Source organism: Humulus lupulus, chromosome 3 (genome assembly GCF_963169125.1).
Source record: "Humulus lupulus chromosome 3, drHumLupu1.1, whole genome shotgun sequence".
NCBI lineage: Eukaryota > Viridiplantae > Streptophyta > Magnoliopsida > Rosales > Cannabaceae > Humulus > Humulus lupulus.
The window spans coordinates 282,653,844-282,798,022 of record NC_084795.1 but is presented as its reverse complement, the minus strand read 5'-3'; the positions used below and the strand labels follow the sequence as shown (position 1 = coordinate 282,798,022).

Sequence of the window (144,179 nt, the reverse complement as noted above, 5' to 3'; positions counted from 1 at the left end):
TTCATACCCGTAGGCCATGGAGAATAATGAGTGGCCGGTAGAGGTCTTGGCAGTGGTGCGGTAACTCCACATTGCCTTAGGCAACTCCTTCGGCCAAACGTCTTTTGCCTACTCCAGCCTTTTCTTCAAGGTGGATTTAAGCGTCTTGTTGATTCCTTCCACCTGCCCATTTGTCTGTGGGTGAGCTATGGAGGAAATGCTATTCACCACCCCATGCCTTCAACAGAAGTCCATGAACAACTCACTGTCGAATTTAGGCTGTTTTTCAGAGACTATCTTCCTCGGGAGCCCTTAGCGGCAAACAATATTCTTAATGACAAAGTCCAGCACTTTCTTGGAGGTGATGGTAGCAAGGGGTTCGACCTGGACCCACTTCATGAAGTAGTCGACTACCAAAATTGCATATTTTACTCCTCATTTCCATGTGGGCAAGGACCCAATAAGGTCAATGCCCTAGACGGCAAAGGGCCACAAACTTGTCATCTGAGTGAGTTCATTTTGAAGAGCTCGGGGTATGTTAGCGAAGCATTGGCACTTGTCACACTTCTTGACATAATCCATCGCATCACCGTTCATGGTGGGCCAGAAGTATCCTTGTCTCAAGATTTTCTTGGCGAGGCGCTGCCCCCTAGCTTGGTCCACGCAAAAGCCTTCATGTACTTCCCGAAGTATAAGACTGGGTTCTTGCTTGGACACACATCGGAGTAAGGGCAACGAATATCCTTATCTGTACTACTTGCTATCTATGAGGACGTACCGAGGCGCCTGGTAAAACAAATTTCGAGCTGCTTTCTTGTCCTGTGGCAACTCCTCGGATGAAAGATACTTCATAATGGGCTCCATCCAGCCATCCTAGGGCTGGACTGCTTCTACCTCCTCGGAGGCTGGGATGCTCGGAGCGACCAAATAGTCAATAGGAACAATGTTGATTAACCCGGAGTCCTTGGTGGTAGCAAGCTTAGACAGGGCATCGCCATTAGAATTCTGTTCCCGTGGCACTTGTCGTATAGTAAATTTCTAGAAGCTGTGTAGCATTTCTTGGCCTTTCGCCAGATAAGCGGCCATCTTTGTCCCCTGGGCATGGTATTCTCCGAGCACCTGGTTGACTACCAACTGCGAGTGCTGAATATCTCGAGGCCCTCGACCTTAAGCTCCAATGAAACGTCCCAAATTTCCTAATAAGGCTTAGGGGCCTTGATTAGGGGATCAGGATGGCAAATTATGGAATTATGTGTAGTATTATGTGATTATGTGAGTAATATTATAATATGACTTAATATGCATATTTATGTGTATTAAATATGCATGTGGGCCCATTTCTGTTTAATTAGGAATTTTTCATAATTTGACCTGTTATGAGTATATTTGGAATATATGTAGTATGTGTGTGGTACTTCATTATTATATGGTTAAGTTTGGGTTACTCAGCACGAGACGATCCTAGGGAGCAAGCTAGTGGGAAAGTCACAACGAGACCTATACTTGACTCGGAGTGAGTCAAGGGGTATATTGGGTACTTAGCACATTACCGTGATATTGAGTAATGAGAATAAATATTTGATGATATATTGGGAGTTAGTGAGATAATGAGGGAGTGATGAGAATTTTGACTATTTTACCCTGGGGCATTCTTGGGACCCCAAGTATTAGGATTTGCTTAAGGTTACTTAATGTAGAGTCCAAGAACTTTACTTAGCTAATTGTTTAGTAGTATTATAGTATGTTTAGTGTTATCTTTGTTACTATGGATTTTTGGTTCAGACCGGGAATTATTTGGACTCTCATAGTAGTACCTATAGATTTTCTAAGTTTAACCTATAGTTTAAAAATATTAAGTATAACCTAAGGTTTGATTAATGTGACTGATATTAAGGATTATATTTATTATATTATAAGGTTTAGACATCAACCAATAGGATTTTAAGCACATGTTATGAATGGTAATTAAGGATTAAGTATTTTGGAGGATTAAATTAAATAAGGGTAAAGTTTGAATGATATAGGGTCAGTCAGCAGCTTTGAATATGTTAAAGGCTTAGTCAAGGCTGTTTACTCCATTCAAACTTAGCTAAAAATGTGTAATTTCGTGTTTAATTATTCAGCATGTGCCGATATATCGCAGCTATAGGGGGCGATATATCGCAGCACGTAAATACGGAAAACACGAAACGATGCACGGTCGCCTCGGGCATACTGGCCCAAGCGATATATCGCCTACAGGGGGCGATATATCGCCTCCTCCAGTATGTTTTCAAATGTTTTTGAATTCATTTCCTTTCAGCCATTCAAACTCCTTCAACAGTCCAGCATCTTTTGAACGAGTCTTCAGCCTCTGCTGAACGATTATTCAAATGATTTTCACCTAAAAAGCCATTATTTTTATTCAAGTAAAATCAAGATATTTTCATTCCCAAACTCTATAAATAGGACCTAGTACCCAGCCATTATTCACCATTTGCTCTAAGTTCAGAAGCTGCTAGTGTTAAGTGAGTGTGAGAGTGTAAACACTTGGTTTGGGGAAAAACTATAAGCTTAAACATCATAAGCTTATCAAACACTTTGGGAAGGGAGTTCTATAGTATTTCGGTGGAGGTTAGATTGATCTTGCAAATCTTTGAGGTAAACCCGAAACTCTACTTCATTTATTTCATGTTATTTCCTTTCTCAAAACCTTCTACTCAGTCCCCTAACCTCATTCTTATTTTGGTTAGGGAATCCAAGTTCTTAAGCATATAAGTCGGTAAGTATGTTTTTATGGTTTAGTCTTCCTATTCTCTTTTCATTCTTCTTCTTCTTTCAACTCACTCTTGTTCATTATGGTTTTAGGAGTGTTCCAAAAAGTCCCAACTCAGTCCATTATATCCCGGTAGCTTTGGTAAGGAAAATAGGCTAGAATCAATATGTTATGTGCTTATGTTATCTATATGTTTTATGTTATTAAATGTGTTATGATATGTATGTATGTTTGTAGGCTTGGGCATATGACCCATATGGCTAACAAGACCCCAAATGGGTTATGGGCATATGACCTACTTAGCTAGTAGGACCCCACTAATTCCATGGGCATATGCTTGTTTAGTCTATGGGACCCCAAGTAATAATGGCCATTATAATAAGTGTATGTTATATGTATTATGTTAAGTCTTTATGTTTTCTTATGAAATTATGTATATGACTATGTGTTAGATTTTTCCTTGCTGGGCATTAGGCTCATTCCTTTCTGTTTTATGTGCAGGAAAATAAGCTTTAGAGGCGGTAAGATTCGTGACGCTTAGAGGATGTGTATCGATGGTGAATGGAGTCAAGGGGCCGAGCGTTATTCGATTCGAGGATGTAGTCTCATTTTATGTTTTTATGATTTTATGTGTATTTTCCGCACCAATTATGTAATGTCTTTTATTTTAAATCATCTTTTGTTTTTAAAAACAATGGGATCCCATAATCCTTCTTAGTATTCTGTTTATTTGTAAATAACTCTTATTTTGCAAGTTATTCAATAAATTATGGTATTTTCGTAAAAATGTACGTTTTATGTATAGTTTCGTTAATGGTCCAAATAGTCTAGAGTAGTGGGTCATTACACTTAAGCTCGAAGTAACCTATCAGAAATATAAAAGAACGTTCAGAACGTTCTCTTTCTCTCTCTCTCTCACATTCCCTTTTTGACACCGTTCGCATTTTTGAAGGAAACTCGATTTTTAGGACTAAGATTCAGGCAAGGATCAAGGCATAGCAATTCTAGGGAAGATTAGAAGCTTTTTAGCCGGAGGATTTAGTTGGGAAACAACTCAATCAGAGGTAATCCGAGTTTTAAGTTTTAAGTTTTAAGTTTTCAAGTTTTTAAGCTTTGATTTGATTTTATGTTTTGATGAGTTTTTGGATGGTTTGTGATTTGGGTTTTGATGGTTTTGGGAAATTAGGATGTTTGGGAACTTTATTTTTGGGATTTGGATATGTTTGGATAGGTTTTTGGAGGATTTTAAATGGGAGAAAATGTAGGAAATGGCTAAGTTCGTGGTCAAGACGCGACCTGTTCTAGCAAGTCGCGACCTAGGTGAATCCAGAACCAGGAGGAGTCTGCCTGGGGGGTGTGCCATGACTCTAGAGGGCCAAGTCGCGGCTCGAACCCTGAAGCCCAGGCAGAGGGATCTCTGTCAGGGAGGCAAGTCGCGACCCTCAAGGCCAAGTCGCGACTTGCCTGTGCATTTTTGGCCAGATTTAGTTTTTAGTCGTGGGAACTTAACTCTAAAGGCTTGAGATTGATTCGATACCTGGTTTGGTAGGATTCAACGTTCTAGAGGCTAGGATTCGGTCCAAAAGAATTTATTTACTCATTTTTTATGTGACTAGGTTGTCGCTAGGGGCTTGGAAATAGGATCGTGCTTGAGGGTCGTATATTGGTAACCTGTGCTTGGACCAAAGGTAAGAAAATTGCACCCAGTATGTGATGCACGTGATGCATGTGATACATGTGATTATGGCATGACATGAATGTTGAAAGTGGAATTGATCAGAGCTTGAGTCTCTGTAAATGTGAATGATCATAATTATGCTGGTGATTGTTGATTGAGCATGTTGAATGCCTTATATCTGAATACTTGATAAATGATATATGCCTTTTTGCATTACCTTATAGAGAAAGCACTGACTTATTAGTTAAGAAACGACAATGGTGTTTAGTACTGGTCGTGAAGCTCTTACTTATCAGTCATGATTGGCAATAGTACTAAGCGCTGGTCATATGTAATTGGCTTATGAGTCAAGAGCGGCATTAGCATATTCAACGCAGGCTGAAATGATTAGATTTAATCAACATGAGCATTAAATGCTTGACTGACCTATTGGTCGAAGAAAACTAAAGCGCTTGGCTAGTTTATGGCTAGTTACTCAGATCCAGGGCTACAATGCCCAATTGACTTGTTGGTCACATGGATTAGGGCGCAGGTCCCCAGAATGACTCCATGGTCATCTATTCAGAGCACATGACCCCAGGTTGACTCCATGGTCATCTATTAGGGCAAGGGACCCCAGGTTGACTCCATGGTCATCTATTCAGGGTGCGGGACCCCAAAATAATTACAGGTAATCTATTCAAGGCACATAACCCCAGATTGACTTAATAAGTCACCTATTTAGGGCGCTGGACCCCAGAGAGACTGAATAGTCATCTATTCAGGGTACGGGACCCTAGATTGACTTGACAGTCATTTACTGTAATGACCCAACTACTCTAGACTTTTGGACCATTAATGAAAACTATACATAAACACTAATCCTTAATAAAACTTACAAGTGAAAAGCCATAACTTTATTTAAGAAACTTGTAAAAATAAAAGTTAAACTTACATAAAATTCAAGTTAGAATATGGGATCCCATTGTTTTAAAATCAAACATGACATAATTAAAAAGATATTTACATAACAAAATGCGGAAAGATACATGTAAAAACCATAAGAACAAAACTACATCCTCGAATTGAAACGCTCGGCTCTTGAATCCATTCCGCCTCAATACACATTCTCTAAGCTTCCAAGAACCTTCCCCGCCACTAAGACCTATTTTCCTGCACATATAAACAAAAAGGAATGAGCCTAATGCCCAGCAAGGAAAATCTAACATATAGCCATATACATAAAAATTCATAGTGCAATATAAAAAAAACATACCAAAACTCATATATCACATACATACTATAATGACCATTATTACTTGGGGTCCCATAGACTAAACAAGTCATATGCCCATTAGATTAGTGGGGTCCTACTAGCTAAGCAGGTCATATGCCCATAATCTATTTGGGGCTTGTTAGTCATATGGGTCATATGCCCAAGCCTACAAACATACATATCATAACATATTTCATAACATAAAAACCATAAGATAACATATAAAACATATAGCACATAAATCCTATCCTATTTTCCGTACCAAAATAATCGGGATATGAGAACTGATTTGGGACCTTGGAACACTCCTAAAAACCATTTATAATAAGGTGAGTATATTGAAGAAAAGGGAAATGAAAGGAATGGGAGGACTATACCATTGAGAAAAATACTTACCAAAAACTTATGTGCAAGTTCTTAGATTTCCTAACCAAAATAAAGAATAGGTTAGAAGGCTGAGTAGAAGACTATGAGAACTTTAAAGAAAATAATACCGAAATGGACTAGAGTTTGGGATACCTTGAGTACTTCTATGATCAATCTAAACCTTGAACCGAAATGTGAATAGAACCTTACTTCCCAAGTGTTTGGTAAGCTTATAGTGATCAAGCTTATAATTCCCAACCCAAGTGTTTACACTCTCACAATAACCTAGCAACTTGCAGCCTCTGAACTTAGCTTGATGAATGAATGAAAAATGCTTGGTGCTAGGTTCTATTTATAGAGTTCTAGGAATAAAAATATTCTTTTTAGCTTTGAATAAAAATAATAAATTTAATTGAAAATATTTGAATATCCTTCAGCCAAAGGCTTAGGAATTGTTCAAATTTTTAGAGAGATTTAAGGATTCAAAGCTTGATTTTTAAAATAATAAAAACAAATAGAATCCTAACTTCTAACTCCCTAAATCTCGTAACTCTAAACCCCCCTTCAGTAAAATCAACATATCTGGAGCTGTAGAACTCAGATTTGGACTCTCTTTATACCGTTAGAAATCTAATTAAATTATCTACAACTTTTAAGAAATACTATTTTTCTAAATTCCTAATATAACTAGGTCAAAAATAAGTCGGAAGTTACAGTACCCTAAAGTTACGAAAAATCTATTTACAACCTAATTCACAAATAAATAAAATTGTGACAATTATCATGCTCCTATCAGATTTTGGTGAAGACTAAGTCTTATATTTCTCTTATTTTATCATTAAAATAATAATTTCTTAATAATCATACATATGATAAGTGTTACTATCTTATTGGGTCTATCTAAACCTTATAATATAATAAATATCATCATCAATATCAGTCATATTAATCAAACCTTAGGTTAAAATTAATATTCTTAAACTATAGGTTAAACTTAGAAAATCTACAAGTACTACTATGAGTATCCCGGTCTGAACCAAAAATCCACAGTCATAAAGATACTACTACTACTGCTGCTGCTGCTGCTATCTAACTAGCTACGTAAATTCTGGGACTCTACATTTACTCAGGGTGCAGGATCCCATAATCATTTATTTGTACTTGCTTGCATGCATGAACATGGTTATTACTGCTAGGCATGCTTATTATGATTTGATGACATATGGTTAACTGCTAATGAGCATGTGTTTGAGTTTTCTTGCTGAGCGTCAACTCACGGGTGCTATGTGGTGCACGTAAAAGTAAAACAAAATTGGACCATCCTTGAGTTGGAGAGCTTAGGTGATGATGTGTTCATATGTGGCTGCTCGACCACCACGGCCGAGTGTTTAAAGAAGAACTAGGGTTAAACCCTATTTTGCTGCTTAGGTTAGCTGGTTGTAAATATTTTATTGCAATTAACCTTTTAAATGTATTTTGGGATCCCAATGTATACAGTAAAAGTTTTAGTGAAACGTTGTATCTTTGGCCAAAATTTTTAACCCTAAACCGTTAATCACATTTAGTTACACGATTATGGCCAAATGACTCGGCGGTTAGCGAGTTTAGCACAATGTAATGGTCCCTGGGTAGTAGGGCGTTACATCCAAGGCTACCTGGAGCCTAGAAATAAGTGCTTCGTACTCAACCTCATTGTTGGAAGCATCAAACCCAAATCTCAGGGCACTGTGGACCTTGTGCCCTTTAGGGGATACCAAGACCAGACCCACCTCAGCTCCGTTCTCATTGGAAGACCCATCTACTTATAGCTTCCATGTAGGCCTGATCATTGGGGCGTTCCCAGGCCTCTCGTGATTTCCCGTGCACTCGGCGATGAAATTTGCCAGTGCCTGCCCCTTGATGGCGTTCCTTGGGTGATAGGTGATGTCGAACTAACTCACGTCAACCGCCCATTTAAGGAGTCTCCCGGATGACTCCGGTTTTTGAAAGACCTGCCGCAAGAGATGGTTAGTGAGGACCTTGATGGGATGTGCTTGGAAGTAGGGTTGTAACTTTTGAGAGGCTACTATTAGACAAAAGGTTAACTTCTCCATAAGCGGTTATCTGTACTCAGCCCTGAGGAGTCCCTTACTTGTATAGTATATGTGGTGTTGGACCTGGCCTTCCTCGTGCACGAAGGCGGCACTGATGACACTCTCCGACACAGCCATATAGAGGAGGATGGGCTCTCCATCTACGAGCTTCGAGAGGATCAGTGGGCTGGCCATGTGCGCCTTTAATGGCTAGCGCGTCTATTCACACTCCTCCGTCCATTCAAACCTCTGACCTCCTCATAGTATGTTGAAGAATGGTATGCACTTATTAGTTGCCCTGGAGACAAAGTGACTCAGGGCTGCGATTCTCTCGGTGAGGCTTTGAACATCTTTATGCTTGTGCGGGGATGAAATTTCAACCAGAGCTTTGGTCTTCTTGGGGTTTGCCTCTATACCTCGGGCGCTGACAATGAAACCCAAGAAATTTTTTGAGGTAACTCCAAAAGTGCATTTTTGGGGATCAATTTCATCACGAACCTACAAAGTACCGAGAACACTTCCGCCAGGTCTTTTACATGGTCGAGGGCCATTCTGGATTTGACTAGCATGTCATCCATGTAAAGATTTATGTTTTGACCCAATTGATTTTTGAACATACGGTTCATTAGCCTCTGATAGGTGGCACCAACATTCTTAAGCCCGAAGGGCATCACTTTGTAGGTTCAAAAGCTGGTGTGCTCTTGGTCTGCGACATACATGGAAATTTGGTTGCACCCCGAGTATGCGTCCATGTAGGACAAGAGTTCATATCCGGAGGTGGCGTCAACCATCTGATATATCTTTGGTAAAGTAAAACAATCCTTTGGACAAGCCTTGTTGAGGTCGGAGAAATCTATACAGGTCCTCCAAGTGCCATTTGGCTTGAGCCTCTCGGATGAGCTTGTTCGTGAGAAGCTTGTCCACCTTACCTTCAAAGCCAATGCCCGGGATGGGTCGATGGTCCTACGCTTTTGCTGAATTAGAGCGACGTTGGGATCGATGTTCATGACGTGCCATATGATATTTGGGTCAATGCCTGTCATGTCAGAGTGAGACCAAGCAAAGACATCTTGGTTCTCCCGGAGAAAGCTCACCAGCACTTCTCGGACCTCTACTTTGAGGTTCTTCCCGACTTTGGTCTTCCTATCGGGGAGGGAGGCATCAAGAGTTACCTCCTCAGCCTCCTCCATGGGCTCGATTGACCTCTCTTCATGAACTCGAGGGTACAACTCATTGGACTCCTCTGCTTGGACAGCTTGTACCTCCGCCTCCTCGGGAGGATACTGCTTGGGAGCCGTTGCCTCAATTACCATTACCGGTTGCTTAAGGGACACATTGCAGCACTGCTTGGCCTCTTTCTGATCTCCACAGACTGTACCGATCCCCACTTTAGTGGGGAACCTCATGCACAGGTGGCGAATGGAAGTGACCACTCCAAACTCTACCAAGGCTGGACGTCCCAAGATGGCGTTATTTGCCGAGCAGCAGTCAATGGCGACAAAGGTGCAATACTTAAAGACTTGACGGGGCACTTCTCTAAGTGTCACAGGTAGTTTGATCTGCCCAATTAGAATGAGCCCTTCCTCCGAGAACTAGTATAAAGTCAAGGTGAATGGGGATAGGTGGCTTGTGGTCAACCCAATCCTCTTGTAGGTTAACCTAAATAGGATGTTCACTGAACTCCAATTGTCCACCAGGATCCGAGCCATGATCATGTTAGAAATCTGGCTCTCACCCACAAAAGGATCGTGGTGGGGAAAATGGACCCTCCGAGCATCGTCCTTAGAGAATGTGATGACCTGATTAGTCATCCTCGACATCTGTGCCGACAGCTGAGCTAACGCTAACACTTCATCATCGTGATTCAAGGCTCACACATATCTATTCTGTGAACCTCAGGAGGTGCCCCCAAGTTAGGCCCTCCAGAGATAGTTCCCACTCTCCCAATCACTGGGGGAGGCTTGTGGGCTATTTGTTGTTGTGGGGCCGCAGGTGCTGTCCCTGGAGCTTGGGAGCTATCTGCTGCGGAGGCACTCCCGCAGCTGGGGTCTGAACCGAACGTATTCTCCCCGAGCATATTGATGCAAATGCCCTACATCAATCTAGAAGGAAAATGCACCAAACAGAGAACCCATAAGATTACATAAGGAGATTAATTAACATTTGTAATCTAATAAATGAGAATTTATCATATTCACTCAAAGTGCTAGGAGAAAAGTGCTACAAAGAACAAAAGAAGCAACTACAGGATAACACCACATTTTCAATCAAATATAACACTTGAGATTAATGGCACCACAAAGTGCCAAGAGCCATGTACCATACCATTAAGTTGAATTCATTGAAATCACAATGGATGAGACCATGTTCAGCCAGTCGAACAATAAGGCCGACAATTGTCTCAAAAACTGGCTCTGGATTTTGCAATTGTTTCACCTGCACACTTCATCAGACAGCAATGACTAATATTTAAATCATTTCTAGCTCATTGGAGGACATAATATAAGTTTTCATATAATCAAAGTACAATTAAAAAAAATGCAAACTGTGTGTGTGAGAGAGAGAGAGAGAGGACAAGTAGATAGAGGGGGCTATTATTGGGATGGCGCCACATTTCAGGTCACTTATGGATACAAAACAGAGGTGGGGGCTGTTATTGGGATGACGTCACATTTCCGGTCTCTTATGGATACAAAACAGAGGTGGGGTTACAAGTTCTGACTTAGATGGATTGAGGTACTTCAATGTGTTTCCTAGAAAGCCTTTCGTGGAGTGCTTGTAATTGTCCACTTTATTTTACTTAATGTATAAAATAAATAAAATTCTTTATTTAATTTATAACATTTATAGATTAATTTGCTTAATTAAAAGAGGAACACTTACAGTGGGTAACCTTGGACAAGAGACATATTCACGCAATGCCTATTACAGTCCACAGCATTTGGAACAGGAAAACCATGTTCTCCCAAGGCCTATTCAAGCAGAGAGTACAAGTGTCAGTCAGGTGATACCAACATTGCAAATTAACCAACACAAATTCTTAAAGATAGCATCTAAGAACCTTCATAAAAGCAAATTCTTTGAGTGCAGCAAGCCTAGACAAATAAAGCCAATTAAAATTGCTACGATGTTTCAAATAATCACGCTTAGATTTCACAGCCCTAAAAGAAACTCTGCCAAGTCGGTGCAACTTCATTGCCAGCACTGTACCATCTTCAGTGGCGACTTCAAATATATCTTAAAGAAGACAAAAACATAATCTATTATTATTAAAAAAAATGCAGTTGAATATATATAAGATGTTAAAATTCTTAGTCCAAAATATTTACCAGACTCTTTTCCGACACCAATTTGACGACCAACAGAAGCAAATATCCCACGATTGACCAAAGTCTTAATTGCAAGAAAATCATAACCAAGATAAGTGAGGCGGAATCCATCATCTAAATATGCACAAAAAAACAGAAAAAAGTAAACTTACGAAATATTTAATGGCAAAGTAAGAATTCAGCAACTGCATAATGAAAGGAAGTACCGACATTTTGAAGAGTCATGGTGCAACAACTTATGCTTGAGCAAGTTCTTCAGAACCTTATAAGTACCTCCATGCCTATAGTTTAAATTTTCCAAATAAAGACATAATAGATAAAAGTATAAAATGGCACAAAAGTAAACAAAGAAAAAAACAATAAGAGTAAAAGAAGAAAGGTATACTTGAGGGCAGCTATACGGCTGATAAGCTCAGAAGGAACTATTTCATGCTGAAAGAAAATGATGACAAGGAGCATCATTAACACAAATAAAGAGCAAAATCACAACTGCATGGTGAAAAGGTATAAGAAAAAGTACATACATTCCTCATCCCCATCTCAACAGCAGTAAGAACCCTGAAATCTTCTTTTGATAAATATCTGAGCATGTTCACGTCGAGCTTCATTGTTTACTTTTAGTTGAATCTTAGCTTCTAGTACTGTACAGAAATTAAAAAATATTTCACAGAATAGAAAAGTATTTCAAATATAATAAGTACCCATTTTTTTCAAACTTATGACAGCTATAAACATACTCAAGTTCACACTTTCTTTATCAAATTCACAGAACTACAAAAATCAGGGCCTATACCGAGAACAAATGTCCTCGGTATAAGCCGAAATGTCCTCGGTATATCTTATACCGAGACAATGTCGTCGGTATAAAGTTGTCGGTACAGCCGCGTCGGTAAAAACAAAACGTCTACCGACGACATTAAAAATGTTCTCGGTATACGTTTTACCGAGGATAATGTCCTCGGTAGAAAGTGACAAATGTCCTCGGTACAACAAACCTCAATTTCTCATCGTACTGGTACATACCGACATCTTGGTGGTATATACCGAGGACAATGTCCTCGGTATAGACTTGTCCCCAATTTTTTTTTATATTTGTTATTCCCTTATTTATTTATTTATTTTGAATTAAATATAAGAAAATAGAATAAAATTAAAACACTTATATTAAAGATATAAAAAAAAACATAAGAGTGTATTCGTTGAATTAAAATAAAGACTTGTCTTAAACATGATAATGTAATAGTCAATTGTAATAAAATTCATACATAAGTCCTACTGAGTCGGTGCTCCAACATCAGGATCATCGGGTGGTGGTGGTGGGGCAGATTGAGATCCCGGGGTGATACAATGAGTCCGGACATGCTCCTCTAACTGTCGAAGACGCTCTCTCATCTCAGACAACTCTTCATCTCTAGTTTGTGAAGGACGAAAATCAAATGGAGTTCGGTCCCTTATGTTAAGGATACGTCCATATCCTTTCTGGTGGCCCCGTCGTTTTCCGAAGACATTTTGTACCAAAGATATGTCTTCATCTTCAGGCGCACTCGAAACTGGTGTGGAACTCTCAGTATCAGTTGCCTGTGTCTGCTGTGTGTCGCGGTATGCACGCAATTCCTCCTGTGATACAATGTATAATGTAATTAAAATTTTGAAACAATTAAAAATTTGAAAAATGTTTAAAAAAACTTAACGTACCCAAGTATTTTTTGCTGTCTCTGTCACCCACCCTGTGCCTGATTTATGGTGAGTATCCATCCAGCTATCCGGGATGGACTCAAGTTGCCCAGTCTCTAAATTGCGCTGTCACGTACATATATTTTTATAAAATTAATAATTAAACGTAAATAAGAAAAATAAACTAAAAAATAATTAATTAACTAACCTTTTTATAGCGTAAGGCTGGGATTGACTGAGAACCTCCATAGCTAAGCTCTTTCAATTTCTTTCTATTTTCCTTGTTGACCACAGAACGTTTCTGCAAAAAGTTATCGTTAGTAATATATTTAATTAAGATAGTTAAGTTTAGCAAGAAATTAATACCGTAATTTCTGGGCGACGGAAAAAATCAATTGCTTTTTGCCACTGCGTATCCGTGCAACCACCATAACGATTTTGTGGCCCATTAATCGTTAAGTGCTCTTTAATATCGTACTTCCAGTCAGAATACTTTTTAGCACACGAAGTATCAATGCCTCTCAAGATCCCAGGCATATGCCCTTCTCCATATCTAGTACGCCCAATATCAAACAAATCATCCTAATTTACAAACATTTATTAGTAAATATCATATATAACATAAAATAAGAATTAAGATAAAAATACATAAACTACTTACTTCCAAATGTGCAAGTATTCTTTCTTTCGAGGCATTTGGTACTTTTGACCATTGAGGACAGTCCGGATCTGTGTACTGTCGAACAAGTAATCCGAGCTCTCTTGAGAAATTTGAGCTGTACTCTCCGATCTCTTTATATGTTCTCCCCCGCACATCCCACTCGAGAGGGAGAGGACGCCCCAACTGTTCCCTCTTTTCCCGCGTGTTCAATCCCTTATGGCGTCCACGTTTACTTGGAGGCGCTATTGTATGCAAATTCAATATTTTAAAATTAATATGGATTAATTGTTAAATTTTAAGGAGTATATCAATGTGTAAAATATTACCTCGTTCACAATCAGCTGGGATATCTGTCGGTCCACGTGGAGGATCGCATCCTCCACCATCACCCCCGTGAGATTGAGCAATAACATCAGCCATATCTGTCAAATTAATCGATATTAAAATTACATTTATCAGTTAAAAATGACAATATAAAATTATTTATTGTTAAAAATAATTACTTCAACATATTATAAAATTACCACTTAATTATCACTATAATAATCTTCACTATCATCATCGGTTTCTATGTGTTCATCTTCCTCTTCATCATCTTCATATTCAACCTCCTCCTCCTCCTCCTCCACTTCCTCTTCCTCCTCCTCCTCTTCTTCTTCCATTTCCTCCTCCCTCTCCTCCTCAATTGCAACATTATCTATCTCAACAAATTGTAATGGAGCCCCCGTACGTTCAAAGCTGATTTGTGGCAACGGTCCAAGATCAACGAATAATTGGAAATTAGAGGAACTAGTGTCGTGCATAACATCTACTTCTACATCCTCCGCTTGTCGAAGATGATAAATCTTATTATAAAACCAATTAGGAAATTCCTCTCTATGTAATTGGTCTAGGTTTTCAACACCTCTAGTCTGTAAAATTTCCCTATGCTCTCTGCAAAAAACAAAAACAACTAATTTAAGAGCTACTAATAAGAGTTATAATAAACATGCAATGAAATGATGAACTACTTTAATTACTTACCGAAGATATGGCAAGATCTCATTGCAGTTGTTTAGAATATACCAATCTGCTATTTTCTTCACTTCATCTTCCAAAATTGTCAATGATTTCTTACCAATTGGACGACCCTGAGATCGAAAGACCGACATCTTTTTAAGTGATGGACCAACATCTACATTTCGGTCTGGACGATTGAACTTTGTCTCAACACCTTTCAAGTACATGGAGCAAAATGTTAATGCCTCATCAACCACATATCCTTCTGCTATTGAGCCCTCTGGACGTGCTTTGTTACAGACATAATTCTTCAATTTTTTCATATACCTTTCAAAAGGATACATCCACCTCATGTGAACCGGTCCTCCAAGTATTGCTTCTTCCGGTAAATGTATTAGTAGATGGACCATGATATCGAAAAAAGCAGGTGGGAAAATATTCTCTAACTTGCAAACAATCTCAACAATTGAAGTTTGGACTTTTTCTAAATCTGAGACTTTTAGAGTTCTCGCACAAATGAGCTTGAAGAAAGTGCATAACTCAATAATAGTTGTACTCATTGATTTCTCTAGGAATGCATGCACACCAACTGGCAAAAGGCGTTGCATAATGATGTGACAATCATGCGATTTCAAACCAGTTATCTTATTGTCATTGTCAATCACAACCATGGTGGCAAGTTATATGTCGTCAACACTACTGGCCACATACTATAAGACAGACTCATATTACCAAAGGGATTGAATCCATCTGCAGCCAATCCAAGCCGCACATTCCTGGGTTCCATTGCAAATGTTGGATTATTTCGGTCAAAGTCCTTCCAAGCTTTCCCATCAGCAGGATGACGCAATACACCATCTTCTTTTATACGTTGCTCGTGATGCCATCTCATATGTTGAGCAATGTGCCTCGATGCATATTTTCGCATTAACCTAGGGGTTAAAGGAAAATAACGCATCACTTTATGAGGCACTTTCTTTCCCTTGGTGTTCTTGTCCACCCATCGATCCTCTCCACAAACAGGACATTTGCTTTTTCCAGCATGTTCTTTCCAAAACAGTGCGCAATCATGCTTGCAGACATGGATTGACTCGTAGCCCAATCCAAGTTTCCGCAACAACCTTTTCGCTGCATAGTGCGATTTTGGAAGCTTATTTGGGGCTGGAAATGCATCATGTAACAACTCCAGCATTCCATCAAATATTTTGTTGGGAATTTTTCCCAACACTTTGAAATGCATTAACTTCACTAGGAAATTCAATGAAGTGTAATTTTGACACCCGGGGAATAATGGAGCCTCGATCTCAGCAAACAAATCGTTATAATGTTGCCCACTCCTGTAGTCAGTTGTAGGTATCTCTTGACCGCGCTCATTCTCCGCTTGTTCGTCATTGTCATTTTGCATAAGATCAGTGAGAACATCCATCATCTCATCTTCATCATTTTGATCTATCCGAGCTCTCATTGGTATTATTTCATCCTCTCCATGCCAATGCCAATTGGTATATTTCCGTAGAAAACCATTTACAAAAAGATGATTTTCTAATACATCAATTGTCTGAAATTCAACGTTGACACACCTCCTACACGGACATTTCACCAATCCCCTTGAGTCAACGCACTGCCGGGCTCTCTGGAGAAAATCCATCACACCAGCCTCATACTCATCGGATAATCGATCTGTCAAATTAATCCAACTCTTGTCGATCGACATTGTATGAATGTAGCACTGCACGGAACACTAATCATCAAACTTACAATCAATTTGTGTGTGTCCTAATTCAGAGAGAGGCAAATGTAAGAGTCTTCAATGACTCACCCTCTCTAAACGGGTCTAAGGCTTCTTGTGATGAACACTAAAAAAATATAATATTATCACTATGTGATAATAATACTATTATATCTTTGGTAATAATTTCTTATTACCAAAGAAAAAAGCAAATATAATTAAATATGTTTTTTTAATGTCTTATGCTTTTTGAAGTTAATTATGTTGTTTTATGATATCTAACTATAATATATTTCAGTGTAAATATTATTAAACTTATTTAAATTTGACATATTAATTTAGTATTTATTAAATTACATATTTTACTTATGCTTTATTGAATAGTTTGATTAATTTAAACAAAATTTCTAAAATTTGTTTAAAATTTATTTAACTACTTTAGGATTAATTTTTATTTTTATTAAAATTTAGTTGCATAATGTTAATGTTAATTTTTTTTATTCTTAATTTTAAAATATATTATTTATATAAAAAACATAAATTATTCAAAAATTGAAAAAAAATATTAAAAAAAATACAGAAAAATTAAAAACAACTAACAAATAATATTAAAAACATATTTTTTTAATTTTAATTTTAATAATGATTAAAACTAACAAATATTAAATTTAATTTTTTTAATTTTAATTTTAATTTTAATAATGGTTTTCTAATAATATATTTGTTAATTTTATTTAATCAGAACTAACACATATTATTTTTTTACATATTAATTTAGTATTTATTAAATTACATATTTTACTTATGCTTTATTGAATAGTTTGATTAATTTAAAAAAAAATTCTAAGATTTGTTTAAAATTTATTTAACTACTTTAGGATTTAATTATTACTTAAATTATTTAATTAATGTTTATTTTTATTAAAATTTAGTTGCATAATGTTAATGTTAATTTTTTTAATCTTAATTTTAAAATAAATGATTTTACTTATCAATTCACTATTTATTAAATTAGAAATTTTATTGAGTACTTCTACTAATATTCACAATATCTCTAAATTTTACAATTCTATAAAAAATTCGGCAGCATAACGACTATATTTTCATCTATCCCAAAATTTAAAATCCTGCAAATAACACATAAAAAATATCCAGACCCAGATCATGCAGAGAGCATTACAAATTCATTTTAAATAACTATATAATTTATAATTATTAGTCTAAATTTTATTAATTATTCAATTTTCTAACCAAAATATTAAAATTCTACTAAAAATTAACAACAACAAATTAATCATCAATATTCATAAAATCTGAATTTTTACTACTAACATAAGCAAAAAAATTAAAATTGACAACAACAACATACTAACATTACCACCAAAATTTTCAAATTAACACTCAAATATTTAATATGTTTACTAATATGTTTAATACACATAAAATTCACCAAACACAACATAGAATTTATTTAAAAAAAATACTAATTAATCATTTAACAATTTTCTAATTCCTAATATCATTTTTACTAATACTTATTTTGAAAACCTAAAAATAAATACATTCTATCTAATATAATTATTTCAGATTTTTATTAAAATTAATATTATATTATTTATATAAAAAAACATAAATTATTCAAAAATTGAAAAAAAAATTAAAAAAATACAGAAAAATTAAAAAAAACTTACCAATGCCTTCAATATCTTGCTAGCAATCCCTATAATCCAACAAAAACCGAATACCCAACCTTCAAACAAAAATTAGAAAATATCATTATACAATTTCATAAATATATATATATATATATAAAATGAATAAATAAACCATACCTTCAACAAATACACAGAAATTCCTTCACCCTTGGCAATTTTGGGGCTTAAAACCGAGCTTTTATGGAGGAAAACGACTATAATCGGCGGAGGGAGGCGGAGGTTTCGGAGAAAACCCAGAGAAACCAGAGAGGAAGGAGAAGGGGCTTCGCGGCTGAGTGTGATATTTATAAACCCTATACCGAGAACATGTTCTCGGTATAGGTCCTCGGTATAGCAACTAAACCTATTCAGAACCGCGAAAATGTCCCGCGCATATGAAATGTCTATACCGAGGACATGTTGTCGGTATAATGTTCTCGGTATTGAACCTTTTTTTTGTAGTGTACCATGAAATTAGGCATATATTAAACTCTAGTTTCAGTTTCGTACTCAAAGACACAATTTTAAACTAGGCAATGAACAGATCTTCAAATATGAAGTAACCAACTTTACCTCCTCATGCTTGCTGTGGTAAAGAGGAAGAGGAGAATAGACAAGATAAATGATGAATGAGCAAAGAGGAACAGGTTTTGGTTAAGGGGGAAGGCAAAACTAGTAGTGTTTTCTGGCTAGAAGTATATCTATGAATTTCCTTAAAATTCTGGCTCCTCAGAGTATACTCCAATTTTGTTCTCAAACTAATCAATATTTTTCTCATCAAATATCTATTGTATTAAGAGAAAATGAGATGTATACAAAGTTGCAAAGAGGGTGATTGTGTAGGATTAAGCTATGACTAAATTAGGTGGATTTATATAATCTTGCCACAGTACTATTCTCTAATTTTAGAACAAAAGCAGATGAAAAAACTTGTCAATGTCAATTCGATCTAATAATCCTATTCTACTCTCCAAATGTTCTATTAAGTTTCAGTTTCCCATCCTTTATAGGAAAAATCTACGAGCTTTCCCACCCTTTAAATTTTGAAGAGTTCGAAGCTTTAACATAAACACAAGTACACAGCCACAAAGCTTTTCATTAAAACAAAAGGTCATTACGCAACAAACAAAAAGGTCACACTTTCATCCAAATACAGCAGAGATTTTCTCTTTCCCTTGTTAGCCTACTACAGAATCTCAATTCGTTTGTCTGTTTCTATCTTTTTCTCTCTTACACTGAGTTTATATAATATTAACCTAACTATTACAATCGAACTGGTAATAGACGGATTATTATGAGAAATTCAATGAAATCGCAAACACTAATCTACTAACAACAACTCACCGCGCACACACTCAAATCCCACGGCACACAGAAGCAAAAAACTAATTACAAGATGAGAAATCAAAAGAAAACAAACATACACAAATTTATCATTTACAATAAAAAAAATAACAGAACACAAAAGAATCAATAGAAAAAAATGCGATAAATGAAAGGGTTATTACCGGCGAAAATACCCAATGTTTACATGTTGTTCCACTTATACACCCAATCTTTATTTTTCGCGGTGAATATACTCAAACCCACTAAAAGCGTCTCTCTGTTACTATCCACTTGTTAACACCGTTAATGGTGCTTATGTGGCATTGACGTGGCCTGACCGAAATAACATGTCATTGCCACGTGTACAATATAAAATAAAAATTAATTTAAAATTACAAATAATTATAAAATAAATAAATAACTAAAATTAAAAAATAATTTCATAAAAAATGAAACCATTCTTTTCCCTCATCTTCTGAAACCCATCCATCAAAGCAAACATCCTCTCCGCTTTGGCTTTCCTCTCCCCAGTCCCCATCCCCAACGCTGGCTTTCCTCTCCCCAGTCCCCATCGCCGTCGCCATCACCGCCGATTTGGTGGAAGCCGGTTCGCTAGTGGAGGCTCGCACCGGCTTGGCTCCATGAGAAGCGGCGACGTTGCAAAGAATGGAAGGTAGTAGAAATGGCTTGTTTGGAAGCTTTGAAAATGGAGGGAATGAGAGCTTGGATTGATGAGTAATGGTGAATAAAGGTAATGATAAGGCTGACATTACTGAAATGTAAAGAAATTTCACAGAAAAATTAACATGAACAATTATGGGTTTTCGGAGAAAATTATTATCTTCTGATTTCGAGAAGCTTCATTCCATGAATTTGTTGCTTTACATGGCTCCCAGGGCGGCCATGATTTTGCTTCCTTTTACCCTTTACATTGAAGGATCTTGGGGTCTCGGAGTTTATGGAGATGGGTTCAGAGGAGGCGCGGGTTTGGGGAAGGCAATGATTTCTGGGGTGGGCTCTCACGAAGCTTGGGTTCGTGGGGGATAGGCGAGGGGTCCTGGGTACGCTAGGCTTGGAGCTCTGGTGGTTATGGCGACGGAGAATGGTGGTCGGAGGTGGGTACGGCGGCTGCTAAGGTTCCAAGGAGGAAAGAAGATGAGGAAAAAGAAGATGGGGAAAATGATTTCGTTTTTTATGAAATTATTTTTTAATTTTGATTATTTATTTATTTATATAATTTATAATTATTTGTAATTTTAAATTAATTTTTATTTTATATTGTACACGTGGCAATGACATGTTATTTCGGTCAGGCCACGTCAATGCCACATAAACACCATTAACGGTGTTAACAAGTGGATAGTAACGGAGAGACGCTTTTAGTGGGTTTGGGTATATTCACCGCGAAAAATAAAGATTGGGTGTATAAGTGGAACAACATGTAAACATTGGGTATTTTCGCCGGTAATAACCCTAAATGAAAAAAGAGATTTATACCTTGTGAGTGTAAATGCCGGAGGAGGAGAGGCAGGGAGAGAATGCCGCCGGAGAGTGCCGAGTCTGCCGACTGTGAGTGTGAGAGTCTGAGAGAGAGAGAGATAGCGAGAGAGTGAGTTGTCCTGTGCCGACTGTCGCCTAGGAAATCGGTGGTGGCTGTCTCAGACTAGAGAAAATAAGATTGAGAGAGAAAGGGGATTAATGGGATAATCGGTGGTGGTGCCCTAGCCAGCCTACGAAATCTGAAGCTTTTTTTAAAATTATATTTTTATTTAATAACTTTAATAATTAATATTTATACAATACTACTAGCAAAAATGGCACGTGCACCTGCTCTTTATGAAAATTCATCATATATTCTTTTCAGATATTTGCCGCATAAATATTCAATTCCAGCATAAATATTTAATGTTTTACTTGTTTATGTTAAATATCTATTTTTTTATTTTCACAACAAAAATACTAAATATTTATATTAAAGATAAATACATAATTTTTTTTCTTTGCAGCAAAAATATCTAAAGTTACTAAATCATTACTTTTCTCAGTACCTACTGTGTTGAAACTATTAAGCAGACATTTGTTACTTTGTAATTAGTTTTATACTTTTTTTTAAATATTTAAAATTAGAAAACTAAATTGAAAAGACATTTTAAATTAATATAAATTTAAAAAATATATATTTTGATAACAAAAATATATGGTAAACTTTCAAATTGTTTCGATAGATTTAGCAAGTCATTATCTATATTGATTATCAATACCAACTCTTTTTAATTATGGCAATATTCCCAGATTTATAGAAGGAAACCAACTGATGCTTATCGATTTAAGTTATAATCTGTTTGAAGGGAAGCTATAACAATCACTTAAAAACTGTAAGATGCTTGGACACATCAATGTCGAAAGTAACACTACTACAAAAAAGGCTTTTAGCGAGCCCTAAAAGTTTTTTTAGGACTTGCGGGGCACGAGTCCTCTATATGAGAGCCTTAAAAACTGAGGATTTTAAGGACTCGCAAAAGAATGTTTTTAGGGCTTTCATTGCGAGTCCTAAAAAGTTTTATTTTTAATTTTTAAAAAACTAAATGGTAGCCAAAGCTCCCGCTGGAGCTCCGACGATGGCGGCGGCGCCACCACCCCACGGTGGTGGTTCGGTCCGATCCTTTAGTGGGTTTTGAAGCCCAAAGCACAAGGAATGCATTGGTGATGGTCATTTGGCTCGGGGTGGCTCGAGGTGGTCCCCAAAACGTTTTGGAAACTCACATAGTCGCCGAACTTTGGAGGCTCCGTCGACTAGGCTAGGGGGCGTGTGAGGCCATGGGGCTGGGGGTTTCGGGGGCCGGGGAACGCCGTGGGCCGACGTGTGTAGGCGGGGGATGGCCGAAGCACCGCCGTTCGTGGCTGCGCAGTGGGGTTTCGTGAGAGAGAGAGAGAGAGAGAGAGAGAGAGAGAGAGAGAGAGAGAGAGAAATGGGGGAAGAGAGCAAGGAGAGAGAGAAAGAGAATGGGCTGTAGTTTTTTTTCTTTGTGATTTAATATATATAATAAAACTTTAGTTAAAAAAAATTATTCAAACTTTTAGGACACACATAAGTTTTTAGGGCTCGCTTTGCGTGTCCTAAAAGAAATTCTTTTAGGACTCTTAATGAGTGTTCTAAAAAGTCCAAGAACTTTTGTTAAAAAAAAAATTCAAACTTTTAGGACACGCATCAGTTTTTAGGACTCGCAATATAAATTATTTAAGAACTCTCAATGAGTGTCCTAAAAAGTCCAGGACATGTTTTTAAGGCTCATATCTAAGTGAGTGCCATAAAAAAGTGTCCTAATAAAAGCATGTTTTTGTAATAGTGTAATAAGCTCAATCATGTGTTCCCTTATTGGTTAACTAGTGTTGAACACTTTCATTATATGGGATCAAATACTTAGCTTCTGGACTTGGGGCTTATTTTTTTATTGTAATATTATTAATAAAATGATTGGTAATTTGCATTATAAAATGATTGGGGTCTTGCAATATTTGGAACCCTCGGCATGAGCCTAGCCTAGTCTGTCTTAGGTAAGAGACAACACTACTTGGAGAATTTTGATTTAAATAATGTTGAATTTGTAATATACTATCTTTCCCACTAAGATTTATTTCAATGAAGATTTTTTCTTTTTTTCAAAGGTGTGTTTAGCTCGTGATAGGCCTTTATTAGTAGGGGTGGCAATTTGGGTCACGACACGATGACACGACACGACACAACACGACACGATTAAGGTAAACACGAACACGACACGTTTAATAATCGTGTCGTGTTCGTGTTTGAGTTTTTGACACGTTTAATAATCGTGTCGTGTTCGTGTTTACCTTAATCGTGTCGTGTCATAATCGTGTCGACCCATTTAATAATCGTGTCGTGTCATAATCGTGTCAGACACGATAACACGAATACTTTACATAGGTTTTCTGATTTTTTTCGTATAATTATGATTAATCGTGTCATAATCGTGTTATCGTGTTCGTGTCGTGTTGACCCGTTTAATAATCGTGTCGTGTTCGTGTTCATATTTTTGACACGTTTAATAATCGTGTCGTATTCGTGTTGACCTTAATCGTGTCGTGTCATAATCGTGTCGACACAAATCTGACACGTTTACACGAATTGCCACCCCTATTTATTAGGATGCCAACATAATTGGGATATATGCCTTGATACTTCTATACATGATGTATTTCTATTTATACTAACTCATAAATGAAGGGCCTGTAATGAATTCTTTTTGTTGGAAAAAGCTATAAAGACTTAAAAGGGAAAGCCACCATAAAAAGCGTTATCTATTAATGAGCATATTAATACACTTTTTCTGACGCAAAAAAGCGTTAGGAAAAGTTTTTTCCACAACATTATATGTGCATTTTTTTTGCCGGCATCTATTTTTCTCTGTTGCTTTAACTCGTCGGTGATTATATTTATGTTAGAGCATATCATTTTTTGTCGAGAAAAGATTCAATGGTGGCAAACTTTATCTGATACTCTTTGCCGATGCAAAAACGTGCCGGGAAATGGTTTTGAGCTTTCCCGGTGCATTTCAGTGACTTTTTTCAACGCAAAAATATGCTGAGAAAAGTCTGTTTCTTGTAGGAGGGTGATTAAGAATACAGAATCACTCAATATATGATCTAAAATTTACATCTTTTTTTAATCATATACATTAATTACTATTGGTGACATATAAAAATGTAGCATTCCACACATTATAGCACATGATAGAACTTAACCATATGTACATATACATAAATCTTTGTTTTCATCGTATGAGATTTCGAACTTTTTATTTTTCTTTACAAGGAAACGATCGATGGTTTTACGATGCTTGCAATAGTAAAAGATTTTATTTTATTTTATTTAAAAAAAAACATAAAAATAAGTAATCAAACAGTAGTACTCAACACGTACCTTTGTCCTTGATCAAAATTAAGAAGCAATATAATTATTTTATCATGGTTGAATATAATGACTATACTAGTCTTAATTCAAATTTTACACGCATACATGATTTTATGGATTTGGACCTTTAGGGGAAATGGGTGTAGGAGTGGACGGTGGTGGCGTACAGTCTATACGGCCACTGCTCGCCTGGAGACAAGTCCCCGCCAAGTCATCCCTGCATGCATATAATTATTGGATTATTCAACAAACAAAGCCTAATTGATCATTATTAGTTATGTGAAATTACGAGTCTGACCTTTGAAATGAATGGTATTGACGAGCAGCTCCAAACGAGGGATGGTGGAAGACGATGAGTAGAACAATAATAAAGAACCTAATCATCTCTTATTATTTATGCCTTATTAACCAATTAATAGCTGGGCAATATATATATATATATGTATATGTATGTATGTATGACTGGTTTATTGTATTAGGAGTTATTGGCTGAACATTTTAAACAGAAAAGTCATGAATAGTAGTGCACTACAATGCATGGAAGGTGACACATAACCAAACCAGCTATTTCCTCTAATTTTCTTTGGTTATTTATTATTATTATTATTTAAAATAAAACTACATTTTCCATTGATTGACTTGATTATTTAATTATATATCATTGTAGACTATTTTTTGTTTTCGTAATATTTTTTTATTGCTGTTGAAAACTTCAAGTTTTATTAGTCGTTGTTACGTACATTTTTATTGACTGGTTCAAGTTACGTATGCGGAGTAGCAACCACGTACAATGTCAATTTCTAATTAAATTGAGAGCAATTGATGAACTTGGTTTTAATCTAAATTTGGAACGTGTAACTCCATTTGTTGGTTTCTAATTATGTGTTTGAGAATAAGGAATATCTAAATAAGTTTTATATGGTTTAAATCGATCTAAGTGTTATATGGTAAGGAAAATTAGATAGACGTAGAATATGATTTTAAGTAAATGTTATGATCCTAATGTTTCACGTATACAAGAAGATAAGTGTCATTGAACTTAAGTGATGACGGACCTAAATGATGTCCGGTGGCTCAGACGCCAAAATTGTATGATGGACTTAAGTGATAAGTGATGTCCGGGGCTTGAATGTCATCTTTTTTTATAAGCGCTCTATCTTCTTGATTTGTTATTAGCCATTATAATTATGCCCTATGTTATGAATTGTTTATGTTATATATGATTGTATGATTGTTTGTATGCATTTTACTTACTGGGCTTAGAGTCTCACTCCTTATAGTATATTTGTGCAGATCTGGGTAATTAAATGATAGAATAGTTGGTGGCGAGTTGGACCTGGATAGTTGTTGGTGTATTTGTGGGGGTCATATAGCTACTAGAAAAGATCTAGGATTCATTACAAAAGTCGCCGATAATAATGGTCCTTTTTTAAAAAGACTATCCAAGATAATATTAGCGGCGAAAATATGGTGTCGCCGCTAATAACGGGATTATTAGCAGTGATTTTGAGTCTCCCCTAATAATGTCGTTCCTAAAAATCAATTTTTTTGTAGTAACATATATTTTACTTCAACTTAAAGATATATATTTCTCCTTTATCAAAATCTTTACTTTTATATCATATTTTTTCTTTGTTATTAGTTTGTTATATTTTTATTATTTTACTAAAAGTTTATTAACTTGTTGTATATTTATTTTTTTGTTATACATACTCTTTAGTTATGAGATTTATTATAAATCTTTATTAATTATAATATTTAATTGTTAAATTATTTATCGATAGGTATAAAGCACCCATATTACATCACATTTTTGCGGTACCATTTATGCGGTCAAAGTCTACGTGATGCGGGTTGTGATTTAGAAAATTGCTCAAACCGCATATATAGTGCAACACAATAATAAAGGGTAAAAAACCACACCGCGAACACCCGAAGTGCCAACATAATTGGGATATGCCTTGATACTTCTATATTATTTGATGTATTTCTATTTATACTAACTCATAAATGAAGGGCATGTATTCAATTCTTCTTGTTCGATTTATTACTTGATTATAGTCATGCATTAATGTGAAATGACGAGTCTAACCTTTGGTACGAATGAACTTGACGAGCAGCACCAAAGGAGGCATGGTGGAAGAGAAGAACAATAATGCCGAAGAAACTTAAACCTAAACTAAACAACCTCATCTTCATTATCCAGTATCGGAACAATAGAGATTAATAGATTATATTTATAATGGAATTCTCCTGTAAGGACTTCACTTTAAGCCCTACCGGTGAGGTTCTCAGTGTTCTCGACCTTTGAACAGTTTTTGGCGCGATTTTTTTTATGACCATGTATATTGTACCTATTTAGAGCATCGGCGTGATTTTCAAAAAATTCCGAATAGTTTACAGTACCGAAAATTTGATTTAAACATGTTGTTGCACGCGTGATTAATTTATTTTATGCGTGTGGAAAACAACATGTTTGAACCTAGTTTTCGGTACTGTAAACTATTCATAATTTTCTAAAAATTTGCAGGATGCTCTAAATAATTATAATATACACAGTCATAAAAAAAATTTGCGCCGAAAACTGTTAACGGGTCGAGAAACACTAAGAGCTTTACCGGTAGGACTTAAAATGAAGCCCAATAAAAAAATTGTCCTATATATTTATATATGACACTCTTAATTGTTGACTAAGATTACGTTAATTGAAGGTATATTCACATTATTTAATAACCAGCTTTTTCCTTATTTTTAATTTAAAAAAAAAAGAAAATTACGTTACCCATTGATTATTGACATAATTCTTTAACTAAGTTATATTTTCAGTGTAGACTTTTTGTATGTTTTTATTATTTTCTATAATTGTTTGAAAAGTTCAAGTTTTAGTAGCTTTTTGCTCGATTGACTAGTTCAAGGATTTCGTTTTCTTATTAATAAACTACACTATAATTAGAGAAGGAATCAACGTATGCTGATTGGAATTTAATTAATTACAAATTAATTAAGGCCTTAAGGTATGTAAGTCAACTTAATTGGTCGGGATGCTTGATTTAATAATGATATGATTTAATAATGATACGATGAAAATACAAAATAATTTGTATTGTTATATTGCGACGCAAGTGATTGAGGTAGTCATTTGCTCTAATATCATCATTGCACTTATATATATTTATATATCCTTATAGTAAAATTAATCATTATATATACGAGCCATTTTTAACGGTTACTACTCATAGATGATTACTTTAATATTAATTATTGGATTAAAATCAATTATTCATATTTATAATTTTTAATTAATATTTCTAAAAATAAATATTGATTTTTTCAAATTTTTGAAAGGCTTACTCGATGACGGTCACATATTTATTAATTAAATAATAAAAAAATCTTATTTAATATTCATTCTCTATTCCATCTTCATTCTTGATTCATTCCTTTTATCCATTTCACGAGAAAAAAATCATTTTGGAATTAATGAGAATAATTAATGTGACCATTATCTTTCCAATTAATGTTTATTGCCTAATTAATTTAAAAAATTCGAAATTATTGATTTTATATATTTATTTCATCATCATTATAATCATTTATCTTCAAAAACTTATTTAGTGATTTATGGTAACCATCCATGAATATTAATTATTGAAAAATCTTCCTTATAATTAGTATTTGTAAACATTTATTCTTTCTTAACAAAGAGACGCCATATTTGCACGATTTAACATTAATAATTAAAGTGTCTAACATTAAAGATTATAACACAACTTTCTTTATGCAAAAATAATTCCAACAATAAATTTTAAATGATTAATCATACATTGTATCACATATAGCGGATTATTTTCTACAAAATTAAAAAAAAGTGTAAATGGTGAAATTGATATCATAGATGTACCAAGGTTCGATTTCGATTCAGTCGTACTCAAATTGAATTGATTTGAATGCATGACCAGTCTCTCGTGGAGTCGTCACTAGAGAAGTTATTTCAGTTTGAAGTAGGAATCATTGCCCTAGGAAAGCCAATATATATGGCAATCTATGCTTTTGCCAAATTAGCTCTTTCTTTAGAATCCAATCATGTATGGTAGGCTAGCTTCCCAAGATCAATTGTCTATTATTTTGGTTGATTTCTACCTTAATATATTGGACAAATCTGGTAGTCACCCCACCATTTTTTTTTAAATATAGCCCTCAAAGTGTTCTCTCATTCATTGTCCTTACTCTTAGCTTTGAATATTACTACTATGTATAAAAATGAATTAGGAGTTATATATTTTCCGATATAAAAGCTCTTTATTGTCTAGTTTTTCGATAGCATTTTTTTTCTCATGTTATTCGTAACCTTAATGTTGCGGCTAATGAATTGGCTAAATATGCCCTTAGAACAAAGGATGCGCTTTTTTTTGGATAAAAGAGATCCCTCCGCTTATTTGTAACTGTGCTCTTTTGCAATCTTAATCTAATATAGTATCTTTTAACAAAAAAAAAGATCATAGGCACGGACAGCAGGAAGAACTTAGGAAAGTTGGAAGGTATAATTACTGCGGTCTAGTTGTATAGCAAGACTGAGGAGAAGCCATCATGGTTGTGTCTCATATCGAATCCAAAAATATATAGAATAAAGCTATGTCAACCAAGCCCTTAGTATACTGAAGGTGAGAGGCAAAAGATGTCATATCGTTGTGAGTATAATATTTTTGTGTTAATTTGTAGTCAGTGTCGAAGCAAAATTATGAGTGTGATGTTTCGTGATAGAATTAATCCACTAAGCATTTTAGAGATTCTAAGACCTTGAATATTGCAGTTTTTAATAGCAACCTTTTCCATGGTTGGCGTTGTAAATGGCAATGAAATAAACTGAACTTTATAACAATTCTTGGATTTGGGTTGTGACAAGAACACCATACCATTGAAATAAAATCTAGCCAACGGTCTAAATATGTTAAATATATTAATTATTTCATTAATTAAGTAGCTTTGACATATAAAATTAAATAAAACACATATATATATATATACATACATGTTTATGTATATATTTATCGTTGACCATTTTATGGATTTGGACCTTTAGGGTGCCGGGGTGCCGGAGGGGTTGGTCCCGGCGTACAGTCTTTCCGTCCCCTACTTGCCTGGAGACAAGCCTTGCTCTCCCTGCACACCATAAGATTAGTAATTAATTATTAACTCAACAAAACCTAAATTTGTGATCAGAGCTAATGTGAAACGACGAGTCTGACCTTTGGAATGAATGATATTGACGAGCAGCACCAAACGAGGGATGGTGGAAGACTAGAAGAACAACAATGCACAAGAACTTTAAACCCAAACTAAACATCCTCATCTTGATGCTTCAACCAATTAAGGCACCAATAGATTAGAACTTTATATAGGGGTTGGGGCTTTGAACATTTTGAAGAAACTCATGAAGCTTAATAAATGGATTATACTTAGTTGGCTAGTTAATTGGATGTATATCATACCTCCAAACCAACTTCTCCTTAATTTCACTACATTTTCTGTTATTTTAATATAACTACATTTTCCATGCATTGACAAAGTTGGACATATATAATTATTTAATTATATCATGCGTTTCATTTCTAGACTTTTGCTTTGTATATATAATTAAGTGTTTGAAAACTTAAGTTTTAGTCATTGATGCTCTATAGATTGACTAGTTCAAGCCTTTCAAGGTATGTATGGTTTTTTCTTGGTTGATAAATAATTAATCTCTACTCGATCTATAAAGAAGGAGTCAATGTTGATGGGATCCAATGACAAATACCTTAGTCAACTTGGTCGGTCTGCTTGATTTCGAAATACATATAAATTAAGTTCTTTCTAAGAGAAAATTTAATGGTATATAATATAAAAATTTAAATATAAATAGTTTTATAATCTAATGCGACACAAGTCATCGAAGGTAGTCATTTGATGCATTCTGTGAAGTGCTAATGTAATTAAGAAAATATATAGATATATATATATATATATTTTCTCTTAGTGTTCTAGCTGGTGCCATGGCAAAGGGAACTAAGAAGCAGGGGAAGGGGCGGAAAACAGTGGAGATCTCGCCGGTGGTGAGGGCTATGAGGAAAAGAGGCCCAACCTCGTCTGATAAGAAGAAGAAGAAGTCTATTGATGAGGTTTTGGGGGTGAATGCCCTTGAAATCTTGGTTGATGAAGGAGCGGATCTAGAGGATAATGAAGATTTTTCTGCGATGGAGGAAGAGGTTCTTCCATTAACGCCAAGATCTATACTGAAGCGAGCTCAGCAGGAGCAGGAGGTTCGAATGGAGTTTGCGAGCTACCTCGAAGCTACGAAGCGATGTGAATCGCAAGTGAAATCAAGTACTCGAGTTTCTCCCCCAATTCTGAGATCTGACAATGTTATTCAAAATTTGAGTGCAAAATTTGGGGATTCAAGATCTAAAGGTGTGAAAGTTTCGGTTAGGGTTAAGATTGATATGGATGATATTGAAGATGAAATATTGTTTTGAAATTCTGCCATAGTGTGTTATGTGGTAGGGGCGAATCCTCCTTTGAGTGTTTTTGAAGGTTTTGCTAGGCGAATTTGGAAGGAAAAGAGCATTGATAAGGTGGGGGGTTTTGTCTCATGGAGTGTCTATAGTTAGATTTCAGGCTATAAACACTAGAGATGAAATCTTGAATGGTGGTTACATGTTTTTTTGATAAAAAGCCTGTTGTGATAAAGGTGTGGGATGCATATGCAGATTTTTCGAAAGAAAATGTGACTTCTATTCCCACTTGGATACAGATTCATGGAATGGATCTGAAATATTGGGGGGAATAAGCTTTATTCAAAATTGTTGGGCAGCTAAGGACTCCTTTGATGGTGGATGGAATTACCAAGAATAAGGTAGGCTGAATTTTCCTAGGGTGATGGTGGAAGTAGAATTGTTTCAAGAGTTTCCTAATGAAATTTCATTTACTAATGAAATACATCAAGACATTGTTGTTCCTGTGAAGTATGAATGGCTTCCAGTAGTTTGTGGTTCCTGTAATGGGATGGGTCATACAATAGAAATGTGTAGGAAGAAAGAAGTACCAAAGAAGATTTGGGTGGAGAAGAAAAAAGATAATGGGACAGCCCCTATGGAGGTGCAAGCAGAACAAGATGAGAAGGAGGATGATGGATTTAAGTAAGTTTGGAATGGTTGGAAAGTTGCTAGAACAGAAGCGGTTCCCACTGCAACAACTAATAATTTCCAAATATTGGCAGGGGAAGGTGAATGCTCAAAAGTCCAGGAAGAAGCAAGTACTCGAGGAGGGGGGAGCTTCCTAGTTCGAATGGATAGAATTGTTAGCTGGAATTTCAGGGGGATCAACAATGCAAACAAACAATTAGAGGTTAAGAAATTAATTTCCAAGCTTAGAGTTGGATTGGTCGGTCTTCTTGAAACAAAAATAAAGGCTCCTTGTTTGGGAGCTGTGTATAATAACCTGTTTTCGGGATGGTGTTTCTCTACTAATAATGCTTGGCATTCAGGAGGGCGAATCATGTTAAGCTGGAATCCAAACATGTTTGTTGTTAACATAGGCTTGTGCACGAGCCAATTGATGCATTTGAAAGTAAGTACAATAGCTGGTAATGATAAGTTTCTAGTTACATTTGTATATGCTTTCAATGAAGAAGTTGGGAGAGAAGCGTTATGGAAATATTTGAGGGGGCTGGTACTCGGGGTTTAGAGTCCTTGGATTGTTCTAGGGGATTTTAATGATATACTGAGTGTGGATGAAAGAATTGGTAGAAGGGTGAAAGTGCATAAATCAGTGGCGTTTAGGGAGTGTGTGGAATACTGTAAACTCAAAGATGTGAAGTACTCGGGTTGTTTTTTCACATGGAACAATAAATAGGGGAAGGAGGATAGGGTGTTTTAAAAAATTGATAGAGTTTTAGCGAATCAAGCTTGGTTGAACAAATACATCACAGCGGAGGTGGTGTTTCTAGCTGAAGGAAATTTTGATCATAGTCCTGCAGTTTTGACTGTTTATCCGGATTTGAACTTGGGGAAAAAACAATTAAAATTTTTCAGGATGTGGCAACGGACTCCAGGTTTTAGAGAGATATTGGAGTAGAATTGGAAGGAGAATACAGTGGGAACCCCTATGTACAAGGTGATTAACAAGCTTAAGAAATTGAAGTTGGCATTGAAAGAGTTTAATAAGCACAATGTAGGGGATATTCAAGCAAAGGATTTGCATGCTCAATAGAAAATGATGCATCTGCAAGAGGCAATCCAGCAACAACCTTTTTGTGAACAGTTGATTGAAGATGAAAAACAAGCAAGGCAAGAGTATAAAGTGGTGCATAAGGCCTACCTATCCTTTCTGCATCAAAATGCTAAATTGAATTGGGTTAAAGAAGGTGATACTAACACTGCCATCTTCCATGCAAGTCTTCGGGCTAGAAGGGCTAGAAATAGAATCTATTCAATAACGGATATGGAAGGGAAGTGGGTGGAAAAACAAGATCAAGTAAGTGATGCTTTCTTGAATTTTTATAAAGACCTTCTAGGTTCTAAAATGACTGAGAGGAAATCGGTATTTACTAGTCTAGTCTCCCATGGTACAATTCTGAATGAGCAACAACAAAGATTAATGGTGCAGAACTATACCAAGGAGGAGGTTAAAGAGGCAATATTAAGTATTCCTGGACATAAATCTCTTGGGCCAGATGGGTTAAGCAGTTATTTCTACCGAGATAATTGGGGCCTAGTTGGCAATGAAGTGTGTGAAGTTGTGCTATCCTTTTTGCATTTGGGGAAGTTGCTGAAAGAACTCAACTCATCAACACTTACTCTTATTCCTAAGAGTAAATGTCCTGAATCAGTAAGTGACTTTCGCCCCATAGCTTGTTGCAATGTTCTTTATAAAGTTGCTACTAAAATGATTTGTGCAAGATTGAGATCAGTGTTGCCAGTTTTAATAGCTTAGAATCAGAGTGGTTTTGTGAAAGGGGCGATTCATTGCCTATAATATCGTGGTCTGTCAGGACTTGGTTAGGCACTATTGAAGAAAGAATGCTAAGGTCAATTGTATGATTAAGATGGGTTTGAGGAAGGCATATGATACACTTGAATGGGGGTTCATTGAAGAGATGTTGGAAGCTTTTGCCTTTCCTAAGAAGTTTATTCAGCTGGTAGTGATTTGCATTAGAATGCCTCGGTCTACCATGCATAGTTTCTTTGAAGCCAAGAGGGGGTTACGCCAAGGTGATCCAATGTCACCTTTGCTTTTTGTTCTTGGCATGGAATATTTGTCAAGGATAATGAGTAAAGTGGGCCAAAAAAATGAGTTTAAGTTTCATGAAAGGTGTGCTGATATGAAACTCAATCATCTATGCTTTGCAGATGATGTGTTGTTATTTAGTCATGGTGATTACAAGTCAGTGTATCTTATGCTACAAGGGCTCAAACTTTTTTCTCAGACTTCGGGTTTATTTCTAAGTGCAACTAAATTGACCATTTATTGTTGTGGCATGAAGGAAGAAGAGGTACAAAGATTGGTGGATGCATCAGGTTTTATAAGAAGTGCTTTATCGTTTCAATACTTGGGAATTCCCATATGATCCAAGCGGTTATTAACAGCTGAAAGTGAGATCATAATAGACAAGATGGTGCAAAGAATCAGGGTGTGGAGTACTCGAAATCTCTCCTATGTTGGGAGAGTGACATTAATCAACTCGGTTCTTATCACCATTCATGCATATTGGGCTCAAATAATGGTGTTGTCCAAGAAAGTGCTTCATAAAGTGAATGCAGTGTGTCGTGCTTTTCTATGGAAAGTGGTGGCCGAATATGATGGCCCTGGCCTTGTCTTATGGGATGAGGTTTGTAAACCGAAAAGAGAGGGAGGTTTGGGATTTAGAAGAACAATTCAGTGGAATATGGCTGCAATTGGAAAATATGTTTGGTCCATTGCTACCAAGCAAGATAATTTGTGGGTGAAGTGGATTCATAGTGTGTACTTGGGTGACAAAGATTGGTGGAGCTATGAAGCTCCAAACAAAAGTAGCTGGTATTGGCAGCAGGTAGCGAATGTGAAGAACAAATTCAGAAGCTCACCTCATTTTCATCATATAATGACAGGTACATACCAAATAGCTCAAGGATACAATGTTTTACTATCTTCCCATGAGAGACTGAGAAGGCAGGAGGTAATTTGGAGTAGATTGAATATTTCCAAGCATAGTTTTATTGTATGACTGGCTGTGTTGAATAGATTACATACAAAAGAGAGATTATATAGATATAATATTGGTCCAGATAAAGATTGCTGCATTTGTAGGACTGCCGAAGAGACAATTAATCATCTTTTCTTTGGTTGTTGTCTGAGTACCAGTTGTCTAGAAGAATTGAAACATTGGTTGGGGTGGAGGGTGCAAAATGTCGGGTTGCTACGGCTACTTAGAAAGATAGAAAATGCGCGAATGAACAAGTTTCGAAAGCAAGTGTGGGCTGCAACAATGACAGGTCTGGTTTATGCACTTTGGAGAAATCACAATAAAGCGTATTAGAATCAAAGAGTTTCTATGAAGCATTCAATTGTACAGAAAGTGAAAAGAGAAGTTAAATATAGAATTGGAAATATAATGCTTAAGAAAATTAGACAGGAGGATTTGCTCTGGTTTGAAAAGTTGTAAAAAATAGAAACTTTTTTGGGCATTTAAAAGTGCTGGTAGGTTGTAAAGGTGATTTGGTGACCAATACACATACTTGATTTATAAAAAAAAATATATAAATATATATATGAAATTTGTGGTGATTTTTTGTAAAAATTTTCAAACGGTCATTGCACTTATATCCCTATAGCAAAAATCCATGTTCTTATAAAAAAAATATACATAAATTTAATAAGCTACCATATTGATGATTTGTCCTGTACCATATTAAACAATTAATAAACTACTTTTTCCTTGTGCAATTTGCTTATAATTAAATATATATAAATATTATTTTGATTAAAAATACATTAATTTATGCAAACATAAATATAATAGATAAATAATTAAAAATCAATACTAATAATTACAATAATTTTCAACATTTAAAATAAAACTTAATAAATTAGCTATGCTATAAAAAATAGTATCATTATCATTGCTACTCATAACTAGTTGTAACTATTTGTTATTATTCCGATAGTTTTTAGTCTTTCGTATTATTCGTAACACGTTATATATATACACTAATTTGTAACAATGTGTTATTATTGCAATAGCTGTTCGTATTTGTAACACATTGTTACCAATTTGTAACAGTTTGTTTTTATTTTAGTAGTGGTTCTGTCTTTTAGTATTATTAGTAATACAATGTTACTAATTTGTAACAATTTATTATTATTTCAGTCAATGTTTGTCTTTTAGTATTACTGGTAACTTATTATTACTAACTTGTAATATTTGAAAATGTACATATTTATGTATATATATATCACTTTTATTCTTTATATATATATATATATATATTAAATATTTGAAAATGTTTGTTTAAACTTTAAACCCAAGAAAGAAAAAGTATCATAAATTCACTAACATATGTTATACTAAGTTGACATACTCCAGCACCACATCAAATTTACTATTCAAAAGGACTGATTAAATCACTGTTCCATACTGGACCACAACTAAAATTATAATAACCATTCACCATTTTTGAACTTAAAGTCGTCGTCGTCTTCTTCTTCACCTTTTCTCACAACCACTCAAATTCATATCCAAACAAACAAAGCCCAGATGGCAAAAATGGCTTTATTAGCCTCAGCCTCAGTCTCAGCCTCAACTCCTATTCTCAGTCTCACTACTTCTTCTCGTTCTCCATCTTTACAGCCGCCATAAAACCAGGCTCATCTCTCTACCATCTCGGCTTTCATCGCCATCGTTGCCTAAAAAATCTCCATTGACTCCGGCCGGTGGCTCACTAATTCTCTTTAATTCATTCCTGTGGAGTAAATGACATCACTGTCCACTGCGGTGGCTCACTTCATTTGGTGATTACTAAAGTTGTTTTACTTAATTTTTCTCATCATCATCACCAGCCCTTTCCATCCACTCCATACCAAACACATCACAGTCAATATTTTCAGCCTATAAATAAAAACTTGCAGACGCACATGCTGCCATGTGACTAGATCATATGTGTAATCGTGTCCTTCATTACGTATAAAAATTTGTCAGTCTAATTTCTTCAAATAGTTTAGACATTACTTTGTTTTATTAGTTTGTTTGTTCTTTTCATTTTTATTTAAATATACATATATATATATATGTATATATAAGAGTGGCAAATCAAGATATTAAGAAGATGCAAGTTTCATTTTTATTACAAGTGTTTTCTGCGTTTCATCGAGGCAAAAAGGTTATCAATGACATTATGAAAAGTGTTATTAAAAGATTTTAACAACATAATTTTAATGTCATGGATAATCTTATTTGTTGTAGTGATGATCCCAGATCCTCAAACCATCGGTGTCTTCTTGTTAATCAGAGGTAACTGTTCTACACAACCTTGGCTACTACTGTAGTTGAAAATGATTTTTTTTCTTTCAAAATTGCAATATTTTCTATTGAGTTTTTATTTCAGGTTGGAAAATAATGCAAATTAAAATCTATGTCGGTGTGTATTCATATATATAAAATCTATGGCATAAACATCTGTATACATGTATAAAAATTAAATTAATTATTATAGGAAGCATATATATAGCAATAAAAGTTATGTTAAATATACAAATATTGCTTTATTTATTTATTTAATTTTCACTCCGATCCATATTATAATCTTGTACGTCCTCCTTTAATTAATAAAATATATATTCACTATTTATTTAGTTATATATATGTGTGTGTGTGTTAGAATATGGATAATAAAAAATGTTTGGAAAATTAGCTTCTTTTTTTTTAAAAATATTTTGCAAAAGAATTTATTAATAAAGTATTTGTAAAATAGTTTCTTGACACTTTCTAAATTTACACAAATTTATGGGGTGGTTTATTTTGACAGAATAATATTTTCAAAATTATTTTCACCAATGAACAATGATGATATTATTGGGATATGTTTTTCGACTATTATTTTTAGCCTAATATTGTATATTAATATAAAATAGAGAGAATTCAGAAAATTTTCAAGATAGAATAATAAAGCACACATCAACACAACCAGAAGTTATATTATATCTCGACCCAACAAAAACAGTTCAACCAAATCCGATGACATAAAATAGTCTTGATGATAATAAGAAAACATTCAATTTTTTCAATCGAAATTGAAAAATAATTCATTGTCTGAAAATCGATCATCGGTCTTTAAAAGATCTTAAACGTACGTAGAGACTCAAATCTGCTTCTCTCCCTCCTACGTACGAATCATTATTATGCCATTGATATCTGAAATCAAAGCAATATATTAAAAGTTAGACCAAACAGATAAATTTATGTGTATTTACTTGCATCAAGTATAAGGATGACAACCCAAAGGTTAAAAATTTATAATGTAATTACACGAAATATTTATAGTGATTCGACTTCAATTGTTAATAGTGTACATGTATTGCAGTCACTATCTCAAGGGATGTTTATCAGATTTAATCAGAAGCCAATGCTCCCTATTTCTTTAAGAAATGTCTCACTTTTTACGGATATATTTTACCAATTTTTTTGCCTTTGGAAATATCTGGTAGTTTATGGAGATTTTTTACTCTTTCCAAGATCATTAAAAAAAAAAAATCATATTTTCATTCCAACAAAATGTGACTAGAGAAACATCATTGTGATTATATATGTCATCACTAAAATATTTGTGACAAAAAATATTAGTCTCAAAACGTGACTAAATGTATTTCAGTCACAACAAATTTTATTACTATATGTAATAAGTTATGACTAAAATTACATTAACGATAACTTATGAATGTTTGTTACTTTTAGTCACAAGCAATATTTTGTTGTGACTAAAAGTGACCTTTAGTTACAAATATTTATATTGTGACGGAAAAGTTGTAACTAAATAATAATATTTTTAGTAATATTATGTAGCTTGATAATTAATATTCTTCAATGAGTGGCTTTGAGCTTGTCTTTAAGCTTCAACTTTGAGTGTAACAATGCCCCCAGACTTTTAACATGATATAAAAAGAAATATATTATTTTAAAAGCTATTTTTAATTTCTCAACCCCATCACAAAATACTAACACCCGGTAGACATCCCTACAAGGTCTCTTCCACTATCACGTGTTTTTATAAAAGATGTGTATAAAAAATCCTTTATTTCTATTCTTTATTTGAATCGTCTTTTTCTTTTTTCAAAAACAGAAACTCTCTGCAACTCACGATTATTCTGACGATATCCCTCTAAGATATTTCTCAGCCATCTCCATCGTAGCTGTTTGTGCAAACTTCCACCAGAATCCATCATCTTCCTTGAATCCCGTGCCATACTTTATTTAAGTAAGTTTTTCTTTCTCAAGACTTTTGCCCATGCATGTATGTTTATATAGATATTTTATAAGTTCTATTTGGATTTTGAAATTACACTAGTTTCCCATGCTATAATATTAGCTCGGTTATTCTCTTCCAAGCTTCACTTTTATACTAGTATGAATTTTTTTTTCTTGTACTTAGCATAATGAATATACGTACTGCCCCCCATGCGAACAAAATTTAGGTAGATTGTAGGTCGCTTTAATGGGTTAGAACAATGCTGTTATCCCCACTTCCTCCCCCATCCATGGACCCATGCTGAAGGCCCATGGGCCGCTTTGCTGGGAGTTAAGGCCCAGTCCAGTCCCATTAGGCCAAGGGAAAACGGGTGTTGGCACCCCACGTCTCGGCAAGGCTCGAAAGGCTACCGAGAGGGTAAGCTGGGACTATTGTCAGGGTAGGTTGTATAGCCCCGGGACTGCATCCCGAGGCTCCCCCCAAGGTACGATAAAGGAGGTCGCGACTATCAAATCCAAGATGGGGCTGGGATCTCTGTGGAAGATCCCGGATCTTGGTAAATGAAACGGGACCCTGGTAATTGGAAGGGGGACCCTGGTAAATGGACCGGGATGGTTTGCCCAAGTTTGGCGGGATAAAGTATCCGGGACACTGCCACCGTCCCATGAAGCGTGGGGGTTGTCCCGACGCTTAACCTGCAGAAGAGGCTACCTCGGGATTGTACGCTGTTGGTTCAGAACTGCGTCGTCACTGCTCTGACCAATCTTGTCTCCTAAATCTTCCTCGTGGCCCAGAGTGCCCAGACTGAAACTCCAGTTTGTCGCATGTCTTAGAATAAGATATTATTTGGATTGGCCCAATGGGCTTTGATTAATGTACATTTCATATTTTAAATCTTTTGTATTGGGCTCCCATCAGAGAGGCTAATGGTATTAACGCCTTTATTGGGCCCGGGTCAGCCCAGCCCAAGCCTAGTGCACTCATATGCCTATAAATACGAATAGTGGTGCACCGAGGAGGGGATCTGAGATTTCTCTTATATACAGTTACTCTGCTAAAACTTGTAGAAGGACTCCATTGCCGAAGGATCTCTAAGCTCTAATACTACTGTCTCGTGGACTAAGTCTCATTAACGCCCCAACCACGTAAAAATCTTATCTTTATTCTTCAAACCCTTTCTTCTAAGCTCTCTAATCTTCTATTATTTTAGTTTCCGAAAAATTCGATAAACAAATGCAAAAAGAATGAAAGTGAAATGGTACTGTGCTTAAACGACACTACAACCGTAAATTATTTTATTTAGTATGCATAAAAATAAAATGGATTTTATAGTTCTAAGCCTTATTTCTTTAAATAAAAGAGAAAGTTGTTAATTGACTTCATTAATTACTGATAATATTTCCTGAGGTGGAATGCATTCCAAGCTCGAGGGACTTTGTCTGTATTTAGACAAGATAATTTGAAGGTGCTTTCTCTAAGGATAAGTTCCTTCCCGATTCGGTCTAGGTGTTCCATTTTTAGGCTTCTTGTTCATGAGGAAAACCTTTCTTAGAACTCGGTCTCCTAATTTATGTTTTCGCTTTTTCACCTTTGAATTATAATATTGAGTTACTCTTTGCTGATAGGATGCCAAATGAAGTTGAGTAGATTCTCTTTTCTCTTCTATCAGGTCGAGAGAAGCTTTTAAGTTCTTGTGGTTCCTCTCCTGATCGTAGATTCATTGTTTATGAGAAGCTACACAAACTTCGACTGGAAGCATTACCTCACTTCCATAAGCAAGTGAGAACGAAGTCTATCCTATGGAGATATGATGGGATGCTCTATAAGCCCATAATACTTGAGGGAGTTGATCGGGCCACAGTCCTTTATCTTCTTCCAGTGAGGACATCAACATCTTGTTGCATGCTTCAACTTGACCGTTAGATTAAGGATATGCCATTGAAGAAAAGCTCTTAAGAACACAGTGTTTCTCAAATAGGTCGCTGTCAAAATAAGTTCTATTATCAGATTTGATTTTCTTTAGTAAACCATATCAATAGATTATAATTTTGACTACAAAATCCATTACTCTTTTTGACGTGATGGTTGCCAATGACTTTGCTTCTGCCCACTTGGTGAAGTAATCCACCATAACCATAACATAACATACTCCACATTTTCCTGTTGGCAATGACTCAATCAGATCGATCTATTCCCTATATGGAGAAAATCTAGGGGACGAGAGCGTGGTTATCTCAAAGAGTGTAGTCCAGACTATGTTCGAGAAACTCTGGAATTTATTGTATCTCTAGACATACGAGCTTGAATCTTTGCTCATGGTCAGCCAAAAATATCCATGCCAAAGAATTTTCATGGGCAGATTTTTCCCCTATATGATCTCCGTAAAATCCTTCGTTAACCTCTTTTAACACGGAATGAGATTCAGTGATGGAGATACATCAGAGTAATGGCATAAAATGGCCCATTCTATACAATACTCCATCGACCATAATATATATTGGGACCTAATACAACACTTTTTAAGCATCTTTTCGACTTTCAGGAATATTTCTCAAGCTGAGGTATTCAATGATTGGAGTCACCTAGGTCGGCTCTGCGTGTATCATTTCAATATCTTACGATTCTTCTTTTTTGATGCTTGGCTTTTCAAGAAATTCCATAGGAACTACGTTGAATGTGTCTGCTCCTTAGTTGTGGCAAGACCAGTTAAAGTATCGACGTTAATGTTTTGTTTGTAGGGGACCTATTCTATCGTGTAGAATTCAAACTTCATTAATTCTTCTTTTACTTTTATTAGATAGGCTGCCATTTTCAGGCCTCGAGGCCTGAAGCGTGTCTCATCTTCAAACTGGTGCTGCTTTGCCATTTCACCAGTATTATGTCGACTTTTTAAAGTTCGTCGGCATTGCTCCATTCCAACTATCCCCGAATGGATATCGGGTGTTGGCTGGGTTGTACGTTTTGTACAAGAGGCAAAACTGGCCCACTCCATCCCCAGTTGAGATATTGTACATCTACAGCTTCCGACCCTACCCAAGGAAGGATGATCGGGATGGGTACTATACTCTGATGAAGCATACGTACTCAGGGATGAAGTATAAGGCCCCGAGTGACAACGAAAACCATGTGGTGGACTACAAGGATCATTTCTTTTGGGCAAGTGGCTTCCCCATGTGGACCAACCCGACAGTCCTCTTGGACTTTGCCAGGGTTGGTAAGTGTTACTTCTCAAGTTATTCAATTTATTAGTCCTCTGCCTGTAGGTGCTTTCTAATCTCGACTGTTTCCTTAGGTCCATTTCGTTGTACACATTTCGTCGATGCCTAGAACGAAAGGTTCAAGAAAATGAATGCGCTACCCGATGAAGAGACGAGTCTCGACTTCCTCGTCATTGGGGCCCATCTTCGACAGTATGACCTCCTTCGAGAGAATAAAAGGATAAGCCTCGTAATCCTCACCGACTTTTGTGACTCAAAGAAGTCACTTCATGAGGCGAGGTGAGGCTCCACATGTAGTACATTGCGGCGAAGGCTCAATTCGAGTATGAGCAACGTCTCCGCGAAGAACATACAGAGACAGTACTCACGATCCAAGCCACCGTAGAGGCGAATAAAGATGAGGAGCTTGAAGCTAAGCTCGAGGCCGGGATCGAATCATCCTCCGTGCCTTAAGGTAAATCCCCAATAGCTGTTTATTACGCCCGTCATGTGGGGGAGGGAATTAGTCTCGACCACTCCTTATTCTCGCCATCACTCATTGAGTGTGGGCATGTTTTGGAGCATCCTTGGACAGACGAGGAGTACCAGGACTACCAAGACCTTATATACGCTTTTCTCCGCCATCTGAAGAGGAGGAAACACCCCCAAGGGTTTGTGCCTTTGGACGAGGAGACGTCCATGCACACAATATGGTTTTGTCAATACAACACCAACACGACACGTGAGATGGGATGACTTATCCATGAGTTTGCCCATTCTGTTCTCCATCCAGAGGAGCCTTATCATGGTGAGGCTCCTGAGGAGATTTCTTTTATGCCTTCCATGCATGTTTTCTTTTCTTGGTAATTTACTTGCTTTTCCTTTGAAGACTAACTTTACTATTTCTTTGTGTAGAAAACGTAGGCCTGTCCAACTTAGTCAGGTAGAAGCGCCAGAGGGTGACGAGGCCCTCTCAAATAGATACCTTGTAGGCGCTGACCTCGGAGCCCTTGCACTCGACGTCTATGCCTTTGGCACTAGTGGTCTATCCTCCACCTTCGAAAGTTCCTGTTGTCTCAGAGGCTGCTCCATTGGCCACTCCCAAGCCCTATGGTTACCGAAGAGTTCATTTTCCTCGAGGTCTCCCCTCCTCGAGAAGATGGGCCCTCTCGGAAGGGAAAAGAAATCCCTTCTAAGGTGTCTGACCATCCTTCGGTTGGGACACCCCATCTAGTGGTCTTCCTTGAAACATTTTGAGGGAGAAGATCTAGAAAGCACAAACAGGTGGTTGAGTACTTCAACGCCCATATCGACGGGGGCAACAGGGATTTCAAAGTCCTCATGGAGTACCTATAGGAAGACAGACTGCAAGGTTCAGTTGCCCCTCCTAGCCGCGAGGAGCTAGAGCCTCTAGTCATGGGGAGATTCGGAGAAAGCACAACCCCACTTGCCACGAAGCTACTCCTGGGATTGACGGGGTACCTATGCGACATGCCCTTTCGCAGCTTCGCTCGTTGTGGCAGCGACAGTGAGATCTCACTGATAGCTTCCAGTCACCACATCTCCTTGAAGGTATGACCAAAAAATCCCTAACTCCTTTATTGTTGTTTCAGTTCTTCATTGAGCTAACAAATATTTTTTTAGTGCAGAATGCAACCTTCAACCAACGACTCAGAGACATCGTGACCATGAGGTCCTTCGAGCTAAAAGAGTTTCGGGAGTAGATGGAATAGTCGAAGGAGGTTGTGGTTCCATTTGTAAAGCACTCGCTGCTCCAAAAGAACTTTAAGGATCTCAAGGCTCATGCATTAGAGTTGGATAATCGGCTAGCCACAGAGCAGTCGAGTTTTCGTCCCTCAAGGACACCTCCGTGAAGCTGTTGGAAGATGTCGCGGGTCAAACCCGATCCGTGGAGGAGGCAAAAAAATAAGCTTTTGGTGGAGCTCACATCTGTTCAAGAGAAACATTGCCTGTGCTATGAGGAGTCCTCAGCTTGCGCCACTGAGCTCACCAGAGTCTAGGAGGAGGCTGCTAAGACCAAAGAAAAGGCTGTGTACGCCGCCTCTCACGCTGAGACCCTCGCTTCGGAGAATGAGAGGCTCCGACTCAGAGCAGAGGAGCCCAACATGTGGTTGATGCTCGAGGAGCGTCTTTGGGACGAGGAGGCGAAGACAGCTTAGGAAAAGAAAGCTACGACGGCTAGCCTCGCTCTCGAGGTGGTTCCTGTCATTGAGATGGTGGCGAAATTTCCTCCAGGCGAGGGCTCGAAGTGACTTGACTTTTTTCTTTTCTTTATTTGATCTAGTAGGCCTGCGTACCCTTTTTCTATTGGGGTATAAACAATTAAATGCTCAAGCCCCCGAGCCCAATTGTAAATACCTTTTAACCTCTATGTAGCTTGCACTACTTTCCTTGCCATTATTGCATTTTTTTTATTAACATGCTAACACTTAATAATTATGCAATTTGGTCTGATTAATTTGGCTGGGTTTTCACGTGCTCAACGTTATCATAATGTCACTAGAGTCTTAAACCTTAACACGTCCACATTTTGTGGGCCTTGAGTCTTAGAGACTTAGGCCTTACACTCAAATCTTGGTGACTCAAGTCTCTATTTACTTCTCTTAGTATCTAGATAGTTTTAGGCACTTAGTATTGTTCCCCGGGCTCATAGTCCTCAGGATTAACTTTCAGCACGAAGTCAAGTAGGATCACTTAATGCAATCCTATGTCTCCAAGTCCCAAAAACTCAGGCCCTAAGCCATCCATTGTACTCCTAAAGATCTTCATATTAATGTTTGGATGCCTCAGGCATTTAGTGTTGCTCCCCAGGTATGCAGTCCTCAGGATTAACTTTAATGCCTTGTCGAGTGGTGCACATGATACTCCTATGTTCTTGAGTCTCTACAACTCGGGCTATAGGAGGTCCATTGTACTATAGGGTTTTGAGGTTTCTTTGAGTACTGACACTTTAGACATTCAGTGTTGCTTCCTAGGCTCGTTGTCCTTGGCAGTAACTTTAACACTGTCTGGTATCCTTGAGTGCCAATCACTTAGGCTCTGGGAGGTCAAATGTACTGAGATAATCATGCCCTGGAGTGAACTATCCTTGTGATGAAATTTTGGGATTTCCGCCCTGCCCCCCGAGTATAGTTACTCAGAAATTTTCCATGAGGAAGTTGTGAACTCATTATCTGTGGGCTTTAAGTCCCCGGAGCATGCAACCGAGTTTTACATCCTTAGGCTAGGCCTCACGATGTTAGATTTCTGTTCACACCTCGAGCCAGCACTCGTGTTACTTGGATTTCTCATCACCGGGGTTGTGCCCGAGTATAAATGACTCGGAATTCCATTCACATCTTGAGAATTGGAACCTAGTTTTTGTTCCTCGAGTGCGCACGATCCTTGGGAGAATACCTTAGGTCTATCCTGGCGTTACTTTTATTTTTCCGACGCTGGGAATTTTTCCAGGTCTTAGCTTAGGGGTCCCATGACACTTATGTTACTTCACTCGTCAACTAGCTTAGATTCCCAGGTAATTGACTCCCAGTGCTTGGATTAATCTTACGATGCTCGAGTTTTGGAAACTTGAGGCTTTAGACTTGAGTGCATATGACTTGGGCTTCCATTTGCATCTCGAGATCTAGAAACTTGGTCACAGCTCCTCGGGAGGTAACCTAAGTTTGCTCTCGTGCTACTAGGATTTTCTAGTCTTCGAAGTCCCGTGACACTAGGCCTACTTCGCTCATGACAAGCTTAGTTTCCTGGGTCATTGAGCCTGAGTATAGATGACTCGTGTTTCATTTGCATCTCAAGATTTAGGAACTTGGTCACAGCTCCTCGGGAGGTAACCCAAGTATTGCTCTCGCGCTACTAGGATTTTTTAGTCGTGGACTTCCCCAGACTTCGCTTGGTTCCCTAGATTTTCTATTCTCTGGGTTATTGACACGAGGATTACTTCGCCCATGACAAGCTTAGTTTCCTAGGTAATCCTCCGTGAGACACTATACTCTGTGGGACTGCCCTAACCCCACGCGCCCAAGTGATCAGAGACTAGTCTACGTTCACTTGTCCAAGCCAGAGAGCGGGTGCTTTACGAGTAGTACAAATAGAATAAAAAAGGAAATTAAAATATAAGCAGATTCTTTAAATTCTCTACAGTGTTTTGTCTGCACGGTTTCCATTACTTGTACCCGAAGGCTACAAAATGATTACATAATTTAACAAAAATACAATGCTCACATCTCTGTAGTATCGACAGAGATGCTCAACATTCTAAGTGTGGGGTACCAACTCTCCACACAGTCGGCTGGGCTAGTAAGTCCCTGGACATACAACGTTCTCGACTTGGTATAGACCTTCCAAGTTAGGGCCCATCACTCCAGCACCAGGATCTCGGGTAGCTAAGAAAACTCTTCGCAACACCAAATCTCTGACCCCAAATTTTCTATCCTTCACTTTTGAGTTAAAATATTTGGCTACTTTCTGTTGGTAGAAAGCTACTCAAAGCTGAGAAGCTTTGCGGAGTTCCTCCACGAGGTCTAGAGTCTCTCGAAGTAAAGTGTAATTTGTGGGTCGGATCATACGTATCTCTTCGGTGAGTGGAGATTGCTGCCTCAACAGGGAGCCTGGCTTCATACCCTTAGGCCATGGAGAATAGCGAGTGGTCGGTGGAGGTCCTGGAAGTGGTGCGGTAACTCCACATTGCCTTAGGTAGCTCCTTCGACCAAACTTTTTTTGCCTGCTCCAGCATTTCTTCAAGGTGGCTTTAAGCGTCTTGTTGAATCCTTCCACCTGCCCCTTTGTCTATGGGTGAGCTATGGAGGAAAAGCTCTTCACCACCCCATGCCTGCAACAGAAGTCCATGAACAACTCATTGTCAAATTGTAGGTTGTTGTCGAAGACTATCTTCCTTGGGAGCCTTTAGCGGCAAATGATATTCTTGATGACAAAGTCCAACACTTTCTTGGAGGTGATGGTAGCAATGGGTTTGGCCTGGACCCACTTCGTGAAGTATTCGGCTACCAAAATTGCATATTTCATTATTTCTTTCCATGTGGGTAAGGACCCAATAAGGTCAAAGCCCTAGACGGAAAAAGGGCCACAGACTTATCATCCGAGTGAGCTCATTTTGAAGAGCTTGGGGTATTTTAGCGAAGCGTTGGCACTTGTCACACTTCTTGACATAATCCATCACATCACCATTCATGGTGGGCCAGAAGTATCCTTGTCTCAATATTTTCTTGGCGAGGCCCTACCCCCCAGCGTGTTTCCTGCAAAAGCCTTCATGTACTTCCCAAAGTATAAGACTGGCTTCTTGCTAGGACACACATCGAATTAAGGGCAATGAATATCCTCGTCTGTACATCTTACTTTCTATGAGGACATATCGAGGCGCTTGGTAAAACAACTTTCGAGCTGCTTTCTTGTCCTGCGGCAACTCCCCAGTTGGATGATACTTCACAATGGGCTCCATCAAGCCGTCCTGGGGTTGGACTGCTTCTACCTCCTCGGAGGCTGGGATGCTCGAAGCAGCCAAATAGTCGATAGGAACGGCGTTGATTAACTCGTAGTCCTTGGTGGTAGCAAGCTTAGACAGGGCATCAACATTAGAATTCTGTTCTCGTGGCACTTGTCGTATGGTAAATTTCTGGAAGCTGTGCAACATATATTGGGCTTTCGCCATATAAATGACCATCTTTGTCCCCTAGGCCTGGTATTCTCCGAGCACCTAGTTGACTACCAACTGCGAGTCACTGAATATCTCGAGGCCCTCGGCCTTTAGCTCCATTGTAACGTCCCAAATTTCCTAATAAGGCTTAGGGCCTTGATCAGGGGGCTAGGATGACAAAATATGGAATTATGTGACTATATGATATTTATGTGTATTATTATGTGATTATGTTAGTAATATTATAATGTGACTTAATATGCATGTTTAGGTGTATTAAATATGCATGTGGGCCCATTTCTGTTCAATTGGGTAATTTTCATAATTTAGCCCGTTATGGGTATATTTGGAATATATGTGGTATGTGTGTGATACTTTATTATTATATGGTTAAGTTTGGGTTACTCTGTATAAGACGATCCTAGGGAGCAAGTTAGTGGGAAAGTCATAACGGGACCCATACTTGACTCAGAGTGAGTCAAGGGGTATATTGGGTACTTAACACATTACAGGGATATTGGCTAATGAGAATAAATATTTGATGATATATTGAGAGTTAGTGAGATCAGGAGGGAATTCTGGGAATTTCGACTATTTTACCCCGGGGGCATTTTTGGGACCCCGAGCATTAGAATTTGCTTGAGGTTACTTAAGCTCGAAGTAACTTGTCAGAAATATAAAAGAATGTTTAGAACGTTCTCTTTCTCTATCTCTCTCTCCCGTTCCCTTTTTGACACCATTCACATTTTCGAAGGAAACTCGAGTTTTAGGACTTGAATTCAAGCAAAGATCGAGGCATATCGATTCTAGGGAAGATTAGAAGCTTTTTAGCCAGAGGGTTTAGTTAGGAAACAAATCAATCAGAAGTAATCCAAGTTTTAAGTTTTTAAGCTTTGATTGGATTTTATATTTTGATGAGTTTTTGGGTGGTTTGAGATTTGGGTTTTGACGGTTTTGGGGAATTAGGATGTTTGATAACTTTATTTTTGGGATTTGGATATGTTTTTGGAGGATTTTAAATGGGAGAAAACGTAGGAAATGGCTGAGTTCATGGTCAAGTCGCGACCTAGGTGAACCCAGAACAGAAGGAGTCTGCTTGGGGGGAGCGTGGCGACTCGAGAGGGCCAAGTCATGGCCCGCACCCTGAAGCCTAGACAGAGGGCTCTTTGTCAGCGAGGCAAGTCGCGACCCTCGGGGCCTAGTCGCGACCTGCCTGTGCATTTTTGGCCAGATTTGGTTTTAGTCGTGGGAACTTAACTCTATGTAACGCCCCACGTCATTATGGCTGCTTCTTGGAATGGCGACTAGCCCTACAAACCAACACGAGTCTTTTCAGCATGCTTTGTCCTCACTCGCACACTTCATGGGAAAACTTCCCAGGAGGTCACCCATCATGAGACTACTCCAGGTCAAGCACGCTTAACTCCAGAGTTCTCAAGTGATGGGCTACCGAAAAGAAGATGCATCTTGTTGGCATAGGTAGTACCCATCAATCCATTTAAGCCATCTTCAACTATGTAGTCCCATACCTACACAGTCTTAGAATCGTCACACTTGACCTTCCCCAGGCGATGTGGGATTGCACAACTTTTTACTCGGTCTTTCCCCCTGCGAATCACGGGATTCTGACTGTCACAATAACCCTCCCTTAGGGGACTAACTTCCTTGTTGGACCGGCTTGGTCAAGTCTTTGATACCATTTGTAACGCCCCACGTCATTATGGGTGCTTCTTGGAATGACGACTAGCCCTAAAAACCAACACGAGTCTTTCCAACATGCTTTGTCCTCACGCGCACGCTTCCTGGGAAAACGCCCCAGAAGGTCACCCATCATGAGACTACTCCAGGTCAAGCACGCTCAACTTTGGAGTTTTCAAGTGATGGGCTACCGAAAAGAAGATGCATCTTGTTGGCATAGGTAGTACCCATCAATCCATTTAAGCCATCTTCAACTGTGTAGTCCCATACCTACACAGTCTTAGAATCATCACACTCGACCTTCCCCAGGCAATGTGGGATTGGACAGCTTTTTACTCGGTCTTTCCTCCTGCGGATCACGGGATTCTGACTGTCACACTCTAAAGGCTCGTGATCGATTCTACTACCTAGTTTGGTAGGATTTTATGTCCCGGAGGCTAGGATTTGGTCCGGAAGTATTTATTTACTCGTTTTTTATGGGATTCTATATTATGGTTGTGACTAGGTTGTCGCTAGGGGCTTGGAAACATGATCGTGCTTGAGGGTCGTATATTGGTAACTTGTGCTTAGAAAAAAGGTAAGAAAACTTCACCCAGTGTGTGATGCATGTGATACATGTGATTATGGCATGGCATGAATGTTGAAAGTGGAATTGATCAGAGCTTGAGTCTCTGTAAATGTGTATGATCATAATTATGTTGGATACTTGACATATGATATATGCCTATTTGCATTACCTCATTGAGAAAGCACTAACTTATTAGTTAAGAAACGACAATGGTGTTTATTACTGGTCGTGAAGCTTTAACTTATCAGTCATGATCAGCAATAGTACTGAGCGTTGGTCGTATGGAATAGACTTATGAGTCAAGAGCGACATTAGCGTATTCAACGCAGGCCGAAATGATTAGATCTAATCAACATGAGCATTAAATGCTTGACCGACCTATTGGTTGAAGAAAACTAAATCGCTTGGCTAGTCTATGGCTAGTTACTCAGAGCCAGGCTACAAGGCCTGGTTGACTTGCTGGTCACATGGCTTAGGGTGCAGGTCCACAGAATGACTCCATGGTCATGGGCAAGGGACCCCAGGTTGACTCCATGGTCATCTATTCAGGGCGCAGGACCCAAAAATAAATACAGCTCATCTATTCAGGGCACAAGACCCCAGATTGACTTAATAAGTCATCTATTTAGGGTGCAGGACCCCAAAGAGACTGAATAGTCATCTATTCAGGGTGTGACACACCAGATTGACTTGACAATTATTTACTCAGGGCTCAGGACCCCATAGTCATTTATTTGTAATTTCCTGCATGCATGAATAGGGTTATTACTGCTAGACATGGTTATTATAATTTGATGACATAATATTAACTACTTATGAGCATATGTTTGAGTTTTCTTGCTGAGCCTTGGCTCACAGGTGCTATGTGGTGCAGGTAAAGGTAAAAGAAAGCTGGACCATCCTTGAGTTGGAGAGCTTAGGTGACGATGTGTTTTGGGATCACCACGACCGAGAGTTTAAAGAGGAACTAAGGTTAAACCCTATTTTGCTGCTTAGGTCGGCTGGTTGTAAAATTTTTATTGTAATTAACCCTTTAAATATATTTTGGGATCCCAATGTATATAGTAAACATTTTAGTGAAAGGTTGTATCTTTGACCAAAATTTTTAACCCTAAATCGTTAATCACATTTAGTTACATAATTATGGCCAAATGACTCGGTTATTGAGTTTAGCACAGTTTAGAATACACAGTGTAATGTTCCTTGGGTAGTAGGGCGTTACATCCAAGGCAACCCGGAGCCCAGAAATAGGTGCTTCGTACTCAGCCTCGCTGTTGGAAGCATCAAACCCAAACCTCAAGGCACTGTGGACCCTGTTCCCTTCGGGGGATACCAAGATCAAACCCGCCTCAGCTTATTTCTCAATGGAAGACCCATCTACTTATAGCTTCCATGTAGGCTCGATCACTGGGGTGTTCCCAAGCCTCTCGTGATTTCCCATGCATTCGACGATGAAATTCGCCAGTGCCTGCCCCTTGATGGCGGTCCTTGGGTGATAGGTGATGTTGAACTAACTCAGTTGAACCGCCCATTTAAGGAGTCTCCCGGATGACTCCAGTTTCTGAAAGACCTGCCACAATGGATGGTTAGTGAGGACCTTGATGGGATGTGCTTGGAAGTAAGGTTATAACTTTCGAGAGGCTACTATTAGACAAAATGTTAACTTCTCCATAAGCGGGTATCTGTACTCCGCCGTGATGAGTCTCTTACTTGTATAGTATATGAGGTGTTGGACCCAACCTTCCTCGTGCACCAAGGTGACACTGATGACACTCTCCGACACAACCATATAGAGGAGGAGAGGCTCTCCATCTACGAGCTTCGAGAGGATCAGTGGGCTGGCCATGTGCGCCTTTAACTGCTGGAACACCTATTCGCACTCCTCCATCCATTCAAACCTCTGACCTCTTCGAAGTATGTTGAAGAATAGTATGCACTTATCAGTTGTCCTATAGACATAGAGACTCAGGGTTGCGATTCTCTCAGTGAGGCTTTGAACATCTTTATGCTTGTGCAGGCACAATATTTCAACTATAGCTTTGATCTTCTTGGGGTTTGCCTCTATACCTCGGGCGTTGACAATGAAACCCAATAGCTTTTTGGAGGTAACTCCAAAAGTGCATTTTTGGGGATTCAATTTCATCCCGAAAGTACAAAGTACCGAGAATACTTCTGCCAGGTCTTTTACATTGTTGGGGGCCATTCTGGATTTGACTAGCATGTCATCCATGTAAACATTTATGTTTCGACCCAACTGGTTTTTGAACATACGGTTCACTAGCCTCTGATAGATGGCACCAACATTCTTAAGTATGAAGGGCATCACTTTGTAGATTCAAAAGCTGGTGTACTCTTGGTTTACGACATGCATGGAGATTTGGTTGTACCCCGAGTATGCATCCATGAAGGACAAGAGTTCATATCCGGAGGTGGCGTCAACCATCCGTTATATTTTCAGCAAAGGAAAACACTCCTTTGGGCAAGCCTTGTTGAGGTCGGATAAATATATACAGGTCCTCCAAGTGCCATTTGGCTTGGGCACTAGGACCAGATTAGATAACCATTTCGGGTACTGAGCCTTTCGGATGAACTCGTTTGTGAGAAGCTTGTCCACCTCGGCCTTCAAAGCCAATGCTCGGGATGGGTCAATGGTCCTACGCTTCTGCTGAATTAGAGCGACGTTGGGTCGATGTTCATGGTGTGTCATATGATATTTGGGTTAATGCCTGTCATGTCAGAGTGAGACCAAGCAAATACATCTTGGTTGTCTTGGAGAAAGCTCACCAGCACTTCTCAAACCTCCGCCTTGAGGTTCTTCCCAACTTTGGTCTTCCTGTTGGGGAGGGAGGCAACAAGAGTTACCTCCTCGGCCTCCTCCATGGGCTCGATTGCCCTCTCTTCTTGAACTCGAGGGTACAACTCATTAGACTCCTCTACTTGGACAACCTATACCTCCGCCTCTTTGGGAGGAAATTGCTCGAGAGCCCAATTACCATTACTGGTTGCTTAAGGGACACATTGTAGCACTGCCTGGCCTCTTTCTGATCTCCACAGACTGTGCCGATCCTCGCTATAGTGGGGAACTTCATGCACATGTGGCAAATGGAAGTGACCACTCCAAACTCTACCAAGGCTAGACGTCTCAAGATGGTGTTATATGTCGAGGAGTAGTCAACGACGACAAATATGTAGTACTTGAAGACCTGACGGGGCACTTCTCTAAGTGTCACAGGTAGTTTGATCTGTCCAATCAAAATGAACCCTTTCCCCGAGAACTAGTATAGAGTCAAGGTGCATAGGAACATGTCGCTTGTGGTCAGCCCAATCCTTTCGTAAGTTGACTTAAATAGGATGTTCACTGAACTCCAATTGTTCACCAGGATCCAAGCCACGATCATGTTAGAAATCTGGCTCTCGACCACCAAAGGATCATGGTGGGAAAAATGGACCCTCCGGGCATCGTCTTCAGAGAATGTGATGACTTGATCAGTCATCCTCGACAATTATGCCGGCAGCTGAGCTAACGCTAACACTTCATCATCGTGATTCAAGGCTCACACATATCTATTCTGTGAACCTCGAGAGGTGCCCCCAAGTGAGGCCATCCGAATATAGTTCTCACTCTCCCAATCACTGGGGGAGGCCTGTGGGCTATTTGTTGTTGCGGGGCCGCAAGTGCTGTCCCTGGAGCTTGGGGAGCTGTCTGCTGCAGAGGCACTCCCGCAGCTGGGGTCTGAACCGGACGTGCTCCATCCCGAGCATACTGATGCAGATGCCCTAGCTTGATGAGATTCTCAATATCTTCCTTGAGTTGTCGACACTCATTGGTGTGGTGCCCCACGTCATTATGGAACCGAATTTTTTTGTTGAGATCTCTCCTCTCCCTGTCCTTGCAGATGAGTTGTGGTTTCTGGTAGTGGACGTGATGCTCCATGGCTAAGAAGGTGTTCTCTCGAGATTCCACGATGGTCTGTGTAATTAGAGTATTGCGAGACATAATTATCCTTAGATGCCGCTCCTTCTCCTGGTGACGCTACCCTAGTAATGGACAACCAGGCCAAATTGCGGGGTACTCGCCACACTCTGCTGGACGAGAGTGTAAGGGGGGGGGGGGTACTGGGTCCCTAGAGCCACTAGGCTTAGAGCCAATGGATAGGGAAAGCAACATGTCCACCAAATTCCCCAATCTGAGTATCTTCTCCGTTGGAGGTCATCCCACAAAGGAGATCCCGCCCAGATACCTGCCTGCAAGGCCATCAACTACTGGCCGTTATCGACTCTCTTTGTATTAGAAAATTCCTCCTTAATGCGCTTTATGTAGGCCTTGAGGGTCTCTAGGGGTCTACTACAAAAAATGGCAGTTGTGTCAGTCAAACCCATCAGTCAACACAGTTGACTGACGCTGTTGACCAAAAATTAGCATTTGTGACAGTTAGGCACTGCCACAAATGATGGAGCAATTGCGTCATAACATACACTGACGCTGTTTAATGGGGCCGTTTGCGTCAGTGCCGCATTGACGCAAACAAGCCGTTAACATCGTCAGTGGGGCACTGACGATAACGGCCTGTTTGTGTCAGTGGGGCACTGATGCAAATGCCTAAGTGAAACGCGCGTTTCACTATGGAGCGTTTGCGTCAGTGCCCCACTGACGCAAACGGGCCGTTACCGTCAGTGCCCCACTGACGCAAACGGCCCCAATAAACTAAATAAACCCTCATCGTCCCGTGTACAGACCTATTTACCTAATGTTCAGAAACGAAAATGCTTGAAAAACCAGAGAAACCAGCGGCGCCTCCTTCTACATTTGCTCACCTAAGTACGTTTTTATCATTTTTTTTTTCAATTTTAATGTAAAAATAATGATTTATATATGTTTATGTAACTTTTATATAGTTTTTTTTCTTGAATTTTTTGTATAGATTTTGTATTTTTGAAGATTGTAGCTTGAAAACCCATAAACTTTCTTGGTTTTTTGGGGTTTTCTACATCAAGAACCACATTGCTCAATTACCACAAGTAAGTGCAATTTTATTAATTTTTGTGATTTTTTTTTTATAAATTGACATAATTTCAGATTTTTTAATTTTTGGATAGTTTTATATTAATGATTATGTAATTGTTTTAGGTTTAAACTTTGCATTTTAATATTTGTTTTTTTAGAATTTTTTTATTATAATTTATTTTATTTTTATTAACTTTTTTTTAATTTAATTTAATTTCGAATTTACTTATATAAATGAGTGTATATATATATTAACAAATATATTTTGTATAACTTTCATTTTATTAATTGTTTAGTTTGATTATTATTAGTAAATTTTTGTTTATATTTTGTTAACTTTTTAAATTTTGGGTTTAATTGGTTAAATATGTATATATTAAAATTGTTGTTTTTTAAGTTATATTTTATTATTGATTTAGTTAGGATATTTATAGTCAATTTTTCTTTATGTGATTTGTTAACTTTTAAAAAAATAAAAATATTTCGGGTTTAAGTATATAAATGAGTACATATAACAAATTATTTATTTTCTTTAAGCACTTTATTGTTTATTTAGTTACAATATAGCTTTAATATATCTTTCTTTATATTTTTTTAACTTTTTTATTATTTTGTTATTTATTGTTATATTTGAGTAGGTATTTTGTTGACAACTTTGTTGGTGAGATCAAGCTTTGGAGGATTTTATATTAGAGGTAATATTTTAAACCTTAATATATAATTAAGATATTGAACTTAGTAGAATGTACGAATTATAAAATAGTGGAGATAGGATCTGAGACTGTGTGCTGCAGTGATATAAGGTTGTAATTGTGCATGTTTGATTGATGACTTGATTTGTTGTATTTATGTGATGAATATAAGTTTATTTAAATTTTGGGAAATATGATAAAAATAAGGGAAATGCTGCCCAATTTTTTGTAAGATTTAGTAATTTGAGCAAGTTGGTGAGGAAATTTTAGTGTAAGTATGTTTAATACTTAGAAATTTAGAACACACAAGAGTACATATATTAACTTTGATATCTGAATTACTTTTATAGTTTTGATAAAAAATGTTTACTCTAGATAAATGTTTTAAAAAAATTATACTGTTGTTTTTCTGTTCATACTGCTGTTTTTCTGTTTCTGCTGTTGATTTTCTGTTTCTAGTGTTGAGTTTTTTTTTTATCAAAATTGTTGACGCGGTTCTTCGCTAACAGGCAATTAAGAAAATAAGAGGAAGGGATTAGTGCTTAATAATGAACCGAAATTGATGAATGATCTTTTAATGGACTGGTGACACAAATACGTTTTTTAGGTGGTTCGAAGGTTAAAATCTTTCTACTCCATCAGCCAATGTTATTGCTATATGCCTGATATTCTTTACAGGGTATTTCCTTACACAGTAGAATCCAACCCTTTGCAACTCCCAGGGTCTCCATATTTATAGGAGAGGGCACCTGGGAGTTGGTAAGGGGGGTCATCCCGTGACCTTCTTACCTATCATGTCACTTCTGTGACATTCATGATTAATTCCTAAAACCTGACATGTGAAGTGTGGTCTAATCAATAGGTAAGGGGGATAATGGGCCACACGGCCCAACCCAGTCGTGGGTGCCTGAATACGCACGTTCATGCTGCGTGTCCGAGAAGTCAGGGGTATATCAGACACGTGATGTCTGATATATGCACGTTTACCTTGCGTGGTTGACTTTATAAAAGGTCATAGCCTCCAACTCCAGCTCGTACCACGAGCTGGATGCCTCCTCGACCTGTGGCCTTCACAGTCCTGACTCGGTCCTTAAGTAATCTTGGCGAACCTTTGGATACCCCGAGCTAACGAGGTAGGACCTGACGAAAACAGCTCCGGTCATGGGGGATCCACGTGGCTGATATAATTTAGGCCGTATCTCAGCTCGTTAATAGCCCGTTGGAAAATCAGGGCGTACATTTGCCCCCCAAGCCTTTGCTCGTGGTACACGACAACGTGTAGGGCCATAGTAGGGGCTTCTAGGCTTCCCCATGAACTCTTCATATTCCACATTTTACGCAGGTGCCGAATACGTGGAACATCGTGGTTGGTGACGGTACGTCTTCCGAGAACCGCATTAAATGGCCTAGCCTATACTCAGCCGTCGTTTCGCCTTTCAAGTTGAGAGCCTTGGATCCCACATCAGGGCAATCCAACGAACCTCCTCACGTGGCCTTTCACGTATATAAAAGGGGTGGCCACCTTACGCATGGGCCACCCGTTCATTTGAAAACTTTCATAATTTTCCTTCTTCTTCTTCTCTCTTCTCATCCTTAAAAAATCCTCATTTTCTCCCGGTTACAGTTTCCAGCATCCCAGAAGTTTAGGTGCAAGGGTTCCCTTGAGGCTTTGGTATCAACTACTCCAACGAGGCCCCAACCCAGACGACCCCTTCATCCTCTTCTCAACCAGAACACTCCGTAAGTATCCTGACTGTGCATATTTTGAATTTCTTTTTTACTGTAGCCTAGGTAAATAATTCCTGTAGCTGCATTCAAGGTTTCGTTGGTTTTTTGTGGGTATGAAGGGAGAAAGCTTTTAGGTTAGGGTATCGCTTGTAGTAGAAAACCATTTAGGAGTATGGTTTATAGGGTGCATTTTCTGGGGAAATTTTATGGGTAGGATTTTTGGTATGCTTGTTTAAAATATCCAGTACTTTGGGTGCAAAACCGGGTAGCTTAGGGGACACGCTTCACAGGCAGTTTTGCACCTCTTTCCTACTGAAACTTTCTTTCCAAGGAAAATTTCTATCTTGACCCTCCTGACACACGAATTCTGAGTAATCGGGGATCTGTTGGGAGCACAAGCGCGTGTTCATAGAACCGCGTGGTCTCACTCTCCACGAACTGAGATTACCTCAGCTCGTGCAAAGGAAACACCTTTTTTGATTCTCCCTTATGCTTAGGTCACCTTTTCTGAAATTTCTTCTTTTGTTCGCTAGGCGACCAGATGGGACCCAAGAAGAACGCTCCTAAGAGGATTGCAGGCAGTTCGTCCTCCCAACAATCCAAAGGGAAAGAGGTGATGACAGACTCCCCAATTCCTGTCTTCGGGCTGGCCGTGGAGCAGGAGCTCGAGGTGGCGCCCGATGCTTTCTTCGAGGCCGAGAGGATCATCTCGAAGATCACTGACTAGGGGAAAGTGAATAAGGTTTTCCTTTCCCACAACATCGAACTGGGGAGGGGCGCTCTGATCGCCCGACCTCCCGCAGAAGGTGAGCGGAGCTGCGCGCCGCTCGACGAGGAGTTCGCGGCCTGGAGTGATGAGCACTTCAAGGCTAGGGCTTTCCTCCTGCTGGATCAATACTTCGCTGACTTCCTCAACTACGTGAGGTTGGCTCCTTTCCAGCTCCCCCCAACTCCTATCGTTTGTTGGCATGGTTGAGATATCTGTTCTTGAAATAGGAGTGGGAGGTCCCCACTCTGGCAGATATCCTATATTTTTTTTGCCTCAAGGCCAGCCCGGAGCAGCGAGGGCGAGGCGATGAGTTCTATTACTTGACCCGATTTCCCAATACGGATGCGGTCATCGAGCTGCCCAACCACCCCAATGACTTCAAAGACCAGTTCTTTATGTCCAAGGGGTTTCACAACTGCGACCTGCACTACTTCAACCGTCCTCGTAAGTATATTTCATCCTTAGCTCGTAAGTTAAGTATCGGTTAGCTCCCCCTATATCCATTTCTGATTTAGAATAATTCTACAGCCATTTTCGCGAGGACAGATAAGTCTGTGATCCTCGGGAGTCAGTACGAGACACTGGCGGGCTTGCCCCTAGTGAAAAGGACTATCGCCAGCTCGTGACAGACAAGACGATGCTGGCATGCAAGCTGATCTCTCCAGGCCAGACTTTGAACCTGAGGAGACCCGGGTGCCTCCCCCAGCTCGCGAGTTGAGGCCTATCCCCGAGGAGGAGGCTGCGGGGGATGAGGACGAGGAGGATGAGGTGCCCCTCGTAAGGACGAGGAGGAAGCGGGCGCTGGAGGTCGCCTAAAGAACGGACGAGGAGAGGATCCGGTCCGGAGCAGCTGTAGGTCCCTCCGGCCAAGGTAACCCATATCTGTTTAGGAACTTAGATAGGGCCACTGCAGACCCCCGGCTAGCTAGGTTCAATCCCAAACAGCTCGTCCAACGCCATCGAAATGACCCAGACCTCGATATAACCCTGCTCCATTGTGTCGACCGGCTCGTGTTGGATTACGAAGATAGCCGCCCTAGGGGTACCATAGTCGTAGACAACACCCTAGCCTTTAGGTTGGCCTTATTTGAGGAGTATGAGACCAACCTTCGGTCATGGCCATCACTCCGGGAGGGTATCGTAGCTCTGGGTCTTAGGCAATACATAGAAGAGTCTAGTCCTGAGCTAGTCTCGGACCCAGAACCCGCGCCAGCTCGAGAAGTAATTGTCTTAGATTCCCCCGCAGAAGCCCCGGGGCCGATGGTCGTGACCATAGATTCCTCTTCTAGCTCGGGGGGTAGGATTCCTTTTAGTATATATACTTGAGTTTTTCTTTTTCCCCCTTATATTTGTTTTTGCATGAATTCTTACTTGTATACTAATGTTGTCTTTGTTTTGCCAGAGGAAATGTCTCAGCCCGGGAGCAGAGATCTGCGAGCTATGTTTGTTGGAGGGAACTCCTCAGCTGGGGCCTCGGGGCCCAAAATGAAGAAGCTCCGGGTGGCGAAGAAAGCCGCTGGGATCCCAATCAAGTCCCCTGCAAAGGGGAAAGACCAGATCCCAGCTGCCCAGGCCAAGGAAATTGCCCCTCCTGTGGTAGTGGAGAATATGCCCCCGCCCCCTCCGCGAGCTCCGGCCTTTGTTTGGGGCACCGGGGCGGAGTTCGGGGCCTCGGCAACCGGGGCCTCTGAGGTGCGCATCTCGGTGGACTCCCAGGCCCTGGAGAAGATTCCAGACGTCTTTCGGGGGACGGTGTATGAGACGGCGAGCTATGCCGTCGACCACTTCTATGGCGCCAAAGAAAGGGACCTGCGGGCAATCGAAACAAGGAGCCCGGAGGGCGTGATGGAGTCTTCACTGGGGATGGCTCTAACGGTAAGCTGGCTTTACATTTTGTACTCTTTGAGTTATCATGCATCACACGTTCTTTCTACTTCTCTTTTTTTTTTCTAAGGCAGTTGCCTCTTTGTTTTTGTAGAGTGTCCTGGCTCTTCACCGGAGCATTGCCAGGTCCAAGGTTCACCTCGAGGACATGAGGGGTGAGCATCAGGCTGTTCTGGCCGCCCATCAGACTACTCTGGCTACCCTAAAGACTACCCAACAACAGGAGTAGGAGGCCAAGGAAGCCTTGGTGGCCGTGCGGGCTGAGCTGGACGTGTCCCGTCCTAAGCTAGAAGAGACTGAGGCTAACAAGGCCGCCCTAGCCACTGCGAAGGCCGAACTCGAGGAGGCCAGGACTGCCCGGATCGCGCTGGATGCTGCAAAAGCCGAGGCTGAGGAGGCTAAGGCCGCCTTGGAAAAAGAGAAGGCGGCTTCCAGCTCCGCCATGGAGGACATGCTCTACCACTGCTGGGTCTATAACTCGGACGGCGATTTCTCCTTCTTGGGAGAGGATGTCTGGGAGCCTTTGCTGGAGGGGTTTAAAGCTCGTCTGCAGCAAGAGGCACCTTCTGAGACTGCGGAGACTTCCACAGTGGCCGAGCAGGAGGGAGAGACGGCGACCTCAACAGAGCAGCCCGGAGGAGCCTAGGGCCTTTCTTTTTTGAATTCGTTTATTATTATTACCCTCATTTTTTTTGTAACTTTTGTATGAGGTTTTTCCACCTCGAGACAATCGGTTTTATCAATTTTTACTTTTAATTGGTTCATTTCCTTTTGCCTCTACGCATTTTGGTCATTGCTTTGAAAAACTTAGTTCGTGTTAATTCTTGACTACTATTTCGTGCTTTTTAAGAAAAAAAATGATCAATCAATTTGAATTAACTTCTAAGTTTTATGACCTAGTTATGTCCAGGACCTTAGTTTGAAAACTTAGTTCACGTTAATTTTTATCAATATCTCGTGCTCTTTAAGAAAAACAACGATCAATCAATTTGAATTAACTTCTAAGTTTTATGACCTGGTTATGTCCAGGACCTTAGTTTGAAAACTTAGTTCGCGTTAATTTTTATCAATATCTCGTGCTCTTTAAGAAAAACAACGATCAATCAATTTGAATTAACTTCTAAGTTTTATGACCTGGTTATGTCTAGGACCTTAGTTTGAAAACTTAGTTCGTGTTAATTTTGATCAATATCTCGTGCTCTTTAAGAAAAACAACGATCAATCAATTTGAATTAACTTCTAAGTTTTATGAACTGGTTATATCCAAGGTAGAGCTTAGTTCGCGTTAATTTTAATCAATATATCGTGTTCTTTAAGAAAAACGACGATCAATCGATTTGAATTAACTTCTAAGCCTTTAAGGTGACCTGGTTATATCCAGGCACCATATGCCCCCCAAGTAACTAGGAAAGGGTCTTTCGTGGTTACTTTAGATTACACTTGCAAATATATTCAATCATGAACGAAAAGTTAATTCTCATTGCTCAATACATAACAAATGGCCTTTAAGCCTTACAAGGGTGTCATTGATAATATCTCTTCAAATGGATGGCGTTCCAAGTTCGTGGGACTGCCCCTCCATTGAGCCGATCTAATTTGTAAGTTCCTTCTTTAAGGACCTTGATGATTTGATATGGCCCTTCCCAGTTTGGTCCTAATACTCCATCTTTGGGATCCTTACCGGCTAAGAACACTCTCCTGAGGACCAAGTTGCCAATGTTAAAGGCATGCTTTTTGACTTTTGAGTTGAAATAACGAGTGATTTTTTGCTGGTAATGTGCGAGATGAAGTTGCGAATCTTCTCGTCATTCATCAACCAAGTCAAGGGAAGCGCAAAGTAGCTCGTGGTTGCAGTCCTGGTCATATGCCTGGATTCTATGCGAAGGTACCTTAATCTCCACAGGGAGGACTGCCTCACTCCCAAAAGTCAGGGAGAAAGGAGTATGACTCGTAGGAGTCCGATGCGAGGTCTGGTATGCCCACAGAACCTGGGGGAGCTGTTCTGGCCAGACCCCCTTGGCTTTGTCTAGTCTCTTCTTGAGGCTCGCCTTTAGGGTCTTATGGAAGGCCTCGACCTGGCCATTTGTCTGAGGATAGGCCACGGACGAGAAGCTTTTCACGATCCCGTAACTTTCGCAAAATTCGGTGAATAGGTCGCTGTCGAACTGAGTCCCATTGTCGAAAATGATTTTCTTGGGCAGCCCGAATCGGTAGATAATGCTCTTAACCACGAAGTCGAGGACTTTTTTGGAAGTTATTGTTGCCAAAGGTTCTGCCTCAGCCCACTTCGAGAAGTAGTCGATGGCCACCACAGCGTATCGGAACCTGCCCTTTCCAGTAGGGAGGGCGCCAACCAAGTCGATTCCCCAGACCGCAAATGGCCATGGGGAAGAGATCATCTTCAGCTCGACTGGGGGAGCTCGGGCAACTGTGGAGAACTGCTGGCACTTGTCACATTTCTTGACATATGAGATCGAGTCCTTGGACAGAGTGGGCCAGTAATACCCTTGCCTTAAGACCTTTAGGGCCAAGCTTTGCCCCCCAGTGTGATCCCCACAAAATCCCTCATGCACTTCCCGCAGGATGGCCTTTGCTTCGCTTGGAAGAACACATCGTAGGAGAGGTAGGGAGTACCCACGTCGGTATAGCACCTCGTCTACCACCGTATACCATGGGGCCTGGTACAGTACCCGCCGAGCATCATTACACCCTTCAGGTAGCTTCCCCTCGGTGAGATATTCAAGGATGGGGGTCATCCAGGTCGGCCTGCTGTCGATCATCTCGACCTCCGCCCCGACTCCTTCTATACTTGGTTTCTCCAAGAACTCTACCGGTACTAACCCCAAAGCCTCCGTCTCCCTGGAGGTGGCGAGCTTGGCAAAAGCATCTGGATTAGCGTTCTGCTCCCGAGGTATCTGCTCGATTGAGCCTCGCCCAAACGCGGACAGTTCGACTTTTACCTTTGCCAGGTAAGCAGCCATCTTGGTTCCTCGTGCTTGATATTCGCCTAACACCTGGTTTACCACAAGCTGGGAGTCACTGATGCACTGAACAGAGCTTGCCTTCAGCTCCTGGGCTACTTTTAGCCCAGCCAACAAAGCTTCGTATTCGGCCTCGTTGTTGGAGGCCTTGAATCCAAATCTCAGCGCCAAGTGGAATCTATGTCCCTCAAGGGATATCAAAATGATTCTAGCCCCGGAGCCATTCTCATTGGATGAGCCATCCACGAAGATCTTCCACGACGTTTGGGCCGAGGTGACCTGGGGTGAGTCTTCTGCAGGATCCTCCTGGAATCCTGTGCACTCTGCCACAAAATCGGTCAGGGCCTGACTTTTTATAGCAGTTCGTGGGGTGTACAAAATCTTGAAATGACTGAGTTCGATAGCCCACTTTAACAGGCATCCCGATGCTTCAGGTTTTTGCAAAGGCTGATCGGTCATGACGTGTATTGAGTGGGACTGGAAGTACGACCTGAGCTTTCGGGAGGCCGTGATAAGACAGAACACCAATTTTTCCATCAACGGGTATCGGGATTCAGCACCGAGAAGTCTCTTACTGATGTAGTAGACTGTTTTTTGAACCCGGTCTTCTTCTCGGAACAATACGGCACTAGCTGCATCCTCTGTGACAGCTAGGTAGAGAAAAATGGGCTCTCCTGCCTTTGGTTTGGACAATACGGGTGGTACGACCAGATGTGCCTTCAGGTCGAGGAAAGCACTTTCGCACTCCTCTTTCCACTCGAATTTATTATTTCCTCGGAGCAGGTTGTAGAATGGCAGGCACTTGTCGGTGGATTTTGAAATAAACCGATTTAAGGCTGCCATCCTTCCTGTCAGGCCTTGGACGTCTTTGCGCGACCTGGGTGAGGGAAGCTCGAGCAATGACATAATCTTGTCAGGGTTTGCCTCGATTCCTCGGGTATTGATGATGAAACCCAGGAATTTTCCAGATGCGACCCCAAAAGTGCACTTATGTGGATTAAGCCTCATGCCGTACTCCCGTAGTATCTTGAAGCATTCTTCCAGGTCGGAAACATGGTTATCGGCAGTCTTTGACTTGACTAGCATGTCGTCAACGTACACTTCCATGTTTTTCCCGATCTGGTCGGCGAACATTCTATTTACTAACCTCTGGTATGTAGCGCCGGCGTTCTTCAGCCCGAATGGCATGACCTTGTAACAATAGACGTTAGTCGGGGTCATTAAGCTGGTGTGCTCCTGGTCCGCCGAATTCATGGCGATCTAATTGTAGCCTGAGTACGCATCCATAAAGGACATGAGCTCGTGCCCCGCTGTGGCATCCACCAATGGGTCAATCCTTGGCAAGGGAAAACAATCTTTGGGGTAGGCTTTATTCAGGTCAGAGAAATCGATGCAGGTCCTCCATTTCCCATTAGGCTTCGGGACCAGCACGAGGTTGGCAACCTAAACCAGAAACTTGGCTTCTCGGATAAAGGCGCATTTCTTGAGCCGGGCTACTTCTTCTTCTAAGGCCTCAGCCCGAGTTGTTCCTAGGCGCCTCTGCTTCTGGGACTTTCCAGGCACACTTTTATCCAAATGAAGGGTGTGCATGATGACACTCTGACTAATTCCCACCATGTCCTCGTGTGACCATGCAAACACATCCAGGTTATCCTGCAGAAACTTGATCAGCTCCGCTTTCCTCTTGTTACAGAGGTTTTTCCCGAGCCTGACCATCCGTGAAGGATTTTGTGGATCGATGTTTACTTCCTCGAGCTCTTCCATAGCCTGGAGCTTGGAATTATCCTCGTCTATTCGGGGGTCAATATCCTCACTTAAGACGATATTTTCCCCCTTGGCGCTCTGAGGTTTTTCAATCTCAGGGTTAGTTAAAGTTTCCTGAGATTCCTCTCTTCCACCTTGGATGGCCATTTCTAGCTGCCCGGGTTTCGATTTTCCCTTCATGGAAATGCTGTAGCATTCCCTGGCAGCGAGCTGATCACCACGGACCGTGCATATTCCCGTGGAAGAAGGGAATTTCAGCGCGAGGTGGCGAACAGAGGTGATTGCCTCAAAAGCTATAAGTATGGGTCGGCCCAAAATAGCATTGTACGCAGCGGGGCAGTCGATGACCACGAACTCGAGGAGTTTGGAGACTGTCCGAGGTCCTTCTCCTAAGGTGATCACCAGCTCGATCGTCCCTATTGCCACTGATCCTTCTCCCGAAAAACCATACAACATCATGGAGATCGCCTTCAGTTCGGCGACAGTCAAACCCATCTTCTCCAGTGTGGACCGAAATAGAAGGTTTACCGAGCTCCCATTATCGATCATCACTTTCCTAACCCTCCGATTAGCGAGCTGCATTGCTACGACTAGGGGGTCGTTATGAGGGAACTGAACGTGGTTGGCATCTTCTTTAGTAAAAATAATTGGCTGTCTCTCCAATCGCTGCTGCTTTGGCAAACGCTGCTTCGAGATGAACTCTACTCCGTTATGCGCCTTGAGTTCGTTTACGTACCTCTTCTGGGCACCCCTGCTCGCACCAGCCAAATGCGGACCTCCCGAGATTGTGGATATCTCTCCTCCTATCACTGGAGGAGGGACGTCTTGATCTACCTGAGACCCGGGCTGATTGGCTGGGACTTCCGGAGCAGGTCGACTTGTTGGAACCCTGTTCCGCGCATGCCTACAATCATCTTTCCAAGGGGCCGGCTCTGATGAGAGTTTCGATCTCATCTTTCAAATGCCTACAATCATCAGTATTGTGGCCAACGTCGTTGTGGAAACGACAAAACTTGGAGGTGTCTCTCTTCCCCTTCTGGTGCTTTAACGGCTCTGGCTTCTTCCAGGGGAGGTGAGCAGAGTTCGCTAGGAAGATGTTATCCCTAGAGTGGGTGAGCTCTGTATAAGTCGCGTAGACCGACTTAAATTTGTCTACAGACTTATTCTTCTTTGGGCCGTGCTGGTTGCCCTCGCCGTTCCCCTTTCTTTTGCCTCCACCGAACTGGTTATTCTGTGTAACGTTCTGGGTTGCCGTCACGACCTCCGTTCCCACTCCAGCAGGCTGCTCAGGGACCTGGCTGGTTCCTGCAGCTGAGGCTTGTGCTTCCTCCAAGTTGATCCATCCTTGGGCCCTATTCAGGAATTCATTTACTGAGCTGACTCCCTTCCTTTGTATTTCGTTCCAGAGTCCCCCTCCGACGAGGATTCCAGTCCTCAAAGCTATGAACTTGGAGCTGTCATCTACGTCTCTGGCCCGAGCAGCGACGTTCGTGAACCTGCTCAGGTAAGCCTTCAGAGGCTCGTCGGGTTGTTGCCTCACGTTAGCCAGAGAGTCGGCCTTGACGTGGGCAGCCTGGGAGGCTCGGAATGCCCTTTTGAAGTCAGCAGAGAAAGTCTTCCAGGAGATGATTGATTGTTTCTTGCTTTGTTTGAACCACTGTCTGGCTGGTCCAGTCAGTGTGGAGGGAAATATCAAACACCTCAACTCAGGGCCAATGTTGTGGGCCATCATTAGGGTATTGAACATCCCTAGATGATCTGCCGGATCTCTATCTCCGTTGAATTTGGACAGGTGCGGCATACGGAAACTGGGTGGGTATGCCGTTGCTGCTATGCTGGGGGCGAAAAGCTCAAGCTCGTCCCCCAAATCATATTCGTCTTTCTCTTTCTCCGACAGGAGCTTCCTCATTAGCTCCTCCATTTGAGCTAGGCGCTCAAGGGTTTTGTCCTGATTTCCTTGGTTATTCTGGGGCTGATCGACAACTCCGGATCCATTGTATACGTTTGGTGGGTTATTACCCCTTCTATCTTGAGATAGGTTATTTGGGGCATTCCCGCCGTTATGTACCTCGGACAGGTCTCCCCCTGAGCGAGCATGGTTGCCACCTCCTACTGGTTCCCCTCTATGAGAGTTAAGGCGATCTCGTAGGTCGCCCCTCGAGGTGGCTTGGGGACTTTGCGCCGAGCTTAAGTGTTGACGCAGGTCTCCGCCAGAAAGGTCACTCCGTCGATTGCTGGTCCAGTAGCTCCTGTTAGAGAAGCTCGGAGTCCGCCTTTGGGGGTGAGGATCCGGGCTCCCTCTTGTCACCCTGTTACGTCGGGAAGGTCCCGCGGATGGCGGGTTTCTCCTGCTGCTTCCATAAGCTGGAATATCTCGGATGGGCCGAGGAGAAGATGGATATCTTATTGGTGATGGAGGATGCCTAACTGGAGATGCAATCCTGGTTCTGTCAGGGCGGATCAAGTTAGGTGGGGGCCTTTCGGCCCTGCCAACCTGTGGGTCCCGCGTCTGGCGATCTGGACGAGGTGCAGGATGGCTGGTGGGGATGGGCTGCCGCTGTGAGCCCTCCCCAGATCTCCTTCTGGAATTCCCTCGAGCCCTCCTGGGCGTGCTAGAGGCTGGCTGGGAGCTGGGAGTTGAAGTTCAGACCGAGCGGCTATACTGTTGTTCGGCTCTAGGCATTTCTTCGAAGTTTTCCTCTCGACGGTGCGATGAAGGAATAGAGTTGGATATCGGAGGTCTGTCTGAGCGGCTAGGCCTGGACCGATTACCCCGGCGGGACTTACGAGTCTCGCCTTGCCTTTTTCCGACCTTAGCATCGGTTGTAAGAGGGGGTAGTCAGGCCAACACCTCCTTAATCTGCTGACTAGCTTTCGCTAGTTGGCTCCTCAGCCGAGCATTCTTCATTTCTACCGCAGTGTAAAAATCTGGGTTTGGATTAGGTGGCTGGGGCGCCGAACTTCCAGTGTCATCCTGGCCAACTGGCTGCTTGCCCGGTCGCTGCTGGACTTCAGGATTTTGCTCACCAGAGATGGCGGCATGATGAGCCTCCTGCCCATCATGTTGTTCCGCCTCGTTACCATGCCTTGATCGAGTAGTCACCATAGTTCGATGTTTGCGATAGCACCAATCTAACTAGCACTCAATGAAAGCACCAAACTGTTGACGCGCTTCTTCGCCAACAGGTAATTAAGAAAATAAGAGGAAGGGATTAATCCTTAGTAATGAACTGAAATTGATGAATGATCTTTTAATGGACTGGTGACACAAATACATTTTTTAGGTGGTTCGAAGGTTAAAATCCTTCTACTCCACCAGCCAATGTTATTGCTATATGCCTGATATTCTTTACAGGGTATTTCCTTACACAGTAGAATCCAACCCCTTGCAACTCCCAGGGTCTCCATATTTATAGGAGAGGGCACCTGGGAGTTGGTAAGGGGGGTCATCCCGTGACCTTCTTACCTATCATGTCACTTCTGTGACATTCATGATTAATTCCTAAAACCTGACATGTGAAGTGTGGTCTAATCAATAGGTAAGGGGGATAATGGGCCGCACAGCCCAACCCAGTCGTGGGTGCCTGAATACGCATGTTCATGTTGCGTGTCCGAGAAGTCAGGGGTATATCAGACACATGATGTCTGATATATGCACGTTTACCTTGCGTGGTTGACTTTATAAAAGGTCATAGCCTCCAACTCCAGCTCGTACCACGAGCTGGATGCCTCCTCGACCTGTGGCCTTCACAGTCCTGACTCGGTCCTTAAGTAATCTTGGCGAACCTTTGGATACCCCGAGCTAATGAGGTAGGACCTGACGACAACAGCTCCGGTCATGGGGGATCCACGTGGCTGATATAATTTAGGCCGTATCTCAGCTCGCTAATAGCCCGTTGGAAAATCAGGGCGTACAAAAATAGGCCAGGGAAATGGGCATAAACATTTGCAATTTCCCTGGTTAATACTTTATGTGACAGTGCCCAACTGACGCAAAAAATACTCATTTTTAACATTTGTGGCAATGCCCCACTGACGCAAACCAGAGTGTCATTTGCGTTAGTGGGGCACTGCCACAAATGCCAGTTTGTGACAGTGCCCCACTGACGCAAATGACACTCTGGTTTGCGTCATGGGCAATTGCGTCACATATCAAACTGACGCAAAAAATCAATTGTGGCAGTTATAAACTGACGCAAATGGCCTTTTTTGTTGTAGTATTGCTTTATGTTGGCCATGGAATTGTTCTTAAAGCTTACCTTCCTCACCATTATAAACTATTTTCAGAATGAGGAGGAGAGCTGGTGCCTTGAGTGAATGGACCTTGGCTTGTGCTTTTTGAACCACTCGTCTGCCAGTCTCATCAAGGTCAACGGGAACACGTGGCACTTCACGTCCTTGGAGTCATGGTGCACCGAAATCAATTGGCTGAGCACTGACAAATGGTCGGTGGGATTTGTGTTGCCATCATAGGACATGATGGTAGGCATTTCGAAGCCTCATGGCAACGAGGCTTCCATTATGTGAGGAGCACATGACTCCCCATCCTCGTCCTCTAAGTCGTAGTCCTGGCCTTACATTTAGGCCACACTGAGAATAATATTTTTTAAGCTCTCCAACTCCGTACAGAGAGAGGTGCGGTCTTGATTGGCATTCTGTGCTTGGTGTTTTCTCTTCCGAGCATTGAGATCGTGTTGGAGGTTTGACTGACCTTTCCTGTGGTTGCTCCCTAAGGCTGCTATACCTCTAGGAGCATTTAAGCCATCCCATAGGTCTGGTTGACCTTGGTGGAAACCACTATCCTCGGGATACCTTACTTCAGTCTCCCCATCAGACTTGATGTTTTCGTTATTAAACGAGATGTTGAAGCCTTGCTCTCAGTTACTAGAGACGTTCCTCCGGTTGACACCTTGACCAGGGGTTTTGCGAGGCTAGCGAGGTGTTGGGGGGACACCTCCTTCGGGCCTAGCGCGGTCCATCTCTGCATGCCTAGGCAGGACGCCTACGACACCACAGGCACTGGTGGCCTAGCAATGTCCTCAGGTACCTTGCCCCTTCGTTTTGCTTGTTGGCCTCGGGGCCTTGTTCTGTTCGGGGTCTCAATGAACCTTCTTCTTTCCTGGAGCGAGGTTGTCATCGACTCTGCCCTTTCCACACTCATGTGGCATAGGTGGGGTCCCAGCTCCAGCTGGGTGCACGGGCGGCACACCAGCTGGGAGATCTTGCGCTATGACAGCGGGGTGCTCGGGAAGCACATCTGTTGCGTTAACAGGCGACACTCTAGCTGAGTGCATGGGTGTCACACCAATTAGCTGCTTGGATGATACTTTTCCACGTGGGTCCACTCGCATCCCTTGAGCCGCCAGAGTGGCCCTCATGGCGTTAACCATCTCTTGCAGGGCTACAATATTCCCCTCCTGGGAGTCGAGTTTTTCTGTTGAGTGGCCACCTAGTTGCGGAGCACCACCACCTCTGGTGGGTCTTCCGCATCCATAGGCTAAAGATAATCCTCATAATACTCGTCATCACCCCCGCTGCCTACGCCGTCAGTGTTTTCATCATAATCCTCCTAGACCATGTCCGGGGGGTCTTGTGGAGGTGGACAATTGGTTTTTCCTCCCTCAGCTTCGGTGGGAGGAGCTATGTCTTTAGGTGCATTTTGTCTATTGGTTACCATGGTTATTTTTCTTTAAGCTTTCTTTAGGCTCTCAATGAAAGCACCAACATGTTGACTGCTTTTTCACTATCAATCTAATCTAAGAACTTGACAGAAATTAGACGAAAATCACACATGGATTTTACGTGGTCAAGGCTATAAAAGATCCCTAGTCCATGAGTCTTTGATAATAGTGAGTTTGAAGCGTATTTCTACACGCTTCAATGGAGTCTCATTCATTGTATATGTTGCTCTGAGTTTACAATGCTTAATTAGCCAAAGTGTTGAACCCTTAACAAGGAGATGCCTTAACCCTATTTATAGAAGCCTAGGTCATTAATACTCTTAATGGAAAATTAATACAACATTCCCCATTATTTGGGGAGAAAATAGTTAATTAATTACATGAGAATGCACTAAGAAAGACCAAGGGCCCAGGTGGATTGCAAGGGGCCCATTTATAGAAAGCTGCCCACAAAATTCATGGGGAACAAGTATCTGACCAGTGTCAGGATACGACACACGTTTGATCATGTCAGACATCGTTGTAGGAAATGTCGATTGTCAAGGGTACAAACTCGACACCACTAATCGAGGCTCACCAAAAGTTGTCAGATGATCTAGTGGGCCACAGCTGCAGCAACTGACACCTAGTAGCTCCAGGTCTGAGGACAATATCCTAGACCCGGAAGATGGGTGAGTAAAGAGAGCTCCTCGGGGCGTGGCCTCGCTTGGAGACATCCATGTCTTGGAGATTGACATGGGACGTGGCCTCACCTAGAGAAATCCTCGCCTCGAGGACATACCTCAGGGCGTGGCCTCGCTTGAAACATCCACAACTTGGAGATTGGCACGGGACATGGCCTTACCTGGAGACACCTCGCCTCGAAGACAGACCTTGGGACGTGACCCCACTTGGAGACATCCATGATCGTCCAGATCATAATATGTAACCTCACTTGTGCTTAAAGAACTTAATTACTCCTCTACTGAGTGCAATGTGTCATCTAGTGAAAACACAGACAACAGCTGGTATGTCCTTATTGATGTTATACTACCAATACCTTTAGGACATAGGTTATACGATTATATATTACACTCACCTCAAGGTGGAAATTGAGGAGCTGATAAGTAGGGGCACCTGTGAGGGAATGTCAGGAGAGTCAATCCTCGACACGATAATCTTCCGACCTCACCTTGCGCCTTTGAGCGCACCCTGAAGGTTCAAGGGTAGGTCAAGACCATCTTCAGAGGTCCCAGGTTTGGAGGAGAGTTGCGAAAAGGTAGGGATTTCTATGCATGTGAAGCATGGTGAAGCCCTCTTTGTTGTTCCTTGAGCCTAGAGAAACGATCACCTAAAATCTTTAAGAGGGAAAACGACTCCATAACATGCACTGAAGAAGATGCGAGGGAAATGCATTTTCCTCACAACGAACCTTTGGTGATGACTGTCAAGATAGCCAATATGAGAGTAAATCAGGTCCTAGTAGACAAGGACAGTTTGGTAGACATCCTTTATTGCCCAGCTCGATCTGGAGAAGATGGGCCAAGGTATCAAAATTTTGAACCCATGCAACACTTCAGTGTATGGGTTCACGGGGGACTTAATACAACCCTTTAGGGGCGATCGAGTTACCTCTTATTATGGGTGAACAACTAAGACAAACTACTATCATGTTAAACTTTTTTGTAGTTGATTATGCCTTAGCTTTCAATGCAGTATTAGGGAGGCCTTCTTTCAGAAGATTGAAAGCGATGATCTTGATTTATCATCTGGCCATTAAATTCCTAACCCCAGGATGGGTGAAGACTAGTGTAAAATGAGAGCAGAAGGAGGTGAGGGAATGTTACAACACATCCATTTACATGGCTGCTAGACCATGAGAAACTATAGTAATGGTAATACATGGAGGATGGGTTAGCGGGCCAAACTCGCTAGAGTTGGACCCTTGAGTCACCGAAGAGGCAATAACGGAACCTATAGAAGAGTTGGAGGAGGTTGTTGTAGAAGAAGAGTTGTTAAGTAAACTAAAAGTTAGGAGAGGTATACGAGGAGATCTCAAGGAGAAATTTGTGAAGCTTTTGAAGAGCAACCTGGACGTGTTTACTTGGAGCCATGAAGACATGGTGGGAATATACCTATCAATCATGTGCCACAACCTAAACATCGATCTTAAGGCAAGGGCAGTAAGGCAGAAAAGGTGATCGCTCAACCAGGAAAGGTATGCAGCCCTTAAGAAGGAAGTGGACAAGCTGAGAGTGAACAGGTTCATTAGAGAGGCATTCTACTTGGTTTGGGTATCAAATCCTGTGCTAGTACCAAAGCTGAAAAGGAAGTGGAGGACCTGGGTATACTTCACTAAACCTCAATAAGTTGTGTCTTAAAGATAACTTTCCACTCCCAAGAATAGATAAGTTGGTTGACGCGATTGATGCTCATGAGCACCTCAAGTATATGGATGCATATTCAGGGTACAAACAAATACCCATGAACTCAGCTGACGAAGAGCAGACATCCTTCATAACAGACAAATGACTCTAATGTTACAAAGTAAGCTCTTTAAGTTGAAAAATGCAGGGCGACCTATCAAAGGGTAGTGAATAGGATGTTTGCTAAGAAAATATGAAGGAATATGGAGGTATACGTAGATGATATGTTGATGAAAACCAGGAAGGCAGAGGAACTCATCCGTGATCTCAAAGAGATATTTGAGACACTTCGAGAATATAAAATGAAGTTGAATCCACTCAAGTGTACCTTTGGGGTTTCTATCAAAAAATTTCTTGGCTTCATGGTCAATTCCGAGGGTATCGAAACAAACCAAAACAAAATCAAGACCCTGGTGGAAATGAGTCCTCCTAAGAGCAAGAAAGAAGTGAAATGCTTGATTGGAAGGGTAACACCTTTGAATAGATTCATCTTGAGGTTCATTGATAAGTGCCTCCCCTTCTTCAACATCCTAAAAGGGAACAGAAGGTTTCCTTGGGATGAAGAATGAGAGAAGGACTTCACTAAGTTGAAAGAGAACCTTGGGCAATCACCTATATTGGCCAAGCTAGAGAAAGGCGAAAAGCTATACCTCTACCTAGCCGTGTCCGAGCATGCCATAAATGTTGTACTAGCCAAAAGGGAAAAGTAACACCAACAAAAGGTCTACTACATCAACAGGCGCCTGATAGACGCTGAGACTCGCTACCCTGAGATAGAAAAGTTGCCCTATGCCCTCATGGTGGCCTTGCGAAAGTTGAGACTTTACTTCCACGCACACTCCATCGGGGTACTCAATATCTTCCCTGTATGGAAGATCCTCTACAAGCCTGAGGTCTGGGGAGATTGTTGAAGTGATTCAATGAGTTAAGTCAGTTTGACCTTGCTTACACTCCAGGAGTCTCCATCAATGGTTAGATACTCGTAGATTTCATAGTTGAGTTTACTTACCGCCCTGAAGAAAATGAGTTGAACAACCTTAAGAAGAAGAAGAAAGTAAGCTTGAAAAGTGGAGCCTGCATTTAGTCGGGGCTTCCAACGGGGGAGGGGTAGGAGCTGGTATAGTCATGATCGGACCTAGGGGAACAAGATGTATTGTGCGATAAGATTCAAGTTTGAAGTCTTAAACAATGAGGCTGAGTATGAAACACTTCTAGCTGGACTACGTCTATGGCCAAATAATTAAAGATAACCCATTTTCACATCTTTAGATATTCCCAATTAGTCGTGTTTCAAGTCAAGGAGGAGTACCAAGAGAGAGGACCCAAAATGGTGGCTTACTTAACAAAGGTGAAAGGTCACCTAGACCATTTGAAGAAGTATACCATAGAGAAAATCCCACGAGAGAAGAACACCAATGTCGTCTGATGCCATCGCTAAGCTTACCTCAACTAAAGATGAGGATTCACTTGAGTCCATCCCTATTGAATACCTGTCTAAGCTAAGCATTGATGAAGAAGAAGTCCTCATAGTCAGTGTCCAGATGGGGCATAAGTGGATGTGGGAGGACGACTCCATAGATATGCAAGGAAGACTCCCTAGATAATCTTGCCATATGGGCCTTAAAGTTTTCACATCGTCGAACTTGATAATATTTTCATCATTGTGAGTGAGAAACAAATGAACTTTAACAATATGTCTCATTTGCTCACCAACGAAGAAGAGCAATACCCAAGGAAGAACCTTGGTTCATGATATGTAGTAGGAAGCTTAAGAGAAAACCAAATTTAAGGCTGAAAGAAAAGAGACATTTATCCCAATAACTCTTCATTGTCAGTTTTTAAGTCTCCTAAAAAATGCTCTTATTATTATCTTCTTATATACTAATCTTAATTAGCTATACAGTCTTGTGGGATATAATCCACTTAAATCTTTAGGAAGCTTTCCTTATTCGGAAAGTTAATTTATTTTATTTTACGCCTTTTATATTTCACAAGTTTGCTCATTTTTTTTGGTAAGTCAGAGAATAGTATATTATACCAAACAAATTACATCCCGCAACACCACAAAAGGTCTGTTTCTGAATAGTTCTAATTACAATTGATCAAACCAAGTCATATCTCTAGGTGTTAGTCCCCTGTACGTAATTCCATTTATCCTATATCTGACCACATTTTTAATATTTTGTACAATTGAACCTGCTTGTTTACATCTAAATTGCCATAGGACTTCATTTCTGTTAAGCCAAATCTGGTAGCTCATAGCAGCCAATGTGACAATGAGAACTCCTTTTTTAAAGCTGCTGTGCTTACTATGTCTTATGTTACTCATTAGACCTTGAATCGAAGTAGCTGGTGTCCTCCACTGTAGCCATTTCTTCACTTCTTGTAACACTCTACTGCTATACAAGCACTCAAAGAATAGATGCTGTATATTTTCTACACCAGCTCCACACACTACACAATCCATCTCTTGACAGATTTGAAACTTCTGCAGCCTCTCTCTAACAGGCAATCTTCCCACCATGATTAGTCAAAACAAGAATCTATGCTTTGGTATAGTTAATTTATCCCACACCAGATGATGCCATATAACCTCCCTCTGTATTGGACATAATAGCCGATAGCCCTGTTTAATCTGATATATCTCAGACTCAAATTTCTGGGTGTGCAAAATCTACTTGAAGCTGTTTTTAAGATTGAAAATTTTCTTCCAGTACCAGCTACTTGTTGATGGAGCATCATAACTCCACCAATCAGCTGTTCCCAATTAGACATGATGGACCTACTTGATCCAAAGATTGTCTTGTTTTGTTGCCACAACCCATATATATTTCCCTATAGCTGCCTTATTCCATTCTAACACATTTCTAAATCCTAGTCCACCCTCATTTTTTTATTTACATAATGTTTCCCAACTCACCAAACCAGGCCCCAAGTACTTAGATGCTTCTTTCCATAAAAAAGCTCGGCAGATAGCACTTATCTTATGCAAAATTCCTTTGGGCAATATCATGATCTGGGACCAGTATGAATGGATTGTGATCGGGACTGAGTTGATCAGTATTACTCTTCCTGCATATGAGAGATTCCTAGTGCTCCAAGTTCTGATTCGAAGAGTCATTTTCTCCATTAACAATTCACACTCTTCAGCTGATATTTTTTTTGAACTAATTGGAATGCCTAGATATCTGAATGGTAGATTGCTTCTCCCAAACCCGGAAACATCCATGACTCTTTGGACTTCCATGGTACTCATTCTGTAGCAATATATAGCCGATTTGGCTGCATTTGGTTGCAAACCAGATGTCTGAGAGAATAGCTTGAGGCCTTGCAATAACATATATATTGATTTAAAATCACCATGGCAAAATAAGAGAACATCATCCGCAAAGCATAAGTGATTTAACTTGAGTTGTGCACACCTCTCATGATATTGAAAATCTGTTTTGTTACCTACTTTCCTCAAGATACGCGTGAGGTATTCCATGCCTAACACGAAAAGTAGAGGTGACATGGGGTCTCCTTGCCTGAGTCCTCTTTTTGCTAGAAAATATCCTTGCATTGAGCCATTTAGCATGATAGAAAATCTGGGTGTTTGTATACATGTCATGAAAAGCTTCACCAAATGATCTGGGAACCTCAAAGCACTTAACATCTCCTCAATAAAATCCCATTCCACCATATCATAAGCCTTCTTCAGATCTAGCTTAATCATACAGCTAGGCCTTGATCTCTTCCTACCATAATGCCTTACTAAATCCTAACAGACCATAATATTGTGAGCAATATATCTCCCTTTGATAAATCCACCATGATTTTCAGCTATCAACAAAGGTAAAATATTCCGCAGCCTTGAGCAAATCAACTTAGCAGCAACTTTATAAACCACATTGCAACATGCAATCGGTCTGAAATCACTAACCCTAGTTGGACAGTTTGTTTTTGGTATCAAGGTTAAGCTTGTAGTATTCAACTCTTTTAACAAATGCCCTGAATGAAGTAGATCCAGTACTGCTGCACTATCATCCTCACCAACTATCCCCCAATTATCCTGAAAAAAACAACTTGGGTAACCATCTGGTCTAGGGGCTTTAACACTATGAATATCAAACATTGCTTTTTTAACTTCTTCACTTGTATATTCAAACACCAGAATTTTAGCATTCTTCTCAGTTAACACAGGTCCAACTCCTACTATGTTAGTTCGTACTCTCCTTCTTCCTACCAACCGTGAGCCCAAAAGCTGCTGATAGTAATTTAAGAACGCTGTGACTACCTCTTCAGGATTTTCTACCCAATTTCCATCCATGTCTTGTATTGTATAGTCTCTATTCCTTATTCTCCTTTCTCTTATACTTGAATGAAAGAGCTGAGTATTTTCATCTCCTTTTTTAATCCAATCCATTCTTGATTTCTGATGCAGAAAGGAGATATAGCTTTTATGAACATGCATATACTCCTGCCTTGCCAATTCTTCTTGCTTTATCAGTTGCTCATTCAAAGGGTCTTTCTGCAAGCACCGTTGCTTCCTGAGTAACTTTTGAAAAGCTAAAGTATCAGCAACTGAGATATTATGAAACCCCTTCTTATTTATATCTCTGAGAATAATTCTGAGCCTTTTTAACTTCTAAACCAAAGTAAAAATAGCAGTACCTTGACATGGCTGGTCCCAACTAGCTTGGACTTTTTGTTTGTACTCTGATGCGTGTTGCCACATGCGAAAATATTTAAATGGCCGTTTCCCCCCTCTGAATTCTGGGTATACTGTTAGTACAGCTGGAGAGTGATCCAAGTTCCCTTCTGGTAAAAACATTACTTCTGCCAATTCATACTTGATGAACCACTCTTGATTAGCCATTACTCGATCAAGCTTGGAATATATTCTGCTATTTTTGTCTTGCTTATTATTCCAAGTGAAAAAACATCCCAAATATTTCACATCTTCAAGTTTGCACTCTTCTATACACTCTTTAAATGCCAAAGTCCCAGCTCCCTGTGACCAGTTCCCCACTCTTTCTTCTGCATTTAGAATATCATTAAAATCACCTAATACCACCCATGGTTGGCTAATTCCACTTGCTAAGCTTTTGAGGTCTCTCCATAGTAAGTTCCGACCATTCGCATCATTGAAAGCATAGACAAAAGTAACCAAGAAACCTTCATGACTATCACCTGTCTTAACCTCCAAATGTATCATTTGACTTGAACACATCCTAATATCCACCTGAAACATAGCTGGATTCCAACTAATTTTTATTCTGCCTCCCTTGTGCCATGCATTATTCGAAGAAAAACACCACCCTGCAAACAATCTTATATATACTTCACCAAGCTTTTGGGTTTTCACCCTTGTTTCCAAGAGCCCAACCAAACCAATCTTCTTGTTCGAGATTAAAAATTTAATCTCATTTTGCTTGTTTGGATTGTTGAGCCCTCGGACATTCCATGCCATAATTCTATCCATTACCAAGAGGTGGCTCTCCCCCACCTCCATTCTCATCTTCATTTTCATCTTATAAATATGAGTTGCTCTAAGGTATTCTTATAAGCTTGATATGCTCAGAGAGAGTTATAACTTTTGTAGACAGATCAAAAGAGAGAAATGTATTTGAGTGAGCAAGAGAGAAAAGGCTAGTTTTAAGCATATTGTCATTCTTGAAGGTGTTCGTGTAGAGTTTTGAAGCTTTGTTCTCTTATGGTGTTTATAGGTAACTTAGCTAGATATTGGCTACTGTACTAGTGCTTTCGATAGTGAAAGATCCTCAAGGATGAAGATTGGATGTAGGCTTTATTCTTGGCTAAACCAATATAAAGATCGTGTGTCGTTTGTCATTCATATTCATTGTCTTGACTATTGTTGCTTCCTAGTTTGTCATTTGTTTTGACTTTGACAATTTTGTTCTTGTTCTATATATTTTATTCTTGTTTATTTTGAGTTTGTGTTGGTGATTTACAAGGCAAGTAGAAACTCAAAGTTTTCTGAGGTGTTTCACGATTCAAAAAGCACCAAATCCGATCTTGAGAAGTTTGCTAGCACTAGGGATTTATCTTTGGAAATAAAAATTGATGGCTATTTTGGCCTATCAGAAATTAGATATGGCTTTGGAATGAAATACTAAATTAGCTGAGACCATGAAGAAATAAGACATTCCAATCTTGATGAAGGAAGCTCAATCAATCATAGTTTTATATTTATCTGATAATAATGTATTGATACAAGTGATTGGAGAGAACACTACAGCTAGTTTATGGCTAAAACATTGAGCAATTGTACATGATGAAGTCTAGTACAACAAAAAGATATTTCTGAATGAAAAATAATATGGATTCATGTTGATTGCAAGTTAGTCATTAGATTTTTTTTTTTGATATGAGCTGTAAAAGAATGTGTTGGCGTTGGCAAATATGGGAGAAGACATCATAGAAGAAGATCAAGCCATGCCATCACTCAATGATTTGCTTGAACAATTTAAAGAGATGATGAGGACTGTGATTCAAATACAGTAAAGACACATTGACTTTGTATGATGTAATGAATGGTCTCTAGTCAAAATATGTAGAATTAACATGGAATAAGGCATATATCAAAGAAAGAATAAAGTCTTCTAATCCAAGAGGAAGAACACAAAGAAGTTCGTCTTCAAGAGGACATTTCAAAGGAAACTCAATGTCAAAATCAAGGCATAGAAAAACAAGAAAATGATATCATTGGGGCAAAATTAACATGAAAATGAAAACTTTAATAATGGATAATGATATAGAAAGGCAAAGAACTATTGTTAACACCCAACAACAAAATGAAGTTACACTTAGAACTTTGTTAAACAAAGTTATAAGTTCTTTGCTTGAGTTGGGTTTAAAGAAACTGTATTGGCCAGGGAGAAGCTCTATATACTACTTGTTATCTAATGAACATTAGTCCTAGCAAAGTTGTGAACTCAAAACTCAAGAAAAAATGTGGAGTGTAAACCCACCCTCATTCCTTTTTACTCATCTTCCTGATCATTACTAACTAGGTCAATTTACAGCTAAACATTATTAAATTAATACGTTGATGAAGAATATACTATTGGTGTTAGTGGATTAGTTTGAAAGAAAGAAAAAAGCAAGAAGAGTAAAACAAGGAAATTATACCAAACAATTAAGCTTCAAGTGATCTCATCGAATCATATGCCATCAGACCAATTAAGCTTATTTTAACAAATATATATTAATAATATCAAGCATCGATTCACGAGATCAACCCAAATAAAAGATTTTTAAATAGCTGCTACAAAAATTCGATAAAGGAATGCATAAAACAGATTTCTTAATATCAAAATCTAAAACTAATGATAAGGATAGAGAGAGAGAGCATACATACCAGCTAGCCACGGTGGCCTACAGTTGCTCCTCCCGGCGGATCAGGAGTTTGGATCATCAGGTGTTCACGAGGCCCAAACATGGATCCATTGGCATGTCTGATGGTGGCCGGAGGAGGAGGAGCTTGCGCAGGCCTCTCTCCGTTGTTGACAGGTCTTGGTGGCGCAAACATTTTTTCACGTTGAGATGCTCTTTCAGACATAGTCGATCAGGTTAGTAACGTTGCTATAGCTAGGGTTTTCTCAATTAGGGCTGAGAGGGTTTTGAGCAAGCAAATACTATTTCTATTTATAGATAAGGGTTTTAGGAATTTCTTTCACAAGAAGAAAGAATATTCTGTTCATATATATATATAAATCGTTATAGAAGCAGAAGTTGGTTGAGTGTATCAAATGCTATTAATTTTGCATATTATGTAAAAAAAATTGATTTCTTTTATTAATATACTAGTCCCTGTATGTTAATTAATTACATCCCTTGCTCATTTTTACAAAAAAGATCAAAATATAAATCATGAATTCAGCTATCATATTTGCAAGAAATGATAACAAAATTGTCTCACGATCCTTTGTGAAATATTATATATTTTCTCCGTTCTTGTAAATAATATATATGATTTTATTTTTGGACTAAGCGATAATTATGTGTTTTTGTATATTATTGTAAATTGTTATGAAGAAATTTTATTTATTTGCTAGTATATTAATGAGTAATATATATACTTGTTATTTATAAGAAATAACGTAAATAAAAACAATTCACTGAAGAGGCAGAGATATTTTTATGTACCTTTACATAATACTCATTATTTTTATGTGTTATATTTGTAAATTAACTACATTACTATATTTATATATATATATATATGTATTAATATAAATATGTACTTATATATGTGGCGATGAATGTCTAGACATTTTTACAAGGACCTCCTTGCGAAGAATCAGCAACACTGGCCTTATAATGATGTCAACATTATGGCCTTAGATTGTAAATTTAATTTGAATTTCTGGGTTTATTTTATTTTTATTGGATAAGAGATTTTTTTTTAATATTCAGTTTATTTTATGTGAAAATATATTAAAGCCTTTTACTTTGTGACATGACATTATATAAAAGACATGACATATTGCAAAGAGTGTTGTTATTTGACACCTTAAGGTGCCTAATACTACCGGAGGTGGTATCTCATAATTGGTTAGCGTAGCCCATAATATTTATTAAATTCAAATATGTGAGACTCGATATTGAATTACACCAATAACTATACGTTCCTTCCTTGTGGCGTTGGGCACCACTTGTGTCCCTTAGCAATTCTCATCGCAATGACTAAGATAATGACTTGGCCCAATTACATGTTGACACTTGGGCATTTTAAATGATTTGACCCAATCAGGTATGTTGATACTTGACACTTGACAATCTTTCGACACTTAATGTCTAGGTACCTAGCCGTCAAAAAAATGTAACTTGGTATTAAAATGCAACTATTCCATAAATTTGGGTATTTTTGCCATCAATTATCCAATCATTTTAGTTTAAATTTAAATTTTGTTTATATTGTCTTTTAATCTTTAGATTTTTTAAATAAATAAAATCAATTATGTTAGAAATTATATTTAGATTTTCTAATAATTTTTTGATTGCTTTATAAAATATTGAATAAATTTAAATTTAAATGGACAAAAAAATTACTTAGGAATCTAAGTGCAACCTTTTATATTATTTACAAACTTTTGAACTAATATTATAGAGGATGACTAATGACCGCTCTAAAATGACGACAAAAATGCTGGACGAGTCATTTTAAAAATGTCACTTAATATAATTAGATTTTGTGATGAAGCATACTTTCTCAACAAAGATGATCTTGGGTTTGTACGGTCGATATCGTCACTATCATCAATAAGAAAACCCTTAGGCTTGTTATCCAAAAACTTATTCAGAATTACTGTAATGAAAGGAATATATGAGTTTGTCGCTAGGTATTTGACCAAAAAGGATCGTCCTGCGGCTAGTACTACTATACATAATGTATACATATACTAATCTTATAAATATTATATAAATATAAAAAATATATCATATTCATATAATTAATTTATTAATGTTCATATCATTATTTTCTTAGAGGCTCATATGAAGTGAAAGTTGGCTTGCCGCTTTAATGATTTACCAAATTCTTAAAATCATTTTCCAATTTACTTTTTTCTTAATAAAGAATCTAAAACAACATTAAAAAAATGAACATTCACCATTTTCAATGGCTAATCTCCTTGGAACCTAGTGATAAATCCACTAATAATTAAGCATCAAATTCAAGTTTACAAAGCAATCAACAATACTTTCTCAATCACAAAACAGAAAGTAAAATTACATTCCACAAACTATGTGTCACTATTATCAACTAGACAAATTAAAATGTGAGGATCCCACATATATTACATATTAATACTTTTTTTTTTTAGAAAAACATTACATTAATACTTAAACATCTTCACTATACCATAACTAATCTTCCCCAACATCTAACACAAACACACAACTTATATATTTAAAAAAAAAATAAAACTACTTAATTAAGATACGAATAACTTTTCCCAAGTTGTCACCATCATAAATGTCAGAGAAACGAAGAGCATTGCAAGTCCCACAATTAACTTAAATGGTATTGAAATGAGGAAATCCATGTCTGCAAAAGTCGAAGTACTGAGAATGGACAAGAAGGTTAGCAATGAGAGTAAGGAGGAAAACACTGCAGCTGCTTCGGAAGTAAATATATTATTATTGTGTGTAGTACTTTTTCCATTGAGAACAGCCTCTGAAATGGAAAATGTGACAAAGAAAGCTGCGACGGCGATAAGGGTCGAAACAAACATACATGATTTGGCTGTACTCTTCACCCAACGTTCTCCATCTTTAAACATATTTTCGTGTGTTTTAGTGAACAAATCACTTGGGGTTAGCCCTTCTGTATTTTTCTTGTACATGTAAGTTGGTTGTACAATCTTCTTCACAGCCTGCGGAGTAATTAATTGTCATATGTTAAAACAATATATGATATAATAGTTGTCTAATTTTATTACTTATATTTAAGAATTTTATAAATATAATATAGGATTGCATTATAAGGGTGTAAGTAAGAACTTAAAATAAAAATCAACCATTTAAAAAACTAACTGTTGGTACCACGTCATCATTGAAGTTGGCATTTAAAAATTGAGTGTTGCTATTTGGCACTTAAGATACCTAACATCACATGAGATGATATTCTATGATGAGACCCGATATTAAATTGCACCAATACTGGTACGCTACCTTCTTGTGGTGTTGGGCTTAACAATTTTCTTCCAATTTCATGGTTAAGCCAAAACAAACTCTATTATATATAATTATCATTAAAACTTCTAAATATGCCCAAAATGTAGTAAGCAACAAGTCTTGAACCTAACACCTTGTGGATTTTAAAGTAAGGAGATTCCACTATACCAAAATTGTCTTACGTCTTGTAAGTAGTGTTTTAATATTTATCATTGACTTAAACTAAAATTGCCAAAATCCAATCTTAACCGAGTGGTTGGTTTCGATCGATTTATGTAATTTTGATGGTTTATATCAGTGTGTGTCATAGTCACCAGTCGATTTTGAAGTTAATAAAAATTGATTGGCGGAATGCCTACTATAATTATTATGTACGGTGTCTTATAAAAAAAATTATAACTTATTCAAGTGCCGAAAATAAAAATACACTTGTATAGTAAAGGCTAAAATAATACCCTTACTTAAGATGCTCCTTAAATATATATATTCTACTTTATTTATTTTTCTTTTATATTTGTCTCACTCGAAGGGCCAACCCTAGACATAGGCAGGCTAGGCCCATGCCTAGGGCCCCTTCATAAAGTACTCCAAAAAATTAAAATAAATTTAGAAAAATAACACAATTAAAATAATTTTAATTAAAAATGTCATAGTTTTTTCTTATAAGAGGCCCCATATTTATATTTGGGGCATGGTGCAAAATGACTCTTAATGTTGTGTGAAAGTAAGTAAATGTGCATGTTTTTAATTTTGTAGTAAAATAGCTTAATCATCTATTTAATATCACATATTACCAAATACACCCTTTAACAAATTACTATTTTATTATAAATATTTTAATATTATGGTATATGTATATTAGTCACTACAAAAAAAACGTTCTATACCGAGAACATGTTACCGAGTACAAGTTCTCGGTATAGATCATTTAGACACCCGCCTCCTTTACGCGGTTTTTTTCAGTTTAGTTTGTGTACCGAGGACCTTATACCGAGGACATATTTTCGGTATAGGGTCTTTACCGAGAACGTGTACTCGGTATAGATAATTTAGACTCCCGCCTTTTTTACGCGGTTATTTCATTTTAGTTTGTGTACCGAGGACCCTATACCGAGAACATGTTCTCGGTATAGGGTCTTTATAATCTTCATCTTCCTCAAACAGAGAGCTCATTCTCTCTGAAACGGAAAAAAGTCGAAAACCGTTTTCTCCGCCCCCCAGTTCTATTTTCCTGGATTTCGGCCCCCACAAACTTTGATTTTGGTCAAAGTTTCCCTTCCAAAGACAATTTAAGTGGCTATAAGGTCTATTGAGGTAATTATTTACAAATATTTCAGTTTTTTTTTGTATAAATTTTTAATTTTTTTTTCAGTTTTGGGTTTTTATAATGAGATTTTTGTGGTATTATTTTCAGGTTTTGCATTGTATACCAACGGTTTTAGAGGTATTTCACATTTTCTTTGTAATTTTTTGGTTTTATTTATATTTTTTGCATAAATATATTTAGGGTTTTATTTATAATTTGTTTAATATTGTTAATATATTGTTATTTGTTATATTATATATATAATTTCTGATTATGTAATTAAAATAGGTAAAAATAATAATTTGTGATGAAAATTAGTTAAAAATTTAGTGATATCCAATTTAGAGGAAATAATATATTGTGTAGTATTTTAGTAAAATACATATATAGTTTTAAGATTTAGTTAGTTTAATTATATGATAAATAATTAATTTATTAGTATGAAAATTTATTAATTTAATAATTTATTTTTTAGGTATATAATTTGACTTTTAGTTATAAATATATGTTTATATGATAATTTCATATTTGATTGTTTGTTTTTTAGATTGGGTTAAATAATTTTAGTTTTAGATTATTAGATTTGGTTAATAAATTTTGATTATTAGAGTGAGTTTTGTTTATTTAATTTGAATTTTGTTGTTGTTGTTAATTTTTTTATTCTTAGTGTTGATGAATATTGATGCTTTGTTTTTGTTGTTAATTTTTAGTAGAATTATGATATTTTAAATAGAAAATTGAATAATTAATAAAATTTAGAGTAATAATTATAAATTATATAGTCATTTACAATGTATTTGTATTGCTTTGTGTATGCTCTGCGACTGGATATTTTTTTATGTGTTATTTGCAGGTTTTTAAATTTTAGGATATATGAAAATACAGTCGTTATGCTGCCCAATTTTTTTTAGAATTAAAAATACTCAATAAAATTTATAATTTAAGAAATAGTGAATTGATAAGTTGTATAATATATTTTTAATCATGATTAAATCAAATTAACAATAACATTATGCAACCAAATTTTAATAAAAATAAACATTAATCCTGAAATTTTATTTAAATAAGTAATAAATCTTAAAGTAATTCTAACGATTTATTCATTTTATATATATATTTATGAAATTGTATAATGATATTTTGTAATTTTTGTTTGAAGGTTGGGTATTCGGTTTTTGTTGGACTAAAGAGATTGCTAGCAAGATATTGAAGGCATTGGTAAGTTTCTTTTAATTTTTCTATATTTTTTTAATTTTTTTTTTCAATTTTTGAATAATTTATGTTTTTTTATATAATTAATATAATATTAATTTTAATAAAAATCTGAAATTATTATATTAGATAGAATGTATTTATTTTTAGGTTTTCAAAATAAGTATTAGTAAAAATGATATTAGGAATTAGAAAATTGTTATATGATTAATTAGTATTTTTTTTAAATAAATTCTATGTTGTTTTGGTGAATTTTATGTGTATTAAACATATTAGTAAACATATTTAATATTTTTATAGAATTGTAAAATTTAGAGATATTGTGAATATTAGTAGAAGTACTCAATAAAATTTCTAATTTAATAAATAGTGAATTGATAAGTAAAATAATATATTTTAAAATTAACATTAAAAAAATTAACATTAACATTATGCAACTAAATTTTAATAAAAATAAACATTAATTAAATAATTTAAGTAATAATTAAATCCTAAAGTAAATAAATAAATTTTAAACAAATCATAGAAATTTTGTTTAAATTAATCAAACTATTCAATAAAGCATAGTTTAATATGTAATTTAATAAATACTAAATTAATATGTAAAAAAATAATATGTGTTAGTTCTGATTAAATAAAATTAACAAATATATTATTAGAAAACAATTATTAAAATTAAAATTAAAATTAAAAAAATTAAATTTAATATTTGTTAGTTTTAATCATTATTAAAATTAAAATTAAAAAAATATGTTTTTAATAATATTTGTTAGTTGTTTTTAATTTTTCTGTATTTTTTTAAATTTTATTTTCAATTTTTGAATAATTTATTTTTTTATATAAATAATATATTTTAAAATTAAGATTAAAAAAATTAACATTAACATTAACATTATGCAACTAAATTTTAATAAAAATAAAAATTAATTAAATAATTTAAGTAATAATTAAATCCTAAAGTAGTTAAATAAATTTTAAACAAATTTTAGAAATTTTGTTTAAATTAATAAAACTATTCAATAAAGCATAAGTACAATATGTAATTTAATAAATACTAAATTAATATGTCAAATTTAAATAATTTTAATAATATTTACACTGAAATATATTATAGTTAGATATCATAAAACAACATAATTAACTTCAAAAAGCATAAGACATTAAAAAAACATATTTAATTTTTTTTGCTTTTTTCTTTGGTAATAAGAAATTATTACCAAAGATATAATAGTGTTATTATCACCTAGTGATAATATTATATTTTTTTAGTGTTCATCACAAGAAACCTTAGACCCGTTTAGAGAGGGTGAGTCATTGAAGACTCTTACATTTGCCTCTCTCTGAATTAGGACACACACAAATTGATTGTAAGTTTGATGATTAGTGTTCCGTGCAGTGCTACATTCATACAATGTCGATCGACAAGAGTTGGATTAATTTGACAGATCGATTATCCGATGAGTATGAGGCTGGTGTGATGGATTTTCTCCAGAGAGCTCGGCAGTGCGTTGACTCAAGGGGATTGGTGAAATGTCCGTGAAGGAGGTGTGTCAACGTTGAATTTCAGACGATTGATGTATTAGAAAATCATCTTTTTGTAAATGGTTTTCTACGGAAATATACCAATTGGCATTGGCATGGAGAGGATGAAATAATACCAATGAGAGCTCGGATAGATCAAAATGATGAAGATGAAATGATGGATGTTCTCACTGATCTTATGCAAAATGACAATGACGAACAAGCGGAGAATGAGCGCAGTCAAGAGATACCTACAACTGACTACAGGAGTGGGCAACATTATAACGATTTGTTTGCTGAGATCGAGGCTCCATTATTCCCCGGGTGTCAAAATTACACATCATTGAATTTCCTAGTGAAGTTAATGCATTTCAAAGTGTTGGGAAAAATTCCCAACAAAATATTTGATGGAATGCTGGAGTTGTTACATGATGCATTTCCAGCCCCAAATAAGCTTCCAAAATCGCACTATGCAGCGAAAAGGTTGTTGCGGAAACTTGGATTGGGCTACGAGTCAATCCATGTCTGCAAGCATGATTGCGCACTGTTTTGGAAAGAACATGCTAGAAAAAGCAAATGTCCTGTTTGTGGAGAGGATCGATGGGTGGACAAGAACACCAAGGGAAAGAAAGTGCCTCATAAAGTGATGCGTTATTTTCCTTTAACCCCTAGGTTAATGCGAAAATATGCATCGAGGCACATTGCTCAACATATGAGATGGCATCACGAGCAACGTATAAAAGAAGATGGTGTATTGCGTCATCCTGCTGATGGGAAAGCTTGGAAGGACTTTGACCAAAATAATCCAACATTTGCAATGGAACCGAGGAATGTGCGGCTTGGATTGGCTGCAGATGGATTCAATCCCTTTGGTAATATGAGTCTGTCTTATAGTATGTGGCCGGTAGTGTTGACGACATATAACTTGCCACCATGGTTGTGCATGAGAGAAACTAATTTCATGTTGAGTTTATTAATTCCGGGACCTCATTCGCCAGGAAAAGATTTTGATGTTTTCTTAAGACCATTGATTGATGAGTTAAAAGAATTATGGGTGACTGGTGTACAGACTCGAGATGCAGTTGATGGCAGTTTCTTCACTCTTCGGGCAGCTTTGATGTGGACTATAAAAGATTACCCAGCAAGGAGTAGCCTTTCTGGATGGACTACCCAAGGTTATCATGCTTGCTCTACTTGCAATGTGGCAACACCATCTATTCGTTTACAAAAGAAGGTTGCTTTTTATGGTCACAGACATTTTTTACCAATCAAACATGCCATTAGAAGGGACAATAAGACATATGGTGTCGTTAAAAAAAGATTACCACCAAAGCCATTAACCATGCAAGAAATGTTCACACAAATGAGTTTTATACCTGATTCTCTTCCTGGTAAGCATGTCAGTTAAGGCGGCCAAAAAAGAAAGCGTACAAAAGAGCAAGTTGGTTGGCGGAAAAAAAGTATATTTTTTGAGCTCCCATATTGGGCCAACATAATGTTGCGACACAATCTAGATGTTATGCATGTTGAGAAAAATGTGTGCGACAGTTTAGTAGGCACAATAGTTGGGCTAGAGAATAAGACCAAAGACACAGTTAGTGCCAAAGTAGACTTGGAGAAGATGAAGATGAGACCAGAGTTACAGCTGAAGAAGTTGAATGGTCGGATACAAAAGCCTGCGGCCAAATTCACTTTCACTGTTGAAGATCGCCAAAAGTTTTGTCGATTTCTTAAATCAGTGAAGTTTCCAGATGGTTTTGGATCTAACCTAAGGAAAAATGTGATTGATAATGACAATAAGATAACTGGTTTGAAATCGCATGATTGTCACATCATTATGCAACGCCTTTTGCCAGTTGGTGTGCATGCATTCCTAGAGAAATCAATGAGTACAACTATTATTGAGTTATGCACTTTCTTCAAGCTCATTTGTGCGAGAACTCTAAAAGTCTCAGATTTAGAAAAAGTCAAAACTTCAATTGTTGAGATTGTTTGCAAGTTAGAGAATATTTTCCCACCTGCTTTTTTCGATATCATGGTCCATCTACTAATGCATTTACCGGAAGAAGCAATACTTGGAGGACCGGTTCACATGAGGTGGATGTATCCTTTTGAAAGGTATATGAAAAAATTGAAGAATTATGTCCGTAACAAAGCACGTCCAGAGGGGTCAATAGCAGAAGGATATGTGGTTGATGAGGTATTAACATTTTGCTCCATGTACTTGAAAGGTGTTGAGACAAAGTTCAATCGTCCAGACCGAAATGTAGATGTTGGTCCATCACTTAAAAAGATGTCGGTCTTTCGATCTCAGGGTCGTCCAATTGGTAAGAAATCATTGACAATTTTGGAAGATGAAGTGAAGAAAATAGCGGATTGGTATATTCTAAACAACTGCAATGAGATCTTGCCATATCTTCGGTAAGTAATTAAAGTAGTTCATCATTTCATTGCATGTTTATTATAACACTTATTAGTAGCTCTTAAATTAGTTGTTTTTGTTTTTTGCAGAGAGCATAGGGAAATTCTACAGACTAGAGGTGTTGAAAACCTAGACCAATTACATAGAGAGGAATTTCCTAATTGGTTTTATAATAAGATTTATCATCTTCGACAAACAGAATCCTTGGAAGTAGATGAAGAATTAATCTCTTTAGCAAACGGTTCTTCAACTCGTGTTGCGTCGTACCCTGGGTGTGTTGTAAATGTAGTAAGATTTTTGTGTTATGACAGGGACAAGAATCGCAAAACTCAAAATAGTGGAGTCTCTGTAGCGGGTGTCGAAAATAGTACTTATTACGGCCAGTTGGAAGAAGTTTTAGTGATGTCTTATCTTTCTGGTTGTTCTGTTGTATTATTTAAGTGCAAATGGTTTGACACTAATCGGTCTTCAGGATTAAAGTTTGAGCAAAACATAACGAGTATCAAAACCAGTTCGGAGGCCTTCAAAGATGATAAATTTATCTTAGCAACTCAGGCTAACCAAGTTTTCTACATTGAAGACCTTAAAAATAAATCTCATTGGAAAGTCGTCCAAGAAGTGCATCACAGAAATGTGTGGGACATCCCACTAGTTGAAGAACAAGCGGAGGATGTAGAAATAGATGTTATGCACGACACTAGTTCCTCTAATTTCCAATTATTCGTTGATCTTGGACCGTTGCCACAAATCAGCTTTGAACGTACGGGGGCTCCATTACAATTTGTTGAGATAGATAATGTTGCAATTGAGGAGGAGAGGGAGGAGGAAATGGAAGAAGAAGAGGAGGAGGAGGAAGAGGAAATGGAGGAGGAGGAGGTTGAATATGAAGATGATGAAGAGGAAGATGAACACATAGAAACCGATGATGATAGTGAAGATTATTATAGTGATAATTAAGTGGTAATTTTATAATATGTTGAAGTAATTATTTTTAACAATAAATAATTTTATATTGTCATTTTTAACTGATAAATGTAATTTTAATATCGATTAATTTGACAGATATGGCTGATGTTATTGCTCAATCTCACGGAGGTGATGGTGGAGGATGCGATCCTCCACGTGGACCGTCAGATATCCCAGCTGATTGTGAACGAGGTAATACTTTACACATTGATATACTCCTTAAAATTTAACAATTAATCCATATTAATTTTAAAATATTGAATTTGCATACAATAGCGCCTCCCTCTCGAGTGGGATGTACGGGGGAGAACATATAAAGAGATCGGAGAGTACAGCTCAAATTTCTCAAGAGAGCTCGGATTACTTGTTCGACAATACACAGATCCGGACTGTCCTCAATGGTCAAAAGTACCAAATGCCTCGAAAGAAAGAATACTTGCACATTTGGAAGTAAGTAGTTTATGTATTTTTATGTTAATTCTCATTTTATGTTATATATCATATTTACTAATAAATGTTTGTAAATTAGGATGATTTGTTTGATATTGGGCGTGCTAGATATGGAGAAGGGCATATGCCTGGGATCTTGAGAGGCATTGATACTTCGTGTGCTAAAAAGTATTCTGACTGGAAGTACGATATTAAAGAGCATTTAACGATTAATGGGCCACAAAATCGTTATGGTGGTTGCACGGATACGCAGTGGCAAAAAACAATTGAATTTTTCCGACGCCCAGAAATTACGGTATTAATTTCTTGCTAAACTTAACTATCTTAATTAAATATATTACTAACGATAACTTTTTGCAGAAACGTTCTGTGGTCAACAAGGAAAATAGAAGGAAACTGAAAGAGCTTAGCTATGGAGGTTCTCAGTCAATCCCAGCCTTACGCTATAAAAATGTTAGTTAATTAATTATTTTTTAGTTTATTTTTCTTATTTACGTTTAATTATTAATTTTATAAAAATATATGTACGTGACAGCGCAATTTAGAGACTGGGGAACTTGAGTCCATCCCGGATAGCTGGATGGATACTCACCATAAATCAGGCACAGGGTGGGTGACAGAGACAGCCAAAAATACTTGGGTACGTTAAGTTTTTTTAAACATTTTTCAAATTTTCAATTGTTTCAAAATTTTAATTACATTATACATTGTATCACAGGAGGAATTGCGTGCATACCGCGACACACAGCAGACACAGGCAACTGATACTGAGAGTTCCACACCAGTTTCGAGTTCGCCTGAAGATGAAGACATATCTTTGGTACAAACTGTCTTCGGAAAACGACGGGGCCACCAGAAAGGATATGGACGTATCCTTAACATAAGGGACCGAACTCCATTTGATTTTCGTCCTTCACAAACTAGAGATGAAGAGTTGTCTGAGATGAGAGAGCGTCTTCGACAGTTAGAGGAGCATGTTCAGACTCATTGTATCACCCCGGGATCTCAATCTGCCCCACCACCACCCAATGATCCCGATGTTGGAGCACCGACTCAGTAGGACTTATGTATGAATTTTATTACAATTGACTATTACATTATCATGTTTAAGAAAATTCTTTATTTTGATTCAGCGAAGATACTCTTATGTTTTTATTTATATCTTTAATATAAATGTTTTAATTTTATTCTATTTTTTTATATTTAATTCAAAATAAATAAATAAATAAATAAATAAGGGAATAACAAATATAAAAAAAAAATTGGGGAAAAGTTTATACCGAGGACATTGTCCTCGGTATATACCACCAAGATGTCGGTATATACCAGTACGATGACAAATTGGGGTTGGTTTTACCGAGGACATTTGTCACTTTATACCGAGGACATTGTCGTCGGTAAACCTTATACCGAGAACATTTTTAATGTCGTCGGTAGAAGTTTTGTTTTACCGACGCGGCTGTACCGATAGCTTTATACCGACGACATTGTCTCGGTAGAAGTTTTACCGATGACATTTGGGCTTATAGTGAGGACATTTGTTCTCGGTATAGGCCCTGTTTTTTGTAGTGAGTTTTGTTTAATTAGTTTTTATTTTAAAGTTATTTTGATTTTTTTTTCGTTTTTTATGGGTTGTTGAATGACATACCATACCACAAAATATATATACTGAGTTGAAAAATAATATACCATCAAAACTTACAAAATTATTACTCAAAAATGTATATACTATGCTAACAAAGTTATATACTACCATTAAAATGTATATACCATGATACAAAATTATATACTACCACTATGTATAATAAAATAGAAATTAAATATCACAAAAAAAAAATTATATACCATACCCCACTATATTAAAGTCATACAGTCCTAAATAAATAAATAAATTATAAAAAAGAGCAATTTAGGTAATCAACAATGTAAAAATGTCATTTATCTACAATTTTAAAAATGAGGACATTAGCTTCTTGATGGCTTTATTTTGGGTCATTTCCTATAATTTCTCTTTATATTTTGACTTAGGCCCACATGAACATTGGGCCGAACCTACCCACTCCAATTAAATTTTTGGCTTTACCTTGATTATTAATATGAGTGTTGGTATTTGACACTTTAAATTACTTAACGCCACATGAGGTGTCACATTATGATTGATTATAATGATACCACATAATACTTAGTAAATTAAAATATATATGCATGCGAGACCTAATATTGGATTACACCAATAGCGATATGCCACCTTTTTGTGGTGTTACGCGCCTATTGGTGTCCCAAAACAATTCTCTATTAATATACATATATGTATAAAAGGATGATGAAGAATATTGAATATGATATTGAATTATCTAATTTTTTTATAAAACTAATGTATCCCACAATCGGAAGATTACTTAGGACCTTGTACTAAAAATTTTCAATATACTTTTCAAAGCTTACTCATATGAATCAAAATATAATATTTTTTTTTTTTAAAACCAAAAATATAACAAATCTCATATATTGCGTGTAACAAATAGAGATAAGTACGCAAGTATAGCCCCCTCTTCAAACAAGAATAAAATAAAATAACCAATTAACCAATGAGAAATAAAGAAATTACTCACCTCGAACCATAGTAACTCTTGTCGTAGAAACAATATTTTTCCACCTAATTTTTGATTGAGTTTATGCGAAGATGGTGAGGTGGCAGCAAGGTGTAATATATTGTTGCCACCATTGTCTTCAAAGGTCGTAACAACATCCTTTATGAGGCCAATTTCATGTATATGATTGAAGATTCTTTGGTGTCGATTCAAACAAGCAACGTGGAATATGGTTTGATTATCCTCATTAGCCTCCCATACCAAATCAGGGCAAGAACGAAGTATCTCAAACAAGAATTCAGAATTCCCACATTGCGCCGCATCGAATAAGAGCTTTGAGGGCGTGTCAATGGTCTTTCTAAGCACATTTTGATCACCATAGTTGTGGAGTATAACTTCTCTCCAAATACCTCTTACTAGTCTTAGGGCTTGAGTATCCATGGTCAAATTTGTTGATTTATCATGTGATGATGAGGATTTATTCCAGAAGGATTTAGTTCTGTGGCAAAATGCATGAGGCATTCGAGCCAAAATATGGAGAGCAGTCTCTTCATTCACATCACGAGCCATGGCTAACGATATATGATCTTCCAACATTTTCAATGCTAGATCTGTATGTATATTGTATTGTAGTAATAAAAAAAATTAAAATAAAATAAACTTATCCATATACATTTATACAGATGTACATGCATGAATAGTTCCTAAACTATTGAAACTATTGCAATCTTGTATCAAATATATTTATATATAATTATGTTGGTTCTTTTTAAAAAAATAAAAATAAAAACAAATTAGAGCATAGGAAAGATCTCTTAAATGACCTAATATTAATATTATATGTATGTATGTATATCAGACAAATAAGGAAAAATTCAATAAAGATAGGAATTACAGAATCATTCAACACGAATAACGAAAAGGGACCTAAATTACTCTAAATCATTATATATATAGAGAGAGGGGGAAATTCTATAGTAGGCATGTCATTTTTGTCCCTACCCGTAGAGTCGACTCTGTTTTTGGTATGTGGACTTAATTTTTTTATATTATGATGTACTATGTAGTTATAATAGACATCCCACAAATTTTCATAAAATTCTGAATAATTTATAGTGTTAAAAAATAGAGTTCAAAATAGTAAGTTGCATTTGGATAAAAAAAACAAGCACGCGTGCTACTGACTGTTTGAACTATATTTTTGACACTGTAAATCATTCAAAATTTCTTAAAGCTGATGAGATGCCTGCTATAACTACAATGTATACCGTCATATAAAAAAATTATGTTATAATTTGTCTACGTACCGAAAATAGAAACGTCCATACCGGTAGGTAGAAAAGTAGTGTCCTTACTATAGAACTCTCCTATATAAATTTATATATAGTACTTTTGAGTTTATGCTAAATAACATATATATAACTTTATATTTTTAAGAATACCAAAGCAGATCGTCTTGTGATTGTTACTACGAGTTATGGATAACCTTTGATTTAATACCCTTATTTAATAAATTGTATATTAATTAATTAATATAACAAAACAAAAACTATATCAAAAAGTATAAAATAAATCAAAATTATATAAAATTAAAATTTAAAAATTAATAAATACATAATACCATTTAATTAATATCTTCAATTAAAAGGAATTTTTGAGTTTTCATAAAAATCTTGATTGAAATTAGATCAAAGATTATCTTTGGTTTGCTTTGGCAATTATCATCTTCTTTCTAGTATAATTTGAACCAAAAAATATGTTTTTTTTAAGAACAATTGGAAAACAAATTAAATTGGAATTTTCAAACCGCATGGTGACTAACCTAACCTAATCCAAATAGTTTACTCGTATAAAGACATATGTTTACATACTAATGATGATCGAAGCTTAATTAATTTGCTTACCGAACAAACCATAATGGATACAATTGAAGAAAATGCCTTTACGTTCTCCTTCCTGTAAAACATGTTCGGTCAAAGAGTACAAAAACGAAGCCATTTCACCTCTTCCAAAAGAAGATGCCATGTACAGTGGTGTCATTCTTTGCCCACCTCGAACAAACGGCAAACACTTGTTTTTTGTCATCATAACTTTGACACTTTCCAAATCCCCAGCCGCGGCCGCATGGCAAAACGCAGTGTTCCCTTTAACATCTTGCAACATCAGATCTTTTGGGTCCAACAATCTCACCACTCTCTTCACAAAACCACTCTTCTTTGCTCCTGCTGCTATGTGGAGAACTGTTTCCTCTTGTGCTGTAATAGCAGCGTTGCAGATTCGTGGATGTTCACTCATAATTCTTTGGGCGATTTGCCACTCGTTGTGCCGAGCAGCTCTGTTAAGCCTCACACAACACTCAAGTTCTTGCTGTCGTTCTTTTTCTGCAACTCATCGATCATTTGTTTCTATTATTAACTTTGTTTGTTTGTATGTAAATAAATAAGAAATTTTGACTTACTATTAGATCCTTGTATGTAAGCCGTCGGCTTTCTCCTAGAATAATCTGAAGAGATTATTAGGTGATCTTGCTCATCATCATCATTATTATCTATTTGCACGTAATGATGTTTGGTTGTATTAATCTCGATCTCAGGCATTTGAACTTCCCTTGAATTTGTGACACTTTTGACTGCCATGTATGATCGATCCGCCCTTGATTTAATTTGCTTCTGAAAAATAAAATAAAGTGTGTTTAATTACTACTTTTTAATAATGATAATATGCTAAGTTTAAATACAAAGAACTTCAAAGATAAAATGATAGTAGTTTTTGTCTAGTGACTATTAATTACAAGTTACATGCAATGTTTTGGATATCAGACTAATTAATACAATGTGTCATTATTAATTAACTAACAAACCGAACTCTTAATAAAACACCATTTTCATATATCCTTTAATTTAAGAGTAATAATGCTAGACACTCACTTACATAGGTTTTTTTTTTATGTGAGAACCAAATCATTTTTAATTGAGTGATTAAGATTAATTACAAATCATTGTGTGTGTAAATAATGTGTGTAATTTAAGTGTATCCCAATCACTACTCTATATATTATTTGTGTCAATGCCAATTTTTTCATCATACTCGTTACCAAAATAATACGATTTTGTATTTTATATATTAAAATATATAATTTACTTGAAATATATATATATTTATATATATATATATTACATCTTTTTTCTTTGTGCTATTTAGTTAAAAATGAGACAAATGTAATAATATTGCAGCAACAAAAGATAATAAAATGATATAATCATACTATAATAAAGACAAAAATGGATACATGTTTTCAATATATATATATATATATTATCTAATTATTCGAGAAAAATAATAATAAAATTACCTAATACAATCCGTTACATTCCTAATATTAGTAGTTAGAAAAGAGTAACAAAAAGAAGATTAATTTATATATATGTGGAATGGAATATGATATAATTGTGTACCTGAGAAATGAGCTCCAACCCTTCTCTCTCAATTTTCTGCCTAAAATGCTGCTATATACAATATGCAAGTTCATCAGAATGTAGTATATATATGTATAAAATATCAAAAAGAAAAAAAATATTTTATTTGTTTAATTTTAAAAATGCAATTGGTAAGAAAAATATGTAATTAATTCCACCTAACGTATAGTGAGGAGTCTTGCCACGCGAGCAGTTTTTAATTTGTGTATGGAATTAAGTTATTAGACAATATATGGTTATAGGTATAACAACAAACACAACAAGTTTTACGTATAAGTTAGCGTACAAGTTTTCATTATGTAATAATAGATATTAAACAAAGACCATAAATTGCTGATGATCAACCGATCGATTTATCTTTTAGTTATTATATATACTAAAGAATGACCATAGATTCTGATAAGACGACTTGTCTTTTTGAATATATTTCAAGAAAAGCCACATTATTTCTTTTGTTTAAAATTAAATAGAAACCTATTAGACTATGGTGTCCCACATGGAATATGTGTAAGAATATTGAACTATTAATAAGAACATGTGTAACTCCACTAATCACCAATTGGTTTTTAGATGGAGCCTCATGATTCTTGTCATGGTATCAAGAGCCAATTCCCTAGCGGACATTCGATCCACACCGATCCAAAAGAGTGAGCCAAGCCGCACGAGATCCGCATAGTGCGAAAAGACACTTGAGATCCAAAAAAAATAAGCGAGCTGACAAAATGGGCCACTTGTGATCAGGTGATTCAAGATTGGTGAGCGAAAAATCGCCACCATCTTGAGGGGGGATATTAGACTATGGTGTCCCACATGGAATATGTGTAAGAATATTGAACTATTAATAAGAACATGTGTAACTCCACAAATCACCAATTGATTTTTAGATGGAGCCTCGTGATTCTTGTCAAAACCATATGCTAATTCTATAATTAAAATATCAAAAGTGTAACAATGAAAAACTTCTTTGTTCGCTTAAACATGTGCATGGCCAAAGATTTGAATTTACTTAATACTCGATCTATCACGTACGTTCAAAAAATATATTATATTTTTACAAGTTGATTAAGAGAAAAAAAAAACCATAATTAGCATTAAAAGTTTAGCACACGAATAATGAAATGTGCACCAAAATATTACACCAACTGACGTGATACTGCTTTTTAAAACAACGAGTCTCGCTTGAAATAAATTTAGTTAGTTAAATAAAATTGCTAAATTAGTGGGTAAAATATTTTAGTGCATGTATTATTACTCTTAATTAGCATACTTACCACGAACAATGTAATTTCCACCATAATTTTTTGAAGAGTTATTTTAGAGTTTCACTACAAAAAAAAGGTTCAATACCGAGAACATTATACCGACAACATGTCCTCGGTATAGACATTTCATATGCGCGGGACATTTTCGCGGTTCTGAATAGGTTTAGTTGCTATACCGAGGACCTATACCGAGAACATGTTCTCGGTATAGGGTTTATAAATATCACACTCAGCCGCGAAGCCCCTTCTCCTTCCTCTCTGGTTTCTCTGGGTTTTCTCCGAAACCTCCGCCTCCCTCCGCCGATTATAGTCGTTTTCCTCCATAAAAGCTCGGTTTTAAGCCCCAAAATTGCCAAGGGTGAAGGAATTTCTGTGTATTTGTTGAAGGTATGGTTTATTTATTCATTTTATATATATATATTTATGAAATTGTATAATGATATTTTCTAATTTTTGTTTGAAGGTTGGGTATTCGGTTTTTGTTGGACTATAGGGATCGCTAGCAAGATATTGAAGGCATTGGTAAGTTTTTTTTAATTTTTTTGTATTTTTTTAATTTTTTTTTTCAATTTTTGAATAATTTATGTTTTTTTTATATAAATAATATAATATTAATTTTAATAAAAATCTGAAATAATTATATTAGATAGAATGTATTTATTTTTAGGTTTTCAAAATAAGTATTAGTAAAAATGATATTAGGAATTAGAAAATTGTTAAATGATTAATTAGTATTTTTTTTAAATAAATTCTATGTTGTGTTTGGTGAATTTTATGTGTATTAAACATATTAGTAAACATATTAAATATTTGAGTGTTAATTTGAAAATTTTGGTGGTAATGTTAGTATGTTGTTGTTGTCAATTTTAATTTTTTTGCTTATGTTAGTAGTAAAAATTCAGATTTTATGAATATTGATGATTAATTTGTTGTTGATATTTTTTAGTAGAATTTTAATATTTTGGTTAGAAAATTGAATAATTAATAAAATTTAGACTAATAATTATAAATTATATAGTCATTTAAAATGAATTTGTAATGCTCTCTGCATGATCTGGGTCTGGATATTTTTTATGTGTTATTTGCAGGATTTTAAATTTTGGGATAGATGAAAATATAGTCGTTATGCTGCCGAATTTTTTATAGAATTGTAAAATTTAGAGATATTGTGAATATTAGTAGAAGTACTCAATAAAATTTCTAATTTAATAAATAGTGAATTGATAAGTAAAATCATTTATTTTAAAATTAAGATTAAAAAAATTAACATTAACATTATGCAACTAAATTTTAATAAAAATAAACATTAATTAAATAATTTAAGTAATAATTAAATCCTAAAGTAGTTAAATAAATTTTAAACAAATCTTAGAATTTTTTTTTAAATTAATCAAACTATTCAATAAAGCATAAGTAAAATATGTAATTTAATAAATACTAAATTAATATGTAAAAAAATAATATGTGTTAGTTCTGATTAAATAAAATTAACAAATATATTATTAGAAAACCATTATTAAAATTAAAATTAAAATTAAAATTAAAATTAAAATTAAAAAAATTAAATTTAATATTTGTTAGTTTTAATCATTATTAAAATTAAAATTAAAAAAATATGTTTTTAATATTATTTGTTAGTTGTTTTTAATTTTTCTGTATTTTTTTTAATATTTTTTTTCAATTTTTGAATAATTTATGTTTTTTATATAAATAATATATTTTAAAATTAAGAATAAAAAAAATTAACATTAACATTATGCAACTAAATTTTAATAAAAATAAAAATTAATCCTAAAGTAGTTAAATAAATTTTAAACAAATTGGATTGGCTGCAGATGGATTCAATCCCTTTGGTAATATGAGTCTGTCTTATAGTATGTGGCCAGTAGTGTTGACGACATATAACTTGCCACCATGGTTGTGCATGAGAGAAACTAATTTCATGTTGAGTTTATTAATTCCGGGACCTCATTCGCCAGGAAAAGATTTTGATGTTTTCTTAAGACCATTGATTGATGAGTTAAAAGAATTATGGGTGACTGGTGTACAGACTCGAGATGCAGTCGATGGCAGTTTCTTCACTCTTCGGGCAGCTTTGATGTGGACTATAAACGATTACCCAGCAAGGAGTAGCCTTTCTGGATGGACTATAAACAATTTGTTGAGATAGATAATGTTGCAATTGAGGAGGAGAGGGAGGAGGAAATGGAAGAAGAAGAGGAGGAGGAGGAAGAGGAAGTGGAGGAGGAGGAGGAGGAGGAGGTTGAATATGAAGATGATGAAGAGGAAGATGAACACATAGAAACCGATGATGATAGTGAAGATTATTATAGTGATAATTAAGTGGTAATTTTATAATATGTTGAAGTAATTATTTTTAACAATAAATAATTTTATATTGTCATTTTTAACTGATAAATGTAATTTTAATATCGATTAATTTGACAGATATGGCTGATGTTATTGCTCAATCTCACGGGGGTGATGGTGGAGGATGCGATCCTCCACGTGGACCGGCAGATATCCCAGCTGATTGTGAACGAGGTAATATTTTACACATTGATATACTCCTTAAAATTTAACAATTAATCCATATTAATTTTAAAATATTGAATTTGCATACAATAGCGCCTCCAAGTAAACGTGGACGCCATAAGGGATTGAACACGCGGGAAAAGAGGGAACAGTTGGGGCGTCCTCTCCCTCTCGAGTGGGATGTGCGGGGGAGAACATATAAAGAGATCGGAGAGTACAGCTCAAATTTCTCAAGAGAGCTCGGATTACTTGTTCGACAGTACACAGATCCGGACTGTCCTCAATGGTCAAAAGTACCAAATGCCTCGAAAGAAAGAATACTTGCACATTTGGAAGTAAGTAGTTTATGTATTTTTATGTTAATTCTCATTTTATGTTATATATGATATTTACTAATAAATGTTTGTAAATTAGGATGATTTGTTTGATATTGGGCGTACTAGATATGGAGAAGGGCATATGCCTGGGATCTTGAGAGGCATTGATACTTCGTGTGCTAAAAAGTATTCTGACTGGAAGTACGATATTAAAGAGCACTTAACGATTAATGGGCCACAAAATCGTTATGGTGGTTGCACGGATACGCAGTGGCAAAAAGCAATTGATTTTTTCCGTCGCCCAGAAATTACGGTATTAATTTCTTGCTAAACTTAACTATCTTAATTAAATATATTACTAACGATAACTTTTTGCAGAAACGTTCTGTGGTCAACAAGGAAAATAGAAAGAAATTGAAAGAGCTTAGCTATGGAGGTTCTCAGTCAATCCCAGCCTTACGCTATAAAAAGGTTAGTTAATTAATTATTTTTTAGTTTATTTTTCTTATTTACGTTTAATTATTAATTTTATAAAAATATATGTACGTGACAGCGCAATTTAGAGACTGGGCAACTTGAGTTCATCCCGGATAGCTGGATGGATACTCACCATAAATCAGGCACAGGGTGGGTGACAGAGACAGCAAAAAATACTTGGGTACGTTAAGTTTTTTTAAACATTTTTCAAATTTTTAATTGTTTCAAAATTTTAATTACATTATACATTGTATCACAGGAGGAATTGCGTGCATACCGCGACACACAGCAGACACAGGCAACTGATACTGAGAGTTCCACACCAGTTTCGAGTGCGCCTGAAGATGAAGACATATCTTTGGTACAAAATGTCTTCGGAAAACGACGGGGCCACCAGAAAGGATATGGACGTATCCTTAACATAAGGGACCGAACTCCATTTGATTTTCGTCCTTCACAAACTAGAGATGAAGAGTTGTCTGAGATGAGAGAGCGCCTTCGACAGTTAGAGGAGCATGTCCGGACTCATTGTATCACCCCGGGATCTCAATCTGCCCCACCACCACCACCCGATGATCCTGATGTTGGAGCACCGACTCAGTAGGACTTATGTATGAATTTTATTACAATTGACTATTACATTATCATGTTTAAGACAAGTCTTTATTTTAATTCAACGAATACACTCTTATGTTTTTTTTTTTATATCTTTAATATAAGTGTTTTAATTTTATTCTATTTTCTTATATTTAATTCAAAATAAATAAATAAATAAGGGAATAACAAATATAAAAAAAAATTGGGGACAAGTCTGTACCGAGGACATTGTCCTCGGTATATACCACCAAGATGTCGGTATATACCAGTACGATGAGAAATTGAGGTTTGTTGTACCGAGGACATTTGTCGCTTTCTACCGAGGACATTATCCTCGGTAAAACGTATACCGAGAACATTTTGAATGTCGTCGGTAGACGTTTTGTTTTACCGACGCGGCTGTACCGACAACTTTATACCGACGACATTGTCTCGGTATAAGATATACCGAGGACATTTCGGCTTATACCGAGGACATTTGTTCTCGGTATGGCCCTGATTTTTGTAGTGTTTTGCAAGGCATTGTACCCCTCTCTCTCTATATATATATAAAAATGATAGCAGTATTAAAATATATTGGTGTAACATATATATATATATATAAATATATATAATAAAAAAAGAATTTGCAGTGATGTAAAGATTTTCAAACTTATTTTTATAGGAGAACATTGCCATGGATACAAAAAAATATACATTACTCACTCTTTTAAAAAACAAAACAAAAAAAGCCATTCCCATCATGTCTTCATCTAAACAATAGCAACAACACCTAATCAATATTTTTAACGTATAAAAAAATAACATTGGCCGTGTATGAAACGTAAATTGTCATATTTATATAAAAACACACAGATATATATATATATATATATATCAAATAGATTTATATAATATTACGTACGTTCCATCACCTATGCCATTAGACTTGCTACCTTCTACGAATAATTCACAATAATTTAGACATTGCTTTTAATTTTAGTTTATCTGCTCTTTCATTTTATATATATATGAAAAAGTACGTAGTATTATTTCAACTTTTTTTTTGTTTGAAAAGATGAAGATTCAACTATATTTCATTTAATTAAAGAAAAAAAAATTAACACAGTAGCATAGTCTTAATGGAAATGCTTTTTTTTCTTTTTTCTTTTTGACAAGATCAAAATTTCAACTATATTCCATATAATTAAAAAATAAAACCAACACAGTAGCATAGTCTTAATAAAAATGCTTATTATATTAGAACTTTTCCAAGAGTTTTAATTTGTGTTTGAATAAGCCAAAAGGTTATCCTCAAAACACAACTTCGCTACTCACCGTCGTTGAAAATTACCTTTTTTTTTTTTTTAAGTATCATCTTTCTTTGACACACTAATTAATTTTAATTTCAGGTTGGAAAATAGTACTAATTAAAATTAATCTATGTCGGGGTGGATTTTTGAATTGAGATTCGCAATAACTATGTGTATATATAAATAGAATTAATTATATAGCCAGTTTGATATTGTTTTGAAATCACTTTCAGGAAGCTACTATACTTTAGACTGTATATATAATGTGTGGGTTACAAAGTAAAATGATGTATCACTAAGAAATATGAGGTTTCATCTCAAAATTAATTGATAATCAAGTGAAACCTATGTTCTTATCTATAGTATTAAGTCACACATTTTTAATATTGTGGGACTCTTTAGCTAACATCCATTTTAAGATGGTGTCTATTTGTACGCACCAATTTTAGACAACTTGCGCGATCACAAATGACTCTTTTCGGCTCACTATTCCAAATCACTATCCAAATCACCAATGATTCTTTCGACTTTCCATTTTAAACTACTTCAAATTTGCATCAGATTAGAATTTTCTTATGCTCGTAATACCATGTTAGATGTGGAATGTGGGTGAGAAAGTAGAATTGGGTGTATGATAAGAAGTATGAGGTTCTATCTCAAGATCAATTGGTAATAGTTAAGTGGAATAATCCATACTCTCTTAAAAATTGGTATTAAGTTTCACACACTTTCGATATGAGACTCTCTAACATAGAGGGTCGTCAAGTAAATTTTCGGAAGTATTTTTATTCATTTTCAATAATCAATCTCTCCTATTTGTCCTTACTCTTATCAAAAGAAAAGAAAAAATCATTAAAATATTTTTTTGTAATTAATTTTTTTAAGTAGACTATCCAAATTAACATCAACTAAAAGAAATTAAGCTTTTACTACTCTTCTTCTAGTATCTAGAAATAGAAATAAAAACTATATCAAACAAGTTATCCACATAAATTACATTGTTACGGGCTTATTTGACATAACTTTGACTTCTAGATAAGAGAAGTAAATGTGCTCAAGGCTTTGTATATGTGGTTAAAGCTGGGGGTTCATCTTGGAACGTTGATTTGAGGAACAAAAGGATGGAGAATATCATTTTCAAAAATATGGATTTGGGTGACATAATTATGGGATTTGATTGGGTTTAAGATTTGGATTTTTTTTTTAATTGACTTTTGGCTAATGTTGAACAAGGATCAACACAGGCCGGTCAACAAGGAATGAGTGTTTTAGTGACTGATTAGAGAGACAGAAAGAGTTAACAGAAAAAAGAATTATAATCATCACACCAAAAATTTATAGTGATTGGAGAGATAGAAAGAGTTAACAGAAAAATTGTAAATAGTACTCACTCTTGTAAAATTTATAGTAAATATTGTAACAGAAAATCATCGCCGTGGTCTGAGATGGTGTAACAATCTCAATTTTCAAGGGGTTTTCATATAGTATTTATACAATTCGATCACAAGTCTGTGCTCCCTATTTCTTAGGGAAATATCACACTTTCTATCGAGATAATTTTCGAAAATTCTTAATACTCTGAAATTATATATATTTCGTACGTAGTTTGTGAAAATATTCAAGATATTGGGTAGCTCGGTAATATTCTTCAGTGCGTGACAGCAGCCCCCGGCCTGTATTTTATTTTAATATTAATATATTTAGCTAGGAAATATATATAATAGCTAGCCCAGGTGTATACGATTGTGAGCTTTCACACTATATTATAAAATTTATTCATATTATTCTATCAATCTCGGCAAAAAATAAAATAATAAATAAATACAAAATCAAACCTGCCCATATCAAACACACCTAATATTATCAAAAGATAAAATAGAATTGTACTTATGAGATCAACCCTTGCTATAAGATATATATATATATACACATATAGTTTAATAAGTTGTTTTGTCATATATATAAAGCTCTTGCGGAAGCAGATGCTGCCATATTTGACTAGGTCATATATAAATATAGAATAAATAGTATTTTTGTCCCTGAACTATGACATCGTGCCCCCCCCCGAATGATTCACGAAGTTAAAAATTTCCCATGAACTATGCAAGTTACTGAAATATGAGACTTCTGTTAGATTTCGTCCTAGGTGGGCAGTAAATTGATGATGTGTCATTTTGTTTGTTGATGTAGCACTGTCATGTGTAGAATAATTAGCAATTCCCTTCCCCCCTCGAACTTTGACAATTATCAAATAATACTCATTTTATTAATTTTTTAAAAAAAATAATAATTAAATCCTTAATAAATTAAAATTTTAATTGATAACAAATAACATTTTTTTTCTTCTCTTTTACAATATAAAACAAATCAATTTTAGAATGAAAATTTAAAATAAATATTAAAACAAAGAAAAAAAAATTAATTAAAGAGGAAGACGAAGACGAAGAGCTTAAATAAAATAGAAAACTTTTTATTTAAGAGGAGGAGGATGAAATAGAACAAACTTTGTTTTATGATTTATTTTTTAATTTTTATTTTAAGATATATTTATTTTATATTGTTAAAGAAAAGAAAAAGTAAAAAAAAGTTATTTTTTATTAATTAGATTTTTAATTTTTGAGTATTATAAAATTTATTTAATTAATTTGAAAATTTTAGTATTGTTTATTTTCTTAATTTTTTAAAATGATTTTTTTTTCATTTCTAAGGATATAATTATTATTATTAAGAAAAAAAAATTAGGATTTTAAAAAAAAAAAATTAGTTTTAATGAAAAGAGCACAATTTGGTAGTGGTCAAAATTTGAGAGAAAAATTACTAATTATTCTACATATGACAGTGCCACATCAACAAACAAAATGCCATATCATCAATCTGTTAGCCATCTATGACAAAATCTAACAGAAGTCTTATATTTCAGTAACGTGCATAGGTCGGATGAAATTTTCAATCCTCATATAGTAGTTATAGTTCGGGAGACAAAAATGATATTTATTCATATATATATATATATAAATATATATTTATATCCTCCATTCAATCACGTTTGAATTTTATATAGAAAAGGACTGAATTGTCGGTCCAACAATAATATTACCCTTCTCATAATTCACTATAATTTAAACCTTTTAATTGTGTTTGTTTATTTGTACATTCATAAGTTATATATATAAATATAACAAATATAACTTAGGATGGGTTTTGTTCGGTTCACCTCTGTAAGTGTTATATTAATAATTGAATTAAACAGTGATGTTTAAATACATCAAACTAAATTTAGAATATAACAAATCTTCAATTAAATATATAAAATAAAGTTTCTATTACATAACAAGATACATTTTTTTTAAAAAAAAAAAGAAAAAGAAAAATACCATTGCTATGTGTAACTTATATATATATATATATACAAAGAAATGTATATATTTAGATTTTCTTAAATAAACATTTTGAAATGATTCCACTTCATTTTTTTCTTAACGTCAATCACAATATAGCATTAATTTCCATAAAAACAAACAACATTTTCTGCTCTTATAATCGCACTAAAAAAAATATTATGGATAACTTTAAGAAGTACCATTAAAAACAATTTATAACATTTTACTAAATGTTAACATAGCACATCTATTTCTATTCTATATAATAATTGTGTAGATAACGGAAATTATTGGTTTTAACGGTTTTTTATTTTTTTAATGTTAACTTTAACGGAATATTCTTATATTTAACAGAATATTCTTATATCTAACGGTAGTTTGTAAATACTTTAACTTAAATAAAAATAATAATTAAAAAAATATATTTTTGAGATATTTTACAATGATAATTTTTTAAAAATAATAAATAATTAAACAAATTAAAATATGATAATTTTTAGATATTTTACAATGATAATTATTTAAAAATAATACATAATTAAACAAATTAAAATAGAATATTTTTTAGATATTTTACAATGATAATTATTTAAAAATAATAAAATTATTTTATAACTTAAATAAAATTTAATTAAACTTAAACTCACTTATCAGAATAGTATCATATTAAATATATAATATAATCTACTGTCAATTAGTAACAAATTGATTTTTTTAAAAAAAAAAAAACTAGCAAGAAACTTAAATTTAAAATACATGTATAATATTTAATATTACATTAAAAATATAATATATAATTGTCACTCCCAAATTTAAAAATTAGAACAAACATAAATTTAAACAAAAATAGATAAATTATTTAATTACAATATGATATTTATTTGTAATTTATATAACATTAATATAAATTTAATAAAAATAATTAATAAATTCTATAAATAAAACTAAACAAACGTGTATATTGCATGTTGCTTGTATCTAGTATTATTAAAAGTCTGGACCTTATTATAATATTTTTCAAGTATTATAATAATTAACTATTTCATAACAGTTTTTCTTTGTTACAAAACACATACAATATCTATTTAACAGTTATAAATATTTTGTCAAGAGCTAAACATTATGCTTATTTTATAACATTATTTAAGTGTTATAAAAAAAATGTTATTATAGACTCTTTTATAATATAGTAGATCTACAATACAACCTCATATATAAGTACTATCTTTGAAAATTAACTAATATTTCAAAACTTTAAACCATTTGTACGACACACTGGTAATTAAATTAAGTTCTTTGGGATATGAATAGTACTGATTAAAATCTAAGACTAAGTGTGTCCATCTTATAATCATATAAGTTAAGCCCCTAAAACTCAAATAAATGTAAAACTCATACAGCGCAGATAGTACTTGGTACCTTATAAGATTTTCATCTAAAATTTATGTAATTTTTTTTTATTAAATATCTTTTATTTTATTTTTTGAAACAACATGACTTAGGTTAAATAAAATTATGTATATATATTTCTATATAGCTAGGGTGTGACCGCAATTTTCAAAAGTAAAATAAAGCAAAACATAACAAGAAACTTATTAGTAGGCTGTATCTCGATTCCAACAGCAGTTGAGCAAAGCAAAACCACACATAGAATTTGTATCTGATAAGAAATAAGATCCTCAACTCTTTTCAATTAACATTGAAAGGTTATTTTTTCTAGTTAAACGTAAAGAACAACCATAGATGCTCGAATCTGCTTCTTCAAAAGATCTGCAATGACAACACAAAATGAAAACAGTTACAAACTAGTATAAAAAAAAAGAGTAGTTAGAAGGCTATATAGGCGTGTGACCTAAATCTTTAGTTGGTAGCTAAATAATTGGATAACTATAATTTACACCAATATCTCACCTAGAAATAAAATCAAATAATTAATCCTGGATTTGTTGAACCTCTTATGAAAATGTTGAGACAGTAGAGAGAAAATGGAAGCACAAATTTAACATGCAGAGTATGCCAGAGCATGTGATATTTATAGAAGAGAAATAGGGTACAAAAGCAAGAGCAAATTACAATAAGAACATAAAACAGAAAAGTAAAGAAACGAAATTTAAACCTATACACTAATAACTAACTCAACTACCCGCTATCCATCATCCAAGTTGTCCTTAACATCCGCTAAAGCTACCTTCTATCAGCTAGCTAGTTGGTCTTCACTTATAATGTGTCTAATGAAGATTATGTCTTGGAGAAAAAAATGTCTATTTCAACATGTTTGGTGTGAGTATGAAACTCGATTAGAGGCAAGTCGCAAGGGCCACGACTAATTGATTGTCACACCACACGTCAGGAGTGGAAGGCAATGAAAGTTTGAGCACTTGTAAGAGATGTCGAAACCAGGAGAGTTTAGTTGCAACATTAACCGTTGCATGATATTCTGATTCAGTACTACTGCGAGATACTACTTATTATGTTGATGACCTCCAAAAAAAATGAGGTTTTCTCCAGGGAAAACACATTAACCACTTATGCTCTTTCGATCATTAGGACATGATAAAAGAATTATCAGGTCTTCTAGGTCTTGTAAGTGTGACATACTGAAGAGGACCTATAAGACTTCTGTATATTGAGTTGGATCTTCAAGTAGTTGGCTTTTTGATTTGGAGAGTAATTTTTCAGAGACACCGGGCGTAGCTACTGGTTTGGAGTTCACGTCATGTATGTATTTAGTCTCATGACTTAATTAGGTGTAGTTGTCCTGGTGATTGATGAAATTCAATGCCTAGGAAGTAAGAAATTGGTCCAAGATCATGGAGACTAAATTTAGAGTGGAGGGTGTTGATCAGCGATTGAACTTGAGTAGATAATTGGCCTGTTATAAGAATATCATCCACATAAATGAGGGCAAAGATAGGACCTGAAATAGAATGGGAAAAGAACAGAGAAGAGTCAGCTTTGGAACACAAGAATCCTCAATGTAATAGATTTGAAGAGTTTACATTCTCCAATATTTGAGCGTTCCATAGAAAAAAGTTCGTGCGGTCAAGATTGAATGAACAGCGTGTGATTCAGCGCATGAGAAAGGACAGTAAACTGTTGTTGTTGAAGAGGTAGTTGAGTAAGGATCTGTGATGGTACAACCGGTGATGGTGGATGAATCAGGGGGAGAGGAAGCCATGGAAGTGAGAGATGAAGAGACAAAGTTCTTGAAAGAAGAACAGAAGAAAGTGAAGACACAAATTAAGTAGACTAGGCAGGCAGATCAAGTACATTATTCGAGGCATAATCAATCATAAATATTATTAAGGGCATACCGCATTGGTCTCTAAACTTGATTTGCATATTCACAAGCTGATCATCAATTGTAATATTATTAAGGGTTTCTCTCTATGTTCTGTGATTTGAGTTTTGAAAAGGAAAAGAATATTATCAATCAAGCCTGAAGATCACAAATGATCGACAACCATTCTTATTAGTTAATTAGTAGCTTTTAATTTACATGCAAAACCTATAGAAGAGACCATCATAATGCTTAAAGATCGCACGTTTAATCAGTACTTCAGCTTATTTAAAACACCACAAAAATAGTATAAATTTCTAATGTTTATAAGATCAATGTCCTCACACAGTACTTTACAAATATGTATTACCTCTTGCCAATCCATCAATTAATACAAATATTCTAATCTGTGTTAGTGGATTAGGTTTTGATGATGTTATTTGATCATGTCCGCCAATGCTTTTGAACGTTTAAACTATACTAACAAATAAAAATGATATCATTCACTCAGTCATGAGAACACAACTATGATGCATATACATTCCTACTACGCTATTGTTAAGTAGATGAAAAATAACAGGGCCAATCAAATATAATTTGAATAAAAGACAATTTTTCATATTTTGAATTATTGTTACTTTTAGATAGCCAACCCATATTTAGATCATGAAACTTCTTCGAAAATATTTGCTTATATTATAGATGTAATAAACAATTAGAAATCATTTAATTAAATTTTGTTTGCAAGAGCTGAAATCCAAAAGGAGTAGATATGAGTACTCTCTCTCTCTCTCTCTCTCTCTCTCTCTCTCTCTATATATATATATATATATAAGCACATATTAATTGAATTAAACATTAACTCTTATAAGAATTAAAAAAACACTTTCTTTCGTAGATGTAAACCATTTTCTTATAAGAAAAATTTTGTGTACAAATTCCGAGAATTTAGTTTTACAAGCATTAATTAATAAAGAACATTCTTAACAGTAAGTACTGTAAACCAATCAATTAAGCTTGCAATTTAGTGTTCTTTTTTAATTATTCTTGGTAAGAAGAGAACGCCTAATTTGGTTGGTTCAACAATCCAGTAAACTAATTAAGTTTATATATATTTAGGGTTTCCTATTTTAAATCTTATTATAGATTATTAATTATGAAATTGACCTAATTAAACAAAAGATTTCTTGTCGAGAAAATATGCTTAAGAATTTAGCTATAGATTATTAATTATATATATACTTAATTATCACAAACATTGATGAGCTATAAATTTTGTTTTGCAAGCGCAGCAGTCCAAGAAGAGATATATAATAAGCACATATTAATGGAATTAAGAATAAATCTTTTTTTTTTAAATAATAATAATTAGAGATGTAAACAATCAGAAGTGACAAAATCTGTGTACAAATACAGATAATTTAGTTTTACAAAGCATTAATTAAGTAGGAAAACATTTTCTTAATCATAACCAACCAAGCTGGCAATTAGGGTTTTCTATTTATTCTTGGTGAGACCTCATTCTTGCTTGGTAGTTGTACAAATCCAGAATCAAGCTTAAATTAGGTTTTCCTATATCTTATATATATTATAAATATAAGAGAACAACACATGTATTTAGCTCAACAAATCCTATCAGATCAAGGAAGCAAAGCAATAAATCAAGCAAAATTGCATACATGTAAGTAATTTCTTAAAATCTTAGTATTATTACCAGCCAAGGACTGCAAGCTAGAGTACCAGTTTGGGTTAGATCCTAAGAAGGCCCAAACATGTCATTTGGGGAAGGTCTGATGGTGGTGTCTGCTGGCGGAGGAGGCGGCGGAGGCGGAGGAGAAGGAGGTCGGAAAATCTTATCACGATCCACCATTGCTAGCTAGCTAGCAAGAAAGAATGGGTTCTGCTATGGGAATACAAAGTGCTCTAAAACTTCATCATGTAAGAAAACAAACTGTTTTTTATAGATTGGAGTTTTCTTCTTCACTAAGAAAGATGAATATACATATATTAGGTCATATATATCAAATAATGAATTTACAGCTCACTATAGTTGAAATAGTCTGTGTATGTACATGTGGATTGTTATTACAAATTGTCAAGAAAAGAGACAATGAATGTTGACAATAATAACTAATAATTTTGTAAAATTTACTATTTAATGTGTTATATTCTTACATTATTTGATGATAGTTATTACAATATTCTTTCTTTTTTTTTTGTGATAAATTATTACAATATATTCTTTTGCTAACATGTATTCTCTAAAAAAATCTTATTTCTAGTCACAAAAAAAATAGTATGACTAAAAAAAATCATCAAACCTATTTAATTACTAAAATGTTCATGACTAAATTAATGTATTAGTTACAAAAATCACAATTTATTAAGATTAAATATGTTTTTAGTCGCAATAAATTTTATCATTATTTATAATAAGTTTGTGACTTAATATTACCTAGTAATTTTTTGTTGTGGCCAAAAATGACATTTAGCACAAAAATTTTATGTTATAACTAAACAATTGTTACTAATTTTTTTTATACATAGTAATTTATTTTTAACGTATATATATTTAATTGTATTTTTTATATTTACTAGAAGGAAAAATAACTTTGGCGCACAACCCTTTTTTTAACTAAAAAATTTTCAAAAGGCAAAATATTTTAAAAATGCTGCCAAAAATAAGAGATATAAGTGCTTGATGTTTGATAACATTCAAAATTGTATAAAAAGACTTGTAGCAATTTCAACGAGAGTTTTATATATAGTTATTGAAAAATGTGTATATTTAAAAAAAAAATGGTTTTTGAAGAATAATATTGATGAACTTAATCTAAGTATATATATTGAAAAGGAAAAAATCTTTAGTATGTATATATATTAAAAATCTGAAGTATATTTGGATATATATATTAATTAAACGGGTCTTTAAAATTCATCATATCGTCATCATTTTTAGCATTTATATATATTTAATAACAAATAAAATTGACTTGTATTAGTTGTTTAATAAGTTGCTCTGACGTTTGTCAGTATATATGTATATTTAAGAACTTGAAGATGCAGGTATCTATATATGCTTCCATTTGAATTTCACATATACTTCATTTTGACTAATTTCATATAAATTTATACGTGGCGGAGCCAGGAGTTGAATTCAGGGTACACTATATAAATTTTTAACAAAATTAAAAACACAAAATATATATCAAATTATTGAACTCAATAAAAATATTACAAATTTCCACGACGAGTTTTCATGTTTTGCATAATAACTTCATTATCAATACAATCAAAAATTTATTTCTCAATATAAATAAGTTATCATTAAACTATTGATCTGCAATACGATTACGTAGTTTGGTCTTTAAAAAATGCATTCCAAAAAATACTCTTTTGACTGTAGCTGTCGCAACATGCAAAATTAATGACAATGTCAATACTTGATAGACTAAGGAATATACCTTATCTTTTCCACAGTATTAGAAATATAAGTTTTTACTTCGTTTTTTATACATAGCATATAAAAATGCTGAAATAAAAGCCTTTTAATGGATTTTTACTTCGCTTTTGAGAAATATGGTACATAAAAATAAGCTACTACTTCGGGGTTTTTTTTTATAAAAAAAACTACGTTAAAATAGCAAATAGACAAGGACCATGTTTGGTTTGCACACTATGTTGAAACTTTCCACTTTAGTTTTTATGAAAAATCTGAAATGAAAAGTTGAGCAAAGCAAACACAGTCCTCAAAGGTATTAAAACCATTTTGCTCCGGTTCTTATATAAAACTAGAAAGACTTTCTACTTCGGTTTTTATTTCAAGCTCTACCACCCGCGTTGGCTAGTACTTACAATGTATTTTATATCTCCATGCTAAGGAAGTATGTGTCCGATCAGTCCCATGTGCTTAGTTACGAACCGCTAGAGCTACAACCGGACTTAAGTTATGAAATTAAACCAGTTAAGATACTGGAGCGGGGAATCAAAGAGTTGAGAACTAAAAGGATACCCCTGGTTAAAGTCCTGTGGAGCAATAGCGCAGTTGAAGAAGCTACTTGGGAGCTGGAGGATGACATGCGTGAGAAGTATCCCGAGATGTTTAAGTAAGAAAAATTTCGAGGACAAAATTCTTTTAAGGTGGGAAGGGTGTAATAACCCGAATTTTTTTTTATTATTTATTGTGTTTTATGTAAACATTATTCTGTGAATTAATTTTTTTTTAAGAGTATGAATAATAATTAAAATAATATTTGGTGAATATTATTTTTAATTAAAGAAATGTGAGTTGATCGCTTTAGACCATAGTGTGGGGACTTATATGTGAAATAAATCTAAGATGGACATCTTGTTCAAAGAGTTTAAGTATATGATTTTATGTGTTTGGAATCCACATAAAATCTTAAAATCATTTTAGAATATGATTTTGTGACTTATTAACCAAGAGTCTATGAATAATTCAAGATGAATTTTAGGGGATTAAAGTTGTGATTTTATGTTGAAAGGATTCACATAAAATCATAAACATAAATTTAAGCTAAACTAAGACATATTGTCCCAATATGATTATAGGGTCTAAACGCGATCGGAAATACTCACCAAGATATAATTCGCGAAAGCTAAGGACAAGAGGTAAGGAAGTATACACCAAGAGTAACTTAGCTTGTTGTGATCTTAGTGAATTGTTTGCATGTTTGTATACTGCTGGTTAAATTCTAGATGTTATATATATGTGTGTGATTATATGGCTGGATGCGCATGATAGTACCCATCTATCGGGTTTGAATGTGCTTAGTGTAGTAAAGTTATCATGAATGTATGTGCAATGTTTATGACTGTCAAGGGAAACCTTGTGAGGGTGGATCCCATGCAGCCGTGTAGTGGGGTTCGCCGTCCAGTCCATAAAGTCATCGAGTTTTAGCGGAGTTTACCCTTTTGGCACGGGATGTGAGTATTCTCTGGGCCGCGGAGGCCACCCGGGGATCATGACCCTACAGATAGCTCGATGGCTCAGTACAAGGCCTTGCGAGGGCGGATTCCCCTTGCAGCCGTACAGTGGGGTTATCCGCCAAGTCAGTAGAGTCATCGTGTTTTAGCGGAGTGTACCCCTTTGGTACGGGAGGTGAGGTTGCTCTGGGCCGTGGAGGCCACACTAGGATTAAAACCCCACAGATAACACGATGGCTCAGTTATATGTTTTCAGTATGTTACGCAACACTTTGACTTGTGTGAATATGCTAGACGTGTTGCTCAGTTTGCATATTCTAGATATGCATTTCTGTTATGCAAAGTTTGTTTTGGATAGTAGAGTAATAAGTTGTAGCTAGCTTCCTTACTGAGCGTTATAGCTCATCAGTTACTCTGTGTGTGTAGGTAAGGGCAAAGCTTAAGGAGCAATGCAATAAGCTGGAGGGGATTCTGTCTGACGTATGCATACTGTGAAACAACCGACCTGCAGGGTTGTCAGGGTTCTCTTAAGTTTTCCGCTAAGTCTAGTAATAGTTTTATCAATTTCATATTTACTAGTTCTACTTAAAGAAGGCTCTATGGCCACAGACTATTTCTTAAGTTACGTTTAAACTACATTTTGTTTTTAAAACTATGGGATCCCATCCAAATACTATTTTATTTCAAAGTACTCCAATGTAAAATTTTCTAAAGTTTACTCTAAAGTTTATTTAGTTTTTAACGTCCGATTTTTACCAAAGTTGACCGTAAGGGTCTAGTTGACCCCGGATAGTCATAGTCGTGTTCGGTGGGTCTAGTTAAGAAAAGTCGGGTCGTTACATTTGGTATCAGAGCCTACGTTACTTAGGCTCCTGTAGACCCTCACAGTATGCATATGAAGATCAGAAAGGCCACAGCTATTGCACTGTAAGTATATTTCTAAGTTTTGCAAGTATTTTGAGTCTAACGATAATTGTGGGTTTTGTAATGACTAGATAATGGTGATGATGAAGAGAACAGTTATGTCCGGCCGAGGGCGAGGGGCTAAGGAAACCCGAGACTATTGGATCCAAAGGACTAGGGAAATGAAAATGAGCCTTGAGGGTAACTATGATGATTTTGAGAGGCTAATTAGGCATATCATGGCAGTGAACTAGGCTATTCAAGAGATTAAGTGGATAGGGGGTTTACTTAAGTGTCAAGAGTGTTTTGAAGTTCTAATGAGCACAATCTCTTGGCAGAGTGTTAGGGATGCTCTTAACCAGGCTTGGAGTGAGGTAGCTCACTTAGAAGGTCAAGCCCCAAATCAATATTCGGCTATGGGGAAGAGATTCCCTAGGATCTACGTTGAGAACATAGCCAAGAAAGTTAGGTTTAACCCTTTAGGGATCAAGAAATTAAACTATAGTAAGAAGAGGTGGGTACAAGGAACCCCTAAGCTACCCAGGGGAGTGATTAGGGAATTATCTCCAGGACTTAGGATAGAATATGAGGATTCGTTCCCAGTCCATATGGTAGTTTATGACACTAATAGTAGTCAGCCCAGGGCTAGAATTGGGATTTAGAAGTTATTTCATTTCCGGTCAGTGAGGAAACGGGGGGTTCTGTCCTTGTTCTAGGATATGTTTGCATGATTTTTATGATGTTAGACTGTTGTATTTCATTTATTTCCACTTAACTACTTATGTATCGAAATCATGTATCAAGTTTGAAGTAATATTAATGATAAATTGTTATGCTCTTTTCTTTTTATTATACAATTATATGAAGTATGTTAGGTTTGAAACTCAGTTTATATTATTGCTAAGCTTCTTTTAGAGTTCTGAATAGAATGAGGTAGGCCTTTTTCTGAGTGGATAGAAGATTTATCGTTCATAGTTTAAACTATATGGCTCTAGGATCTCGAGCGAAGCGCGATGCCTCCACGAAGAGCTGTACGACGAAGAGCGAATAGGGCTCAGGCATTAGAAAACCCGAACCCAGAAAATGCCAACATGGATGCAGCTACGCTGTTGGGAATTAATCAGGCACAAGCTGAAGAGATTGCTCGTCTTCGACAAGAACTTAATCGGGCATCGGATGTTGGGAGGCCCCCAGCCCAGCAAATTGTGGAAGTGAGGCCACAACAACTCGTTCATCAAGATCTGATATACGAATATTTTCGGAAGCTGCACCCTCCACCTTTCGAGGGAGGCGTGGATCTGATGGAAGCTGAAGAATGGATGAGCTCTATGGAATCTATTTTCGAACTGATGCAGTTGGAAGATCAAGCTAAAGTATCCCGTGCTACATATATGCTGAAGAAGGATGCCCGCATCTGGTGGGAAAACACGAAGTTTATCCATGATGTCAGAGCCATGACATGGGCGGGGTTCGTACAAGTTTTCAATGAACAATTTTATAATGAGACTATTAGAGCTTCTAAGGTGGATGAATTTGTGAACCTGATCCAGGGAAATACTATTGTAGCCCTGTATGCGCAACAGTTCAATAGGCTGGCTAAGTTTGCTGGAAATTTAGTGGCCAACGAGGAAGCTAAGGTCGACAAGTTCATGAGAGGGCTCAAGCCAATGATTGCCCGAGATGTAGAAATGGCTAGTACGGAGAGGATCACCTTTGCACAGGCATTGAAACGAGCACTGAAATCAGAAAGAATGGAGGACAGGATTTGGAAAGAAAGTGCAGCGAGAAGGGAAGCTGGCAAACCTAATCATCAGAGTAATGACCACAAAAGGAAGACCCCTGAAGGTTCTGGAAGTAACAATCAACCTGAGAAAAGAGCCAAGTCTGGATTTCAGAATCGACCAGCTCAGTTGGGACCAAGGAAAGAGAGTTCGCATTGTAATAAGTGCAACAAAAAACATCCTGGGGAGTGCAGAGCTCACACCAGGAGTTGCTACAACTGTGGACAAGAGGGCCACTACAAGAAGGATTGTCCCAAAGGCAGGTCAGTCAAGGAAGCTGAGGCTAAACAGGAGGACAAGTTTGTACTGGCACGAGTCTTTGCGCTGACGCAGAAGGAAGCTGAAGCCAGTACCTCGGTTGTCACAGGTCAGATTCCTATAGCCAATCTCTTATGCAATGTGTTAGTTGATTCGGGTGCTAGCCATTCTTTTATATCAACGTGCATGATAGAGAAAATAGGAAGACCTAGAGAGGTTTTTTTCGATAGGCTTTAGTACGATGTTGCCGTCTGGAGAGATGATGACATCTAGAAGATGGGTATGCGCGGTGCCGATGACTATAGACGGGCGAGAACTCTACACTGACTTGATTGAACTGGCTATGAAAGAGTATGACGTGATACATGGAATGGATTGGCTCTCCAAGTATAGTGCAACTATCGATTGTAGGAAAAAGATCGTAGTGTTCCAACCCGAAGGGGAAGAGAAGTTCGTGTTCAAGGGAGAAAGTACGGGGCCCAAAACGCCAATCATCTCAGCGCTCAAGGCAAAGAAGATGATGGGAAAAGGGTGCCAAGCATTCCTGGCTAGTATAGTGGACACAACTAAGAACACGCCACAACGACTTGAGGACATTAAAGTGGTGTGTGAGTACCTTGAGGTGTTCCCAGAAGATCTACCAGGCTTACCCCCGAATCGAGAGGTCGAGTTCGTGATCGAGTTAGCACCAGAGACAACCCCTATTTCAAAAGCACCGTATAGGATGGCGCCTTCAGAATTAAAGGAGTTGAAGGAACAGCTGCAAGAGCTGCTTGATAAAGGATTCATTAGACCAAGTCATTCACCATGGGGAGCTCTGGTACTATTCGTCAAGAAGAAGGATGGATCGATGCGTATGTGCATTGACTATAGGGAATTGAACAAGGTGACGATAAAGAACAAATATCCGTTACCTAGAATTGACAATTTGTTTGACCAATTACAAGGAGCAGCAGTATTCTCTAAGATAGATTTGAGATCGGGATATCATCAGCTTAAGATAAAGAACAGTGATATACCCAAAACCGCTTTTAGGACTCGGTATGGACATTATGAGTTTTTAGTAATGTCATTTGGTCTAACAAATGCCCCTGAAACATTCATGGCTTTAATGAACAGGGTGTTCAAGGAGTATTTAGACAAGTTTGTAATTGTCTTTATTGACGATATTTTGATCTATTCGAAGACAGAGGAGGACCACGAGGATCATTTGAGAAAGACGCTTCAGAGGCTCAAAGAACAAAAGTTATATGCCAAGCTGAAGAAGTGTGAGTTTTGGGTAGAGAAAGTGGCATTTCTAGGCCACATAGTTACCAAGGACGGAGTAGCAGTGGACCCAGCTAAGGTTGAGGCTGTCAAGGATTGGCCAAAACCAAAGAATGCCACTGATGTAAGAAGTTTTCTTGGTCTAGCAGGCTATTATAGGAGATTCGTGGAAGGATTTTCCAAATTGGCAATGCCACTAACAAACCTTACTCGCAAACAGCAGAAGTTCGTATGGTCTGATAAATGCGAACAAAGTTTTCAGGAGTTAAAGAAGAGATTAATTACTGCTCCCATGTTGTGTGTACCCAAAAGCGACGAGAAGTTTGTAGTCTACTGTGATGCATCCAAGATAGGTTTGGGATGTGTACTGATGCAAACCGGAAAAGTAGTGGCATACGTGTCCAGACAATTAAAAGAGTATGAACAAAGATATCCAACACACGACTTGGAGTTGGCGGCTGTGGGTTTTGCGTTGAAAATATGGAGACATTATATCTACGGAGACAAAAGTGAAATATACACGGATCACAAAAGCCTTAAATATTTTTTTACTCAAAAAGAGTTAAACATGAGGCAAAGGAGGTTGCTCGAACTAATTAAAGACTATGATTGCGAGATACTATATCATCCTGGAAAGGCTAATGTGGTAGCTGATGCCTTAAGCCGACGAAGTCATGGCACCGTTGCAGCGTTAGGGTTGGTGGAAGCTTCGTTACAGAAAGAGATAGTGAAAGCTGGGATAGAAATAGTTACAAGCGAGTTAGCCAATCTCACATTGCAATCAGATTTCTTGGAAGAGATTAAAGAAAAGCAAAAATTGGATGACAATTTGGTTAAACAAGAAGCCTTGTTACAAGAAGAGAATAGTGGGAACTTCACAATGTCGGAATGCCAGATATTAAGATACAAGGGCAAGGTTTGTGTGCCTAGCGACCAAGAGGTCAAGGATAAGATTCTTGAAGAAGCACACACAATGCCTTACTTGTTGCACCCTGGCGCAACAAAGATGTATCAAGATCTTAAGACCATGTATTGGTGGCCGGGAATGAAGAGGGACATAGCTGGGTACGTAGCCAAGTGCTTGGTTTGTCAACAAGTGAAAGCAGAACACCAAAGACCTGGTGGGTTACTGCAACCGTTACCAATACCAGTATGGAAATGGGAAGATATCGCTATGGACTTCGTGGTAGGTCTACCAGTGACTACAGAGCGTCATGATGCAGTTTGGGTGGTTGTGGACCGCCTTACTAAGTCAGCTCATTTTATTCCGGTGAAAATGACGTACACTATGGATCAATTTGCAAGGCTGTACATGAAAGAGATAATCAGACTCCATGGTGTACCAGTATCTATAGTTTCAGACAGAGACCCGAGGTTCACATCAGGTTTCTGGGAAAGCTTGCAAGAGGCAATGGGTACGAAGTTGAAACTTAGCACAGCCTTTCACCCGCAAACAGATGGGCAGTCAGAAAGAACCATCCAGATACTGGAGGATATGCTGCGAGCCTGCGCCTTAGAATTTAAGGGTTCTTGGAAGGATTACTTGTACCACATGGAATTTGCGTACAATAATAGTTACCAAACAACCATCGGAATGGCCCCATACGAGATGCTTTATGGCAGGAAGTGTCGCTCACCCTTACATTGGGATGAGATAGGAGAGAGGAGACTAGCTGGGCCAGAACTGGTACTTGAGGCTACAAGTGCTATAGAAAGAATAAGAAAGCATATGCTCACCGCTCAGAGTAGACAACAAAGTTATGCCAATGCCAAAAGGCAGGACATCGAGTTCGAGGTGGGAGACAAAGTCTTCTTGAAAGTTTCGCCAACAAAAGGTGTTAAGAGGTTTGGGAAAAAAGGTAAGTTAAGTCCCAGATATGTAGGTCCTTTTGAGATCCTCGAGAGGATAGGACCAGTTGCTTATCGATTAGCTCTACCTCCCGCGTTGGCTAGTACTTACAATGTATTTTATATCTCCATGCTAAGGAAGTATGTGTCCGATCAGTCCCATGTGCTTAGTTACGAACCGCTAGAGCTACAACCGGACTTAAGTTATGAAATTAAACCAGTTAAGATACTGGAGCGGGGAATCAAAGAGTTGAGAACTAAAAGGATACCCCTGGTTAAAGTCCTGTGGAGCAATAGCGTAGTTGAAGAAGCTACTTGGGAGCTGGAGGATGACATGCGTGAGAAGTATCCCGAGATGTTTGAGTAAGAAAAATTTCGAGGACAAAATTCTTTTAAGGTGGGAAGGGTGTAATAACCCGAATTTTTTTTATATTATTTATTGTGTTTTATGTAAACATTATTCTGTGAATTAATTTTTTTTTTAAGAGTATGAATAATAATTAAAATAATATTTGGTGAATATTATTTTAATTAAAGAAATGTGAGTTGATCGCTTTAGACCATAGTGTGGGGACTTATATGTGAAATAAATCTAAGATGGACATCTTGTTCAAAGAGTTTAAGTATATGATTTTATGTGTTTGGAATCCACATAAAATCTTAAAATCATTTTAGAATATGATTTTGTGACTTATTAACCAAGAGTCTATGAATAATTCAAGATGAATTTTAGGGGATTAAAGTTGTGATTTTATGTTGAAAGGATTCACATAAAATCATAAACATAAATTTAAGCTAAACTAAGACATATTGTCCCAATATGATTATAGGGTCTAAACGCGATCGGAAATACTCACCAAGATATAATTCGCGAAAGCTAAGGACAAGAGGTAAGGAAGTATACACCAAGAGTAACTTAGCTTGTTGTGATCTTAGTGAATTGTTTGCATGTTTGTATACTGCTGGTTAAATTCTAGATGCTATATATATGTGTGTGATTATATGGCTGGATGCGCATGATAGTACCCATCTATCGGGTTTGAATGTGCTTAGTGTAGTAAAGTTATCATGAATGTATGTGCAATGTTTATGACTGTCAAGGGAAACCTTGTGAGGGTGGATCCCATGCAGCCGTGTAGTGGGGTTCGCCGTCCAGTCCATAAAGTCATCGAGTTTTAGCGGAGTTTACCCTTTTGGCACGGGATGTGAGTATTCTCTGGGCCGCGGAGGCCACCCGGGGATCATGACCCTACAGATAGCTCGATGGCTCAGTACAAGGCCTTGCGAGGGCGGATTCCCCTTGCAGCCGTACAGTGGGGTTATCCGCCAAGTCAGTAGAGTCATCGTGTTTTAGCGGAGTGTACCCCTTTGGTACGGGAGGTGAGGTTGCTCTGGGCTGTGGAGGCCACACTAGGATTAAAACCCCACAGATAACACGATGGCTCAATTATATGTTTTCAGTATGTTACGTAATACTTTGACTTATGTGAATATGCTAGACGTGTTGCTCAGTTTGCAGTTTCTAGATATGCATTTCTGTTATGCAAAGTTTGTTTTGGATAGTAGAGTAATAAGTTGTAGCTAGCTTCCTTACTGAGCGTTATAGCTCATCAGTTACTCTGTGTGTGTAGGTAAGGGCAAAGCTTAAGGAGCAGTGCAATAAGCTGGAGGGGATTCTGTCTGACGTATGCATACTGTGAAACAACCGACCTGCAGGGTTGTCAGGGTTCTCTTAAGTTTTCCGCTAAGTCTAGTAACAATTTTATCAATTTCATGTTTACTAGCTCTACTTAAAGAAGGCCCTATGGCCACAGACTATTTCTTAAGTTACGTTTAAACTACATTTTGTTTTTAAAACTATGGGATCCCATCCAAATACTATTTTATTTCAAATTACTCCAATGTAAAATTTTCTAAAGTTTACTCTAAAGTTTATTTAGTTTTTAACGTCCGATTTTTACCAAAGTTGACCGTAAGGGTCTAGTTGACCCCGGATAGTCAAAGTCGTGTTCGGTGGGTCTAGTTAAGAAAAGTCGGGTCGTTACAGCCCATCCCACTACAATTACCACAAACAACAGGAAGCCATTCATACTTAACTTTCACTTCAATTTCCTGATGAATCTCATTCAGAAATGATAAGGTATCAGGAAATTCTTGACCCATCTGTACTTCAATCAGCACCCTAGCAAAACTGAACCTGTCTTTATCTTTGGTTATTTGATCAAGCATCGGTGGTGTACCCAATTGCCCAAATTTTTTGAATAAGATCGCTCTCCCCAATACTTCAAATCCAAATTGTGTAGTTGAACCCATATCGGAACCGAGCGTACATCATCTTTTGAGTAATCAGAGTAGGCATCCCATGGCTTCATCACTACTGGTTTTTTATCCAGGAACAGATAGCCTCCATGAAGAATTTCGTCTCTAGTGTTTATGGCCTGAAACCGAACCAAAAACACACTTGGAGCCAGTAGCCCAACCTTGTCCACCCCTTTATCCTTCCATTTCCTTCTAACATAGCCATAAAAAACATTGAGGGGAGGATTGGCCCCTAGAACATAGCACACTAACGCAGAATTCCAAAAAAGGATCTCATCCTCAATATCAGCCAGATCTATTTTTACCACTGACTTAGAATTCCCTTCCTCTGCCCTCTTCTTCCCAAATTTACCATCTAGATTCTGATTGGAGCCTAAAATTGGGGAAGAACACTGCATACCTGACCTTACTTTCGATGCACAACATTTGGTAGCCTCTAGAAAACTGGCAAATTCCTTACGAATTTCCTACTCCGGATGGAGTCGATCCAGAGCATCACTCGGCGATATGGAACTCCCGTCATTCTCCATTGAAAACAAAGAAACATCATTATCTCGTTCATCTTCTTCATCAGCAGAGACATCTAGGGCATTAACTCCCAAAATTGCATCCACCGACTTAGTTTTGAGAACCAAGTCCGAAGAGGTAGGTCCTCCTTTTCTCGTCGCCTTCACCACCGGCGAAATCTCCACCTTCTTCCTGGCTTTCCCCTGCTTCTTTTGCCCCTTTGCCATAGCTCCAGCGAAGACCGCTGAGAGGAATCGAAGAGGTTAGGCTTGTATAGTTGATCTTTAGTTTCCTTTTGTTTACCCCTTATTATAGTGAGTTGATGTATAGTTTTTATTTTATTGATATCTAATTGAAGATATTATTAATTTATTTTCGGTATATGTTGGATATATTTTTAGTTTATTTTAGGGTTTTGAACCACAACGTGTCGCTTTAAATGAACTCATCATCATGACCTATCTTCTCAAATTAGATTTTTTTTTTTTTTCCGCTTATTTTGAGTTGATGGAGTGGGTTGATGTTGAATTGATTTGTAGTTGTTTTTTCGACACCGTATTGTAGTAGATTGATTTCTAGTTGATTTCCAGTTACCTTTTAGTTTTTTTAGTATAAGTTCAGTTGTTTTGAGAAATATTTTTAGTTTATTTTTGACATATTTTAAAATACAAAGAAGTTTTTCGAGGTTGTTTTGTATGTTGTTTTTTAGTTTTTTTTTTTTTGTATTGATACAATGGGTTAATGTCTAATTTATTTGTAATTTCTTTTTCAGCACTATATTGTTGTAAGGTTGATATTTAGTTGATTTTAAGTTGCTTTTTCAACACCGTATTGTTGTGGAGTTGATGTGTAGTTGAGGTCGTATTTTGTAATTATGAAACTTTAAAATCGTATTTTTGAAAATTTGAGTTAGTAAAATTGATGAAAAATAAAATTAGGATTTGTAAAAATATTAAAAAAACATAAAAAATATGTATTTATGAAAGAAAAAAAACCCAAAATTAAATGTCCATATTTTTTATAAAACAACCTAAAAAAAACCATAAATATGAAGAAGAAGAAATACCTTTTTATATATTGGTTCTTAAAATGCCGGGTTTTAAAAATTTCCCATGGATATAAATGGAGTGAAGATTCTTGAGTTCAGTTCCAAAAGCAGAAGGCCCAATTCCTAAGCCCATGAGCCCCATGATGAATGTTCACTACAAAAAAATCTTAGTTTTAGTCACAACAAATTTTGTGACTAAAAACACAAAATTTGTGACTAAGTAAAAATCATTATACCTATGTCATCACTAAAAAGTCTGTGGCTAAAAGTATTAGTTACAAAGATCATAATTTGTTGTCACTAAATGTATTTTTAGTCACAATAAATTTTATCACTAAAAATAATAGGTTGTGACTAAAGCTACATTAGTGATAACTTGTGATTAAGTATGACTTTTTAGTCACAAGTAATTTTTTATTGTTACTAAAAGTGTCATTTAGTCACAAAAAATATATGTTGTGACTAAAAAGTTGTCACTAAAGGTTACCTTTATTTGTAGTGGTTGCTCCAAATGCACCAATTGAAGCTGTTTCATCATAAATAGGCGTTCCCAACATGATGCTCATTATTATATATTCTTTTTGGTGCTTTGAACATTTGTTTCTATTTCCACATTACACCTTTCTTTTGTACTATTTCTCCATATCTATTTCACAAAATTTAATATTTTAGACAACTACTTATAAACTAAATTTGTATAAAATATATAATAAATATAATACAATAGATAGAACCAGAGTTGACAATTGTCATATGATCAAGAAAAATACGAAGTTAACTCCAATTGTCTAAAAAAACAAAATTAACACTCAAATATTTGATAAAAGATAATAAGCATTACAAGAGCATACAAAAAATGACTTGGAATGTATTATAAATAGATTCAATCAAAAGCATTTTAACAAAGCACACTTAAAAAAAAAAAAGTTTTAGGAAATTTAACAAACACTTGGTGTGCATTAAGTTAATTTTTTTATTCGTTTAATCCTTAAATGACAAAATAAATAATTAATAAAAGAATGAAAAATATTAAATTTAAGTATATAAATATTTTTTCGATTATAGTTTTGAAAATATAATTAATAGAGTAGTTTAAATATGTGATGATAAATTATTATTCATTTATTGCTTTTTTTATAATTTATTAACCTTATTTAGATGATTTTTTTTTTCAATTTATTTACCTTATTTAGTTGACATTCCTTAAAAAAAAAAAGATTTATCTTGTTTAGATGACTTTAAAACTAACGGTGTTAAAAAACAATTAAAAAAGTGTTAATAAATTTAACAGAATAAACAATTTCCGTTAAACTCACATTTATAATATATAAAGATATACATATATATATATATATATAACATTAGTTATTCTATAATTTACCAAAAAATAAAAGCTACAAATTAAATAACTAAAAAATTATATGCTTTTAATGTAAATACTCCAACACATAATATTTTTGGTATAGTTGATCTTTAGTTTCCTTTTGTTGACACCTTATTATAGTGAGTTGATGTATAGTTTTTTTTTATTGATATCTAATTGAAGATATTATTAATTTATTTTCAGTATATGTTGGATATATTTTTAGTTTATTTTAGGGTCTTGAACCACAACGTGTCGCTTTAAATGAACTCATCATCATGACCTATCTTCTCAAATTAGATTGTTTTTTTTTTCCCGCTTATTTTGAGTTGATGGAGTTGGTTGATGTTGAATTGTATTGTAATTGCTTTTCCTACACCATATTGCATATTGCAGTAGGTTGATTTTTAGTTGATTTCCAGTTACCTTTAAAAAAAATTTAGAATAAGCTCAGTTGTTTTGATAAAAAAATTTAGTTTATTTTTGACACATTTTAAAATACAAAGAAGTTTTTCGAGGTTGTTTTTTATGTTGTCTTTTAGTTTTTTTTTGTATTGATACAATGGGCTAATGTCTAATATATTTGTAATTTCTTTTTCAGCACTATATTGCTGTAAGGTTATTATTTAGTTGATTTTAAGTTGCTTTTTCAACATTGTATTGTTGTGGAGTTGATGTGTAGTTGAGATCGTATTTTGTAATTATGAAACTTTAAAATCGTATTTTTGAAAATTTGAGTTAGTAAAATTGAAAAATAAAATTAGGGTTTGTAAAAATGTATAAAAAAAACCATAAAAAATGTGTATTTATGAAGAAAAAAAAACCCAAAATTAATTTTCCATATTTTTGTAAAACAACCTAAAAAAAAACCATAAATATGGAGTTCTTAAAATGCCAAGTTTTAAAAATTTCCCATGCATATAAATGGAGTGGAGATTCTTGAGTTCAGTTCCAAAAGCAGAAGGCCCAATTCCTAAGCCCATGAACCTCACGATTATGAGTGTTGCTCCAAATGCACCAATTGAAGCTGCTTCATCATAAATAGGCGTTCCCAACATGATGCTCATTATTATATATTCGCAAACAAGCGAGATAGGCCTAATATATGGTGCTCATTATTACCATTACATATTCGCAAAAAAGGGACATCTCCACGAAAAGCAACATATTCCCAAAAAAGTGAGATAAGTCCAAACAGGGCGCAGCATAAATACACATTTTTTTGTATATCATTATCCATTCACACTCATGATCATTCATTATTATCATCACCATCGTGACGTCATTATGAATTTATGATTATATTTTGTGTTTGTATGTTTGTTTGAATTTTAATTTTAAGTTTATGGGTTTTTATTTTAACTTTTGCATGGATTATGCTTAAGAACTTATCTGTATAACTATGGATCATGGAAAGTTAAAATTAATTTTATGTTTTTTGAATTTGGTAGTTGCAAATGCTCTTTGATTGTGAAATATTCTAATTAAATAGTTTTTGTTTTTTATTTTTTTATTTTTAAGAAAACGGTTCACCGACGGGTCCCTAATGAGTTACTTGATTCTTTATTTATTTGATAGTGTAGGGATTTTGTGACTTATCTGTGGAAACTAAATAAGAGATGATTGATGCAATGAAATAAGTAGATAATTGAGAATAATAAGGGATTATACCATTTAAATTTCGAAAATTAGGGTAAGAGAAGATTGTTCACACTTGTATTTATGGAAAGATCATACACCTCTTCTATATCTATGGTATTTTCGAAATGTGAAAGGGTAGGTTCAAGAGGATTTCAAGGTAATAATCAAAACACGGTAATTAAGGATTTGAGATCAATTTGTATTTATGGAGACTTAGAGCTGAAAGCACTTGGAACCTATAGATAGAGGAGACTGCTAGCTCTTATTTTCTTCACACCAAAATGAAGAGCAATAATAGAGAGAGAAAGAGAGAGTTTGATATATTTGTGGAGAAGTTCAAATTCATTTTATGGGATGCAAAAGAATTATAGTACAAGTAAACTTTTGGAAAGTGGTTATATTTTTTTTAGATTATGGTGAAATCTTGTAATCTTGGGGTGAAGGGTTTAGTTTTAGAAACTCAATATTTATGATATAATACGGTAAAGTAAAAGATATTATTTTATGGTGATAGGTTTTAACCATTAAAGTGGGATCTCTTATTGTTTTCAAGACTCCTGTTAAAATCAATATTAGCTCCTAAACAAACTAAATCTATATTAAGTATATATAAGTTAAATTTATATATAATGTATGGATATAATTAATTAACTAAATTAAGATACATGGTTTGTATTTCATTTGGGTTATTATAAATACCCATTTTAAATTCATATTGAGAAAGTAAAGGAAATAAGACAATTAGTCTTATATATATGTTGTAGTCTTGTTATTGAGAGTTATCTTGTTGTAGTCTCAATTAAATAAAGTTTTGTGGTGTGTCTCTACTTCCGTGTGAATTTCTTCTTTGCGATATAAAATTTAGAATTATATATTTTAAATTTTCTTTAACAATTGGTATCAGAGTCGCGGTGTCAAATTTGTTAAAGTAAGCTTGTTTCATATAGTTGAACTCTTGTCAGCATAATGAGTGATCTTCAAGTAGTTGGAGGAATAAAAAAGCTTAACAGTACAAATTACACCACATGGGTAACATGTATGGAGTCTTACCAACAAGGACAAGATCTTTGGGAGATTGAAGGTGGTGGTGAAGTTTTACAACCGACAGCAGAAAATGCCAATGACATCTTGCGAAAGTGGAAAATTAAACCAGGCAAAGCAATGTTTGCTTTAAAGACCACAATTGAAGAAGAAATGTTGGAGCACATATGCGATGCTAAAAAACCGAAGGAAGCATGGGACACTTTAGTTACACTCTTTTCAAAGAAGAATGATATGAGACTACAAATTCTCGAGAATGAGTTGATATCAATGGCGCAACGAGACATGACGATTCCCCAATATTTTCATAAGATGAAATCGATATGTCGTGAAATATCTGTTTTAGATCCAACAGCATCGATAGGCGATGCTAGGATAAAGAGATTAATTATCCATGGTTTGAAACCCGAATACCGAGGGTTTGTTGCCGCTATACAAGGATGGCCGACACAACCATCACTTGTTGAGTTTGAAAATTTTCTTGCTGGTCAAGAAGCTATGGCTAAGCAAATGGGAGGAGTTGCATTGAAGAGTGAAGATGAAGCGCTCTACACCAACAAAAGCAACGAAAAGTGGCACAATAATGGTGGATCTAAAAAGGATGGTGATAGGAAGCATCACCAAGGAAAGGACGACTCTCATCGATGGGGAGCTTCAAAGAATCATGCTCATGGTAAAAAGTTTGATGGCAAGTGTTACAATTGTGGGAAAATAGGCCACATGGAAAAAGACTGTTGGTTCAAGAAAAAGTCTGCTGAAAGTAATACTGCGACCTCTACTTCTAAAGAGCATGAAGATGATTGGGATGCTGAAGCGTTTCTTGCTATGGATGAAGAAGAATTAGCTTTCATGGCAACGACATCAGAAAATATTGACTACAAAAATGATTGGATTGTAGGTTTAGGGTGATTAAATCATATGACATGTGATAAAAATATGATGCAAAATTTGTCTGAGTATAAAGGAAGTCGTGTAGTGGTGACGGCTGATAACTCAAGATTACCGATAACCCATATTGGTAAGACTACAGTTACGCCTTGATATAATTCTAATCAGGTGCCACTTCAAGATGTTTATTATGTTCCAGGAATGAAGAAATTTATTGTTATCTGTAGCTCAATTAACATCATTAGGACACTATGTTATGTTTGGTCCCCGAGATGTAAAGGTGTATCGTGACATCAAAATCTCAGAAAAACCAGCAATGGAAGGGCGACGAGTGGAGTCAGTCTATGTGTTGTCAGTAGAGTCCGCATATGTGGACAAAGCAAGGAAAAATGAGACAGCAGATCTATGGCATATGCAGTTAGGTCACGTTAGCTACTCAAAGTTAAATGTTATGGTAAAGAAGTTGATGTTGAGGGGGCTACCTCAGCTTGATGTGCGAACAGACATGATATGTGTTGGATGTCAGTATGGTAAAGCACACCAACTGCCATATGTGGAATCAAAATTTAAAGCAACAGAACCATTAGAATTAGTTCATTTTGATGTGTTTGGACCAGTTAAGCAATCATCAATTGGTGGTATGCGTTATATGGTGACTTTCATTGATGACTTCTCTAGATATGTGTGGGTTTTCTTTATGAAAGAAAAATCTGACATATTCTCAAAGTTTAAAGAATTCAAAGAAATAGTTGAAGGAGAAGTGCGGAAGAAGATTTGTTGCTTGCGCACAGATAATGGGTGTGAATATTGTTCAAATGAGTTCTCTCGATACCTGAAGGAGTGTCAAATATGTCATCAATATACTTGTGCCAATACACCACAACAAAACGGTGTAGTTGAAAGAAAGAATAGGCATCTTGCATAAATTTTTCGTAGTATGCTACATGGAAAGAATGTACCAGGAAGGTTTTGGGCAGAAGCGATGGGAACTGCAGCTGTTGTGATCAACAGACTTCCTCAACAGAGGTTAGAATTTATTTCACCCTTTGAGAAACTATGGAACACGAAACCTACAGTTAGATACTTTCGAGTATTTGGTTGTGTATGCTATGTATTTGTTCCTGACCATTTACGAAATAAGTTTGACAAGAAAGCTATAAGATGTATCTTTGTGGGATACGATAGCCAAAGAAAGGGATGGAAATGTTGTGATCCATCAAGTAATAAATGCTACACTTCACGAAATGTGGTATTTGATGAAGCATCATCTTGGTGGTCCTCATAGAAGAAGGTGTTACCTGACTCGAGAGATTTTGAAGACAAGTTAGAACAGAAGATGGGGAAGCATATTGCTCAGCTTCAAACAGGTTCAGATGAATCAGAAGATTCAAATGGAAGTGAAGTTGATCGCAGAGTGACACAGAGCCCTTGGCAAACTAGTATATATCAACAACCAAGAGAAGAAGGTAGACCTAGTGAAATAGAAAATTCAAACTCGCAATCTCAACTTCGAAGGTCAACACGAACAAGAAAACCAAATCCAAAATATGCCAATGCAGCCATAGTTGAAGAAAGATCTATAAAAGAGCCTGAGACATTTGAAGAAGCATCACAAAGTGTTGAGTGGATGACAGCAATGAAAGAAGAGATTCAAGCACTTGAGCAAAACGAGGCTTGGGATCTAGTGCCAAAACTAAGAGATGTAAAACCCATATCTTGTAAATGGGTTTATAAAATAAAGAGTCGTCTAGATGGGTCAATCGAGAGATATAAGGCTCGATTGGTAGCCCGCGGCTTCTCTCAAGAATATGGACTAGACTATGATGAAACATTTAGTCAAGTGGCAAAACTTACAACTGTACGAGTTCTACTTGCAATTGCGGCCAAAAAAATTTGGAACTTGTGGCAGATGGGTGTGAAGAATGCATTCTTGCATGGAGAGTTGGATTGTGAGATTTACATGATTCAACCAAGAGGTTTTGAAAGTGCAGCTTATCCTAGCTTTGTCTGCAAGCTGAGAAAAGCTCTTTATGGATTGAAGCAAGCACCACGAGCATGGTATGGTAAAATAGCTTAATTCTTAAGCCACAGTGGTTACATGATGGCACATGCAGACTCTAGCTTATTTGTTAAAGCTAGAGAAGGAAAGTTGGCGGTGGTGTTGGTATACGTAGATGATCTGATCATCACTGGAGATGACGAAGGAGAAATTCGTCAAACGAGAGAGAATTTATCAGTCCGCTTCCAAATGAAAGAGCTTGGAGGGCTCAAACACTTTTTGGGAATAGAGGTTGATCGTACAAAAGAAGGATTGCTTCTTTGTCAACAAAAGTATGCAATAGACCTGCTAGAGAGGTTTGGGATGCTGGATTGTAAACCAATCTCAACACCGATGGAACCAAATAGAAAATTGTTTGCGCACGAAGGACAAGATTTGGAGGATGCATCCATGTATCGGTAGATAGTAGGTAGTCTAATCTACTTGACCTTAACTCGTCCTGATATCTCTTATTTAGTTGGAGTCATGAGTCGATACATGCAAACTCCAAAGAAGTCTCATTTAGAAGTAGTTCGGCGGATACTCAGATATATAAAAGGTACAATAGACTATGGTCTTATGTGCAAGAAGGGTGAAAGTTGCAAACTAGTTGGTTATTGTGACACTGACTATGCAGGGGATCATGATACTCGTAGATCAACTACGGGGTATATGTTTATGCTTGGATCTGGAATGATTTCTTGGTGTAGTAAGAGACAACTGACAGTGCCTTTGTCAACAACCGAAGCAGAATACCGAGCAGCAGCAATGGCAGCTCAAGAGAACACTTGGTTGATACAATTAATAAAAGATTTGCACCAACCAATAGATTATGCGATGCCATTGTACTGTGACAATCAATCAACAATTCGTCTGGCAGAAAATTCAGTCTTTCATGCAAGGACTAAACACGTGGAAGTGCACTATCATTTTCTTCGAGAGAAAGTTCTGCAAGATGAGATTTTAATGAATTAAGTGAAGACAGATGAGCAAGTTGCAGACTTGTTCACAAAAAGCTTGAGTATCGGAAAGTTTGAAAACTTTCGCCATCAACTTGGAATAGTTCAAAGAATGGGAGCTAACATTGAAGTGGAGTGTTAAAATCACTATTAGCTCCTAAACAAACTAAATCTATATTAAGTATATATAAGTTAAGTTTATATATAATGTATGGATATAATTAATTAACTAAATTAAGATATGTGGTTTGTATTTCATTTGGATTATTATAAATACTCATTTTTTTACATCTTAAATTCATATCGAGAAAGTAAATGAAATAAGACAATTAGTCTTATATATATGTTGTAGTCTTGTTATTAAGAGTTATCTTGTTGTAGTCTCAATTAAAAAAAGTTTTGTGGTGTGTCTCCACTTCTGTGTGAATTTCTTTTTTGCGATATAAAATTTGGAATTATATATTCTAAATTTTCTTCAACAACTCCCACACATTAAGGTAAGGAAATTAAGTAGTTAAGTTTATGCAAGTGCAAACTCTAACTTTTTAGGCACAAGAAGGGCATGGTGAGGTATGGAAATTTTAGGACAGTGATCGAGTTAGCTACTCTGGGTCTGTCCAATGCGTGGCCTTGTTTGTCTATCTATCTTTAAAGCAGTATTATTTCTTTTTAGTCCTTTAGCGCTCAGTTGTATATTTATTTATACAAATATAGTTCTCCAGAACAGAACAAGCTCTCCTAAAGAAAGTGAAATCCACCTCGCACAGGATGTTGTTATTACACATTTTGTATCGGTCAATCATTAATTATGACCTTAATTTTGTAACGTTCACCTACTATCCTACTAAGAGAAGTATACTTGAATGGGGGACATGGTTCAAACAGAAGAGTCATACCAATTAGGGCCTGTTTGATGTTGTTTTATGTTTTTTGTTTTCAAAATTATGTTTTAAAAAATGAGAACAAAAAATAGTTTTTGTAGTTTTAAAAAAAAAAATAGGTGTTTGGTTAATGTTTTCTAAAAATAATTTTTTAGTTTTATTTTTTTTTTTAAAATCTTAAATAAAATATTAATAAATATATTTACAAAGATAATTCTTTTTAAAAATTTGTAATAAATAATGAGAAACAATAATGTGAAAGAAAAAATGATGAAAAATAAGAAGAGAGAAAGTAAGGAGAGAAATTTTGAGGAAGAAAAATTGAGAAGAGAGAAATTGATGCAACAAAAAAATGAGAGAGAAAATGGTGAGAGAAAAAAATGAGGAAAGAGAAAATAAGGATAGAAGTGATGAGTGAAAAAATAATGAGATAATAAGTGATGAGAGAGAAAATAAAGAGATCAAAAGTGATGTAAAAGAAAGTGATGAGAGAAAAAGTGAGGAGAGATAAATTCATGAGAGTGAAAGTGATTTGAGATGATAATAATAAAAAAGGCTATGTGAGAAAAAAATTGACAAAAAAAAAATTTGAGAACAATTGAAAACAACATTTTGTTGTTATCAAAATTTTTTGTTTTTTGTAACTTTGTTTTTAAAAATTATTTTCTGAAAATAATGACAAACACCCCCCACTTATTTTCAGAAAACAATTTTTAACTTTTAAAAACAAAAAAACAGTTTTTCTACTCTTAGTCCTTCTCTAATGTGATTTTTTAGTAAATCACTCAATGATATGTTATGTCATTTTAAAGTGACCATTCATATCACATGGCTTGGATAGCATAATCTACCAAAGGAATTTCTACAATGGAGGAGGTTAATTATATTGGTTATTCATAATCTGGTTCTCTCTCCTTTCCTTTCTTTATATCTATATGTTTCTTTTGCGATATACTTATTCTCAATATAGTTGCTTTACTTTGTTTTGCTTATTCATTTGTTGATATACTTGTAATTAATCATCTAATCAATTAATGTCCTTGCTTTGCTTTTTCATTTCTATATACGCTTAATTTCCTAATGACACGTGTGTTATTCAAAATGGTAGGGTCCGTTTGGTACACATGATTGGATTAGATTGGAAATGAAGACTGTAGTAGACAGGATTATACTGAATTATACTGTGTTTGACATTGGACTGGATAAGAATTTTTTTTATAAATAAATAATAATTTTGAATTATAAAATTAAAATAATAGTTTTATTTAAAATAAATATTTTATAAATAAAAAATTAATTGAGTTATTTAAACTATTAATTTTTTTGATAAAATAATATTACATATAAATTAAAAATAACACAACATACACATATATGATAAATCTATATTAATATATGATATTTCCCATAAATTAAATACATATATTTATAAAAATATATATACACTAACCGTACCAAACATGATAATATGTATCTTTATTTATCCCAATCCCCTCCATAGTCCATTTGCCCAAACGGGGCCTATATACATACATAACATTTTTTTTTTTTGACTGAGGTTATCACGCCGACAGTCGAATATTCCGACTTTTTATTAATATTCAACTCTTTTGGATAATTATCACGTACCCGTTCAAATTATTCTACTCATATTAATATACTTCTTTGATTGTATTTGTATTAAAGAGGCATATTCTATGTTGATCTTTCTTGTAGTGTGTATATAAAAATATTATTATTTTTTCAGAGATTGGTGCTATATCATATTATATATATATATATTAGTACTAAACACAATATTATTATCTATACAATTAATATATTAACAGGAGATATACAGAATAATAGATAATAAATACCATGCAAACAAGCAGAAAATAAAAGAATAAACACTAGAAATTGTCAAGTCACAAATCCACTAGGTCAATGATAGAACCAAAAATGCACACAAGAGTTGCAACAATCTACAACTTTACCAAGGAAAAACAAAAAGAAACTAGACAATGTTACGATTTCTCTTTCTTAAAAAATACAATCTTTGACTTTACACATCATTACAACTAAACTAACAAAAAAAATACAATATTTGACTTTACACATCACCACCCCGTAGATGAGCCATGAGTCATTTTATTTATAATGACATTCACTTTAGCCCTAGCAAGTTTTTGTTTGCAAATTTTCAGAAAAATTAAATCTTGATAATTTATTAGGTCAAAAATGTTTCAAATTTATTAGGGTTTGTCGTTTTCTAGACTTTTATTTGAACTGTAGTTTGGGCAATATATATCTATACTATTAGTAAAAGAGTGCATAAGCAGCTCTTCAACTGTCTTTTTTGCCATTTTTATCCATATACATCTCTCATATTTACTTTTTATTATTATAACAAAAATGCATGCTTTCTAATTACATATATCTATTTAAGTAATTTTACATGTTTTTGTTTTGGCCTGTTGTGATTTCTCTCTCTCTCAGTGGAATGTATACCCGTCTTTTTTGTCATTTTTATCCATATACATCTCTCATATTTACTTTTTATTATTATAACAAAAATGCATGCTTTCTAATTACATATATCTATTTAAGTAATTTTACATGTTTTTGTTTTGGCCTGTTGTGATTTCTCTCTCTCAGTGGCATGTATATACATTAAATATATACTAGGAAACATTCATACATAATATGTATTTATGTATTATATATGTATTATTATTATTTACCTATTATTAAATCTACTTTAATATATATGTATATTTAAATGTAATTTATAATTAATATTTACTATGAAGAAATAGAAAAATCTTATTATATATATGGCTTAAGTTGTCGTAAAACATTTGAGCTAAATTTTTAAATTAAATTATCCTTCACTTGATAAAGCGAAATTGAAGCTCTTGACATGCGCTCTTGGTTCATCTTTTTTTCTATTTTTACCCTTTAATTATTTTATATATTACATTTGCTGTTTAATAAAAAAATATGTAATTCTTCATTTAGATAAGGTTATTTAGGTAGTTTGAGTGTTTTTGTTTAAGACTTGTCTAATTTTTTTTTTGTTTTGAAAGTGTCTTGCCCAGCACATCATCTATTCATCTATTCTCCTGTCAGAATAAAAAAAAAAGTAGTTCTTCATCCATTTTTTCTTCTCATTTTTATCTGTGTACAATCTTATATTTACTTTATTTAATATAACGAAATTGCATACTTTTTTTAATTACGTATGTCTATTTAAGTAACTTTACGCTTTTTTTGTTTTAGAGTGTTGTGAATTTTTTACCTTATCACTAGCAAACAGATTCCGAAAAAAAAAATTGGAAAAATGTGTGATACTACTTAAATACCTAAATCTAATATAGAAATTATACTTTTTATGAAAACAAGATAAAGTAAATATAAATTAGCATAAGGTTAAAAGTGGCAAAAATTAGCATAAGGTTCTCTTCAGTTTTGCGTGATATTACTCTTTCTCTCTCCTCATGTTAGGGAGGATACTAGACACAGTTCGAATCCGGCAAAAGCTCAAGCTCGGGAGAGGAATAGAAGGGGCAAGCATACCTAGGCTCCATAATTATTTTTTTCCTTTGCTCTTTAGCAGGCTTCTACCCACTCCATAATTTTTTAGCTCCTTCTATCTCTTTTTCTTGCTATCTTATCATTATCTAAAATTTATCATAAAAGTATAAATTTATAATACATGACCAGCACGTGCACGTGCCTTGCACGTGCTACGCCCTACTAGTATATATAAAAATTATCTTGATTTTGTTGAAATTTTGCAAAATACATGATTATAATAAAACCCCATTATTATAAAATAGGATCATACTTGCCAAAAACAGGATCATGTAGTACCGATTAATACGATATAAAAAGGCTACTTTACTTGAATAGGGGACACAGTTGAAAGAGAAGAACGCCATACCAATTAGTCTTCTCTAATGTGATTTTAGCCTGGTCGTCATTCCTACTAAATCATTCAATGATATGTTATGTCATTTTTAAGTCCAACAAACTTATAATCAAATGAGAAATTTTATGAGCTTAAAGTCTATGATAATTTCGACTTAAGACTTTAAAATTGTTATTATTTTATTAATTTTTAATTAAATTAAATATAATATTTAATTTTCACTGCACTTTTAATTTATTGTTGAAAAAAAAACCACAAAGAATGTCTATATTTGTAGTAGTGAAATCACTCCATGATATGTTATGTCATTTTTAAGTGACCATTGCATATCACATGGCTTGGATAGCATAATCTACCAAAGGAATTTCTACATTAATGGAGAGGTTAATTATATTGGTTATTCAGAACCTGATTCTCTCTCCTTTCCTTATTTCTTTATATATATATATATATATGTTTCATTTGTGATATACTTGGAATTAATCATCTAATCAATTAATTAATGTCCTTGCATGCTTTGCTTTTTCATTTCTATACACTTATTCTCTTTTATTAAGCACGGCTTAATTTCCTTATTATGACCCTGCTGCAACTTCACAAGATATTATTCCTAAATAATTTGATGAACGTGTATCTTATAGAAAAAGATATATACTCTCAGCAAATCTGTCCGTATTCGATCGGGTGAAAAAAAAATGGACAAAACTAGTGAAAACAAATTCAAACATATATAGTTTAATTTTTTGTTATACCTGATGAGTAAATTGATGATAATAGAAATTATTTTAGTATATATATATATTTGAGAAAAATTGACACCTCTTGATGAAATATATATTGACGTATATTTCAATTGTTTAATATTATTGAAATATCATAAACAATTGTATAACAAATTAAGTATAAAAAACTTAAAAAAAAAATATTATTGGCAATTAAGACTTAAAGTATTTTTTTCACGAGACTTAAAAATTAAATTAGTTTTTATAAATTGTAAAAAGTGTAGTTTTCATTGGATCGACTTTAAAGTATATAAAAGTAATTTAATAATAAGAATATATTTGGAAGAACCTAAAGAAGTTTTACCTTGTCACAACACGTAATATATACGCAATTGGGACAGTGAAAACTATTTATTTTGGTGGATATATCTATGTTCATGAGTCTTTTGGCTACCAAAGCTTCTCTCTCTTAATTCAGAGAAAATTTAATTTATAATAATGCCACTTATGACAATGATTAAAAGAGAGGCGGAAACGGACGCTTACCATGTTGATTGGACATCTCTGAAACCGGGAGATCACATTTACTGTTATAGGAGGTTGAACGTGTACTCCCACCACGGTAAGTATCTTAATAAAATAGTTACAATTTTTTTTTGAGGAGAATCTCATCCTCCATAATTTGAAATCCCTCTGCTTGTTACGTAATTTTAATAAAATATAAATATATATATATATAATTGTAGTGATTTTTCTAATTTCTATTTTCAAATATATACACAAACATTCATATTGTTATTATAATATATGAGTATTAATTAATGCAGGAATATACGTGGGGGATTATAGGGTAATTCACTTCATGGGACCCGAAAGAGGTAGCAGCATCAGCAGTAGCAGCATCAGCATCAGCAGTATTTTTTTTGGGGAACACTGCAATATCTGTGGATGCAAGCCTAAACCGCAGGGAGGAGTGGTGAAAACCTGCTTAGAGTGTTTCGGCAACCTCCGACACTTGTTAGTCTTTGAGTACGGAGTGTCACAGTTTGAATTCTTAGTTAAAAATAAAGGGACATGTAGCGTCGACCAAAGCGACGACCCAGATGTCGTTGTGCGTCGAGCTACTCAAATACTTGAAGATGGTGCTGGGTTTGGCGAATATGACCTTTGGTCTAACAACTGCGAGACCTTCGCAGTTCACTGCAAGACCGGGAAAGGTAGAAGCACCCAAGCTTTGGCACTGTTGGATGGTGGGGTGGGTGGAGGTTGTTCTATAGTTTGAGCAATGTAATTGGCAAACCATGCAACCTTGACAGTTGTGTTTGGATGCTGTGGATGGACTCCCTTGAGGTTAAATAGCCAAAATTAAGGAAAATAATAATAATAACTTTGCCCCACATCGGTTTGATACAGTGATAAGGAGTTGCTTGTAAACACAAAACTCTCCGCATGAATAAGTTTTGAGATGTGGGCTGGTGTATTTTTTTTTTGATCAAGAAAGGTTATATGCATTGATCAACCAACGAGTACAAAAACAAAGGCATGAGCAATTAACTCCCCCTTAACAACAAACTAGAGAAAAAGTTGAAGTATCATTTTCTCCCTAAGATTCAGTTTTTTACATTTATGACTGAAATTATGCACTCTAACTTTTACAGAGTCTCTAATAAGACCAGTAACATAATCCACAGCAAAACAACTACTCTCCAGCCAGCACCTATTCCTGTTAATCCATATAAAGTAAACAGTAGCAGCCAAGGCTGCTAAAACCACCCTAGATAAGCAATCTTTCCTGGGAACACTGAGCCAGCAGCACCAGTCCTGGTAGCTCTCTGGCCAAACTAAGGCGCCCAACCAACTGGAAATCGAATGATGAAGTTTCCTCGAAAACCAGCAGTCAAAGAACAAGTGATCATGACTCTCCAAGGCAGCCTCACAAATCGGACAACAATGAGAACTAACAGGGATATGGCAATGAATCAGGTGATCCCTGGTAAGGAGCTTCTGATGAGCAGCCAACCACAGAATGAAGCGGTGCTTAGGTTGAGAAAGGCTGCACCAGACAGTTTTCATACCAGAAAAGGGGAAACCAGAGGAGAAGTGTAAATACAGTGTGCCCAATTTGATTTTCCCCTTTGAAACAGCTGTGTCCAAAATTGCTTCATTCAAACTCTTGCTCATTTTAACTAATTTTTTCCAATACCAGCTAGTATCATGCTGTAATTCATAATCCCAAATCAGACCACCTTTCAAATAAACACAATTCACCCATTTAACCCAAAGGCTATCTTGTTTTGAAGAGATAGCCCAAATGTACCTTGCCAAATTAATCTTATTCCACAGGGTACCCTCTTTGAAACCCAACCCACCATAAGACTTAGGTCTACAAACTAGATCCCAAGAAGCTAGGTGAAACTTGCTTCTAAAACCATTACCACCCCATAAGTAATTTCTGCACAAGGAATCTATTTCTCTGATAACTTTTTGAGGAAGCAGAAAAATGCTCATCCAAAAGTTTCGAATCCCCAAAAGAGCGGACTGAATTAGTTGCACACGCCCAGCATATGACAGGTTGTGGCTGGCCCAACTGTGAAGCCTCTGTCTGATTTTTGAAATTATTAGATCACAGTCCATTGCTTTCCATTTTGTGGGACGCAGAGGGATACCAAGATACATTAAGGGAAATTGCCCCTCTGTCATGCTAGTTAACGACAGAAGCTTCTCCTTCTCAGCTGCCGAAATTCCCCCAAAGTATATGCGGGATTTGCCTTGATTAATATTCAGACCAGAAGCTATTGAGAAGGTCCTGAAAATCTGGTGTAATATCTGAATAGACTTGTCATGCGCTTTGCAAACGAGAAGTAAGTCATCCGCAAAACAAAGATTTGTAATATTTAGAGACTTACATAACGGGTGAAATCTGAAATCCTTTCTTTTAGTAGCCTCATGAAGAGCTCGAGTGAGATACTCCATAACAAGAACAAAGAGAAGAGGGGAGATAGGATCCCCTTGCCGCAGCCCCTTACCACCCTTAAAATTTCCATGCAGCTGACCATTTATTAGAATACAGTAAGACGAACCTCTCAAACAAACCATAATCCATTTGATGAACCGGCCTGGGAACTTGTAAGCATGCAACAAATTTTCAAGGAAGTCCCAATCTATAGAATCGTAGGCTTTGCTGAGATCTATTTTCATTAAACACCGAGGAGAGATATGCTTCCTATTATAGCCTTTAAGAAGGTCTTGAAGAATAAGAACATTATGAGCTAAAGATCTATTCTTAACAAAAGCTCCTTGATTTTGGTTAATTAACTTAGGAAGGATGGAGTTCAGCCTATTACAAAGCATTTTAGAAATACATTTGTAAAGAGTATTGCAACACGCTATGGGGCGATAATCTGAGGCATTTAAAGGTTGGCTCACTTTAGGAATGAGAGCCAAAATTGTACTGTTCAGAGCCTTCGGAATGTGACCTTTATCAAAGAATTCTATCACTGCTGCCGCAACCTCTCTACCTATAATAGGCCAAAGGCTCTTGTAAAAACCAGCACCAAAACCGTCCGGGCCAGGGCTTTTAACTGCCTTAATGCTAAACATGGCTGATTTAACTTCTTGGTAAGTGAAGGGTTTTATAAGAACATATTGGTCATCAAGATTAAGAGTAACACCTGACTGAACCACAGAATTCTCAATGAAACCAGAAGCAGCACTTGACCTTCCTAAGAAAGATTGAAAATGATTGGTAAAATGGCTAATTACCTTTGAGTACTCCACTTCAACTCTGCCTTGTTCATCAACAAATGAAACAATTCTGTTAACAGTCTTCCTTTACTTCATACTGGCATAGAACATGGTGGAATTCTCATCTCCAAAGCGAATCCAATCAACCTTACTCTTTTGATATAAAAAGCTCGCATAAGCAGCTTCTTGAATTTTGAACTCCCTATGAGTAGCACGCTCAACATCTCTAAGATTCTGATCATTCGGATTACTGAAAAGATTGTTTTTTGCTTGCTGAAATAACAGTTTGCTATCCTCATAGTTCTTAATTATATTCCCAACTATTCTCCAATTGGATCGCTTCAGTATAAATTTTAGACAATGAAGCTTCCTCATAATTTGCTGTAACCCATACCCCTCCGAAGCTAAAGAATCCATCCAGCTAGCCTGAACTGTAGATTTAAAGAGTGGGTGCTGTGTCCACATATTAAAGAAACGAAAAGGATAAACTCCAGACCTCTGAACAGCTATGTGTTTCAAGATAATAGCACAATGATCAGAAATGACCTCCCAGCTAGCTATAGCGTTGACATTAGGAAATGTATCTAGCCAATCCTCATTAACAAACACTCTATCAAGCTTGGAAAATATGTGATTAGTCCCATCTTGATTATTCGACCACGTATAATAAGAACCCAATAACTTCATTTCTTCCACTTGCCCAAGATCTAACCACCTTCGAGAATCCTCAACTTCTTTAGGAGAAATTGTCTTACCTCCCATTCGATCAGCTGCCTCAAAAACAGAGTTGAAATCACCCAAAATAATCCACGATTTGACAGGAAGAGAAATTGCAGACAACTCAGACCACAAATCCTTCCTAATCTCCAACTGGTTAGATCCATAAACCACATATAGGAAAAAAGTCTGACATGTTGTCCATATCTGGACCTTACAATGTATAAACTGAGCATTATCAATCAAGACATCAATCTTAACCCAGTTGGGCTTCCAAATGAGCAGAACTCTCCCTTCCAAGCTCATACTGCTGTAAAAATCCCATCCCTTGAAGTTAGAGTTCAAAACTTCCTGAACTCTAGCTCCCTTTATTTTGGTTTCCAACAGAGCCCTTATGCCTATTTTATTAATCTTGCAAATATCCAAAACAAATACCTGCTTATTCCTTTTATTTAATCCTCTAACATTCTAGCTCATTATGCTGAAACTGTCCATTCAGATTCAGTAAAATAGAGGGGTCATTGAGAAATTGCTTCTGTTCTTGAAGAACACTAAAAGCATTTTTTGAACTCTGAACATCTGCAGTGGTTTTCGGCTTGATTGTACCTGGTTTCTTTGGGGTAGTCCATTCATGCTCCTTAGCAGAAACCTCAGACTGGGATTTCGA

At 36.4% G+C, this 144,179-nt stretch overlaps 9 protein-coding genes across 9 annotated transcripts in view; 3 read left to right on the top strand and 6 right to left on the bottom strand.

The window, feature by feature from the left end:
- Nucleotides 1-8,788: 8,788 nt before the first annotated feature.
- On the bottom strand, nucleotides 8,789-21,256 carry LOC133825834 (uncharacterized). The gene is made up of 10 exons (XM_062258728.1): nucleotides 21,015-21,256; nucleotides 11,959-12,075; nucleotides 11,820-11,866; nucleotides 11,645-11,715; nucleotides 11,435-11,548; nucleotides 11,167-11,342; nucleotides 10,989-11,077; nucleotides 10,431-10,548; nucleotides 9,035-9,697; nucleotides 8,789-8,896 (listed from the first exon to the last, which is right to left on the bottom strand). The coding sequence occupies exons 2-10, from the start codon at nucleotides 12,040-12,042 to the stop codon at nucleotides 8,789-8,791; spliced, it is 1,470 nt and encodes a 489-aa protein (XP_062114712.1). The 5' UTR covers nucleotides 12,043-12,075; nucleotides 21,015-21,256.
- On the bottom strand, nucleotides 12,580-18,651 carry LOC133824753 (uncharacterized). Its single transcript, XM_062257728.1, has 7 exons — nucleotides 18,330-18,651; nucleotides 18,189-18,247; nucleotides 13,770-14,011; nucleotides 13,475-13,690; nucleotides 13,317-13,409; nucleotides 13,130-13,234; nucleotides 12,580-13,051 (listed from the first exon to the last, which is right to left on the bottom strand). The coding sequence occupies exons 4-7, from the start codon at nucleotides 13,643-13,645 to the stop codon at nucleotides 12,707-12,709; spliced, it is 714 nt and encodes a 237-aa protein (XP_062113712.1). The 5' UTR covers nucleotides 13,646-13,690; nucleotides 13,770-14,011; nucleotides 18,189-18,247; nucleotides 18,330-18,651; the 3' UTR covers nucleotides 12,580-12,706.
- A 53,797-nt stretch (nucleotides 21,257-75,053) lies between the features above and the next one.
- On the bottom strand, nucleotides 75,054-75,485 carry LOC133825833 (uncharacterized). Its single transcript, XM_062258726.1, has one exon. It carries the CDS (start codon nucleotides 75,483-75,485, stop codon nucleotides 75,054-75,056), a length of 432 nt encoding a protein of 143 aa, XP_062114710.1.
- A 7,417-nt stretch (nucleotides 75,486-82,902) lies between these two features.
- On the bottom strand, nucleotides 82,903-96,766 carry LOC133825831 (uncharacterized). Its single transcript, XM_062258725.1, has 4 exons — nucleotides 96,571-96,766; nucleotides 96,017-96,493; nucleotides 94,134-94,723; nucleotides 82,903-83,343 (listed from the first exon to the last, which is right to left on the bottom strand). Exons 1-4 carry the CDS (start codon nucleotides 96,746-96,748, stop codon nucleotides 82,903-82,905), a joined length of 1,686 nt encoding a protein of 561 aa, XP_062114709.1. The 5' UTR covers nucleotides 96,749-96,766.
- Nucleotides 96,767-117,591: 20,825 nt separating this feature from the next.
- On the top strand, nucleotides 117,592-118,854 carry LOC133825830 (uncharacterized). Its single transcript, XM_062258724.1, has one exon. It carries the CDS (start codon nucleotides 117,592-117,594, stop codon nucleotides 118,852-118,854), a length of 1,263 nt encoding a protein of 420 aa, XP_062114708.1.
- A 4,896-nt stretch (nucleotides 118,855-123,750) lies between these two features.
- LOC133825829 (uncharacterized) lies at nucleotides 123,751-124,448 on the bottom strand. The gene is made up of 2 exons (XM_062258723.1): nucleotides 123,972-124,448; nucleotides 123,751-123,894 (listed from the first exon to the last, which is right to left on the bottom strand). Exons 1-2 carry the CDS (start codon nucleotides 124,446-124,448, stop codon nucleotides 123,751-123,753), a joined length of 621 nt encoding a protein of 206 aa, XP_062114707.1.
- An 8,626-nt stretch (nucleotides 124,449-133,074) lies between these two features.
- LOC133825828 (secreted RxLR effector protein 161-like) lies at nucleotides 133,075-133,551 on the top strand. Its single transcript, XM_062258721.1, has one exon. The coding sequence runs from the start codon at nucleotides 133,075-133,077 to the stop codon at nucleotides 133,549-133,551; it is 477 nt and encodes a 158-aa protein (XP_062114705.1).
- A 5,945-nt stretch (nucleotides 133,552-139,496) lies between these two features.
- LOC133821709 (protein LEAD-SENSITIVE 1-like) lies at nucleotides 139,497-140,570 on the top strand. The gene is made up of 2 exons (XM_062253862.1): nucleotides 139,497-139,673; nucleotides 139,879-140,570. The coding sequence occupies exons 1-2, from the start codon at nucleotides 139,550-139,552 to the stop codon at nucleotides 140,331-140,333; spliced, it is 579 nt and encodes a 192-aa protein (XP_062109846.1). The 5' UTR covers nucleotides 139,497-139,549; the 3' UTR covers nucleotides 140,334-140,570.
- A 53-nt stretch (nucleotides 140,571-140,623) lies between these two features.
- LOC133825827 (uncharacterized) overlaps nucleotides 140,624-144,179 on the bottom strand; it is a 4,117-nt gene continuing 561 nt past the window's right edge. The window contains exons 1-3 of the mRNA XM_062258720.1: nucleotides 143,978-144,179; nucleotides 142,894-143,910; nucleotides 140,624-142,773 (exon numbers count right to left, since the gene is read on the bottom strand). The exon at nucleotides 143,978-144,179 is cut by the window's right edge and continues 561 nt beyond it. Coding sequence (XP_062114704.1) covers nucleotides 140,624-142,773; nucleotides 142,894-143,910; nucleotides 143,978-144,179 — 3,369 coding nt within the window. The remainder of the gene's footprint in view (nucleotides 142,774-142,893; nucleotides 143,911-143,977) is intronic.

What these genes read in the sequence shown, in the direction of transcription:
- LOC133825831 (XM_062258725.1), bottom strand. Translation starts at nt 96,748, where the DNA reads ATGGCAGTCAAAAGTGTCACAAATTCAAGGGAAGTTCAAATGCCTGAG. An exon ending in TTACATACAAGGATCTAATA is followed by an intron (nt 96,494 to 96,570) that starts GTAAGTCAAAAT and finishes GATGAGTTGCAG; the next exon opens with AAAAAGAACGACAGCAAGAA. An exon ending in TATCCATTATGGTTTGTTCG is followed by an intron (nt 94,724 to 96,016) that starts GTAAGCAAATTA and finishes ATATACATACAG; the next exon opens with ATCTAGCATTGAAAATGTTG.
- LOC133825833 (XM_062258726.1), bottom strand. Translation starts at nt 75,485, where the DNA reads ATGGTGGGAAGATTGCCTGTTAGAGAGAGGCTGCAGAAGTTTCAAATC.
- LOC133821709 (XM_062253862.1), top strand. Translation starts at nt 139,550, where the DNA reads ATGCCACTTATGACAATGATTAAAAGAGAGGCGGAAACGGACGCTTAC. An exon ending in GAACGTGTACTCCCACCACG is followed by an intron (nt 139,674 to 139,878) that starts GTAAGTATCTTA and finishes TAATTAATGCAG; the next exon opens with GAATATACGTGGGGGATTAT.
- LOC133825828 (XM_062258721.1), top strand. Translation starts at nt 133,075, where the DNA reads ATGCAAACTCCAAAGAAGTCTCATTTAGAAGTAGTTCGGCGGATACTC.
- LOC133825830 (XM_062258724.1), top strand. Translation starts at nt 117,592, where the DNA reads ATGCCTCCACGAAGAGCTGTACGACGAAGAGCGAATAGGGCTCAGGCA.
- LOC133825829 (XM_062258723.1), bottom strand. Translation starts at nt 124,448, where the DNA reads ATGCAGTGTTCTTCCCCAATTTTAGGCTCCAATCAGAATCTAGATGGT. An exon ending in CAAAAAATTTGGGCAATTGG is followed by an intron (nt 123,895 to 123,971) that starts GTACACCACCGA and finishes ATTGAAGTACAG; the next exon opens with ATGGGTCAAGAATTTCCTGA.
- LOC133825834 (XM_062258728.1), bottom strand. Translation starts at nt 12,042, where the DNA reads ATGAAGCTCGACGTGAACATGCTCAGATATTTATCAAAAGAAGATTTC. An exon ending in TCAATGAATTCAACTTAATG is followed by an intron (nt 9,698 to 10,430) that starts GTATGGTACATG and finishes ACTTTATACTAG; the next exon opens with TTCTCGGAGGAAGGGCTCAT. An exon ending in CCCGGGCATTGGCTTTGAAG is followed by an intron (nt 8,897 to 9,034) that starts GTAAGGTGGACA and finishes AAGATATATCAG; the next exon opens with ATGGTTGACGCCACCTCCGG.
- LOC133824753 (XM_062257728.1), bottom strand. Translation starts at nt 13,645, where the DNA reads ATGCCTGGGATCTTGAGAGGCATTGATACTTCGTGTGCTAAAAAGTAT. An exon ending in CAGCCTTACGCTATAAAAAG is followed by an intron (nt 13,235 to 13,316) that starts GTTAGTTAATTA and finishes TGTACGTGACAG; the next exon opens with CGCAATTTAGAGACTGGGCA. An exon ending in AGACAGCAAAAAATACTTGG is followed by an intron (nt 13,052 to 13,129) that starts GTACGTTAAGTT and finishes ATTGTATCACAG; the next exon opens with GAGGAATTGCGTGCATACCG.